This window comes from Lagopus muta, chromosome 11, assembly GCF_023343835.1.
Source record: "Lagopus muta isolate bLagMut1 chromosome 11, bLagMut1 primary, whole genome shotgun sequence".
Lineage (NCBI taxonomy): Eukaryota > Metazoa > Chordata > Aves > Galliformes > Phasianidae > Lagopus > Lagopus muta.
In genome coordinates this window covers 8,800,794-8,903,964 of record NC_064443.1, presented here as the reverse complement: position 1 = coordinate 8,903,964, position 103,171 = coordinate 8,800,794, and the positions used below count along the sequence as shown (strand labels likewise).

The window sequence follows — 103,171 nt, the reverse complement described above, 5'->3', positions numbered from 1 at the left end:
CCCCCGCGTTCCACAGTCCCCCCCCACCACCACCGCAAGGCCCCGACGGAGACCGCCCCCCTCCCCACCTCCTTCACCCCCGGCAGCGGACCCCTCGGAGCCCCGCACACCCTGGCGGACCGCCCAAGCCCTGGCCGTTACCTGAAGTCGGGTCGGCGCCGGCGGCGGCTGCGCCTCTTTTGTTTGTCAGACGTGAAAATGGCGGCGCGGAGCGGGGCCGGCCCTCCCCCACCTCGGCCCCAAGCCCCGCCCCTCCATCGCGCCCGCCTCACGCTATTGGCACGGCCTGCCCTGCCGCGCGCTGATTGGACGGCCGCCGGCGGCGCTGTTGCTAGGGGAGCCGGGGTTCGGGGCGCTGCGGGACGGAGGGGCCTCGGTCCCCCGAGCTCATCGCGGCCTCCTCCTCCGCTGGCCGGCCCGCCCCACTCCTGGGCCCTCACTAACGAGCGGTGGCTCCTCGGGGCCTGAGGCCTGATGCTTGTGGTGCTGCCGCAACAACCTGGTCTGTGCGGGGTGCGCGGTCCCGCGGCCTCGGGCCAGATAACGATTGTTGTGGTTTAAATTAGCGCGCAGCAGGCGCTGACAGTGAACTCAGTGACGCCGCTTTAATTACGTTAATGAGACAGAGCGAGTCCTCTCAGACACAAATTGCTCCGCGCCGCATTTAAAGAAAGGTCACCGCGCCAGCAGCAGCAGCCGTGCAGCACAGCTGTTCTTTGCAGTGCGTGCAGCTGAAGGACCCTTGGTGCGGGGCATTGCTGCAGGGCACTTTTGAAGTCCAGGTCTCTTTGGATTGAAGCTAGCCGTGAGCAAACACGTGTGTAGTTTACCAAGGCATTGGCAGCTGTGGCAGATTATCAGCTAGTGCTGCCGGTTTTAATCTGCGGTCGCTGTGACACCCCAGGCCGTGGCTCCTGGTGCTGTGCATGGCACTGCTGCTGCCAGTGCTGGGGTGTTCCCATGGGATTACAGCAGCGTTAAGTTTCCTTGGGCCTTGCTCTTCTTCCTGTCCCTCTTAATTAGACAGGGAGCGACTCCAGGCTACAAGTCACTCTGACACCTCCTGCCTCTCTGCGATCAGTTTTCCTGAGCCGGGTCATGCCTGTAACAAGAAGATGTTGACATGGAGCGTGGCTTGGCAGCGGCGTACTGCTGCTCAGCTCTCACTGCCCCACCTCTGTCCTGCTGCTCTTGACCACATGTGGCTAGCGGTCACCTCCCTGCCATGGGCCTGCAGGCATAGCTACAGCACTGCTCCCCTGTCTGCCAGGTGACCCATAGCACAACCTGAGAGCATCACCCCTGAGCAGTGCAGCCCGAGATGCTGAGCTCTGCAGACCCTGGGAGTTGCAATAGCAGCACTCTTGCTGAGTAGAAGGAGATTTGGCACCACAGCCCCTCAGCACCTGCTCAGGTGGGCACTCTAAAAGCAGGCACTAAACATCCTGCTTCCCCAGGCACCTTTCTCTCCCTTGTGTGCTCTGTGTGAATGTATACATGTACATACATTTTTAAACAAGCTGTTGAAAAGTGCCAGGCTGACAGTTTTAAGGAACAAGCACTTGCTTTTATGAACAGAACTCATACAACATAGGAAGCAGCAGAGAAAACTCCTCTTTGCTGAGTTGTGTCAAGTCCATGACCTGGCAGAAGCACACTTGATCATTAAGTGCGTGTACATTGTTTTTTTTGTCCCTGCCTAGGAGCTGTTCCTGTTACAGGGAGCAGAGGAATGCTGTAAAGTTCAATATTATCCTTGTCATGATGAGGGATGCAAAATTTCATTTATATGAAAACTGAGACCCTGAATCAAAAGGTGTAAGCAAAAAAAAAAAATAATGCAGTCACTTCTTACCAAATCAGCCCAGTTCCAACACAAGACAGTTTTCTTCTCACCATGTAGTCCTCATGAGCAGTCAGACACAGCCTGTGGTCTGTCTGCACGGTGCGGTCTGTGCCATTTTTGTGGTGCCTACATTAGTTCAAATGAATGCACATGGTTCTCATTACTATTTACTTGCAAAACATCTCATGAGATGTTGTGTCTGATTCAGTACACAAGGCAGGCCACTGAAGAGGCCAGCGCCTAATTTAATAAGGAAGATGGGAAATGTCATGCTTTAAAGATGCCTTGCACGGAAATAGATTCCAGGCTCTACACTCAATCCTGACGGGGCCAAAAATAATAATAATGTGAGAAGGAAGCTGGAAGGTGAAGAGCGATGGGAGGGCTTTCTGTGCGAGGCAGCAGAGAAGATGCCAGAGCTCTGGCCAGGCACCTTCTGTCAGCCACAAGCAGTTTCAAGCTGAAGGCTGAGGATGGGGATAAACACGGCATAACACAGCCAGGCTCTGTTGGCCAGGGTGGGAGCTCAGCTCTGGGATTTCTCAAGAGCTGCCAGGACAAGAGAGATCACAGGTGTTGGAGCAGTGCTTCCCTGCAGAAGGCTGTGATTAACGGGATATGTTTTCTTCTCTCTAAGTTTCTATTAACTGATTTGATCTGACCCAGGAACCGCAAACAAAAACATCTGTAGCTTATGGTTTATGGGTTTGGTTTGTTGGCTGTGTTGCAGGCAAAGAGGCAGCACCAAAGGCTGCCTCCAAGCCAGCAGTGCGGGCAAAGTATTCTCTGCCTCCTTCCCCTGTGGAGATCAGGGACTCTTGCCAGACTGCTACCACAATAGATTCAACTTGTGCTCCTGATAACAAAACTCCAGCTACTGCTCTGTCCCCTTCTTTCCCTGTCTTTATCAGTTGTGTCTGCTGTGCCGGCAGACCTCCAGCATGACTCTCCCTTCCCTTGTGAGCTGCTGGCACAGCAGAATTCCTCTGTGCTATTGCAAGATAAAAATATTCTTCACCAAAAAACACATGAATAGAACAATATGGAGATAACCCAAAGGTTAGGGCAGGCCAGAGGATTATTTTCGGTACCACTTTTCTGCATTTTCCTGCATGGCAAGGCAGTCCTGCATTTGGGCTTGCATCCCCAGCACATGGGAGCAGGAAAGCACCAGCCATTTTGGTTTCCTCCTCTCACTTCTCTGTTCATGCAGCTGTATCCCTCACTGCACACCCTCCTGCAGCTTTGCTTTCCAATTCTGCTTTTTTTCTGAGCCTCCCTCAGATGTTTCTCAGTGAATAAATCCCCGCTCTGCACAGCGCTGTGCGGATGTCTGCGCTGCTGCTCACAGCTCAGCCATGCAGGCTATTTAGGGCAGGGAGAAGCCACTTCAGATATAAATATCAATCAAAAACAAGCCAGTTCTTTCGTCAGCTGCTCTGAGCCTCCCACCACCATCACCTTCTGATTTCCATCCTCACTTTTGTGACCACTGTGCAGCTGGGTTTCACTCAGATTCTGGACCCTCTGCATCTCTGTGGAATAAGGGATGGTCCCAACAGACCCCACATGAGGCATTTTGCCAAGGTGAGAGATCAGATGTCCCTCTGAGTCACACTGGTGAAGAACTAGTTGCAGAGAACTTCTCATCCCCATACAGCTCATGTAATGCTTGCAAGATTTTGAAACAATACATCAATTGCCACTCTTACCAATGATCTCCCATGGAGGAGCCTGGATGCAGGTTTCCTCCTGCTCCTTTCCCTTGCTCCCTCATCCCACACCTCCTGCCAGGAGCCACCTATCAACCCAACACGAATGCAGCCATCAGTGAGCAGGCAGAGCTGGCAGTGCAAAGGGGACAGTGCGAGGCAGCGTCAGTTGGGAAGGAACGTCACGCTGCTGATACAGCCCTTCCCTGCAGTTCCTCCTGCTGCTCCAGGGACTCTTCCTGGGCTATTTTTAGTGCTGAGTTACATCACCAACTATTGCACAGCTTTGAAACAGGCGCTGGCTGTGAACAGCCAGGCAGCAGCTGCAGCAAACTGTTTTCCTGCAGTGACAGTGGCAGGGAGGTGGCTGGGCTGCAGACATGAGCTGGCTTGGAGGGACACACCATAAAAGCCCCACTGCCCCAGCCCTGGGGATGCTTCCCAGCAGCGCTGCCATTGCCTGGCCGTGTGATACCAAACAATTAATCCTGTGTCCTTCTCCTCTTTCCAAAGAGAGATTGGATGCTGACCCACTTCTTTAGGGGAAATTTGCAAAGGCCTCCAGCCCCTGTGACAAGCGGGTGGCACCGAAAGCACAGCTGCTGCCGCCTATTCCTATCACCCCTTCTGCTGTTGCAAACGCCTAACATTGCAGCCATGGTGCACATAACAGATCTGCTCCTGTGAAGAGCTCATGATTTCCAGCTGGCAGAAGCTCATGCTTTTGGGTGAGAGCAGTTCACGTGCCGTCCAGCCACGCGGCTGCACAGAGAGAGGAGGCTTGTTGTGCACGGGGCAGTGAGCCCTCGGTCTGCCTGGCACTGTCACCATCATTGCGCTTCCCAGGGAAGCTCACTGCCCTCCTCCCCACTGCCCAAGTGTTCAGCCTGCTGCAGAAAGCTCTTCATCAGAAAGCAGGGAAAAGGGGATCCCTGCATGGCCCCAGCAGCATCCAGTACATACCCCCAGCCTCCTGCATCCCAAAATCTCTCTTCTGGGAGATTATGTCCAGAACAAGGGCCGGAGCAGCATAAAGAGGAAATTCTGTGTTAAATTCCTTCCTCCCGAGTCATTTTCTGAGAGGGAACAGTGTGTGCTCCCAGCACAAGGATGACGTCTTGCTGGCTGCCCACAGCTCCTGGCTGCTGTCCCCACTGAGGGAAACACCCACCAGAGCCCCCACATCCCTGGGGCAGAAGGTGCAGCTATCACCACAGAGCTGCACAGATCCCCTCTCCCCTTCCCCTCTACTCTCCAGGGGTGAAATGGTGGCAGAATTACTCTGCAGACTGTATGTGAGACAAGTGATTATCTGGGCTTGCTAACCAAAACTGGGATTAAGCAGAAGAACAAAAGCTTCATCTGCTGCAAGCCAGTAGCTGCATGCAGACCACCAGCCCCACGTTTATTTGTCCTCATTTCCCCAGCAGGAGCAATGAAATGGTTAAAGCAATCTGAGGAAGCAGTTAATTTTGTATTTGCATTGAGCTGCTTAACAAGTAAACAGGGAGTGAGGCCAGGCTGCCAGCAGCTGCTGCTGACCTCAAAATAAAAGAAGTTGCAGGCTGATCTGGAGCAGGGCAGGCTTGCAAGCATAGCAAGTGAGGAATGTGACAGCTCTGCCTGGCACAGACCAAGTGCTGCTGTCCTCTCCTCAGTCCCATTAGGGCCATGGCACTGGGGAGGGCATTGGAAAAAATATTCCTGATGATTTTCTCATCTCAGAGATGAGGCAAATGCTGCCCTGATCTGGACAAGCTATGCAGGGATTAGTGAAGCCAACTATCTGGGCCAAGGTTAATGAAGAAGCCTGTGAAGCCCTCCCAGCCAGTTCCCTCCTCTCAGGCGGGTTGGCATCACACTGCAGGGAGCCACGAGGCTTAGCTCCTGCCTGGCTGTGGAGCGCATGGAGCTTCTCTGCTGATAGCTGGGAAGGATTATTATTGTTATGGTTATCGTTGTCATTATCCAGTACTGCCGTCATCGCGTGGGGATGAGCTCTGTGCTGCTCAGCAGGAGCTGGGGCTGCCATGGGGTGAGTGCAGCTGGCTCATCCCTGAGTGATGGGCTCCTCTTTGCCAGAGCAGTTTCCAGCATCTCAGAGCTGACTTTGAATCCATTATCATAGAATCATTAAGATTAGAAAAGACCACTAAGATCATCAAGTCCAATCAGCAACCCATCAGCACTATGCCCACTAAACCATGCCAAATACTGACAAATACAAATCTGAGGGTTCATGGACAAGGGCTCCACACCCAACCTCTTTTTCCTGCTGCCTCCACCCCTCAGTAAGGCACAATTACCCACTTAATTAAGAGGGAAGGTAATTAGCCACCCAAATGGCTGCCAAGGAATGCCAGAGTCACAATGGTCTGTGTGACAGAGCAGATAACACTAAATGGAGATCACTGTTCTTCCTGGCCCTGAAAACCTGCTGACCTCACACAGTGCTCAAACCCACTGAAGACTTGTGCTGAAGATATTAGGAAAAATTTCTCCTTGGAAGAGTGGTGAGGCACTGGGAGGGGCTGCCCAGGGAGGTGGTAGAGCCACTGCCCTTGTAGGTGTCAAGAAAAGGGCAGACGTCACACTGAATGACATGGTCTAGTGGTATGGTGGTGAGGAGTTTATGGTTGGACTAGATGGTTTTAGCGGACTTTCCAGCCTTTATCATTCTATAACAGGGGACTGGCATCCCTCCTAGCACCCCTTCATCTCCCCACTCCTCTTGCACAGCCATTGGGACCACATACAGGGTGTCCATCCCAGTGTGGTGTCCCTGCAAGGCCACCAAGAGTGTGCCACCGCACCAGGTGGCACTGGGGACTCTGGCTGGGGATGCTGGGGTTAGTGCCGTGAGCAAGCAGCAGGAAGGGGTGACACAGGGACATGCAGTCAGAGGCACCAGGGGGACCACTGCAACAAAGTCACACAAAATAAGGCAAAGAGGAGGTGGTGCTGGATAAACCCACACGCCCACTGCCATTGGAATCTCTGCCTGCTGGCGTCAGGCCTGGGAGGAGAATGGTGATAGTTGGGTAACGGTAATCAGTAGAAAAACCTATTTATAGAGCATATAATGAGCCACTTCTGAGAGAAGACGAAAGGGAAGGCGATGAGTCAATAGGGCAGGCAGGATTGAACTTTCCTGCTAATGAGACCGTTGTTTCACACAGAGGGGTGGCCTGCGTGTTCCCAGCAGTGTCACTTTCACTAGATGGAGGGAGAAGGGGACACCTCTACCCTTTGGGAGGCACAGCTGAGCTCAGCTCTGAGCTCAGCCCTGCAACCAGCCCCCGTGCTCCAGCACAGAGAGGCCTCAGGGGCAGTGGGGGTCCTGCAGGGCTGTGCACCACATCCCCCCGCTGAGCACAGATCCAGTAACTCCAACACCAGTGAGGGGGCTACATTTAGCCTTCTCGCCCAGTTTTTCATTTCAAAGCTGCCCGTGGGAAACATTTCCATTTTATCATGAAAACAACTTGGCTGCAAAAATAAATTATAAGGACATCGAAGAAATAAAGCAGTAGTTGGGTGCCCAGGGCCCCCAGAACCCTCTTGCTGGGGTCCTCCCCCTGGCCACCAGCCCCGCAGCACTGGCAATGCATCTGCGACCCCAAGCAGCTCCAGCAAAATGCACCTGCCCCCCACCCCAGAGCTCCAGCAGTGGGGAGAAGCCAGGCTGAGGATGAGCTGAGAGCCTGACCTGCTCTTGACATCTTGCTGAAACCCAAACTTCACCCACGGTGCCTATTACCTAATTAATAGATTATAACGTGCCAGTGGAAATTAACATAAGAGAAGTGGCCCAAAGTCCTTGCCCAGGACCAGAAACATCAGAAAAATGGCAAATAAAATAGAGGTAAAAATAATCCAGGAGCCTGCAGTCAGCAGCCCAGCCCCTGCAGTGCTTCAGGGCCACGGGCATTAATTTTGCCCCATGATTGGGTGGGGAATGCCACATCATCCTGAGTAAGGGCTGCTGCAACCACTTGGTGTGCTGGGATGTCTCTCCTCAGCCTAATTTTCCAATTAAAGACATCCCCGCAGGGAGAAGAATTGCGTTGTATCATTGGAGATGCTATCAGCCTGCATTTCCCCCAGGTGAGAAAGCCAGGCTGCCCAGCTCTGCTGCTCTATTTTCGCCCTGCAGACTGCTCGTTTCCTTGTCCCAGGTCTGCGCTTTCATTTCACTCCCTTCCAGCTTCCCGAATTAGCACGGGCAGGCTCCTGCTCTGTTTGCTTTGGAAGAAGATGTGTTGCCACAAATTATTTTTGATTAAAGTAAACAAAGACTCTCCCTCTCTTCTCCTCCCCTCCCCCCTTTGATGTTGTCACTAATTTTAGTGCCCAGAGGAGCAAACCCAAGGGCTCTGGCTGGAGCCCAGCGCAGGACACCGGGACACCCTGGGCTGCCAGCCCTGCTGGCACCTCCACTAGGGCCACACATGTCCCTGAGCTCTCAAACAGCCCTGTGCTGGGGTATTCCCATAAGAAGCAGCCTGGATAGTGGGAGCCACTGCCACCACAGCCATGCGGAGCTGTGGGCTCATCCAATCCTGGGGCAGGAGGTGTGGGCACAGCGGGGACACACAGCCTGTTTCCAGGACATACACAAGACTGTAAAATCCAGGATTTATCCCAGCTGGGCTGTTCCCGGCAGCTGAGCCAAGGGATTAGCAGGTACAGTAATTCCCACCACTTAACCTGTGGGGAAATGGCGCTGGATCACATTCCCATTTCCTGAGCCTACCGCCCACCCATGCTCACCCCCTTAAGCCAGGGCTGGGATCCGAGGAAGCAGTGAACCAGGGGACACTCGCTAAGCATGCAGCATGGCATGGCATAGCAGCATGAGGCCAGATCATGGGCAGGATGACACCAGGTCATGTCAGATCCATGCAGGGTTCTGCAGCTCAAACAGTGTGGGGATTCAGGTGATGACCTGCACGAGGCCCTGACTCAGCAAGGGCACACGGGGCATTATTTACCCAGTCTTCTTTTGGTAGCTGTTTTGCAAGGAGATGAAACAAGGGGGAGCATCCTTCCCACCCCAGAGAGCCCAGCTCAATGAGGTTTGGGGTGGCTGTCCATTGGGGGACATCCAGAAGGGCCCCTACATCCCCTCCCTGCCGGCAGCCCCTGCACACAGCCCTTCCTGGCATCAACCCTGCTCGGCACACAAAGCTATTTATAGCCTGAGCTGATGTTGATTTGGATGGAGTGGAAGATAAGAAAGTTATTTTTAGGAGCAGGCTTTGCTGGCTCAGGCACGCTCTGTCCCACCTGTGAGGCATGGCTGGGTGCTGGGACAGGTGACCCGGCAAGCACAGCCTGAGCTGGCACCGTGATGCAGGATGAGCCTGGTCCTTTCCTACAGATCCCAAATCCATGCTCTCGGGGGAGAATGATGCCAACACGTTCTGCTGCTTTGTTGGACTTCTGTAACTTTGGGAAATGTCAGCCCACCTGGCCAGGGCCAGGTAAAGAGGCAGGCAGCTAAGAATAAATCTCCCCAGAAGGAACTGCTGGGCAATATTGCCAAAAAAACATTGCCAGCCAGTTCAGCCTATGACAGCTGCATTGCTTTGGGAGCCCCCAGCTGTCCTTTGTGGCCAAGATTTGGTCTCAGCTATAGGCTGCCCACCAGCTCTATGATTCTATGATCCTCTCCTCGAGCACATTGGCAGGAACCATCAGGAAGGATGCTCCAACGGTAATTAACCTTCAGGCACATTATGCAAGCACATTGTTTTCAGAAAGGATGGGAACGGCGTGGAGCCCAGAAACACAGAGCTGGCAGCAATGGGGGACACACTGTGACCACAGTCATGGCTACAGGACAATGACCTGGTGTGACTAAATCTCAGATAAGCCCTCATTCCCCAAGAGCTGTAAAAATCCCATTGCTCCTGAGGCCTAGAAGTGGTGCCCATGAAGAACAGCAGTCCTGGCTGGTGCACAGAGTGCTCTGGCCCCAGGGCCGTGACACATCCCATCCCCACTGGTGCCACGTTCTGTCCGCACTGGCCGGGACACCCGGACACCTCCCTGCAGAGTCCTGGTGGCCGTTCAACTTTTGATTTATGGCAGCACATATCAAGAAGACTCTGTGCTTTTTATTTCAGGGAAAAAGGAGTCACACAAAAGTTTCTGCCCTGGGTGCTCGGGCTTGAGGTGCCTCATATCAAAAAGCTGCAAAACCCCAGTGGCAACAAAACTGGAGCACAGCACATGGCTAGAGTACCCTGGCACTGGTGCCATCAGCCCTTGGCGCTGGTACTCACACTGTGATCACTGCTGCATCACGGACCCCAGCTCTGCAGGCACACCCTGCTCCCAGCTTGAGCTGCACCAGGGGATGCTCCAAGAGGGGATGGAGCCAAAATGGGGCTGGGGAAGGCAGGGAAGGGGCAGGTGTGAGAACACAGAGGGTGCCACACAGAGTCTGGTGGTCTTCACGAAGCCACGGGCCCCCCACATGGGCACGGCTGGCCAAGCAGCCTTGTATCCCACGCTGAACTATGACATAAAGGCAGGATCGAGTGAAGGCTGAGCAGTGAAAATGGCAATAACATCGGTGCCAAGCCCAGCCTGGGGCCAGCAGGAGTGCAGGGCTGTGCGCGGGGCACAGTGCGTGTGGAGGGGGCTGCGGGGGCGCGGGGAGCAAGTCATGCCCTGCCTCAGCCTGTGCTATTTAAATCCATTGCTTGTGAAAGCCAGACCTGAAACAAGCAAATAAACATTATCTGGAAGCACAACAGCCCTGACGAATCTCCCAAACATCCAGTGGGCCGCTGGCAGCGGTTGCACAACAGGAAGAGGCTGCGGATCGCATTGCTGCGCGCAGCTCCCAGTGCTCCAGCTCGGGCTGTGCGTGCGGCGCTGCCGGGTGCTGCGTGCCACCCCAGCGCCCTGCCTTCAGCCTCCTGCCTCTCGGCACAGCGGCATCCTTCGTGCGCAGGTGCCCCAGGAGCACGGAGGGGCTTCTGGTCTCAGCAGAACAAGTTAATGATTGAACCCCTATCCGAGCCGAGTTGTTTTTAAACCTCCACGTCGGGACGTGTCGAGTAGAAGAGAGTTTGACCCGAGAGCTGCCAGCTCCTGGGTGACGGCGCGGGGGTTCGGCCCTCTGCTGCGGGGCTGCGGGGGGAGGACGGCGGCCACTTCTCTCCCCTCGGCGGTCGCTTGCTGCCACCTGGTGCCACTTCACAACAAGTGCTGCAGTGGCGGCGACCGAGGCCCGGAGCCCCGGCCTGCGCTGTGCCAACGCCGTGTCCTTTCTGCGGCATGGCAAGGGGAGAGCAGGAGAAGCTGCGTTTCTCCAGAGGGGTTTTTAATCGTGCAAAAAATGGCATCACCGCTGCAAAGCTGGGGGACCTCCGGTTTAATGCAGCTCACGAGCTGGACGCATATCCAGGGGATGCCCGACGTGTCCCAGCTCCATTAGAGCTCCGTGCAGAGCTGCAGGAAAAGAAGGGAGTGGGTAATTCTGGAGCAGTGAAGGCACAATTCTGCTCTCAGGTGCAGACAAGCAGCTGCACAGCAGCAGGCAGGTTTGTTCCAGCCCCGTGCATCACCCACTGAGTGCACCCAGCAGAGCCTGGAGTCCCCAGGTCCTCATTGCTGTGATACTTTTGTCACTTCTGAGGTTGACACGGAATAAGAGTACCTGGCAAAAACACATGCTGTTGACCTTATTGATCTTCAGTTTTAATTCTGCATTAGAGGAGGTGGACTGATGAGAAGCAAATGCTGTCCTGGTGGGAGCAGCACAGGGTGCACAGGGATGAACACAAAGCCCAGCAGTGCTACAGGCAACGTGGCAGCACACCCAGAGCACCCACACAGCTGTTCCTTCCCGAAATCACATAAGGAAGGAAGGAAGGAAGGAAGGAAGGAAGGAAGGAAGGAAGGAAGGAAGGAAGGAAGGAAGGAAGGAAGGAAGGAAGGAAGGAAGGAAGGAAGGAAGGAAGGAAGGAAGGAAGGAAGGAAGGAAGGAAGGAAGGAAGGAAGGAAGGAAGGAAGGAAGGAAGGAAGGAAGGAAGGAAGGAAGGAAGGAAGGAAGGGAGGGAGGGAGGGAGGGAGGGAGGGAGGGAGGGAGGGAGGGAGGAAAAAATTGATACAGCAGCACATCAAGGCTGCATGTGGGTCCTACTCTGCAGGGCAAACTGAGCGCTTCTTGGAAGCAGCTCGATGCAGTGTCCCTACCCTAGCAGTGCATTCTCACAACTGTGTGCTGTGCAAAAAAACAGCCCCCTGGAACGCTGACCCTTCCTTGCCTTCCCCACGCTGGTTGCAGCAGCACGCGCAGGGCTGGAGGGGCGCTGTGCCGCTCTGTGGGTGTCCCGTCCCACACGGGCAACAGGAACATGTCGGAGAATGTTATGTCCCTGAGTGCTCCCGACCTGGCTTCCCCAAGATAAACATGTTCTGCTGCCAGGAGGGTTGTGAAATGCCATGAGTCAGGGGAAGGTTCAGACAGTGGGAGAAGGACTGCGGGGCAGCTCCCACGTGACACCCTGCACTGCTCAGCCCCACAGCAGCACAACACCCCGCTTTCCCCATAGCTGAACCAGATCCCAGATAGGAGCCCCGCTGCCTGCTTCCCAGGGCCACGGCCTTACCTTCGGGTGATGGTTCTGGTTCCCAGGGGCAGCCATTGGCACACAGCAGCGTGGGGCTTTGCCAGCTCCCAGCAGGGAATGAGGGGTGAGGTGTCAGTGCCCACTTCCAGGTGCTCCCTATGCCCATCAGTGCTCTCAGCTGCTGCCAGCCCCCGGGCAAAGGGCTGGGGGATTCTGTCACCAGGCAGGAGCTGCCCCTGCAGCGATGTCCAGCTGCAGCCAGGAGGTGCCCATTGCCTACTTTGACCATGTTTTAGTTTTTAAGTGCAAAGACTCAGCTCAAGTTGCATGGCCCCCAAGATTTTATTGTGCTTTTTGACTGTTCAGGGCTACTTCCTCTTAAAAAGGAAAAAAGCAGCAATTTTGCCTTTTATCTTAGAGGAGGTGTGCATGGAACCTTCCTGCTCGTCACGATCTCTCTCAGTATTACCAAGTGTTCCTCATGGCAAAACCTGGAACTCATAGAAATGTGAAAGGAAAGAAGAGAGCCCCATCACTGCCATTCCACACAGCTGTCCGTCCCAAAGGAAAGAAATCACCACATGGAGTGCTCTTTAAAGTCCTAGATTTTAATTGCCATAGAAATCCTCTGCAGACAGCAATCTGTGGCATATGAGAAACTATACTATACCCAAACATTTCTTTTCTGGCTTTTACCACATAAAACTATCAGTGATTTTTTTTTTTTAAATGATGTTTTTTTAAATCAACTCCTTTAGTAGAAACCATAACAAGCGATTAACAGGAAATTGCTCATTTTTCCAAAAGAACAAATGTTTCTTCTCTCAAAAAGAGCAGAGAAACCACTGGGGATTTCCAAATATATGTACAGGTACCTGGGCACGATGGCCATCACGCACCGGCCGGTTCCCCTCTTGCACACGTTTTCAGCACCGTCACCGTTCACAGAATTCATGGAATTCATTAAGAAATGCGTTCTTTACATCGGAGCATTCTGCAGCACGAGGGGACAGAGAAGAGCCAAGATGCGCTCGCCCCGCGCTCGCCCTCTCCCGTGGGCTGCTCACAGGCTGTTAAGGCATCACACATGCACAGGAGCTGCTCATGGGTCTGAGGAAATCTGCACAGCCGACGTGTGAAGGCATTCACACTCACAGCCGTGTGACTTCCACGTGTTCTCTCTCATCATCTGAGCAAGGAAAGGAGCGCCGTGCCCAGAGCGCGGGGTTCGCACAGCACGGCAGCATGCAACGCGGCGGTCAGGGCTGGGAACACGGCGAGTCCTGCTCTGGGACGCCTCCTTTCCCCTGCGTTTGTCAGAGAGTCCAGATGATGTCATTCACAACTGAGTGCCAGTGATGTGGGCAACGTGGGCTGCATTGGGAGCTTCAGCACACTGCGTGGCTAGCGGGTTGTGGTTTCTGCTCATTTCTGCTGCAACCTAGGAGCAGAAAAGGTTCAGGTCCTGTTCCTGCATCTATGTGGGCTGCTCAGAGGTCCTGGGTCGCTGTGTCAGCAGTGCTCTAGGTCGGTGTGTCAGTGACTTCTGCCTGCCTCAGGGACTTTGGCACGTTCACCACAGTTTGTACAAATCCCTGAGAACTCATCAATGCTTCGATGTGTTACAGCACCGAGACACGGCCTCGGCACGGCTCCAGCCCCATCACGCCTGCTTCTTGCTGTTGCCTGTGCTGTGCAGCATTGCCAGGAACTCCAGGATGAGGTTTGCTGTCTTGCGTGGCCGCTCCACCACCACCGAGTGGCCACAGTTCTCCAGGATGGACACGTGGCAGTCTGGGATGGCATTTGCTAAGATGTCAGCACCAGAAACATCCAGGACCTGGATGTTGGAGAGAAAAGTCACTGCCATAGCACTGGGCTTTACTGGCCATGGCAAAAACCCCATGGGAGATGCCGCTGCAGGCTCAGTCGAGATCATAGAATCATTAAGGTTGGAAAAGGCCTCTAAGACTATCTAGTCCAACTATCAACCCGTCACCCATCACCACCATGCCCACTAAACCTTGTCCCTCAATGCCATATCTGCATGTTTCTTGAACACCTCCAGTGACAGGGACTCCACCACTTCCCTGTTCCAGTGCTTGGCCAATGTTAATCCAACAGCACAGGACACTGCCCACCACGCCTGACAAAAGGGCTCCTTTGGTGCCTCAAACAGAAACAGACTGTGCAGCAGTGCACCACATGGCACGTTGCATTTGTCAACCCAACAAATGCTGATGCTGAGCATCAAAACAGATGCTGAGCAGGGATGCAGACATGGCCTTTGCAGTGCTGGTGGGGGAGGGCTGAGGCCGTGCTGTACCATCTCCCCAGGCTCTGCACTGGGTGCCAGCCTATGCCTGCACTTTGTCCCTTCCCCACCCTCCAGATCTTCCTGTTCCTCCCCTTGCAACCACATGGAGCGATGCTTTCTCCTTGCCACCCGCACACAGAAGAGCACATCTCTCCCTGGTTGCCAGCACAACTCTACTGGCAATTTATTCCTCTTATTCCTCTTCCCAGATTATGTCAGACCTGGCAGCACCCAAAAGTCTGAAGCCAAGAGGCAGTCACATACCTGGTCCTGCTTTCCCCAGATGACCTGCGTCGGTGCTTTGATCTTGTTCATGTTCTCATGGAGAGAGTGTCGGGACTTCTCATCCACAATTTCTAAAAACACTGGGGTGAACAGGGAGAGGGTAAGCCTATGGAGAGGGATGCTTTGCATGCAGCCCCGTGACATGGAGAACCAGCTCACAGGCAGGGGTGGTGGTGGCATTCAGCACCTCCACCAAACCGCAACAGAGGCATTTTTCAACCCCACCTCCGCATAGACATCAGTATGCATTGGACCAGCTAGAAGGATGAGGACAAAGCAGCAGCCCCATTGCCTATGCACCCCTAAATCCATCCACCCCACTGCCATTTGGGCTCTCAACAGGGGGCAGCCCAGGGACACAGGACACACTTACATTTTCGGTAGAAATCGTTGTGTGGGATGCGGACGTCCACCAGGCCCTGAAGGATCTGCAGGGGAAGAACAGGGACATGCTGGGGGGCTGCACCTCCTATGGGGCCAGCGGTGTGCCTGCCCCACCACCAGCTGGCCCACTGCATGTCTGGCTGTCACATCAGCACTTGGGTAACCAGCATTTCACCAGAAACTATTTCAGCCTTTTGTAATGCTAAACCGCATTTTTCTCCCATGGCTGGCAGGCTGTCTGTTTCAGCCATGACTCTGCTTTTCTTCCTTCTTTTGTTCTTTTGCCAAAAAAATTGGTCTTGGCATGACTTCACATTTTTTTCTTATTCTCCAATCTACTCATCCCAGACTTCCTAAGGAAAACCTGGCTAAATAGTGAGCTCCTTGCCAAGTTCCTCTCACCTCACAATGTCGTGATTAACATTTCCATAGCTTCTGCTAAAAAAGCAACAAACAGTTCCCCTCCAGGCCAGACAATAGCCTTCTTTATTTATTTAGTGCTTCCTGACAGCCATATTTATTGAGAAACACTTCTGTTTCACGGCCTGCTGCTGGAACTCTTGAGCCTCACGCAGGGTTATTCCAGCCGGCACTGGCAGAGGGCAGCAGGGAGGCGCACAGGGAAGTTGTCAGCAGGCAGATCCGGGCCGCCCCAAAATCCCGCCCCTGCTTCCTCACCTGCTGTGGCACCTTGAAGCGAACGTAGGAGCAGAGCTTCAGCATGTCGGCCATCTCCTCGGGTGTGGAGGGAATCAATGGGATCCTGTCGGTGCGCTCGGACTCCTTCAGCTCCTGGAGCATCTTGACAAACTTGCTCTCGGTGAAGCTCGGCAACCCTGGGGCAAAGAAGCAGCGGTGAGCACAGCGCAACACAGCACAGCCCCCAGGAGAAGCCCCCTGTCCTGCATGGGCTCCTGCACCCATCTGCCCGAGGCTTTAGCTCCAGCTGGGCAAACTGCAGAGCTCTGGAGAACACCGATCAGGGCAGGGCTTTTAATTCCTACCGTGAGCTCTGTGCCTTGCCAGAGAATTTCAGACTATGTATATGAACTGTTTCAACAAATTTTGTACTATGTGATGTGCGAGGACACTTTAGCACCAGCACTACTGAAGGTTCTTGCAGCAGCTCCTGCTCACTCTCCTCCATGTTCTGCCTGCCCCATGTTACTCACCTGCAGGACAAATCAGAGTCAGGCTGCACACATCCTCTGGGTACTGCGCGGCATAAACCCCAGCAACATTCCCACCCATGGAGGTGCCGACGAGGTGGAAGGGCCTCTTGTTAAGCTTGATGCACTCCACAAACTGCACAGGAGCAGAAGGAGCATTGTTAGGGCAGAGGAAGCAAAGGTGTGGTGTCCTTAGAGAAATTCACCCCAAAACCATGAGGCCAGTGGACTGACCCGGCAGCCTGGGCACAACTGGGGAGGGAGTGGGGCCACGCGGGTACCAGCATCCCTTACATCCCTCATGCAGCAGGAGTGGCAGCGAAGCACCAAGAAACTTTACCTGGTGGATCCTCTTTGCTTGTCCCATAATGGAGTAATCGTCCGAGGCTGAGCGTGTTGTGCCCTCGTGCCCAGGCAAGTCAACGCACACCAAGTGCAGGTTCTTAGGGAGGAACTGCCAAAAGAAAATGGGGTGATCATACCAATAGGAAGGCAGATGTGCACTCATAGGGATGAAAAGGTTCCAATGAATAACAGCCACAGAGCAGAGGGCATTCCTAGCACGTTATAATGATTATCATAGCCCTTATGCCCCCACACCACCCTTGAGCCCCAGACTATTGACTCACTAAACAGCTACAAGAAAACTGGAGTCCCACCTTGACTATGGACAGCCACATGTCTTTGTGGCCTGAGAAGCCATGTAGCATCAGGATAGATGGCCGGTACCCAGGTCTTCCTCTATAGGAATAACAAAACTGATAGCTGTCGTCATAGTTTATGTATTTGACCTGCATGCCCAGGGCTCGACGCCAGTACCTGGAAACAAGGAGAAAATAACTCCAGGAGCAAGACCAGGGCACAGCAGGACCCTTTTCCCATATGCCACCTCAATGGCCTTTGAAAATGTGTTCAGAGACACACACCAGCACTCTGTTGGTGACTGTCCCCTGCCCAGAAGATACCAGCCTGACCCCACAGAAAACTATTCCTCAGGAAGCAGACAGCTCCCACCAGAGCAGGCCTGCAGCTGCCTAAAGATGCTGCAGTAAAACTACCAGCCAGAGGGGACCTGGGCAGAGATTATCTGTGACACTCTGGACAGATGCTGTGTGCATGCAGTCAAAGGCCATGGAGTAGGTACGGTTTGTCTGCATTTCCCCTACAGTCAAAAGTCAGAACAACTGCTGGGATCCTCCTGCAGCCAAGGTGCTTCCAAATACCTCCATACACAATGTCAGAATTTACTTGAGACACAGAATCAAGGTCACCAACACATGCTGGGCTGTCCTAGCTCTCTGCCCACACAAAGCTTATGCATAGCTCAATCCTCTTTTACCATAATCCCTTTTTTGAGGGAGTTAGTGGGACTTAAGCGATATCATGGCCGCATGTGGGTCCTACAAGGAGAGGCGAATTTCTCCCTGAATAAGTGTCTTAAGAGTGCTCGCCTCAAAGGCACTGGTGTAAACTGCTGATGGGCAAGTTGATAACATTTTTAGCAACTGATCCTGATGGATCAATTCAGCAGAAGACAAAATAATCTGTGCAAAGCTGAACTGATCTCCCGCAAGGTGTTAACAGGATCAGCAGCCACAGTTAAACCACTTAACCCGTGGGCAGCAGCAGCTGACCCTGCTGGGCTGGCCCCAAGTACCCCTCAGCCCCTGTGGACACTAACAGAGAAGCATGATTGGTCTTCCAGGTCCTTGTGCTGTGGCATCTCAGTGATGGTGAGGAGGGAAATGAGTGATGGGAGAAGGGAGGGGTGTCCGGGGATGTGCCACCACCTTTCTGCTCTCATTCAGCTCATAATTCACAGCCCTGAAGGACATTGCGGCGGGCTCTTCTCTGTCTCCCCCCCAACACCACGAGGTGATGCTTTGCCCTGTGATGCCCAGCAGGGAGCTGCTGTTGGGTTGGTTTGCATTACCTCAACCCTCCCACCAGCTCCCAGATGCTTTGAACAGAGGGTTGCTATTATATACTCCATCAGAAGGACAGATTTAATCATGCTGTGTGGCTGAGCGGCAGGGCGGGATAACATCCTTCACTTACAAGAGGTCACTTTGGTGGGGAACACCCCTGAGCCAGGCTGTGGGAGCCACCATCTGCCACCAGCACGTGATAGCAGCCATGTGGGAGGCCACTGAGATGCTGCCCAGCTCCCTGCAGGAGCTTTCCTCTGCTACAAGCCCAGAAATGAAAGCCGACAGCATGTTTATTGCTAATTTCCAGGGACAAATGGGATGAAGGACATAGCGCCGGCCTGCTGCTATCAGGAAGGACAGGATGCACGTAGCTAAGGAAAACCCCCCCTACACCCACAAGAGAGGAAGAGAATGGGGAGAGTCCTTTCTGTAACTGCCAGCACAAGGACAGCCCCTGCCCTGGAAGCTGAGCCCTACTTTCAGAGGGGGGCACTCACCAGTAGTAGATGCGGATGAGCGCAGAGGGCCACAGCAGGAAGGAGGCCACAAAGGCCAGGATGGGGATGGCCAGGGTGCCGCCAGCGATGACGAACATGTTGAGCACATCGAGGTCCATGCTGCTCCTCCGGCCTGGCCCTACCTGGGTGCATTGAGGGATCAGGGGTTAAACACCAGAAACTAGACAAGGCTAAATGAAATCTTGGCAGCCAGGAGAAGAGGAAAATGGCAGGGTGCAAGGCACAGGACAGCAATCAGGAGGGCAATAAAGTTTAAAGCTTAGTATGACTAATTATTACAATGTTCCCTACGGTGCAGATCCTTAAGGGCAATAAGCTCCAGGTGGGCACAGACCAAGGCACAGTGATGCAGGCAGCTCCCAGCCAGCCCAGCTGGTGCGATGCCCACCCATGAGGTGCTCATGGCTCTGCAGCTCACATGCAGGCCCCACGCAGGCCCTGCCTGTTCCCAAATCCCCAGCACACAGCTGCTGACCTAGAATCCACAGCCTGAGCCCAGCTCCAGGCTCATTACTGCTCTGCACAGGCACTGACTAATCAAGGGAGCAGAGCCTATTAGTGGTCTTGGGAAGGGAAGGAAGGAACCTGGCAGGGTGCTCTTTGGCCACCAGCCCTTATCTGAGACATATTCATCCCTGTTCCTGATATGGCACCAAAACATCCCCATACTCCAAATGCCCAGGAGCCATTTTGTGCTTGCTGCATTTCTCTGGATCCAGCACACCTCCCAAACAGCTTCCATCAACGTCCCCCCAGGTATCACCAGGACAAGCGCCCACAGCCCTTTCTGCTCTCCCAGCTGCCCGCAGCAAAGATCTATTTTTCTCAAGGGATTAAACCCTGCCACAGACAGCCTTTAATTCCCGCTGCTCACCATGCTCACCTATGTCATGCCCCTTTCCTCAGCACTAGCTCTTTTGTCACACTTGGTTATAAAACAAAACACTTCCAGTGCCTGGTGTCCTCTCACCCATGTCTCCTCCTGCCCCAAATTTCCCCATGTCAGCACATGCAGATGTATTTCTGCTTCCCTTAGCAGCCAGGCTGGCATGCTGTGCTGTGAAACAGGAACCAAAGCACCGCGGTGATATCCTCTCCCACACTGATGCTGCAATACTGAATCACATTACAAACACATGCTGTATGTGACCAAGATGAAGAGTTCACAAAAAGTCCACAGCAAAATCCAGCTTCCCACCTTCCCCAGGGAAAAAAAGGAGTAACTGTAATTCAAGGAATGCAGGAGATGTTTGCACCAGATTCCTCCTTAGCAGAGCCAAACATCAGCTACTTCCTCAAGCCTGAATGACACAGTTATTCATTTCATTTCATTTCATTTCATTTCATTTCATTTTGCAGGAAGATCTTTGCTCCCTGTGCTCCCTGCCTATAAACAAGTCCTTGGAGCAGCAGCAACACCTCAGCAGGGCTGCACAGCCCAACACACCTGCCAGCAGGTTCAGCTGTGCTGCTAAGACAGGGAAGAAATGAAGCACAGAGCGCAGGCACTGCAGCCCATGAGGAAGACAAGTGAGCAGCAAGGACAGCACAGGATGCAGTGGGATGGAGCCACTGCCTCAGCTCCTCTACCTTCACCACTCCTGGAAAGCAAAGCAAAAAGGGAAGAGGCATTCAAAGCCTGGCTTACTCTCTAGAGATCACCTCCTCCTCCTCCTCCTCCTCTCGGCACAGGTCCTGCTTGCTGTGGGTGCTGTGACTCGCTGTTGAAAGAGGAAAACAAGGTTAGGATCACTCTGCTGCTTTCCTTCTCCTTGCTGACCTGCAGCAAGGGAAGCAGCGAGTTGGAGATATTTAAGGCACCAGCTCCCCTTCCAAACTCATCCTTGATGACTTCTGACTAACCTCTCCCCTGCTTGTATAAATGCAGAACTTTGTTCAACGTTGTGCCAGCAGGGCACTCATTCCAAGTGGGATCAAAGTGTGCACTACAGGTGCAGATAATGGGAAAAGCAAGTGTGGCCCCAGGCACCCCAGTGTCATGGAGGGTTGCCTGGGAGCCCTTGGCTGCCTGCTGGAGGGACAGCTCAGGCTGAACAGTGAAAGTAAATGGGAACAGCCAGGAGCCTTGTGACTGCCACCTATTACTCAGCACGAGGCTGCAAGGGTTATTGCAAACAGCGCAAAGCAAGGCTCCTGCCCTCATCAATTAACTCACAAACATCCATTAGGCAAGTCCGATAAATGCCTTGTGATGATGACAGCAGTAAGGCTGTGTAGCTGGCAGGGCATGGGATGCTGAACCAGGAACACCGGTTTGGCCTCTGCGTCCCATGGCTGCTGGGAGAGGGCTGGGAGACAGCCCAGAGCTGGGGTCCAGGCAGCCCAAGCAGGCACTGACATGTGCCAGAGAGGCCAGGAGATGGGAGGGGGCTGCAGAGTGCTGCAAGGACAATATGTCAAAGAGTCCCCAGAGCCACAGGCCAAAGGGACAAGTGGCTGATAGCCACGTTGGAATCCTCATTAATATTTGTTCTCTTCCAAGCTTATTGGGGCACCCCAGGGAGGCCGGAGAAGATCCAGAGATGCAGCCCAAGTATACATGGCGTTTTTTTTTCCAAACCTCATGCAAGATGCAGCAGGAGCAGCAGCACACAGCAGTGTGTGGGATCAGAAACCTACATTTAGCTCAAAAACAAAACCCAAGCCCACGGATGTGAAAGCAGCTCACATCGTTTCCCAGGGAGACGGTGAGGCTTTGCACTGAGCAATGCCTCTCATAGAGCAGCTTCTGAGGATGCTGCAGCAGGCACGGGGCGAGCCCCTGAGATGGGATGTGCACTGGCAGGGCTGCAGGAGGTACAGGGGAACAGGGGGGTCTATGGCCACAGAGCCCTTGTGATGCACCAGCTGAGAAGCGATGCTGCCTGCAGCTGTGCGCACGGCTCCTCAAGGGAGCATTTTCACACCAAGAAATCCCCAGTGCACGCTGTTCTGCTCATCAGATGTGTCAAAACTCAAGTAGAAAGGTTATGGGTCTGTGCCGGGCAGGGCTGGGCAGGCAGGGCTGCCTCCTGCACACCGCTCCCTGCGCCCACGGCTCCCTGTTTCTCCCCAGCAGCCCAACAGATTGTACCTCTCCGAACATCCAAATGCAAAGAAACACTTTTAAGCATACTCTAATTGTTGCATGAAAGCGATTTTAAGATCCCACAGCAAAACCAGGCGGCTCCAGTGGGCTTCAGCAGCACAAACAGAGCCCCCAGGAGTCCCAGCTCATGGTGTAAGGAGAACCGGCGCCGTGCAAATAAACATCTCCCTCACAACCGCCTCCCCTGCCATCCCCAACAGCCAGAAAAACACTACTGACTGTCATCAATGACATAACTAACATTACGATTCCTCAGAGGTATGTTTCACGGGGTGACCTTTCAGACACCAGTCGCAGCGAAGTAATAATTTAAGATCTATTTGTATTTGGACGATCTCTGTCTGTCAGCCAGCTCTCTGTCTTAATCCAGTCTCCGAAAGGCTGGAAGTAGGAAATGTGCCCTTTAACCTTCATTTATTTATAGACGGCAGAAATGAGATCATTATTTCTACAGCGCCGGTTCACAAAACACCCATCTCTGACCCACTTGCAGCTGCACAGCACGGCCCGGGGCCACGAGCCAGACCCCACCGCCACGCCACCCCCACCCCAATGCAGATGTCACGAGTGCACCCGGCCTCAGCCCCCTCCAGAGGACGGGCTCGAGGTGCTGAGGCCACCCCCACCCTCTCCCCTCATCCATATATCCCTCCCCAAAACCTGCTCCTGCAAAATGACGGCATCCTTCAGATAGCACAGCAGCATCACCGCTCTCCTCCTCTTTGTGCCCCGATTTTATCTTTTAAATTGGAAGGAAAATTAACGACAGTTTTTAAGCGTATCTTTACAAATTACTCCTTGCGTTCCGCTAAGGCCTTTCAGTCTCCTCCTCCCTCCATCCATTTCAGGGCCCGCGGGGCAGCGGTTCGGTATCCGGGTAAACCCCTCCGGTGCCCCTCGGCCCCAGCACTGCCCCCCGCAGCTCCTCGCCCCCGTCGCTTACCGGGCCGGGCCGAGCGGCGATGGCAGCGCCGAGAGAAACGCGGCGGCTCCGTTGCGCCCGCCTCCCCGCGCCGGTACCGGGAAGGATCCGCGGGGGCGCAGCGGAGCGCACGGGCGGTGATGGAAGGGGCGGTGCGAAGGGAGCTGCAGTGGGGGTGAAATGGGAGGTGGGAGGAGGTTGAAAAGGGGTGCAAGGAGGGCAGGGGAGTGGGGTGGAAAGGGGGCGGGAAGGGGCTCAGAGGGGATAGAATGGGGTTGTGCGGTGGGAATAGGAGATGTAGTGGGGCTTCGGTGAGATTGTAAGAAGGGACGTGACAGGGGTGTAATGGGACTTCATCTGAGGTGTAATAGGGCTGCAGAAGGAGTACAAGGGAGGGATGCAATAGAGGTACAAAAGGAGGATACAACAGAGCTGCAGTGAGGGTGCAAGCGGGGCGTGCAATAGGGCTGCAGTGGGGATACAACAGGGGAGAAAGCTGGGGACATAGTGGGGCTTCCATGGGGGTACAAGGAGCGTACCAATGGGGGTGTGCAAGGGGGATGCAACAAGAAGGTGGTGGGGTTAAAACAGGCTGCAAAGGGGCTGCAAGGTGGGTGCATGGGATGGGGCTGCAGCAGGTAGGATACAGTGGGGTGCACTGGGGATGTAAGGGAGCATAGAGAAAAAATATAATTGGGATATTTTATATATAAAGGGGATGCAGCAGTGAAAGGAAGGTGATGCAACTAGGCTTAAGAGAGGATGTGGTATGGCTGCATTAGAAGTATACAAGGATGAGTGCAACTGTGATTACATCAGGGTGAAGAGGGGAGTGCTGCACCTGAAACAGATTGCACAGCCCTCTTGCACCAGGAGAAAATGTAGTTAAATTGGAAATAACATAATCTCCTGAATAAATATGAGTAAATTGCAATGAATCCTCACCATATCTGTGCTATGGAAAAGCACGTCCCTTTGGCCTGACCGGCTGTGAGAGCTGCAAGAGGTGCTGTGCAAAGGGCTTGACAGGTTGGGGTTTCTGGCAGTAACACCAAGTGTTTGATAACATGAGCTGCCAGAAGACATTCATGAGAGCACTCACAGGTGAGTTAAGCAGTCAACCCAGCTGTGCCAGTAAGTGTCATAAACCAAACCTGTGTTTGCTAATAGGGCTGATGATGCTTTGGGTAGGTTTTGTAGAGCTTTCATCTAAAGGGATTCCCAGCAAAGTTAGACTGAGCAAAGAGCTTTGGCTAAGGTGCCCTAAGCAGAACGTGAGGCATTCCACACTTCTCTAAGCGCTGTTTGTGGCCCTGTTTGTTTGCACAGCCCTCCTGTGCCAGGCGCAGGGCTGGGAGCAGCCCAGGACATATCCTGTGGGACATGTGCAGATGTGAGCAATGCAACAGGCGTCAGTACAGATCACCCAGAAGGAACACCCTGTGATGAACCACCACACTTAGAGCAGGGAAGCCAGAGCAGAGTGGGTTTGTGTTGAACCATGGTGTGAGATAACTGAGGAGCTCCCACATCCCGTGCTAATCCGCTCTGCAATCCTAACATCAGTGCGTGGCCACGGCTCAGGGAAAGACGTCACTGAGTGCCTGCTTCAGTCGCAATGAGAAAAGGGAGATCTTCGGCCCCCCTGAGCCACCACTTGGGGATGGGCACAGCATGGGGATGCAGCCTTAGTCCTCAGAAAGGAGGCAGAAAGACCGTCACAAACTGCCTTGTTTCCCATAGGAATGTGAAAACTCTGCTGTACCCAGGCCAGGAGAGCCAAGGCTTTGGCTTCCCCAAGCTGGAGGGCAGCGTTGCTTCACCAGACCAAAAGCTTCCATGCTATTTCCCACCACTGGGTCACGCAGAGAGCAAGGTGAGATGATTCGCACCCACAAGTGGCAGCACGCCGCTCTGCCACCATGAATCACCATGCTGGGGTGACAGCCCCATCTGTTCCCACTCCTGGTGCAACGCTATGAGCAGCCCAGGGTAGCAGATGCCCCTGGCACATTCAGGCCAGCTGCAAGGTGCACCTTGCCCTGTGGCACACGGCCAGCAGCCAGCTGCTGGGATTACGGTCCCTGCTCAGCCCCAGGGCAGCTCCCAGCACAGCCCCAGGCAGTCGCCCCTGTGCGCTTCCCATTGCACAACCTGGGAGTGCAGCCACAAACAGCTCCTGGCTTCTGAAATGTTACCCAGCGAGAATTCCCATTGCCTATTAGCAGCTTTGAATAATATTTTTTTAACTCTGCTCAAAGGCCTCGCATGCATTATGCGTGTTGTAATTATATCCTTCAGTGCTAACAATTGCTGTGCGCTAATTGTCACAAAAGCTTGGTGATTTGGTGGCTGGAATGCCTTTATGGACCTGTAGTCCTGAAGTAATCAGCGTGTGCCGTGTGTTTCCTTTCATTTCATCGAATCATAGAATGGCTTAGGTTGGAGGAGACAATGTACTTCAGGTGGGGCTTCACGAGGGCAGAGTACAGGGGGCAGTCCCCTCCATTACCCTGCTGCCACACCTCTGTTGATGCAGCCTAGAGGACCACGGTGCTTTCTGGGCTGCAAGAGCACACTGCTGGCTCATGTACAGCTTTTTGTCTCTGAGAACCCCCAGGTCATTCACATGGCTGCTCTCAAGGAGTTCTCACAGCCTGTACTCCTATCTGGGATTGCCTCAACTCAGGTACAACACTTTGGACTTCGCCTTGTTAAACCTACTTAGATTCTCATGTGCCTACTCTTCAAGTGTGTCCAGGTTCCTCTGGATGGCATCCTTCCCTTCTGTCCTCCCTTCTGTTCGGTCAGCTGCACCACTCAGCTTGGTGTCATCAGCAAACTTGCTGAGGATACACTTGATCCCACTGTCTACATCATTATTAGAGATGAGGAAGAGCTCTGGTCCCTAGGCAACCCCTGGGGGACACCACTTGTGACTGGACTCTACCTGGACATAAAGCCACTGACAACAACTCTGGCTACAATCATCCAAACAATTCTTTATCCACCAAATAGTCCAGCCTTTGAATCTGCTTTTCTTCAATTTAGAGATAAGAATGTGATGTGGAACCATGTCAGAGGCTTTGCAGAAGTCCAGGTAGATGCAATCAGTTGCCCTTCTTTTGTCCACCAGTGCTGTCTCTCCATCACAGAAGGCCAACAGACGGGTCATGCACGATCTGTCCTTGGTGAAGCCATGCTGGATGTCTCGGATAACTTCTTAATCTCACACGTGAGAGACGAGCACCCCAAGTTTTGCACCTCAGCTATGTAGCCTTGCTCAAGGCAGGGCTGCAAAGATGGGCTTTGTATTGACAAGACTCTACTGATTCCAGACATGCACCCTTTGTCCTGCACACCGCCTTTTTACCTCCAACTAACTCCAAATAACCTCAGGGTGATGTGAGGACAACTGCTGTTGGAGCCTCCCTTCCCAAATGGCCATGTTTGGTCATATTTGTAGCCTGGTTTCAAACTTCAGCAGCCTGAGCACTTTGTCATTTATTAACCTGAAACTCCAACATAGGACAAATAAACAGTGTCGGATGGCTGTCCAAGTCTGCCAGAGCCCAAAGGTCCTTGTGTGTGCCTGGTACCACCCTGACCAGCAGCAGGCATGTGGTCATGCTGCCCTGCCTCATTCTGCCCCACAGCCTGTGCAGCAGCCATCATTTTCAGTGGTGCCCCACTTGGCAGCCAGGCAGCAGTGAGAGGGATTACCAGGGATCGGGTCCAGGAAGCTTGGGTTCACAAAAGGCAGATCCTGCTTGACCAACCTCATCTCCTTCTATGACCAGGCGACCCACCTGGTGGATAAGGGAAAGGCTGTTGGCATGGTCTGCTTGGACTTCAAAAAGCCTCAGTCCCACAGTATTCTCCTGGAGAAGCTGACAGCCCATGGCTTGGACAGATGTGCTCTTTGTTGGGTAAAGAACTGGCTGGAGAGCCAGGCCTAGAGAGTGGTGGTGAATGGAGCTACATCCAGCTGGCGGTGGGTCACAAGCAGTGCTCCCCAGGGATTGATACTGGGGCCCGTCCTGTTTATTATCTCTACTGATGATCTGGGTGAGGGGATTGAGTAAGTTTGCAGATGACACCAAGATGGGGAGAACTGACAATCTGCCTGGGGGTAGGAAGGCCCTGCAGAGGACCGAAACATGTTGAATTACTGGGCTGAAGCCAACGGGATGAAGTTCAACAAGACCAAGTGCTGGGTCCTGCATTCGAGTCACAACTCCATGCAGTGCTACAGGTTTGGTCCGGAGTGGCTGGAAAGCTGCGTGGAGGAAAAGGGCCTGGGGTGTTGATGGTCAACACTCGGCTGAACATGGCCAGCAGTGTGCCCAGGTGGCATCAGCAATAGTGCAGCCAGAGGGAGCGGGAGGCAATCATCCCTGTACTCAGTTCTGGTGAAGCTGCACCTCCGGTGCTGCGCTCAGTTTTGAGCACCTTGCTATGAGAAAGACATGGAGGCCCTGGAGTATGTCTGGAGAAGGGTAATGAAGCTGTTGAGGGGTCTGGAGCACAAGTCTTATGAAGAGTAGCTGAGGGATCTGGGATTGTTCAGTCTGGAGAACAGGGCAAGGTGATCTTAGAGGTCTTTTCCAATCTTAATGATTCTATGACTCTATGACAGGAAGCGGCCCAGCCGGCGGGTGGAGGATTGCTCCAGACATCCTGTGCCCCTGCTTTGCCACAGGGCACATGCAGACACATGATAAGGGACACATCCTGCCTTGCCTATTCCTCAGAATCTTCCTAAGAGGGGAGGAGGATGGAGAGCCAAGCATTGCTCCAGAAATTGCAGAACTCCAGTATCTACATGGTGTTGCTGTGAGCCCAGAGCCTCACCACCGACACCTCTAGCCAGAGAATGGACTTTGTGGATGGGCTTTATGGGGTGACTGGAGAACAGCCTGCAGTTGTTGCTCGGAGGCAAAAACAAAGGAAAGACCAGCCTGCAGCAAAGCAGAAGGTGTGCCCATGGCCGGCATGGGGGATGCCACAGCCACGCATGGCAGGGATGGGTGGGGATGTGCCCAGCCCAGCAGCCAGCACCTCCTGTGCTCTTGTGCAACAACAGGACAGCCAGAGCTGCACCACCTCTGCATACAATGTGGTACAAAGGGTAGAAGAAGGAGATAAAGCAGTGCAGGGAGGAGCTGGATCCCCAGCAAGGCTGTCTCATGTTACTGCCTTCATGAGATGGGAACTGAGTCAGCCTGACATAGAAGCTGCCCTTGAGCAGAGAGGCAGGGCATGGAGCTCAGGGCTACAGCCCCCAGGGCCCTGCAGCAAACATTTGCTTTTAGACACTGAGATGGTAAGCGTACGGAAAGGCCCTTTTCTTCCAGATCTTGTCCTGCCCACGTTCAGGGTGTGCCACTGCCTTTTACCAGATCCTTGGTGCCCACCATCAGTGCCCATCAGCCCCCCTCCAGCACCCCCTGCTCCCAGGCTCTTTGCCTCTCTCTGTGGGTCTGGCAGAGCCATGGCCCCTCCTGGGCACAGCACTTGGCTCAGAAAAGTGAGCCGTCCTCAGAGCAGCGTCAGCGTCCCAGAACTTCTTTGGAAGATGGAAGTGAAGGAAAGGAGGAAATGGCAATTCCTGTTCTTGATTGACACAGCTGAGCATTCTGACCTCTCAGCTGGCCGCAGAGGGACGAATGCACAAACACATCTGCACATATTAATAGGCACGCTCGCAGCTGCTCATTTTGTCTGTCTCCAAGATGTTGTTCTTGGTCTTGTTTTCGCTCCTCTGTTTCAACCCATCTCTGAGCCTGAGGATCTGCTCCTTCAACGTGAGGTCTTTTGGAGCAGCCAAAATAGCCAGAGCCGAGGTGCTGGATGCTGTGGTGAAGGTACGTCTGTGGCTGGGTGGGACAGATGTGGAGCTCAGTGTGGGCTTCTCATCTGTATTATCTTGTGCTTCATCCCTGTGTTCATACTTGAATTTCAAGTAGAAGAATGAGTTAATAATTGAAACAATTCATGCTGTTAAAGTGAGAATCAAGGCTGCAGTGGAATCAAGGGCATTTACAGTGCTTTCAGCTTGTGTGAGAGTACAGCGCAGACAGCACTCGCTGTTTCCTTTGGAATTTGTATTAGGAACAGATGAAAACCTTTCTGCACAGTAAAAGCAGCTTTTGCTTGGAACCCACAGAGCTTTGCTTTGTGATATGCTATTTACCTTGCTTAAGTGCTAATTATTCTGAAACGTTCTAGCCTAATTAAATGTATTCTCAAGTTAGCAGAGTATCATCTTGGGGAGCAGCACGGAACTGCAAAGCCTGATTGCTAATTTCTTTAGACAAAGCCTCGCCATCTTGCTGGCTCTGTGGAGCTGAAGATAACTTGGTTTAAGACAGAAGGAGCCGCGCTCGGGCATCGCAGCTCAGCAGTGCCACCCACAACACAGCAGCAGGGACCCCACGCTGTGCCACGCTGCAGCTCTGGGGCTGCTGCTGCTCTTTGTGCTGCGATCCTTTCCGTGCAAGCAGCTGTTCTGCACTGCGGAGAGGCCAGACCCGCACTTCTGGACTGGCCGTACTGCAGTCAGAACTATGAGTGGGATAAATACAGGAGGGGCAGCGTATTTACAGTTGCAGGGGCAGAAAGGGTTTTGTTTTCCCCTCAAATGTCACCCACAAGATTTGAAGAGAAACAAAACCAGCCCACGCCGGCCCTTCTCTGCGGAGCTGAAACCGCTCTGCTCCCAGTTCCCTCTCCCAGCGCTGAAAGGAGAAGGGCTTTGCTCGCACTGCTGCCCACGGCTGGGGCCCTTCCACCAGCTGCACAGCAGCAGCCACTTCTTTCCCACTCCTCCCTAACGCCCCCAAACACACCCAAGCACAGGCTTGCCTCTGCTCTTTCCCATTGCAGATCGTCTCTCGCTGTGACATCATGCTGCTGATGGAGATAAAGGAGAACAAGAACAGGACGTGTCCCCTGCTTGTACAGCAGCTGGCTGGGTAAGGTGGTGTGTCGTGTAAGGGCAGGAGGCTGCTGGGGCAGGCAGGCAGCCCTGTGGCACACAATCTGCTTTTGCCATGGCCTGGGCTGGGTGTTTCTAAAGACAACAAATCTTGCAGGAGTTCAGTTACTGGGAAGGAGGCTCGGCCTGTGCTCAGCTCTGCTCCTCCGTGCTGCAGGGACAGTGGTGGGGAGAGAGCTGGGCTGGGCAGGGCAAAGCCAGCTCCAGGCTAATGCAGGGGATGCATTTTTGGAGAAGTGTGGTCAGTGTATCCCCCTTTCACGTTGGGGAATTCACTAAGCAGCCCCTCTCCTTCCAGCCAGACAAAAGGAAAAAGGGAGGAGTACAGCTGTGTGGTCAGCGGGCGGCTGGGCAGGAAGAGCTACAAGGAGCAGTACGCCTTCCTCTACAGGTAAGGTGGGTGGCATGCCCTTCCAGCACATCACCCTGTGGGGTCAGGATGCACAGCAGGGCTGGGGCAGCTGCTCTGAGTGTCACAGCACAGCCATCACCGGTGGGATCTCCACCGTTCTGTTGCAGGAGAGACCTGGTGTCAGTGAAACAAACCTACCAGTACCCCGACACCCAGCCTGGGGACGAGGACGCCTTCTCCCGAGAGCCCTTTGTTGTTTGGTTCCAGTCACCAAAAACCGGTGAGATGCTCTCAGCAACACGTCGTCCTTCCATTGCACTGCCCACACTTCAGCAGCCCGGGCCTCACGGCTGTGCCTGTGCTGGCAGCAGGGCTGGGGCAGGTGCCAGCAGCACAGCACGTCCCACGTCCTCAGCCCAGTCTCAGCTGTTTCTTCTTTAGGAAACCTGTCTTCCCAACCAGTCTGTTTTTCTTTGTGATTCATTGCATGTTTAACCTTTTGTTGTTGTTGTTGTTTTGTTTTGTTTTGTTTTTTGTCTTGTTTTTAAGCTGTCAAAGAGTTTGCTATAGTCCCTCTGCACACTGCGCCGGAGATGGCAGTACGGGAGATTGATGAGCTCTATGATGTGTATTTAGACATAAAGCAGCACTGGGACACCAAGGTTGGTCACCTTGGGGACCATGGAGGCTCCTGCTGGTCTCATTTTGAAGAGCCGTCCTCATAAGTGCCTTTGAACCCCCTTCTGCCTTGCAGAACTTTATCTTCATGGGGGACTTCAACGCGGGGTGCAGCTACGTTCCACGGAAGCACTGGAAGAACATCCGCCTGAGAACGAGCTCGGAGTTTGCCTGGCTCATCAGTGACACGAATGACACAACAGTCAGGAGGAGCACCAGCTGCCCCTATGACAGGTTCCCAGCCTAACCTTCCCCTGCTTGTAACACCTTATGGCAAAGCAGCACACAGAATGGTGCTAAAGGCACACATCCTTCAGAGCTGCTGTGGAATCCTCCCGGTGTCAGGGAGCGCTGCAGCCACGTGTGCATGGGGCTGCCTTGGCCACGGTTCTTGCCCTTGTGTTCCTAATCTGAAGGCCGAGGTATTTGGGTGTCTCACTGCCAAGGGATGTGATGAGCTGGCGGTGGCAGGATGCTGAAAGCATCCCCCAGCCACCCATGTGTAGGATGCACCATTTGTGGCTGTGACCGTGTGGAGGGCATCGACTCATTGCAGCCCTTACCAGCGCCCCATTCCCTTTCCTGCAGGATCGTGGTCAGTGGGGAGCAGCTCAGCCAGGCCGTCGTGCCACACTCTGCTAACATCTTTGATTTCCAGATGGCTTTTCAGATGAGTGAGGAGCAGGTAGGCACAGCCCATCCCGTGCGGCGGGGCTCCCCCCGGCACCAGACCCCTGGCCAAAGCAGGGCCAGCAGTGCCCAGCCTTGCAGCAGGAGATGCACATGTGCAGAGCTGCACCCACCCAGAGCAGAGCGGTGCATCCCCTCCCCACCACCCCATCCCCATCTCCCGCAGGCTCTGGGGGTGAGCGACCACTTCCCGGTGGAGTTTGAGCTGCAGGCACGCGGCGGCTTTTTCGACTGGATAAAATCCAAGTTCTCAAAGAAGGGGAGAACAAGAAAGAACCTCCGCTCGGGCTCATGAGCATGTCAGGTCCGCTCGCACAGCGAGAACACAAGGATGCCAGCGGGGCGTACAGCTGAGCAGTGCTGACGTGCTCACAGCCAGTGCAATATTTAGCAGGAAAACAAAGATTTTGTCACACTTCAAACGTTTTGGGTCCAAAGGTGAATGGAACCTTTTTGATTGTAAGCTCAGTGCAAATAAATCAGCTAGAAGCAGCGTGCTGAGCGTCCTGCACTGCTCACAAACGTGAAGCGGTAACACAGACAAAAGGCTTCACACCGTGCCTGTAGCACACAGAGGGGCTCTGCATCTCCCCATGGGCGGCTGAAAATTCGGCAGTAAACCAGACATCATTGAATATTGTTTATTTAACCTCATGGTACAGGGATCTGCTTTCTCAGATCACTGTATTTAGTGTGTGCCTTGTCACAGGGAACACACCAGCAATGTGCAAATAATCCAGAGGTTCATAAAGGTGAATATTCACCTGAATGCACACCCCTTGTTTTATCTGCTGGCAAACAGATACTCCTGTGGGGGAGGAAACAGTTCAGCCTTTGTGCAAAGGGTCTGTCTGGGGAGAGAGAAAATAAATCTGGAGCAGATCGTGCCAATGGGGGACAGCGAGCGCCCCGACTTTCAGCAGCAATTAATCTGAAAGCGATACAGCGTTTCAAAAGCTGCCTTGATTAATGCTCCAGCCGAGGCAATAGGAAAGAAAGAGCCCTGATTCAGAACAAATATTTACATTGGGATTTTTATGGAAATGCCACTGTCTGGCTGACAGCAGCAATGTTTCATGAGAAGGCTGAAATCAACCTGGGCCTCCGGCCCCGCATCTCAGCGCACACAGCAGCCTCCTGCCTCTCAGAGAGAGGCAATGCACAAAGGAGGAACGCTCCCTCCCCGGGAGCTGTAATGGAGAGATTCAATCATGAAAAATATGTGAATATGACTCAGCCATGCTGAAAAAGTTCATCCTTATTTGCGACAGCACATACAGTGCCTTACGCAGCCTTTGGAAACAGGAGGCATGCTCAGAACCTAATTAACTGCTGCAGCCTGGGGCACCATGTCAGCAGCTGCCACTCTGCGGCCGCTGTGGCACAGGGGAGGAGACTGAGCTGCAGAGAACATCCCCACACAGAGGGGCAGAGATGCCCCTCTACCGGGCAGACGGCATCCGTGCTTCATTTGCAGCATTGGAGAGGGGCTAGGAAGCGTCCAACATTTGCACCATCAGCAGGAGAGAGGCCTCAGGAGATATCCCTCTGTTTATTCCATGCCTTCATCAGACAGCATTGCAAATATATTCCCACGCGTTTGGCAGTTCCTGAGCTCTGCACCAGGGGACCATCGCCCAGCTCTCCCCTTTGCAGAGGGCTTTAAATAATCACAGCCACAGCACGGGATGGTCCACAGCAGAACAAAGCCTTCTTTAGCTGGCTGCCGAGCCTTATTTACGACCGGGCAGGAGTTTTGTGCTAGAAACCAGAAGCAGCCCTGAGAGACTTCGTCTGGTTGAGCCAGGTCTGGGCCTGGGGCACCAACAAAGGGCTTTTCTGCAGTGCCAAGCTCCACGCTTCCCCTGCAGCGGCCCCGGCCAGGCGCGCACAGAGCACTCGGCTCCCCACGGGCGCACACCGCATGCGGCACCACCGCGCTGCAGCCCCAGCGCAGCCCCGCTCGTCGCGCGGATGCAGCGCACGCAATAAATATTATTCGGGCCCCCCCTGGCGGCACGGCCGTAAATGTCCGCGCGTTGCTCGGGCCCACGCACCGCAGCCAAACCAACGTGGGGAAGGACGCTGCTCTGAACTCTGCGCCTCCATTGAGAGCTCCCCCACCTTGCTGGCCGTGCCTGCAAGGAGCCCTGCAGCACTACAGGAGTGCTGCCACCGGGAACCCGGGAGCCCCCCGGGCTTCCTTTTTCTTGTTTTAACTTACATAAATGAGCCTTTCTTCAGTGTTATGGGAAGAGAGCGCTTAAAATCTGGTCCAAATTAATGGTGATACAAGCTGCAAATCCAGGCAGATGTGGTGACTGCCCACAGGTTTTCTCTGAGCACACGATACAGATTTGCACACGTGGAAATGAACAGTATGTGCAGTTCTGTGCTGAGCAACAGCCAGGCATGCCGTGTACCTGCACAGCTAGGCTGGCTCTCAGGTTTTCTCAGTGTTGCGGTGTGTTTTTTCCCCCAGACTTTAAACAGGAACTTTGAGCTGACATAGCACAAAGCTGCAACAAGGAAACAATCTGATAAACCTGGGGCAGGAAAGTCCTTGGCAGCCACCAGCAGCCCGCTGCGGCTCAGGTCTCAGCAGTGCTTTCAGCAGCAGCAGTGTTTGGGAAAACAGCTGCTGGTTGCCATGGCCAGGCCCTGGAGCTGAGGTGCTGCTGGGATCCAGCTCCTGCACACAGTGCCACCCCATGCACCGTGCTGCTGGGCCCTGAGCCACAGCCAGGCTGCAGCCTGGTGGGAGGTGATGGACTACATAGGAAAAGAACCCAACGTTGGTTTTAACATGCACATTTTAATGAAGCAAACATTTCTATGTAATAAGTTATAAGATACAATTTTACAATCCTGCATTTTATTCCAGTTTATTTTGTTTTCACTTCCTAGTTTACAACATAGTGAGCATTTCACATTAAGGCACAAAAAAGCACGGTAAAAAAAAAAACCCAGCCTTCCTTTATTTCCCCAATCAACTGTGCTCAAGGGTAGTGCATCCAACATAACTACAGAACCGTAAGTGTGAAGTTCTCCATAGGGACAGACAGTGACGTTTCAACAGGCTCTCAACAAATCCTACCTTCTCCTAATGGCAGAGCTAAAGCTCATGTGGAGAGCTGTACTAAAGCCCCAGCAGCTGACAGCAATTGAGATACGCACTTGGAAAGCAGTACTGAGTAACCCAGGACAAACACACGAGTCACAACAGAAGTTTTCACTCCTTGACCCCAGGCAGGAATCCCCTCCACAGCACGGAAGAGAATTTCAGAGGAGATGAGCATGACTTGGGCACGTCCTTGGACTGAGACAGAATAAAAATGGCTTGCAGCAAACAAGGTTTGTTGGTTCGTTTTGCTGCTATCAGATTTACACACCCACCCTTCCCCCATCCCAATACCCGAGTACAACGTGGGTCCATCCCCAGGCTGGCTTTGCACCATCTTGCTTAACAGCCTCCAGTATGCCATATGCTGCCATGCTCCGACCCGCGCGGATTGCTCAGATGAGAACAGGACTGACATGGCAAGCTAAGGGCTCTATTTAATCCAGCCAAACTGGGGTTGTTCTTAAGAAGACAATAAATCAGTTGGGAGTTACCTGTAAAACAGAGCTTGGGGAATTTCTCTAGAATCCCGAGCTAATTAAAATGCATTGCTAGCATCGTGGCCAAAAAGCTCCCGGTACGGATTTACAAAGCATTAACATAAAGGCTGAAAGCGCCCAGGAAGCAATTTTCAGTCTGCTTTTGGTCTGCTATAAAAGATAAACCTTTCCTAAGTGTAAACCTTTAGCAAAGCATTTTCAAAAAGGTTTTAAATTTGAGTGGTACAGCCACTTTTAGTAGCCTTCTATAATGTTAAGCATTAAAATGGATCAAGTATACAAAGGCACCTATCATAGTACCAGTTTCATCTCATTTCTTTACAGAAAAGAATTTGAACTGGGGACAGCCCAAGTCATATTCCATAACTAAAATGTAAAGTCTCCAGTCAAATAAAATCAGTAGTTAAGATACCCAATCACAAAGACAAATTCCAGTTTTCAATTAACATCTAAAGTCTTTAACATCCACAAGGGAAATTAGTGTCTAGTTATCCATCTGATTCTCCAAACATCAACAGTGACCTGGACAGCACTGCAAAGGTACAATTTGAGGAGGACATTAAACAGATTCGTGTTATGTTGATAAGTAGGATAGAAGTGAAATGCTTGTAAAAACGTTACAGAAGTTACTTCTGAGTGTATTGAAATGTGAGCCGTGGGTATCTAGATACTGCAATTGGCAACAGGACTGCACCCAGTATAACTCTACGGCCGAGCTGCGAACGGACCGACGGACACGGGTGGGTTTAGGGAACCGTGACATGGAAGGGGCTCCCAGGGATGTGCTCGTCACCCCACTTCACTGCCAGGACGTAGTCACCCCTCTCCTTGACCACATACGTCACGTTGTACTGGTGGTTGCCCAGATGCTTGATGGACACCTCTTCACACGGGATTGTAGGCCCGTGGACGCCGACTAACAGCATGTTTGAACCTACAGCAAAATAAGAGTTAGCGCTCATGCACCTAAACAACCAACCATGACGTTTTTACAGCCAGATCATCACCTCAAGCTCTGAATTTTAACTCTGCAAAATGCAGATTTGCAGCTAAAGCAGATCAGGTCTCAGAGCGCTGCCAAGAGTTCTCATTAATTCTTAGCTGCCAGCTCAGAGTCACGCTCCTCCTCTTTCCTAATGCAGAGCTCGCAATTAACCAAAAGCTGTTTCAGTGCAAAAGACATCCAGCTAAACCATGCAGCTGGCTCCTGCTCCCTTACCTGCTTTGCTGCAGTCCACAGAGAAGGAGCTTTTCTGACCCACAAAAGCCTTTGAGAGTCCTGCTCCCCGGGAAACCACTTTGCTGGCATCCGAGGTGGATTTGGGAATGGCACTATAGCAAGTTTCGGTCGATGACCTCGTCACCGACTCCACCATGATGGAAGAGGTTTCGTTTGCGCTGCCCAGGGTGACCAGCCGCTGTCCTGGAAACAGAAAAAGCTTCTGACACTCAGATTCACCCCGTCTGAAAGGCAGTTAGAAGGAGGTTTTGAAATCCTCCTAGTGACTAGCATGCATTCTGCATCCAAAATGCATTATCAGAGAGGAGCAACTTCCTTCTTTGGTATTTAAACCGACACCGTCCAGTAACACTGCCAACAATCCCATCCCAGAGCCCTTAAGTGGCAGAAGGACCACAGGAACTTCAGGATTCAGTAAGCAAAGCTTGCTGCTGGAGAAGAGTTAATTGTGCTCCAATCACCAAATGCCAAAAATGGCTCAAGTTGGCAGAAAAGCAGGTGCAATTTTGCAACAATCCATTTTGAAAGCAGAGCGTGTCCCAGCCAGGGGAGTGCGGTCCCTGCTGCCCATCCCAAGACCACCACCACCACCACCACCTTCCTCTGGCTTGGGGAAGCAATAGTGCTTCAACACAGCACTGAAAAGAAAGAGCCCTCAGATGTAAAACCAGCCTTCCTCACATCACCTGCAAGCTCCCAGACACAACAGCCTTCGGTCAGGCCAGAGATGCACCAAAATGAGACCAAGAGGGCCATCGCTGGTGCTCTAAGTGCACAGCTTACAGGCTTCGGGGAGGAAAGTGGGTAATAAGCCATCCATCCCCACTGCTGATGCAACACCCTAAAGCTAGGTCGAGGTCTAGCATCCCCCCACGATGCTGTTTCACAGAGTCTAGCTGGCAAGCTCTGAGACCCACTCACAGCCTCTCCCAGATGCTCCTACCCCAGGGTTTAGCAGTAATGGAGAGAAGCGTTTTGCTTCTCGTGTCTTTGGGCACCAGGCATCTCCACTGACTGCTGACTCTGAGGGATATACTTGCTGAGTGACACAAAGTACGTTGGGCCCACTGCAAATACTGGTTAGCTTTTTACCTGTAACCTTTGCCTTGAAGGGGCTGCCCACTATGTGGTTAGGTCCACCATATTTAACTCCAATTAAATAGTTTCCTGGAGCCATGGGTGTGTACATGACTTTGTAACCTTCTGGAGTTTCCTGGCAGTCCATTTTCACCTTTGATGGCCCTTCAATTGTAACAGAGAGGGTACCTGGACCAGCCTTGGTCGTGTTAATGAAAAACTCCGACTGCAATCCTAGAAAGATGTAGCACAGTAAGACACACTCTTCCTTACACCATTGTTACAAAAGCAGCCTCAGTTATAAAACAGGAACCAGTGACTTGGTGCAAGGGTCAGGAGATCCCTTCCAGACCAAAAGGGAAGAATTTCAGCTTCAAAATGCCAGCTCAAAGGGGAAAGGCATGACTCAGAACAGAGCCCCTTCTGCTGGGGGCTCCTCCATGCCTGAGCTCAGGGCAGCTGGGAGCCCTCTCACCACACGGGCCATAAATCAGCGGTGAAGGGCCCACAAGAAACCAAGAGAGACAAGGGCTGAGAGGTCTCCTGGAGGAGACGGCTGTTTGAACTGCGCTGCAACAACACTCTGAGCAGTGTGTGGAAACAAAAGCTTGTTTAATTACAGCATCTGGTTCACAGAACCGAATTACTGGTGCTAATACTAAGCCAATGACACAACGCCAGCAGCACGAGAAGAATTTAAGTGAGGCTCTTAGTCCCCCCACATAACTTACTGTCAAACCCTGGCTTCAAATATTTACGACCTTTGGGTTGTTGTATCAGATGCTGCTGACGAGGAATAAAAGGCTCGGGCACGACCAAACCGAGACAGCTATGGGAAAGTTCACTACAGCGAGGCTGAAGCACGCTGAGTGCAATGGCAAAGCTGGGAGAAACTTCTGGCCTCCCTGCACAAGAGGTGGTTGTGTTGCAGTGCCTGGAGAGCCTGCACAGCACAGCACCGTGCTCTGCTGTTCCAGCAGGAAGCCGCACAGGCAGGCTGTGCAGATGAAGGCTGGCCTTGTTGGAGGCTGCAGGCGCACAGTTCAGGTGCTCAGCGCTCAGCCACCACTGTCTCACAGTGGGTCATTGTGCAGAACTGCTGCTTGGCAGCTCCCAGGGCAGCGCGCCACGAGCAGCAGCCAGGAGCCAACAAGGGGGCACAGAGCAACAGCACTGCAGCTGAACAGCCTATTTAGATTGAAAACAACCCCAAGCACCTTTACAGGCGGAGAAAAAATCCCCCTGTCCCTGCAGTATCAGTGGCTAGTATTAACGAGTGCTTTTGTTTCCACCTATTAGAGAAGTGAAGGCAGCAACATCTTTATTTTACACAGTATAGCCACACGCTTCCAAAATCAACTGCTTGGTTCTGCAGAGCAGCACAAGCTTTGGCTGAATAACTGCAACTTTTTTTTTTTTTCTTGGGAGAAAAAAAATATATGAAATAGAATCCAAAAAAGACAGAAGTAGATAAGATAAAGGGAACTTGTTGTCACCCTGCACATCAAAGGGGAAAAAAGAACAGTTCTGCTCTGCCGTTCACCGGTGCGTGTGGCCCACAGAAGCACACAGTTTAACAGATCAAAGCACAGATCCTGGAATGCTTTCATATTTTCTCAAAAAGACCAAAATCATATAAATGAATAAAAATAATCTACATTCTTGAGTTGAGAACTGTCAGCTGGGGCAGCCGAAGGAGATAAATAGGGTCAGTATTCATGCTGCACCTGAAGCAGTACGGAATACTACAAACAACACAACCCATCACATTGCCTACGTTTTGCACATCATGTTATCATTAACTTGAAACCTCTCAGGGGTGCAAGCGCTGAAGGAAAGCTAACTGGGTGCACCCTGCAACCAGTGGATTAACAGGGAAATGCAAGTTAAAGGAGACTCCTCAGACTAGACAGCCAGCTGAACGACTGCATTCACTACAAGCTGCTGGAAACTCTGCTTTACTACTACTGCCCATTACCAAGTTCCAGGACAAAGCAAAACAAATCTATCCATCGCATTCGTTCCCCCTCGGCCTTTCACCCACTCTGGAGCACACATGCAGTGCAGTCGCTGACTGCTTTCTGACGGCTGCAGAACTCTGCAAAAGCTTTGCAGACCTCATGTGTGCAGTTCTCACGTGGAACTGAGCCAAAGCATCCCCAGAGCTGCGGGAGACCACCTACGAGGAGCTCAGCCGCCCATCACTGCAGAGCAGCCACACAAACCAATCAGGTTCTGCTGCAGTTGCTGGTTAACAGAGGCGTTAAGTTCACTGAGGCACAGTGTAGCATGCAGACCTGTTAGTCGATGGTTATAAGACTTCAGGAGCATGCAAGAAAGCAAAATTAGTCTGCACCCAGGTCAGTAGAGCACGTGTGTCAGTTCAGCTGTCTCAGCAATGGCAGTCATATAAAAATATGCCTAAAAACAGCTTCTAGCTCTTTCCAGAAAGCCAAAGGCCAGCGAGGGAGCTGTACAAGAAGGGTTACCCGTGGTGCCGCTCTCCAGGCCTGGTCCATACGCTGTGACGAGCGTGGGGTTGCCCGCCTGGCCGGGCTCACCAACACGCACCTTGAAGGGGCTGCCCACCACGTGGCTCCCGTTGAACTTCACGTCGATGGAGTGGATGCCATTTTCGTGGGGGATAAACCGAACGGCATATTTGTCTGCAGAGAAAAGAGGCCGTTCCAACATGGTGAGATGACATCAGCAGAAGCTAAACTCAACATTAGTTAGCAGTCTGAGCAAGGCTTCCACACCATTTCAACATCTTTTGGTTCCAGCAACCCAACCACGCTAACTGCTGTGCCCCTATTTAAGTAGGAAAATGAAGTGTTTATCACAGGAGGTGTCACGGATTGCATTTTCACCTTGTCTGCAAGGAACTGATGGTTGTCACCCAGCCCGCAGCCCAGGCTTAGAGCTATTGCCTGACCTGGAGCTAGAACGACTGCTGAGCCACAGCCCAGCCTGACAGTGGGAGACAGAGCAGCTGGGGAAGGCAAGCCAAGCTGTACCAGCAGGCTGAGTGTGCTGCACCAACACCATAGAGACGGCACCTCTATTTAAGAGTCATTCAGCAGCTTGCTGATATTTAACAGTTTCAATTGCACGCTCACCCAGAGGAGCAACTGACCTTCCCCAGCCGGGCTGCAGCAAGACTGGCAGAGCACAGAACATAATTCATTCAGACTTCAACCAAAAAAGAAAAGCTCACTGCTGAAACAGGTGTTGAGCTTTCTGTAGTGTTTGCTTACGTTCAGTTTCCTTGACATTCTATATGAAGGAGTGGGTGCAAGTTAAAAATAAACTATTTGTCAAAGATGGAAGCGTAGCTTTGAAAAATAAACTTCATTGGCTAAATACAACAATCACATCATATTTCAGCCCCTTCCCTTATGAATAATGTTGCTGTACCTTCACTGCAAGCCAAGACTTCATGTGAAAACCCTTCAGAGTTTGCCCTTTAATATCAGTACTTTACAGAAGTTAGGGCTCCATCAGCTCTCTAGGAAAAACATTGATGGAACGATTCCTACCAGAGCTGCTGACAACCAAATGCCATTCTCCAAAAGCATGGAGCTCACTCCTTGGTGGGCTGTTTGCAAACCAAGGGATTCAACTCACTCGCTAAGTAGCAGGGAGCATTTGTGTAAGTCACCCAGTGTGTTCTGATAAACATAAAGCTGTTCTCACCTGGCTCCAGCTCAGACACATGGCACTCTTCTACAGCTCCGGAGGGGCTGTGGACTTTAGCATCAATCTTGCCCTTTGCCCCGTTCAGCCTTATAGCAAAGGATGCCGGCTGATTAACTTTTAATCCAGACTCCTGAGAATGCAACAGTCAGATTACCAAACTTAAAATTTTGTTTCAGACAGCACAAGATGTGAGGAAGGGAAATAACCGCTTTAGCACAGTTTTTCAGATTTCAACAAAGGACAGCGTTGTGACTCACAGTAATTCTCAGATCAGAAGGCTTTTCACTCTTACACAGTGACCGATTTAAGTCACCTACATCTGCTAGATGCTAAACAGTCCCAGACTGTTTTGGAAGCCAGACAACGCTTTGCCAGATCAGGCAAAGGCATGTTTACAAGCCCAGCCACCCATTATCACTGAGGTCAGGCCCCTGTACTCAGGCACTTGATTTAAAGGATGTTTGAGCGATAGCTCCATTATCAGCTCGTTCATTCATTCCAGATTCATTCAGAGGAAAAGCCTCTGATAATCCCGTTGTCTGTAAGAGTAATAGGCGTGTTTATTTTTGCCACAAGAGGCTACATTTAGAAAGCTGCCACAAGGCATCTTAAAATGAGAAAGCAATTTAAGACACAGAATCAGATGTGCTGCAGAACATTGGCACTGTACAGTGCTGCTTGCTGAAGGCAACTCAGTTCTGCATCCGTGTGGCACTGCTCGTCACAGCCACAGCAGAGCTCATGCAGCTATGAGAAGCAGTATTTTATGCTGAACATACTTTACCTGATTTCATTTTCAATTAAATCCTGGAGAGGTAAATAAATGCAACTGAGTAGAACTGAGGTACGACCTGTAGAAAGCAAATCCCTGATGCAGGTTTAGCTGCACACTGAGCTCCTTTACAGAACACTCAGCTTTATCTGCCTCTCCAGGACATAACTGAAGTGGGTATTCCTGTCAAAAGTCTTTAAATGAAACACAAGAGAAACATCAATACCACAGTGACTAATTAACGCCCTTGTAACTCCTTGTTAGAAGAGACACTTCTGGAACAGGCTGTCACGGTCCATTTACACAGTGAATGTTCAGGCAAAGTCCAGGCTGAGCACTTCAAAAAACCTCAACTGAAGTCTTAACTGCTAATCGCCACTCGGTGAGGACTGAGGTACAGTATATTTAGACACACGTTCTCAGTCTCACTTCCAAGTTTCTGGCTTTGGAGGTTTAAGTCAGACCTTTAATGTTACTTGTACTTTAATGCAAGTAACCACACACACACACACAAAAATAATGGTAAGGTTAACAGATGAACCCAGACCAACTACAAAGCTGGAATTCACTCATACAGATTTGCTACCATTCATGGATGTTCTGAGCTGTGACTGTGTGGTTTCATGACGTCAGCCAGAGTGAATTTGTGCTCTGACTCCAGTGTGGGGCCCTGTCCATCTGCTTCAAACAAGGCTGCAGTAATGTTCCTACATGGCCTACACCCTCTTGCCCACAGAAATGCAGCTTTCAGCCCACATGCTGGTACAGCAGCTCAGTTATCAGCGTGATCATTGCTTGTTTGTATTCATGTTTCAGGTTTGACTGGGCCTCCCCAAGCTAAATCGGGGGGAAAGCAAGTTTTACCTCCTCCTCCTCTTCTTTTTGATTATCAGACATCAGCACCTGCAGTATACGTATTCTAGCCTTCTGCCTTCAAATCCTAGCTAGCTAGAGCAGGGCCAACTCTACTGGCCAATGCTACCAAGCTCCCAAAAACCTCTCTCTGTCTGCAAGCTGAACTTGAAATGAAGCACTAACCAAGGCAAGGTTATCACTAAGAAGAAAGGACAACCACTTTGGTCTCAGAGAACAAGGACGAAATCAGTCTCTGTGGCAAGTTGGGGGATGTTTCCTTATGTCTCACCTGAAGGCTAGTGACAGTGAGCCTGCGAGCATCATCAGACGGGGCGATGATGGGAACCAGGTAGGGGCTTTCAGGAATGTGCTCATCATTGAACTTTATGGACACCTCATAGTTGCCTGTGGGGAGAAAAGATGCAGAGAGTTTCTTCAGTGTATTTGGAAGTAGCCTCCAGTTTTATTTCAGAACATTTTGGTCTTGGTGCGTACCTGGCTCTTGAACTATGTAAGACACACCACAAGATCCATCTTTATGGTCTTCAAAGGCAATTTCTGCTTTACTTGGACCTTCTACAGCAATGGACAGTCCTCCAGCTCCAGCCTCCCGTGTCCATATGCTGAACTCAGCTGTTGAAGCACATGAAAAAACAAACAAGTGTAAGCTTGCTGCAGCTGGGCTCCAGCTTTTTAACAGACCTGCGGCATTCACAGTTACGTGTATGAGAAATGGTACATCATGCCACATCCTGCAGAGTTTCCTAAACATGAGTTTCTCCACCTGCATGACACAGCAATGCTATTCCCTTGTATGTGTTTCTCTGTTGAACACCCCTGGTTACTGGGGTGACCCTGTGCTGTTACATCAAGCTCTACTCGAGCTCTCTGAACAGAGGCTCCTATAGGGACCAACAGAAATCATTTCATCTGCGCACAGTGGGCAGAAGTTGAGGGCACAGGACTCACCTGGGACACCTGTCTCTCCACGCTCCAGCCCTGGGCCTCCAGCTCTCACTTTATGGGCTCCTCCCTCGCCGAGCGGCCCCACAGTGAACTGGAAGGGGCTGCCTGGCACGGGCTGCCCTCTGTATTTGACATCCACTGTATGGACCCCCATTTCTTGTGGCACAAAGCGGACACAGTAGGTGTTCTTGTCGACTTCCACTATTTCTGCATCGGAGTTTCTTCCAGAGGGACTAGTTACCTGGGCTGTCATGTCCCCACAGTCAATTTCTAACAAGGAAAGAATACAAAATGAAGAACAGGAGTGACAGAGTGGTTGGGTACTTCTTTTTTCAACGGAGCTCAGCAGATTACGCAGCACAGATGACAGAAGGGGCAGGCAGGTGCTAGGTCGTATCCCAGCAGAGCAGCCAGCCCAACCAGTTACAGCTCACCAGGTCCTATGGAGGCGGATGAGAAGGTTGGATAAGTGCAGCCAGCTAGAACTGCCCTACGTGATTCACCTGTGCCAGACAGCAGTACAAACACTTAAGAGCCAACCCCAGAGAGAGGCTGAGCTGTGCAGCCCATTTTTCCAGGTTGCTGTACACAGAACAGATGAGGGCCTCCCTGGTTTTTATATCTCCATACAGTGATCATGGATATGTTTATCTTTAGCAATTCAAAAAGACCACACTACCAATGTTTCTTCCCTGAGCTGTCTTAACACGTGGATAACTCAACACTGAAGTTCTTATTTCCACTGCTTCAAGTACACCTGCACTATGCAAGTGTAAGCTATGATTATAGGGAAAAGGATGCTGCTTACCTGGGATTTTTAGGTTCAGATCACATATGCTTCCAACTGTTGCAACAGAGGGAGCCCGTCTCGTTCGTGTGATGCTCTCCTTAACTCTTCCCTCACCACTTATCTTCACAGTAAATGGGCTGCCTGCAAGTAGCACAGCAAGTCATTCCTTCTCTGCTCACCGTATGCTGCATATATTGCATCAAGGAGAAGAGTGAAAGTATCTTCTAACTTGTAGCTTATCGAAGTGAGGGTCTTGCAGCCAAGTTTACAGAAAAGTCCAGGTGAAATACAACCACGTAACCAAAATAGTTCTGGATTGTTGCATGGAGGGTACTGGCAAAGCCTCCTAGAATCTTTGGGACTTAAGGTCTGCACCAGATCAGCCAGCCCACCTGCAATTCCAGCACTGGACAGCTAGGCAAGACCTCTGCTGTATTAAACTAAGTTGCCAAACACTCCCACTTACCTGGAATATGTTCATCTGCAAATTTAGTGGACACAATGTACACGCCAGGTACAGTTGGAAAATAGGATACTTTGCAAGTTCCATCTTCTAGGTCTTCAGTTTGGATATCTACCTTGCTGGGTCCTTCAACTGCCAGCGAGATCCCACCATAGCCTGCAACATAGATAAGTAACCTTACATTTCCATAGTGATATTATAAAAATGACTCAAATCCAAAACAGCAGCTAGTCAGTAGCCAGCTAGTTTTAAAAGACTATGTGGGCACAGCATGATGTTTTAGAAGGCCAGAATATATTTAAGCATACATTCAGCTCCTAAGACGTTCTGACCATATCCCTTTTATTTCACTGACACTGAAATGTTAACTTCAAAGACTGGTCAAGGCTTCACATTAAATAAACACACAAAAAAATTGTATCTTCCTCATTTCCTTCTTGCTGTACACAACAATTCTAGATCCAGCTCCAACAAATGAAAGAAATCCTTTGTTAGTGATAGCCCTTGTTGTTGTAAAGTAAGACATTAGCTAAGATAACAAAAAGCTTTTTAGAAACTAATAGCATTGCCTAGAGTTAATAACTGAGAACAACAACAGTGCATTATAAGCAGAATGCTTTGCAGCCTGTGACCTGGAGATCCCTTGCAGAGGAAGACAACACTGTGCTTTACAGAGTTCCTTTGCAATCAAACTAACCTGCATCTCTTGTGTCTACAATAAAGTCACACATTTCAAAGGTTCGCCCTTCTACCAAACCACGTCCATAAACTCTTGCTCGTCTGGCATCTCCTATCTCAGACTGGACCACCATGATTGTTACAGGGCTGTTTGGTACATGGTTCCCATTCTTCTTGATGCTAACCAGATGTTCTCCTACTTCCCGTGGAATGAATGAGATACCTACAAAGCAGAGAAATGTGACAAGCTTAGTCAATTTTTATGCACGTTACACTGGATTATAAAGCCTTAATCACACCAAGAAATGAAATATTAAAGGAACACTCTACACATATCAAAGTGTTGTTCTCAAGTGGCCACAGAACCATTCATATAAGCAAATAGCACTTTGGCCACAGCCTGGAATGTTAACAGAAAAGATCAGCCTACCTCACCAGCTGCACCATTTGGTTTGACAACACTCCTTCAGGAAAGTGTGGTAAAACATTAAGTCATCTTAAGCAGGAAAGAAAACTGGAGGAGAGGCTGCTATGCTGCTCTCAGGTGATGGCTGTTAGGGCTTACCAATGTGGTTGTTGGGCAGCCTCTTCAGAAGACAAGGCTCATCACGACCTGATGGGGCTTTAATGCTAGCTGTCAGGAGACTGAGATCAGTCTCGTTGATATCCAACAAAAACTCAGCAGCAGATCCAAGCTTAACTTGGGACCTTCTTCTGTTATCATCTGTGGAAATACAGATAAATGAGTAACAGAAATTAGGACGTTAAACGCAGAACAAGTTGGAGGACTTCACTTTCCTGACACAAACCAGGCCCCCTGTGCTACCAGAGGTCAACTTACACTCTTAGTTGCTTCCCCCAAAAGTCTAAACTTTATACCTGTAATCTTGGCTGTGAATGGACTGCCTGGGATGTGCTTGTCATTGTACTTGACCAGTATGCTGTAGTTCCCAGGTAGAGTGGGCAGGTAGGTGACTGTGCACGTCCCGTCCTTGTTATCAATGCAGCTGATCTCCGCTTTGGAAGGTCCTTCAATAGCCAAGTCCAGTCCACCTAGGAAACACAAAGAACAGCATTTCTCTAAGTCTTCATGAACACCAAGACCGAGGATATTTAAAGAGGAAGATCTGAACATGGTGCTGGAAATACAGCTCAGATTTACCTTTTCAAAGGAGAGCAGCAAAGAGCTCAGGCCAGTTTATTTTTAATCAAGTGAATCATTTGCACTCTATACCACATCTGAATGTACTGCTCTCAGGAAGAAGTAATAAAACAGTTTTTACTGCACATATGACACAGCTCGATGGAGGCCATTTTTGCATTATATTTGCACAAGTCATTGTTTACATCATGCCACAGATTCATATTTGAACAAACAAATGCAAATTATGCTTCAAATTAATGCTGACCCACATCACACTTCTTAGGAGTTCAAAGCTTAGAGAAAGGTGGGCTTAAAGAACAGACTTACCCTCCTCTGCATCTTCCGTGACAATGGTAAAGGTTGCTGGTTTATTGGCAACCCCATAAATGAGGCCAGGCCCATAAGCAGACACGCTGCCGCTGTTTGGATAATTCACATAGAACTGTAGAGGGCTCTCTAAAGAAAAAGAAAACAATAATCACTTCAAGGATTAGTGGCCTGGGCTACAAGAATGAAATAGGCATCAAGTTGCTCTAACCCAGCGGGACCTTATGCTTATTCACTACCGCATTCTTCAGTGCTACTCTCACCAGTTGATATTTGAAGAACCTTTACACCACTCCAGTGCACTTTAAAATGAATATGCCTCTCCTTTCATCTTCAAAAGATACTGCTCCACAGTTTAGTCATGACAAAGCGCTACTTCAATTACCACAGATAAGCTTAAATGATGCTGTAAAGGATCTTACTCATCAGCAGTTTATATTTAGCACATTAAATCAGAGCATGACTCAGAGAAGCAGTCTTTCAATTCAGATACTAATCATGAATTTGGGCAGCTCAGAATTAGGAACAAGCACTGCACATTGCCTCACTCAATGAACCTGAACTAGCAAATTTGAAGGGTATCCAGAAACGCATTTGCCAGCCTGAGATTAGTAAAGCTGGTGTGCAAGAACAAGAAGTACAGTCACCAACAGCCAGTAAGAGTTTCAAAAAAAGGCACAGACAGCTTCCAAGTCCAAAGCTAGATTCTGCAGTGAGACAGAAGCAAGCTTGATTCACGACAGCCTTCGAGAAGGAAGCGCTGAGGCACAGCATCCCCCTGGCCAGGCACAGGACAATGGTCTCATGGAGCCAGTACGTCAGCCAGTTTGGAACTCAGAAGCGCTATACACAAACACGGTACTGAAGCAGCTCTGTGCATCGTGTTATACGAGCTCCTTGCCTCAGCCAGTTTCCATGCCCCAGAAGAACCAGCAACCCAGTCGAGGCAGTGCTGGCAGTTCTCTGCCCCATATCTGCACACCGTGCCGCAGAGCTGCCCTGTTTCCCCAGTGCCTGTAGGCAGCCCGAGCTGCCAGGGGGGCAGAGCGCCAGTGGGGAGCTGGGGAACTAAGGACAAAAGAAGAGAAGAGAGAATGAAAGGCAGTGGTTTCTTTTTGTATAGAAGCAGCCAAGAAGAAAGAAAGATTACAGCATAGCGTGCATGTGTGCTTTATTTTATTGCACTGAGATGGAAAGAGTAAATATAGTGTTTTAGCCACTTGGTCCTCTGCACAGATTGTAGCTTTTATGCCAATGCAGTTTTAAGGATATACATGTACTGTAACTATTAGTTTTGCTGAGCAACAAGGCAGTAAATTTCAAGCCCCCAAAAATGGTATTTAGAAAATTGTATGTTTCTTCTCCATAGTAAAATGCCACAAAAGCTAGCCTCCAAAACCAAAATCCATTTTAAGCCTGGCTGGTACTATGAAACCACAATGGAAGCTCACATGTGCCTGCACTTACTTCTTTGCTTTAGTTTTTCATCGGACTGCATGCAGATGAACTGCTGCTGAGTGCTAAAAAGTCCCAAGCAGCTCTTGCAGCAGTGCTATAATGAGGCTACAGAAACCTTAGCAGGGAAATTATGTGTCAATAGGATGCTGTGCTCAGCTTCATCAGCCACCTGCTTTGTCAGACTCACCTGGGATGTGATTTCCCATGTATTTTATGTGCATCTCATGCAGCCCCACTTCTGTAGGAGCGTATCTCACTGTTACAGTGCCATCCTTGTTATCCACAATGTCTGGTGTATCGGTCTTTCCAGAGGGCATGTGTACTTCACCTATGAAAAGGCACCACGTGAGCCACAGGAGGAGAAACTGCCTGCTTCCCCTCTCCCACCCACAAAGAATTGTCTAGCCATTTTAAGCAAGCAATTGTTAAACTACTTACCCACAGGCACAAACAGGAGACTAACGGGAACACTAAACAGACATGTTTTTTACTAAAGCTACATGAATACAGCACAGCAGTAGACATCTGGAAGGCAGTTCTGTGACCTTACAAACTCCACAGGCAGGGCTGTTGGCTGCAGCCTCTGACATTTGCATGGAGAGCCCAGGAAAGGCACCAATGTGCTTCACTGCAAGATGCTCTCCCTCTGCAATCAGGGACAGAGCGTGGCCTGGGGAGGGATGGCTGAGCCAGAGCAAGAGCACCCAGCCCACACATGCAGCTCAGCACAACAGGGTGCTGCCAAGTGATGCTTGTGCAGAAGAATCATAGAATCCTTATGGTTGGAAAAGACCACTAAGGTTCTTTAGTTCAACTGTTGAGAAGGCTTGACTGTTTTGGAGAAGGGACATGGTGGGGCAGGGGCCAATCAAGTATGTATAGTTGCTCTGGAGGGTAAAAATCAGCAGCTGGTCCTGCAGTGCAGTACTTCCCAGCCCAGCCCCGAGGGCTGCAGCGGCACCAAGAATTCAGAGCATCACAGGCGTATCCCACTCAAACCCCAACGGCTGCCACTTGATGTGAAATTAAGCAACTGAGTTCCTGGCGTAATACAATTCTCCTCCACATGCTATGGTCTCGACCACACAGACTGCTAGCTGCAAATGCACAAACACGCTCACAAAGGGCAAAGCCTTCCCAACAAGCTCCACATCCTTTGGTACCTGTTATTTCTCCTTTCCTTACAGCAAAGGGGATAACCATATCGAAGGGCCGGAATCCCATGCCGTTCATGTCGCCAACTGGTACGTAAGCCTCTTCTGTGACCTGTGGGAAGCAGAAGGCTCAATCACATCACAACCAAAGGCAGCACAAGGGAGCTGAGCACTGAGCCACTCCGCTGTGAGCAGAAGCAGGACAAGGCGCGGTGATTATGGCGGTCAGCAGCCACGGGCTGGGGCCCAACTAGAGCATCCCGTCAAGCTTTCCTCCATAACACCACATCGCAGAGCAGAGCAAATCAAACACGGTGCGGATGGAAGGCATGCTGGAAAAAAGTGAGCGGTCAACATGGAATGCAAGAGCGTGGGAGGCAACGCAGCGCACACAAGACCCAGAGTGGCTCCATCGGAAAGGATTTAGTTGCTTAAGGCCTGGAAGAGAAAGTGATTTGAATGTGGCAGAGTGATTGCAACACAAAATTGACGACAGAAACAAGTTTCACAATGCGACTCTGGACTCAAGACACGGTGCTATTTCACTGGGAAAACAGAGCAATGCGGTCAGGTTGCTTTTGCCAACAGGAGACATTGCAGAAGTAGAAGCTGTAGATGTAATGATCCTCTTCGTTTTTAGGATGTTACTGAGAGTTTACTTGGAGACTCCCTTCAAGCAGCATGGAAAAAACAGGTCTGGATTCCGAGAACAATTGATCAAATAGAAAGAATGAATACAATGACCAGAAAGAATCAAGCAGTCCCAAGAAGCAGGCTGTCATCTGAAATGGAACACAGATGGGGGAAAACAACCAAAAAAAAAGTAAAAATTGTGTACCCAAGGGCGGAATCCGGGGGGGGATGCACCCACTGTCTCCTGCGACCGCACAGCAGCATCATCTGCATCTACAGCCTGGTTGGTGGTAAAGGCAGGTTAGCATCGCTCCCGTGTCAGCACTCCTCATGTTTCACACAACATGACCTGCCTGCTGCTGGGCACCTTCCTCCCACCACCCACACCCACCACAGTCACCCATACAGCCAAGGGACAAATCCACCTTTGGGAGGCTTGGAGGGAAGCTGGAGAGCAGCACCTATGCTTAGTTGGAACTGAGTTTCAGAGATGCTTCTTTATGGGACTGGCATAGGGAGGGAGGTGAGAGGCTAAGGCCTGAGACTCTGTGCACAACCCAGCCCATGCTCAGCCATGGCCCCTGCTACCCTTCTGCACTTTGTTTCCAAGCTTTTGCTCAAAGGGCTTCTGTGAGCCCTCAGAGGCACCTAGTTTGCTCCCAGCAACACACAGGGGTTTTGTTTGCTTTTTGAACCTAAGCATGCTGAAGGATTGCATGTGGGAAAGGATATAATTAGGAGGGGAATTTGGCTGTAACACTTTAGCAAGCATTTGCAAATCATTTTTAAGTGTGAGCTAACAGCCCGCTTCCTTGGGATCTGTCAGCACAGTTTCTTACTTTGGGGTCCATGTTATAGAGTGAAAGACGGACAAGTCAGAGCACTGTAGCTGACAAGAGCTGAAATAATTGGTCTTAGAGGCTGATTACAACCACTCTTACATCGTTTAGAAAAAGAACTACGTAGTCAGGAAATGAAACATCTGACCAGAGCAGCTAAGCTTTCACCCTCTTCTGGCTCACCTAACTGCTCCAAATAACAAGGAACAAGGACCCATTAGCTCCTGCTGGTCTAATAAACGCCTACAAAAATTTACATGCACGCAGACTTAACCTATCACTGAATAAAACGTGGAAGCAGGAATCTGAGTGGGAGGTATCTGTGAGCAGAGCTGGCTTACCATCACAGTGAAAGGACTGTTGGGAATGTCTACCCCACCGAAGCGGACGTAAATCACGTAGGTTCCTGGTTTGGCAGCCGTATAGAAGATATCATAAGTCCCGTCCTCGTTTTCAACAACATCTGCCTCAGCTTCTGTCCCATCTGGCGTCAGGACGGTGCACGTCACTTTTCCCTTCCCTGCTGATTTGGCGTCCACCACAAAACCAACCTCCTCACCAGTCCTCACTGTGGGTGCAATTCCAGGACCTGCAAGGCAAGTTTTGGGCAGAAATCATTCAGAGGGCTGCCTCGAGGCAGGCAGCCTGGCACCAAGCACCCCACAGATGCTCTGGGGAGCAGATGTACGGCAGGGACACTGGCAGTGGGCACAGTAGCAGCCAGGGCCACGTCTCCTTTTACGTTACCAGCAAACCATTTTCCGCTGTTTTGCCACACATCCAAAAAAATCATGAAACAATGCCCAGATCGAGCAGATCCAGCCTGAGGAACGCTGTGTTTAAATGAGAGCTATTAACTCGTGCTTGCAGTGTGTATTTGATACTTGTGTTTTCGACCGCCGCTTGTTACCGGGTAAATGGCTCGCTTTCAAATGGCAACAAACCTGTCATTTTAATACCTGAGCAGTATTCCAGCATCCACTCCTACAGTGATTGCATTTCAGCTTTGCAGCAGAGAGTCAAAGGCACTTCTTGGAAATGGGAAATTTAAACTGGCATCTAAGAAGAACTGCCATTAGCGCTATTATGAATAGTTAGCAACTTGAGTTACTTGGAACAGCATCAGATTGAGCCATTAAGGCCTCTTTTAAACAAATTTTGAAGCAAAGGGGATACCTGCCACTCTGTTTTTTCCATTGTGCCAGGGACATATTTCTGGTTTAAACAGGCCTGAGAGCAGCCAGCTGCTGGCCTGACACTGGGTATGCTCTCATGCACAATTCAGGTCAGCACAATGCTCAGACACTCTCACAGGTCTACAACCATAGATTAAGTTTCCCTGTTCAATCTGGCCTTGCTCAATTTATTTATAAATCCTGGACCTCACATTCAGTGATGATACCCTAACTAGTTCCTACCCATCCTGCTCCTCCCCATAGTCTCTGGCTGGCTGGGAGGTGGCTCAAAGCTGCATGGTGACCATCTGACCTGAGAATGGGTAAGGGCTGTAGCTATAAATGAGCTCCAATGGCAACAAATTTGGAATCCCTCCCCTATGTCGAGGCACTGATTTTTGAGCATAGTAACTTCTTAACCTTGAAGATACTTTTTTTTTTTTTTAAACCCCTTTTCCAAAATTCCACCTTCACTCTTGATCAGACAGAAAGGCAGCAAAGAACACTATCAGTAATACCCAGCCTGAACAGGATTGCTAGCCTTGAAGCACACAGCCAACTACTTACACCCCCCAGCATTAATTCTGCTTTTGTTCAGAATGAAAAGCTTCTTGCAATGCTAGCAGTGCAAGGAGCAGTGCAAAGGGAACATGTGCAGATGTGTTATTTTTAAATCAACCTCACTGCAATTCTCAACAGAATTCACCTAGGCCAAAACAAGCATCAAACTTCAGTTGCATCTGGCTCTTTATAACAACACCCCAGGCAGTCTGAAAGATTTTGCTGGAGACTACAAGAGATTCCTGTTCACCCATGGGGTGGAGGGCTCTTTATCTTTATGAAAACCCCTCTTGTAAGAGCAGCCAGATTACACGACTCTCATGTGTTCTACCACAGCAAACCCCTTGTGCTTTTTCTCCCTTCAAATTAGCACTGTTTAAGAATTCCCTCTCATTAGACGGTGCACAGGGAGCACGTGCAGCCTGTCACACCAACTGCACAACCCTCTGATGGGTAACAACAGCAGTAGACCCTAGCACACACCTGTGGCCAAACACTTGCTGGCATCCCCCGCTGGAGACGCCCGGATTCGGTAGGGAGAGGATGGGATGTCATCCCCTCCGTACTTCACACCGATCGTATAGCGGCCCGTCTTGTCAGGGACGTAGGTCACTGTGTATGTGCCATCCTTGTTGTCGTGAATGTCCACTCTCTTGGGCTTGCCCTCCTGGTCCTGAGGAAAGCAAAGCAGAAGATTTAGGCGTTCTGAAGTCAGTTAGGATTCTCTTCAGCAGGACAGCAAACCTGTTCACAGTGATACTTAGGAAGTCTCAAAGGGGATCAGAAGTGAATCGCTAGGAATGGACTTCCAGAAGCAAGGACATGTCAGATTACTGTAAAACAGTCAGGGCGATCAGCAACAGTCCTCTACGTGATACAAAGCAATGCTTCTCAGTGAGACACTCAGCTCCTGAGAGCTTGCAAGGCTTGCACTTAAGAACAAGCCCTCGTAGTCCCTTCAACTACCACTTCTACACTATATAAGGATATATAAGGATCTGTGCTTTAGCACTGAGCTTTCTTATCTAAAACCACAGTCAGCACCCTGCAAAACGCTTCTGAAGAACCCCCAGCTTTCAGAGCAATTTAGCTGCAAAGCATGAAGCACTTTGGAAAGCCCTCCAGAGTTGCTGACACAGAGGGCTACATGTTGACACCTTCCTGTAATGACTTTAACTGACAAGAGTAGAGTATAAGCTGCAAAGGACTTGAGATTTCATGTACAGTGTGAAAGAGCTCCCTCTTTCCAGAGAAACATTTGACATTCAACAGTTCAGAACAAGAAATTGTAGCAAAAAAATGCATTCCCACCACATAGGGCTTGTAGAACTTGATCTTCAAAGCTGTAGCCATGCTGGGAGCTCTGATAAGTAATACAGATCCTTCAAAGGCACACTTGCATTCCAGAATAAAGCCAATCACTTGGCAGCACCCTGAGCAGATGGGATAGCATGGGAGCAAGAATGCAGAACAGCAAGTATAGCCGCCGTGCCATGACCTAGGCATGCCAGGGCTGAGAAACATGCTTTATGGCCCACTAAACAGAGACCTTTCTGCAGAGGCCACAGAGACCGAGCACCAGAAACTTCAGGGAAAGCAATAACTACGTCAAGCAAAAACATTCCTGTAGTATCTCTTTAAGTGGCTTATGACTTTGGGTAACCTTGAGGGAAACTTGTTTTTTAATTTCTCAGCACACAGTGCTCAGTGTGGAAGTTACAGTGTGGCCTTGCTGAACCACACTGATAGAAGGCTGTCTCCATCCCAAATTCCATCATTTCTGTAATCTTGTAAGAAGCTGTACTTATCTCATTTGGGTAATTTGCAGAGTGTAAGGTTAATTGTAAGCCACATATAGTACAGAGGATGACTAAGGCAGAGGTGTCCTGCATGGCTTTGCAGTTACTCACAGTTATCTGCACAGTGAGAAGTCCCTGCCCGGCATCTTTAGCATCCACAGCAAACTCCACAGGCAGGCTGGCTGGTATGCCATAGGAACTGAGACCTGGTCCACTCGCTGTCACTTTACTGGCATCATATGTAGGAAGCACCTTCACCTTGAAGGGACTGAAAGAGAAACCCATTACTGCTTCCTACTCCTAAAATCAAGGCTGATTACTGCAGTACACAGTGGACTGCACGACAGGCACTGGCAGCTACCAGCTTTACCAGCCTTTAGTATCCGCCCAGCCAATCCCTGGAACACAATCAGTCAGGAACTCCTCAGATTAACGACGTTTATCCTTAGCACCTTACCTGCGAGGAATCTCTTCGTCTGCATATTTGACAGAGATCATGTATGGTCCCTCCTGTGTAGGGGTGTACACCACCGTGTGGGTGCCATCTCCATTGTCTACTACATTAACAGGCTCCACAATTCCTAAAAAAGCAACAGATAACTTTCTCAGCTGCACTACTAAAATTCAGTTCCTCATCAGCCATTTGCTGTACGAAGCTCCAAGATGTTCTGCTGATTTACAGTGTGCAAAAAGCTAGGTTTTTTTTTTCTTTTTTTTTATTAAATGAATGCAGTCAGCATGGATCAGTTTCCCTTATTTTGTATTCGAGAGCCATTGGTTTAACACAGATCTGTCATTCACTGCTCTTTGGATTTCGATCTTATTGTGAACAATAGCTAGAATGAACATACTGGAGAAAAATCTGCTTTTCTGTAGCCAGGTCAAGAGCAATTGCTCAAAATACATTAAAGGTCCTTCCAGAAAGAAAATGAGTAGGTAATGGTTATAACTGCCTGAACAGTCATTTACAAGATTACACACTGAGATTCACTGCACAGAGTTGAGCCTTAAAGCCAGTTAGTGCATAGCATTCACCAATTTGAGTCTTTCACAATCAGGTATTAAGAAAGGTAGGCTCACTGCCTAGACAGGAGAACCCTGCAAGCTGCCAAAGTTCTAAGAAAGCAGGATCAATTATTTCAATTTCCATCAAGCCAAATCTACTGCGAATTATGTGACATATCAGCACGGATCACACAAAGCAGCCTGCAATTACAAGTTGGCTTGAAAACACAGGAAGGATTAGCAGTGTAGCAAATGCAAAAGAAATATATAGCTGTCATGGAAAGCCTTGAAAGAAGCACAGTTTGCTCCCACTCCTTCCCTCAGGTGATTCTTGCTGTTGCCAGTTAGATTTCTGAGCGCCAAAGCTGCCATTAGTTAGTGAGAGTTCAAACCTGTCGCAGTGTCACCCTTTGGATCACCCTTAAAATCCGAAATGCTTTTCAGTGGAGAGCGCCATCCCTGGGAATCCGTCTCATCCACTAAAATCAAAGAACTGTTACCTGGAGGGCACTCACACAGGGTGACCTGACCCTAGGACATTGAACTGGCTCCTGCCTGCTAGCAAGGGGCAGAGGGAAAGTCATCAAGTGGCATGACCACCCCTGCGAGCAGGGCCACGACCCCAGTGCATCCCCACCCCAATGCAGATGGGCACAGCCAGATGGAGCGCTCTGGTTCTCACCTCTGGGTCCTGCCACCACCACCTCCAGGGGTGCTGCTCCTGCCTTGCTGGTGTCCACAGTAAAGGACTGTGGGATTTTGGCTCGAACAGCTGTTCCCAGGCCTGGTCCTGCAATCTTCACCTTGCTGGGATCCACAACATCCTTCACAGGAACCTTGAAAGGACTGCCTGGAAGTTAACACAGCTGGTGTTGAACAACACAGATTGAACAGTTTCAGGAAAATGCCCACACAAATGCAAACGGTTGGCTATCGCTTTGGGACTGGGCCTCTTTCATAGCACAGGCACTTCCATAGTTCTCAAAGACAAGTTACAGATAAAAGACAGCACCAGCTCAGCCTACACTACGCACTAAATCAACAAAGAATAAAGTTTCCAGGGCACAAGCAACTGATCAAAACACTGGCTCTCATTTCCTTCACATCTTATCCATTTCAATATGTTGATGAACAAAAGAGGGCCAACAGGACAGAACCAGCTCCCTCTGAACATCTGGGAAAGGACACCTAGATGAATGCTATATGACAGTGTGTAAGCACACACTGCAGCAAAACGTGCCTGGCATTTAGGAGCATTAATTATTGGTCTTGAGAAAAACATCCTTCTTCTAATTGTAAGCTGCTGGCTGCCAGATGTATCTGGAACACTGCTTAAACCACTTCAGCTTTACATCCACAGCAAACACACAGACAAATGCTTGTTTTCAGAACAGTCACTGCCTTCTGCAGTGATCAAAACTTGCAGCATTTAATATAATCCCTATGGCAGTATATGCTTAATATACTGTCAGTTCCCATGACGATATTTAATGTAATCTCCATTAGACTATTTCACTGCAGAACAGCCTTGAAGACACACAAATGAAAGGGATTATTTTCTTAACCCAACAAGTTGCACATTACTAAAATCATGTACCCCCTGCCCCAACACAACAGAATGGGCTGCATCAGTTGTCTGTCAAAGCTAGTATCCCTTTTTCTTACTCCACCCATCTGGATGCACTTCTTTGCTCCTCTCACCCAGATGCTACAATTTCTGCCTTTATTTTCAGGAAAAGCAGAACATCAAAACCTCAACATCCCCCAAGCAAAAATAAGACACAGCAAAGGCACCAACTCAACACTTTCTTTCCTTTGGAAACCACTGCACAAGTGCTCTTACCAGGAATATGCTCTCCCCCATATGTAATATTGACATCGTAGTCTCCTGGAACATAAGGAACGTACTCAGCACTGCAGCTCCCATCCTTGTTGTCTTTACAGCTGATTTTAGACTCTGAAGGTCCCTCAACAGTTATTCCAAGGCCACCAATTCCTGCCCCTCTGCAGATGAGAAAGGCACATTGTTAGAATTACCCCTTTGCAGCAGCAGCTTCACAGCACTCACGCTACATTTCTGCCCTTACTGGAAAAGCAGCAACCTGACTTCTGATGCCCTGCCTTTAGTATGCTCTGGAATGCAAAGCAGTTCAGCATAACCTCACTGACATTTCCCAGAATTGTATCCCCAACCATTATCAGCTCATAACCTCTGCAGAGCAGAGAGCTCAGTAACCTATCAGATAGCAAACCCATTAATCAAGAGGACATAGTTTGGTTATTTTATAAATATTTGTACTGGTTTTAGGATCTTATGTTGCACAGCCCTCTATGCTCCTCCCTCCCTCAGATATTCTCGAAAGATCAAGTTGGCCTGCTTACCTGGTGACAACCGAAAAGGCATTAGGCTGATTTGTGAAAGCTTCTTTGAGTCCAGGTCCTTGTGCCTTAACACGTGATGGATGGCAGCCCTCCGTCACATTCACTCTGAAGGGACTGTTTGGCACAGGCACGCCATCATATGTTACACTGACTGTGTGTGGACCTGTTAGAGGAGGAAAACATGTTCTGAACTCCCTAAATATTCTGTTCGCATCACTCCTACAAGATTCTACAGATTTGGATGTCAGGAGGTAGATAAGACCTTCCTCCTGCATTTCACAAGACCTTAGCAGCGTTTCGTAACTGAGAAGCCATCTATGTGCTGTTTTGAAGATAAGCTACTGTAAGTCATTTCAAGTTAAAATAGTAGGTATTTCCTGCAGAATTAGCTCCCCCACTTGCAAAAATCCCGCTGAGAACGCCAAGGAGTTACTGGCAGACCTCAGCAGTTTGCCAAATGAAAGTATCAGAAGTGTTGCTTGCTGCTGGTTTTCCCCTCTCAAGTTTTCTTTTTTTTTTTTTTTTTTTTTTAAAAAAAAAAAGGACAAAAAACAACCACAGAGGTTACCCTTTTCAAATGGTGTGTACTCCACAGCATACGTCCCATCAGCGTTGTCTTGGATCTGACAGTCTGTGGGGGAGCCGGATGGGCTGGTGATCTGTGTCCTGATGTGGTCACCACCAGCTTTCGTTAGAGGTCGGGCATCCACAGTGAACTCTGTTGTAGCTTCTCGGAAGACATCTGCAGGATAATGTTTTGAAGAGTCATTTCAAGAAGCACATGCATTTCAGACAGCAGAACATTCTGTGAACCAGCAAGATAAACAACATTTGGGAACATAATGAAACATCCCCTTCAAGGGTCGCCATGGGAACATGCAAAGCTATTACAACTTGCATTGCTCAGAATTCTTGGTGCTGGGTAAAGGATCTTAAGTCCTACGAACTCCAGTAACAGGAACAGGGTTGCTCTTACCTTTCCCTTCCACTCCCGGCCCAAAGACTTTAACTCTGCTTGTGTCCACAGCTGGCTCCACTTTGACCCGGGCAGGGAATTTAGGCACTTGCTCTCCTCCATATTTCATCTTGATGGTGTACATGCCAGCTGAGAGCGGCACATATGTCACAACGTAGGTCCCATCCTTGTTATCATCGATCTGGATCTCAGCTTTGGAACCAGTATCTGACACTATGTCCACCCGCAGGTTACCAGGACCTGCTTCTGTACAGTCAACATTCAGCAGCCCTGCCTCACCTACTTTGCCACGTTCAAGACCTGGTCCTGTGGCAATGACTTTAGAGACATCAAATGGCATTTCTATGTCTGCTTTGAATGGCGAACCAGGAATGTGAACTTCTTCAAAGAGAATGTTTACAAAGTACTCTCCAGGCTTGGTAGGCAGATAGGAGACAGAGCAGGTTCCATCACCATTGTCTGAGCATTCAATCTTAGCTTCACATGGACCTTCCACCGTTAAACCCAAACCTCCAGTTCCTGCCCCTTTGGTATCTATTGTGAATTGAGCTGGTTTTCCAACGAGGCCTCCTCGAAGACCTGGCCCATGAGCTCTTACCTAGGAGAGAATATGCAGCTCAGATACTAATTCTTTCATACCGCTGTACCACAGATGACCTTAGACAGACTAGTTAATACGTAAGACTTGACTAATAATCTCTTAAAAATACATATAAAGCAAAGTTTCCTTTACCACTCCTCCCAGTCTTAACATAAAGCTGGTATCTCTTTCCTCCAAAGAAGTTTCTAGGCAGATATTCATACCCTTGTCACAGCTGTTTTTATGTGTCACTGAACGTAAGGAGTAGGCATGCTGAATAATGGATAGCTGTATGGAACTACACTTGAAATTTATTTCTGTGCAAAGAAGCATCTCAATTAATACATTTGATATGTATTACGTTGGTCATGAAACCAACTTCTATTAAGTTAGAACACATGCATATGCCACACCGTGCAGAATGCTTGCAGTATTAGTTCAAAGTTATTCCAAGTATTCCAATTCTTAACAATTGACTTCCATGAGTCATGGAGTCTGCGAATGGAACTGAAATGAAACAAGCTCTGAGAAAGGATGTTCCAGGGTCTAGTTTGGCTAAATGTAAGTTGGGCATCATGTGACAGCCCAATTCACTTTTCAGTTACTAGTTGTTGTTACAGCCATTACCATTTACTTACCTTGGAGGGATCTGGAGGCAGAGTGGCCTCCACAGTATAGGGGCTGCCTGGGATTGGATTGCCATCGTAGCTCACATCCACCACATACAATCCTTCCTCTCTTGGGATGTATTTTGCTGTACTGCACTCCTTACCAAGAACTGGCTCCACCAGACATGGTACAGCTTTCCTCATAGGACTGGAAATATTAACATCCAGTTTACCTTGTCCACCAGCTCCTCTGGTGTCAATTACAAATTCTTGATCCTTCCCTACTTCCACTCCTGAAAAAGAGACAAAAAAAAAATATCTATATTACTACATGAAGTATCGAGTAGTTGACAACACTCCAAGAAATCTCTTATGCAATATTAGCAAGGGAGCAAGCACTGCCAGAGCGCTACTCAGTCTACATCCTTCCACATGAAAAAGAAACAAAATGCCTTGGTTAATCAGCAGCAACAAAGAGACAGTGCTAAACAAGGCTGTAAGGCATGGCCAGACAGTAACACAGAGGCTCCTCTAAGGAACACAACATTTTACAGCCCTTGTTCTGCTTTCAGAAAATGAGACTGTATGAATGAAATTCCACACTTAAGATGTTACATCTCTTTGAACAGTGATCTAGCTCCAGAGAAACCAAATTACATCAGCAAGTTGCTGGTCTGGTGAGGAGTCCAGCCTCATTCACCACCAGAGACTTTACCCCAACACTAACCTTGCCCACACTGTACACACAGCTGGTTTTTCCCCTTAATACAACAAGTTAAAGAAAATGTGTTTTGCCCCCATATGTTTCAGTGGTACACGTCAGCTGACATACTGAACAAGAAAACACTTCAGAAGTAGGCCATGGGGCTCCCAAGCCCATGTTGTACTTACTGTTTTCAAGTCCATTAACTTTAACTTTGCTCAAGTCTAGCGGAGCAGCAACTCCCACAGTGAAAGGGCTTTTAGGGATAGGATCTCCACCGTACGTTACCAGAACCTTCATTGGTCCCTAGTTGGAGAATTGATGAGTTAGCTCAGTGTCTCACTTCACACAGATGCATAATACATAACCATTTCATCACCTAATCCATTTTGGCTGGGTGCTGCAGACAGGTATTCTGCCCCACTGCACCACAGCCACACCACAGCCCAGCCTGCGCTGAAGCTGCTTTATTACGGCATTTCAAATACCAGGGCTTTAAGCTGTACAAGTCAGAAAGATTAATGCTCTTGTGTATTTTGGCTGAAATACTGCACAGCTATGGCAAGTTTCAGCCCAAGATGTGTGTTCCTTTTATTCTCTTCTACCACAGTCCATATTTTAGCTATACTCACTGTTTGCTTACTTTTCTTTCTTGGCCAGCTCAGCTCCCAAGTGAAATAATCACGGATATTTCACACAAGTTTGTGAATAGCTTCCATGATTATTCTTAGCTGTTTTTGGAAAACACACACAAGGGTAGCTGTAGCAACATCACACGTGAGAGAGATAAGCCTGAGCAAACAGCATTAAACCAAGGTTCCTTTACTGCTGACACGGCCCCTCAGGAACTTAACTACCTAGCCAGGCCTCCAAGCACTCCATAGAGTCCAGAGTCTCACCGATCTGCTCTTAGATAAGTTCCTGCTGACAAACCCTAGGAAGGCAGGGTTCAGGACTGATCTACGTGTTTGCAGCCTGGAGGGAAAGCAAGGATACTATTTACCACGCAGCTTAATTTCACTTTTTACTAACCACTGTTCTCCTGCCACCACTACCTGTGAGCATCTCCTGTAGGGCCAAGGCTCCTCTGTGACCCAAGGTGCTCCCTCAGATGTGAGATTCCAGCACGCACACACAGCTACATGCTCACAGTCCAAAGCCAGGGAACTTGTTCTGACTCACTATACAAACACTACCAGCTGAGATGCCCCCTATAGCACTGCAGAACTATCCCTACAGCATCCAAACTGCCACAGTCCAAAGCTCTGTTCTTACAGACACGAAAGGCAGCCAGGTCTGCCCATGGCTTAGTGAAATCCAAACTCATTCACTAATGAAACTATCTCTCCTGAAGAGGTAATGAGCCAGAGGGTTTCTAAATCTGGCAAAGGGGTGCAGTAATCCTGAGCACAACCCCTGCAGGGGATACCAGGTTGTGGTACGTGCCCTGTCTCACCTTTGCTTTCTGCATGAAGCATTTATTGCTCTTGCACAGCCGCAGAGTTGCTCCCTTCTGCACACCAACCCTGACTGAAAAAGCCAAAGCCTCTCCAAACAGACACACCAACCACATCCTCAGACCATGCAACTGCTTTATCCAAAAACAAATGCTAGCTCTGTGATGTGTCCAAGAATGCTAATCCAGCACTATCAGACAAACAGTGCTGCAGGCTTCTGTATCAGTTCATTTTTACAAAGCTACATTCAAGGAAGTCAGCGTGGTTGACCAAGTAGCTCACTTGTTTGCTCAGCGGAGTATAGTCATCAAAACACTTTCATCTCACCACTACAGTGCCTAAGTCTTTAAAAATACACATGAATTGAGCATAGCATAAGGAAAACTATTTCTAGTTATTAGCAGCTTCCACTTTAATGGTGTTGCTAGGAAGTATCTGTCTGAACCAAAACAAGTTCAACTGAAGTTTTTTCAACCCATGGGCAAACCTCAAATACAGGCAAAATACTCCGGCCTGTTTAATCTGCAGCCCAACTTCCCTGCCCAATTCTTTCACTTCTCTGTTTGGAAGTTACTCAAACACTGTACTTTTTTTTTTAACCACACTCCAGTCTGCAGCTGAGCAGCAGCAGGCTGACAGCCACACCCCACAGCCCAGCAAAGCAAGGGGGGGCAGCGCAGGCTGGCCATGCAGCAGCTGGCCTCAATTCAGATCCCAGAATTGCCACCTTTCCCTTTCAACTGATAAGGCAGCAAAAAGATACCACCATTGTGCAATGGCAATATGAGCCACGTGCTGCTACTTCAATACCTCACTTGGTCCCAGAAAAGAAAACAGTGACAAGCCGCCAATAACTAAACCAGAAATCCGTGCCTCTGCTTTCCAATCCCCACTGTCCCACAGGCTTTGTGTTAGGGGAACAGGACACCAGGTTTTAACTAGAAGTCCCCCTGTGCACAGCACCAGATCACAGTGCTACAGCAACATGAGCTGCTCCCTTTTGTGTTTTGGAGTACCCAGACCTACCTGCTGTATTGGAGTGTACCGGACAGTGTGGGAATAGTCGTAGTTGTCAATGATGTCCACATCTGCCACCACCTCTCCTGGCACAGGGCTGCTGAACTGCACATCCAGGGGCGCCTTCCCAGCTCCCTTCGTGAACACAGTGAAGTGGGTTGGCTTGCCATTTTCCACACCTGAAGAAAAATGTTAATTTTAATTTATGCAGAGCTCGCACACAGAAACTCTTCCCAAGAAGCATTCAGTACCTATAAATCCCACTCAAGTAGAAAGCCAAGAGAACAGAGTTCTTTCCAGTCGCCTCCCACCCCTACCAGCTGCAGCCAGCACCACACTGCTGAACCCCAGCAGTGCCCAATCACGCAGTGGCTGCCCACAGCATTGGCTGACAACACCTCCACCTAGGTCTCACCAGTTTTGCTCAGCCCAGGTCCTTCGGCTTTCACTTTGCTGGCATCGTGAGAGGGGTCCACTTTAACTCTGAAAGGACTGGCAGGAATTTCCTGCAACAGAAATACAGCTCTAAATAAAACCAGGTCACTTCTCATTACTCAAACTAGACAGATAAAATTGAAGCAGAAGCACCTTAAAACAGTTGGCTCCAGCAGCCTCTCACTTAAATGCTCCACCTTACTGGTGGCAGCACTCAAAGTCTAGGCCAAAGTTAACAGCTGGTCTGCTTGCATGGGCTTTTCCCACTTATTTCTTTAACAACTTATTTTCATGCCTATTCCTTGGATAGTAATTTAAGTTTTCTACCATGTAGAAAATAGCATTGCCTTGCCTCTAGAGCCAGTAGGTAAGCTAGCACTGATACACACTGATTATACCAGCCAAATGCATCACATGGCTTGACTCTGATAGTCAACGTTTGCCTTGTTTGTTTACATTCAAGTACTAGAGAAGAGTTCTAAAAACAGCAACCAGACAAGGTGCATGTGGGCTGGAGTGAAGGGAGTCACCTGTACACTGCCACACTCAACCATTAAGTGGCAGGTGGTGTGTGGGGCGGAACAGATAAACAGACTCTGAAAATATCAGCCTGTAAAATGAAGATTACATACCTCTCCTGCAAAAAGCACCTTAATAGTGTAGCGTCCCGCAGCAGGTGGTGCATACTTCACTGTGAATGTATCATTAGCATTGTGGATAATGTCAAAATCAATGTCCTCCTCTTCATCGCTGACCACACGAGCATCACACTTAATTCCAACACTGACATCACCTAGGAAAAGCCAACAGAAGTTTCACTGGATGGTACAGACGCTGCTAGCCAAATAGCCAGCACATTCCTACCAATTGATAAAATTGATCATATCACAACTCATTTCCACATTCTACTTCCCAAAGTTTTTTTATTAAGAAAAAAAAAAAGCATAAAAAAACCAACCAGAACATAAAACCCAACCATGCATAACCTGCAGGATACCACAGCAATAACCCAATCTGCCTTTACCTTCTCCAGCATCTGTGCAGTCAACAGTGAAGTGAGTTGGCTCACTTGCTTTCAGGCCAGTTCTCTCCACGCCAGGCCCAAACACTTTCACCTTCTGAGGATGGCTCCCCTGACCTATCAGGACCTGAATGGATTCACAAGTGTCAGAATTACACTCCTGATTCATGCCCGAAATCACAGTCAAACTGAAGCATTGCTTGGGCAGAAGCTACATGAAAACAGCACCAAGTTAAGAACAAACTGCCCTGATTGCTCCAGGCTGCAGCTGGACTGATACAAGACATCCAGCATGCGAGACTGTAAAATCAGAAAGCTCTTTTCAACAGGAAACATGCCCATAAAAGACAGCAGAAGGGCACACTGCTTTCAAGTTCCCAAAAAGGTTTTATCACCCTTGTAACAACAAGCAGTTGTTACAATAATGTTCTACTTACCCTAAATGGGCTATTGGGCACGTTGGCTCCTCCCCAGACAATAGAAATAGTATGTTTGATTGGTTTAACTGGCACATAGGAACAGGCAAACACACCATCAGGCTTGCTCTTCATCTGGATATCAATAGGGTTTCCTTCTCCATCCTAAAGAGTGATCAGTACAAGCAGCAGTGAGCACAAGTGGCAGAGAGTACAAGCAGAAGGTTCAGGCACCTTACAAGTATTTGTATAATTCGAACATCCCAAGAGACTGCTCCAAAATCTTGTTCTTTCCTCAGAAGTACAGCTCAGAAACATTGAAGGAACATGCAGATTGCACTCCTGTAAGCCTTTTTCATCTAAATGGCTTATTTCTCACATCATCTCACAACACTTTAACAAGTTCACCTGAGATTCACAAGCCCAAATACACTTCAGGTCCTTTTGAATGACATCTTAAGAAAATTATAGTCTGCCTTTTTGAGGAGGCTCTGAGTGCGAAAGCAAAGCCACACACTTCAGACTCAAGGGGAGAAGTCACCCTGTCTCAAGTTAGATTTGCTGTCTGACTACATTATATGGATCAAAGCACAGAGCTGCAACAGAATTGCAAATGTTCAGAAATAAGCAGTGCGTAATCCAGCAGAAATACTCAGGGCATTTTTCCCAATGACATTAAAGCCCTTTTGCTGGAGCTGCCTTTGGCTTTTTACCTGTGCATATATCTTCAGAGGTGCTTTCCCAGCATCCTTGGTTTCAACTGTGAACTCAGCAGGATTGTTCACTATGCAGCCACTTCTCTCCAAGCCTGGACCATAAGCCCTCACCTGAAAACAAAACCAGGAGTCTTAGCTGGCAATTCAGAAAGAGGTAAAACAAAGTGATTTATTTCTACAAACCTCCTCTTCCTACAGACCTCAAAAAGCATGGGATACAAGTAGAGGCTAGTGTGAAAGCTGAGAATTTTGACTACTTCAGCAAGTTTGCATTACATTAAATCGAAACCACAGCAGTGTTATTAGAAAAAGCTGAGTAATATCTGGCTGGAGCATACAAACACAGAGCTTTAAATAGAGGCAGCTTAAGAGTCAAGCGTGTTACCAGAAGCCTTTAGAAGCACCTCTGTAAGAGTTCTACCAAACCACATTATGCTCCAGTGAGCAGTTTACACCACCTTATCCGGGTTGAAGTCTCCCGACGCCGGTCGGATGAAGGCCATGTAGGGGCTGTCCTTTATGTCTTCATCATCACACATGATGTGCACAGCGTATTCACCAGGCTCTTTGGGCCAATACTTCACATCACATGAGCCATCGTTCTTGTCATCACACTCTATTTTAGCCTGAGAAGGACCTTCTATTGCAAAGCCTGAAAAAGAAATGCTTACTTACCAATTGTGCTACAGCTGTGACGGCTGCTAATCTAACACTGTTCCCTCAAACTGCTTTTTTAAGCCGTATCCATAACTGATGCTTGCTATCTCTCCTCTTCAGCACCATGTGCAATAATCTATCACTTCCTTCTGTATCTCATCCCACAAAACCACATCCCACAAAACCACAGTCCCCATCCCATGCTGTGATAGCTGTTGTTTCTCAGGAGTTTGTTACCAGCACTGCAATATCTAAGTATTTCAGGCGAGCTAAGCAAAGTAACATACCAAGAGAACCAACTTCTGTGCCAATGGACTCCACCACAAAGTCAGCCGACCTGCCCACAATCCCTTCATGCAGTCCTGGCCCCCAGGCTCGTACTTTCTGAGGGCCTGCTTCATGACCTATGTGAACTTCAAAGGGGCTACAAGAAAAAGAAGCACAATTAGAAACATACAGACTACGTGCTTTTCTCCCCAGGCATTTTAATGAGGCTTTACACTGGACTTCCCAAATTAACAGATGCTATCTTGTGGTGGCACAGCGCCCAGCAGTCCCTCTAGCAAAGAGGTCATCTAACCTATCACATACTTACACTTTGCACAACAGATCCTAAGTGTCAAATATTTGGTTTGCTCTGCTTGCTGTAGTCCCTGACAATAAAACAACAGATCTCTTCAAAAACTCAGAGTCAAGTCCAAGCTGCATGAGCTACCGAAGTTTATTATTTTTTTTGTACTCATCATTTTGGGTTTAGTAAGACTAATGCAAATCAATCTCCCAAGTTTTCCCAAAGCCTCTGCAGCCCTAAAAACACGCTGTTAGATAAAAAGCCAGCCAGCCATGCAAACCCCCAAAGGACACAAAAAGCTCAAACAAAACTACTCCTCACTCACCTTTTTGGGATGTTGTGCCCACCCCATGTAATCGTGACAACGTACTTCCCTGGGGTAGCTGGATAATATTCAAACGCATATACACCATCCATAAAGCCTTTCTGTTTCACAAGCTCCTCCAAGCCCTCTGTTGAAAGATCAGTTCAGCATTAAACTTAACAGCTTCCATCCTGCCGTCAATTACGCAGGCACATTCATGTTTTCTAGTATTTATTTTAGCTTGGAAGAAAAAAAAAAAAAATCCTCCAACAGAAAGGAAAAAAAAAAAGGTCAGGTTATAAGGGAAGTTAGTTCTAGTTGCCCTCTAGGACAAAGACAGCAAACACTTCCAGAAGAAATACAGCAGAAAGTATTTTAAGTTACCAGACTTAATAGGTTCCCTTGTGTTTTATTTTCTTAGTCTGCAGTATGATGCATGTCATATGTTAAAACAAAAAAGCTTAACATTTGTCAGACTTTGCAACCACAAGTATGCAGGGAATGCCTACTTTTCATTTTCTTCAAGATGAAGGATCTAGGGAGAAAAGCCTAATACACTAAAATTTACATCCCTACGTCTGCTGCTTTCTCCCCCTGTAACCGCATTAAAGCCACACAGTCAGAACACTGTGTGTGTGGAGGAGGTGAAGGCAATACAATGCACCTTTTAATACAGACCCAGCCTGGGGGGAGGTGAGTGCTTCAGAGCACAACACAAACAAAGCCAGTTCCTTTGTGGAACTCAGACTTGGCGCAGGGCATGGAGAGCAGAGCACAGCCACCACGGCTGGGCAGACCCCAGCCCACGGCCAGCGTGCCCACTGCCCTGCTGTGCCACAGTCCTGGGGTCGTGGCAGAGTGAGGGGCCAGGGACTAGATCTGGCAGAAAGGTCTCTCCTGCCTCAACACTTTGCCCTCCTGCTCATGAGCTGAGCATTCAGTGCATTCAGGATGCCGCTCTAAGGCATTCCTAGCATTTTGAGAGGATTTCCACCTTGCCAGAGTCACTTTAGTGTGATTTGCTTCCAGAGATCAAAGATGCCATGCAAACCCACAAGGCCAAGACAAACAGTAGTGCCAATTTCCTCAGTTATGGTATGGTGATGCAAATCCGACCAGTTCCAGCAGCTACCACCTCTTCACTACTCTTCCCTCTCACAACCCCTTCTTTGCCCCCTTCTCCAAAACACAGTCAGAGCACAAATTCATCCCAACACACGTACTTGGTCCTTTTATAGTCACCCCCAGGTCTCCGCTGCCTGCTGCTCTCGTATCAACCTTGAAGTCGGCTGTTTCTCTGATGCGGACGCCTTTGGGCTGCAGGCCTCTACCGGTGGCACGACAAGCATTCGGATTGCAGGCTGCAAGGGAATTTCAGACATCAATGCAGTCTTTGATTCTCAAAACACATGCAGCCTAGCCAGCTTGGAACAGCCTTTAGTTAAATGTTGACTCAGGGCAACCACAGCTGAGCTTTCAGCACAAGTCTTAATGTTATAGTAGGAAGGAAAACAGATGTGGAGTCTGCCTAGCCATTGTCCATGTCCTGCTGCTTTTGGACAGCAGCATTCAGTACAACCAGGCAACACTGAACCCCTACAAGAGCCACTGTTTAAAGTAAAGCAAACTCTGAAGCCATGTTGCTTTCCAACTTGATGCCAATTTTCAGATCAAAGCTTTTACTTGGCTATCAAACCCAGATATCTGCTGCACTAGGCATAATCTTCTTGATGTTTTTCAGGTTTATAGGCATGCTGCAGCACTGGTGAAGTCTTCCTTTGTAGATAAGCCCTAGTGAACAATATTATCGTGCTGTTCTTTCAGAAGCGTGACTGGAATAGCAGCTATTACCAGAGCAAAGTTCTGCATGTGCTTCTTTAAGACATGTCACTTCAACCCCCTGTGTGTCACAGTTCACACCCACAGCAGCAGAGCCATAAAGTCCTCCACTGATGGAAGCAGCCATAGGTAGGGGCATAAGGTTACATATGGCTAAGCTTAAGCTTGACACCTTTCACTCAAGTGCTTCTCCAGGCCTGCTGAGTTGCTACATAAACAAGTTAATGTGCACTTATGAACAATTCTTGTTACACGCTCCCAGCTATCAGGTGGTCTTCAATTCCAGAGACCTAAAGGGTTTGAAAAGACTCAGAAATCACAGCTTCCCAGTAGTTTAATCCCAACATGCACTTCCCCCAGATACACCGTGCTTACAGCAAGAACACAAGTCTGCCAAGCTGCTCATTAGGTTTTCATGTGTTTCAAGAGCTTACAATCCTTTTGCAGCCACATCACTACACGTCCTATGCTGGACAGTACAAGCAAACATTGCATGCCATCTGCTAACTCTGAGAACTCGGTGGGTGCATACATGAGCAAGTCTACCTTGGAGTGAGAAAGGCTCTCAGAGCCCTTACACAATTAAGCCAGGCAGTCTGTGGTTAAGCAAGTTTCACTGACTGGGTCACACAGTGTTTCAATTTGCTTGCAACTTTCTTCCCCATTCCCAACAAAAACCCTTTTGGCTGGGGCAAGCGGCAGGCTAGAAGCTTACAAACAGCAAACATGACAGAGCATCCTGCACACCTCTTACCAACTATGAAGCCATTAGCAGTGAAGTCCAAAATTCCACAAATGGAGGGTAGCTCAGGAGAGATGAGCAGAGATCTAAAAGCATAGGAGCACGTAAGGATGGAACAGAAAGCAAGTTAAGTGTCAGTTCAGGAGGAAAACAGTAAATATAGTCATTTGAGGAGCAAAGGCGGAAAATAGCAAGATATTGCACAGCTGCATAAAACACTCCAAAAAAAAAAAATATATATATATATCTAAGGGTCAGCTAAATGTTCAGAGGTCTAGGCAGAAAGGAAACTCTCGCACCAAAAGCCATGTGTTTTGTCCAGGTGAACACTCAGTGAATCAGGTCTAAAGTGTTGAAAGGTAAAGAAAATGCCCAAGTCAAGATTCAAGCAAATTCTGTGATCCCATTCAAGGTGAAAAGTGTCCGTCTACATTCAGGCACATTTTGAAAAAGCATACCCTCTCCAATGAGAACACTGCAAGGAGTTTTGGGAATTGCCTCCCCCGCAAAAGTCACTTTGACAACGTGAGGACCAGCTTGGACAGGTTTGTAGACACAACGATAGACTTGGTTGCCTTTGTCTTCTACTGCAACTTCAGCAAGGCATCTTCCCTGAGGATCCTCCACTTCCACAATCACGTCACCCACACCAGCACCTGCAAAGGAAACCAGCTGAGCTGAGCCTAGCCTTCCCCACAGCTGTGTGTTGTGTTCAGGAAAAGGTCCAGCACTGGGCTCAGCCAACTGTGCTCCACTATTATCCCCTGTACAGTGTAAGCGTTCAGCCTCTGCTGACAGCAACTGGAGGCTGAAGTGAGCTGGGGACAAGGCAGCATGATGGCACTCTATGAAGCCATCAAACCGACAGGGCTCTGCCAGCCCCTGCACAAGGCTTCACAACTACATTCCATCAGTGGATACACATACAGCCTGGTTATCTCACTGCTACAGCCAATCACAGACTAGCCCACAACTTTCTCAGTTAATTCAATTCTCTCATGTTTTGAAGCAGTTTAGATTAAGATATTGGACAGCACATATCCCTTGGTCTGAACTAGGATTCCTTCTCTGCTGGAGTATACATACTCACTTTTGCTTGGACACCTGCTCCTTACTGGTTTTTATTTAATTCATTACACAACAAAAACAGTTTTTCAGACACTTTCAGAGGCCAGATGTGCCCGTACATGATTCAGACCACACCCTCACCAATTAGAGACTGAATATAGCACTTCCCCTCATCATAATCACATTTAATTTTACTTCTAAGCACCCTTGGGTAGAATGCAATTTAAGATATGATACTCAGCATATTTCAGCGTTTCAGTACTTCAAGTAGCAGCCCCAAGTAGTTTCGCATTGTTCTAAATGAATTAGCATTTGCAACATCTTATTGAGTCACTCCTCTAGGCTACAGCATTGCCCTAACAGCAGGCAACAAACACGATGGAGATGTTCTAATGAAGATAGTAACCCACTAATAATTAGGAGAGAGTTTCAACCAGTTTGTCAGTGAAACATCAACTCAATGTAGCACCGGATCAGATTCTTTCTGCAATGCTAAATACAGAACACATTAAGCTTTTACAGTCAATTTACAGTTCATCATTCAGAGGTAGGTACTTCACTTCCCTGTTCAAAAGGAGTAGTGGGAAGAAACCACCCAAGAATTTGCCTGCTGCCATGTGGCAAGCTCATGACAAATTTCAGGGTAACATTTCACATCTTCCCACCCCAACTTAGCTCAACATGCCAAATGCTTCACATACAGCTGAAGCCTCCAGAGTAGCCTGACTATTATTTCACTTCTGAACTCCATGAGTTGAAAATCCTCATTCCTCCAAAACTCAGGTTCTCCTCACATCTGAGAAAGCTGCAGGATTTCAGCATTCATTCATTCTGCTTACCTGCTGTGTAGAGGTCAAAGTAGGTAGGCTTGTTGGCAATGTTTCCTGTTGCCTCCAGTCCTGGTCCCTTCGCTGTTACTTTGCTTGCATCTCCCTGGGCTTTGTCAACATTCACTTCAAAAGGGCTCTTTGAGATGTGTTGTCCAGCAAATAGGACTGAAACCTAGGGACAGACAGCATCAGCTTGATACTCAACAGGGCAAAGCGTGGCTCAGCTGCCCCGAGGCCAAGGCTCTGAATATCTCAGAGGCAAGAGAGACCACACAGCAGATAACCTAGAGAGCTGTACCTATCTTTTCAGGCTGGCTGTATGGACCAGCCACTCGTGCAAATGCTAAGCAATGGCATCACCCACCAAAAACCTGCTTCTGCAGACCCCTGGTGACAGAGCTGGGTGGAGACCCTTCCTGCAAAAGCCCTACAGCAGACAGCGTGATCAGCAAAGGAACACCTCACAAAAACAACTGGTTACTCTCCTCCACACCTCAGTGACAACCCACAAAACTGGTTTCATGAGCTGCAAGAAGTGGCTCCAGGTGAGAGAAAGCCAGCTGTGGTACTGCCTACAAGCCCCCACCTCACTGAACACCCACACACTTTCTCCCAACACATGCACACCCTTCCCCTTGAGAGGGGAACAGCTCAGAGAGAAATAAGGCTACATCAGATTACTAATCCTTCAAGATGCCCAAAGGCTATTACACCAGTAGGAAACATGCAGTCCCCGTGGGCTCACCTTAAGCAAGAGAATTCTGGTTATTTGACACACAACCTACCTTGTGAGGTCCAGTAACCTTTGGCATGTACTGAACTGAATAGGTCTTGTTTTTGTCACTGGATGGCATTATCTTTGCCTAGGAAAGAAAACACAGCTGTCTTTGAGCTGTGCCTATGCACAACAGCCTAAGACTTTCCTGTTTGGCATGTAATACTGTGAACAGTCAGCAGTATCAGTGTCATGTTTCTGTGGGAGCAAGTATTCTTTCTACATCCTCAATACATACCAAAAAATGATTTGTCTTCAGATGTGAAGCAAGCTATCTTTTCCCCTGCCCTCTCTTTGCTGCTAATTGCTCTACTAAGGCAGGCCAAAACTGAGGAGACATTAAGTCCAATGTACAGCTGTATTTCTCTGGAATGTCGTAATATGATCAAGTGGAGTACTTGGATGAGAAATTTCTATAAACATTAAAACCAGTATTTTAACTCAAAATGATTCATGGCTTCTAAATAGCTGCTTTAGCCATTCTTGCAGAATGAGTAAGGGCAGATAGTGATTTAGTGCTGTGTGTTATCTAAACGCCCATCAGAACGTACTTGGCCAGTCAAGCTAAAGCACTACAACTACTGGACATTTGACTTGTGTTGCTTAGTTGCAGACAGCAAAAAAAAATTTCAGGCTCATCCAATAAGGCAATTATGGAAGAAAAGCTTGAAGTTTGCATTTCTGATAGACAGTATTTTGTAACTTTTCTAGATTACTTATCTCGTGGAAGACAACAGTTACTGCAAAATCACTGGTGTTTTGACTAGCTTTATGTTCTCCCCACAAAATATTTAACATACATACCTCTTCCCTGTTTCCTTCTGGATCCTCTACAAAGACCATCAGGTCTCCCTGCCCAGCACTGATGGTGTCTACTGTGAAGATGGCAGGCTGCTTCACCATGTTCCCATGAGGTTCAATTCCTGCAAGGCAGATGAAGAGCAGCGTGTTTGCTACAACACCCAAGAGACAGCTTGCAGACTACCCACCAGCTGCTCAGACTTCTTCTTCGAAAGCTGCTCAAACAATTTTGCCAGTGAAGTCTATAGAAATGGCACGCAGCAACCTCTTCACACCATTAAAATCCTGCAATTCAGCACCACTTCCATCTAACTTAATCAGTTTCTTTATTTCTTAGCACAGGGCCTGCTAGAGCATGCATTTACCATCAGGATTTCATCATATCTCTGCACTTAGCCCCAGGTTGTTACACCTGTCATGGTAGTGTCAGACTGGGTGGGAAGAACTTCCCAAAGTTGCTGGTTCCAGACTAGCCCAAACATATATACCTTCCTTCCCAGATTATTACTCCCCAGCTTATTCATAAAACCGTGGGCACTCCAGAGTACAATTAGTGGAAAGTGCACTGTCTGATAGATTATAAAGGAAGTGGTTGTGAACAACAGAATTCCTGAGCTTGTTTATCTTCAGAAAACAATAACTTGAGAGCAATGCAAGGAAGATTATGTTTTTACTAGGAAATCTGAGCATTCTGATAAGGTGTTAACAATTGACATATTCATTCTTTCAAACTAACCCTTAGATTATCATCTAGTTTAAACAGCTATAAATTCACTGTGCATATCTTCAGTTGATTGTACGGGCATTAGGACTTGGTATTTGAGTACCCCTCCTACTGCAGGCACAAAGACAGGGACAGCTTATCCCCAGAAGATGGTTTCAGACATGATGGCATTAATCATAGCGCTTTCTTAGCCAACATTTAATCTAAATATCACCCTCTTCTCAGAGATCTGCTTTGGCTGGTTAAATGAGAACTCTTCATGTATCACTCAATCTGCAAAACACCTCTGCAGGCTCACTTCACGTTATGCTTGCAGACAGCTGCCCCAGAAGGAAATTAGCAGTATCCAGGGTGCTTCACCTACGATTCACTTTGGAAAGTGATGAATAACTTACTGCAGTACTTGAAAAAATGTAATAAAAATTAAGACTGAGCAACTTCACACTTGATGATTACCTTATTCTGGAAGCACAAAGAACTGTTACCTATTTGCCCCAAAGACGCTGCCCCGTTTGGCAGCAATCTCTTGCTGCTGGATTCACCTTCCACTCCTGAAGCGCGTCAGCAGTCAGAACTGTCATTTATACTTAGTGACTCAATTTTGGCATTTAAGAGGGAAAACATTCATCTTTCAATAGCTGCTCATTCACTGTAATTTCCATTTCAATGGCTACAGAGCTCTTGGGCACTGAAGTAGACTTTGAAAGAGTGTGAACGTGACTGGAGCCAGAGCTGGCAGACTGATGCAGGTTGATCAGTCGTTCACAGTCTGACAAATGTCTCCATGCACTCTAGTTTGCAGAGGAAGTCACCAACAAAGAACATAAAGCCCCAAGAAGGGAAACTCACTTGTGACTACACTAATCACTCATCAGTGTTCAGACAGCATCCATGCCCATTCAACTACCTACGTTTCAAGTTCAAAAAACCACCAAGAAAGAGAAACAAAACTAAGGAAAGTCTTTTTTCTTTCCATTAAATTCTTATACACCCAATTCTGAAATCCACTAATGCTAAGAACCTTGACAGACCAGCAACAGGCTTGAACAATACGGAAGGGAGAATAAAGAGCACCATATAAATGACATCTTGCTATATCCCAACAACTCTAAAGATAGAAGTATGTTACTCATTTAGCTGTTATTGTATTCCAATCTAGAGTGGAACCACATCAAAAGTAACAGGAATTGTACATGTAAAATGTAATATTAATGTGTATGTAAATCTACAAATGCACAAATGTTCATGGATGAGTCATTCCAATTAGCAAATGTGGTCTTTAGAGTAAAAGCTCAGCACTATTTAGTGTTTGAAGGGTTACCAAAGCACCTTTCTGCATGTGCAAACAAGGTACTCTTACGAAGCAACCAATTCAAATAACCCAGTTAGGATAAACGTATCCCAGTACGTATCTGCCACCGGTCTGAGAAACTGATTTCTGCTCCTCTACACAGCACCTGCTTAGAGATGCACATAGATGGAAGGATGTTTTTCCTCTTTAAAGAAGTACTTTACCGTCAGAAGCACTCAGCACTGTATAAGTGACGGTCAGCAGCAATACTGCTAGCGTATTTTTCATACCAAGGCTGTTTCAGCCCCATTTAGTTTCTTCTTCCATCTGCAGACTGTAAGACCAACAGCTTGCAAAACAGGTTCAGAGCTTGGGGAATTTACATGTTAGAACTAGGAGTGTCTTTTGGACTACATCCATGTATTTCTGAAACTAGGCACCACACCAAGAGTACACAAGTGAAACTTTGAAGTCTGTTACAGTAGGCCTGGAGTTCAACACAAGCAGAAAACTCCACCCAGCTTTCTGAAGAGTTAAACACTCTGCACAGCTTAAGCTTACTGAGTCCTTACCTCGGCCATAAGCTCTTGCTTTCTTTGGATTCAGTTTGGGTTTTAAAGGAGCTCCTGGCTTCAGCTTGGCTTTAGGGAACTGTGACAGGTAAGTCATTACAGAGTGCTCATCCACATCAGGGTGGATAATTTCCTCAGGAGTAATAACCTGAAAGACAGCACAATTAAATATATTGTTATCAGTGCTTGGATACGGCATGCCAACAGAGAAACAGAGCTACGGCACAAATTCCTGTGTTTCAGAACTCCCACACTCTAACGTGATTTCTTACATTCATTTCTCCGTGATAAAAACTAGTTCATTTATCATCTCATGGCAAGAAAATCAAGCAGCTCATTATGGTCCCACTGCAGTTTGGGAGGCAAGGGGTTCCTGCACTTGGATTATCAGGGGGTTCCCACGAGGCTGCAAAAAGCTAAATGGTGGCAAGCCAAGACAGTGCAGCCACACTCACAAAAGCAGCATGGGGATAACCAAAACCAAAGAACGAGGGATTCGTAATGCTGTGTCCTAGGGCCTTGAAGTGCAAAGCCTACAGAGTAAGACTTGGGACGTTCTTTTCCTGCTCCCAGGATACAAGGTGCTCCAAAAGCCCCAGAGACTCCAGCACTTCCGTTCAGTTTTATCAGCATGAAAATAACCTGATCTGTAAATACACTGTCCTCTGTTTAAAAGTCACCTTTGGAAGTGATTTCTTAGTCCAGTGTGTTTTTATCTCAGATAATTAATTCACAGAATCATTAAAGTTGGAAAAGACCACTAAGACCATCCAGGCCAACCCCACCATGTCCACCAATCATGTCCCACAGTGCCACGGTTCTGGAATACCTCCAGACATGGTGACTCCACCACATCCCTGGGCAGCCTGTGCCAGTGCCTCACTGCTGTTTTGGAGAACAAATTTTTCCTAACATCCAGTGCAGCAAAACAAACCCACTCAGCCATCACTAGAAGCGTACTGTCTCCCTACTCCACATACTTGCAACACTGGCAACCTTTAGCACAAACCCCTATACTAAACCTCATAACCAGAGCTCTGAAACATAATGTTACATTTCTCAGGGAATTTTGCTTAAGTAAACTGTGACCTTAAAAAGTGCCTAAGCAATTTCACCTGCTTTCCCCAGTCTTAGCACACTGTAAGAACCAACTCACGCAGTGCTTCCCACACCGCCTTACCTGCGGCACGCCCAGCCAGTCATCCGCCTGCTGCATGGCCTCACGAGCGTTGTCAACAGGCTTGCTCGGGTCCCAGGTCTCCCAGTCAGGGCACAGGCCTGCAAGGAAGTTTCATCATTAGGCACTGCCTGTAGAGAAGCTTCCCTAGCTGATGAAACCAGGTACAAACTCCACAGCTACTTGTAATGATGTTGCCATAAAGACATTTGGACCCTGGCAAGAGCAACCCAAATGGGAGAAGCGCATGCTGCTCGCCGAAATGCTTCTCAGACAACAACCAGCATCTCCGGGGGCTCTTCCAACTCAGTCTTAGACAGCCCATTCCAAAAGCCTCCCACCCACCTTGCCTGTCAGCACAAAAGACATACAGCTTCTGGGTCAGCCACACAGAGCACAGCTTTCATTTAAACTGTGGAAGACGCTGCTCTAAATTCACCACAAATGCACCAAGGGATCCTTTACATTCTGGTGGTTCTCCTACAGCACACTTCAAGAAGGGATTTCAGCTGCCTGCAACAATACCCCAGATTGCATTAGCAAGGCTGTATTATGAGAAAGTGAGGAAACTGCCTTTTTCACACTTCATCACGTTGCTTGCCTTAAGCTGCACAGTTGTAACTTGCTAAACACTGAAGTTGCAGGCAGCGTGCGGCTTCTGACTGCGCTGCACTCCTGTGCAATCCTCTCTCAGGAGGACACACAAAGTCTCCTGCTGCACCCTGAAGCTGAGAGGTTGTTGGCACTCGCTGTGGGAAGAAGTCTGTCTTGCACTTGGGAGCCAGCACTTGTGCCTTTGTCCCTTGCATCCAACGCAAGATTTAGATGCAGCACCTCCAACAATGCAAACGCATATTCTGCTTTAGGCCAGTACTTGTCTTTGCCAGATCATTTACAACGTGCTGCTTTCCACAGCTGGCCTCTTTGGACTCCAGTTTTCCTGACAGCCTTGCTTCCGCCTTCAGTACAGCTCTGAAAACCTCCCCCTCTATGAACAGCAGAGCAGCCCCAAGAAGAGGGGGCAAGGAAACATTGATCAAAGGCTTACCTGGAGCACAGCTGTCAACGAGAGCCCCAAGTGCTTTGCCATCCTGCCAGTTCTGATTGAAGTTTGTGATGGGCAGGTAAGGGATTTTGTTCTGAATCCAGCCCAGCAGCCTTTGCTTGGGGGTCTGCTTCTTTGCATCATCGTCACCCTCATCCTCCCACACAGGCATGGAAATCGAGTAGTGGAGGATAAGGGTCCATATCAGACCAAGGATCAACTTCAAGTTTCCATCAACTATGGCTTTACTATCTGGAAGACAAAAGACAGACATCTGATTATTTCCTATTCTACAAGAGGCACATTTTTAAGTTCCTCACTTGTGCCCAGGTAATCCAGGTGAGAAGCACTTAGGTCACCCACAGGCACTTGCACAGGCAACAACCCTGGTTTGTTTGATCTCAACCAAAACAGGGCTATCCTGCAACCTTTCAGGATGCCCTTGCACCTGATCTTATCATTCAGAGCAGCAACTGCCACCAGAATAATTGCACAGGGATCTTAGTGAGCACTAGCTAGCAAACAGAAAGCGTTCAGTGCTTTGATGGCCTACAGTTCAAATTCAGGATGCTTATAGGTAAAGTCAGCAAGTGCGGAGCACACTTTGCTCGCTCCTATTCACCTCACATATCACAGCAGTACTTCAATAGCATATTATCAACATACAGAGGTCTTGACTTTCAAAAAAAAAAAGTGATTACACAGAACAGCTACCAAAAAAAGCAAGCAACAGTGCATCTCCTTTATCCCAGTGTTCACATGAAGCTGTTACTATTCACATGGTTTCACAATAGGACAGTATGTCCTGAGCAGATAATACTCTAACATCAGACCTTGAGTGGCATGCTATCTTTCTCAATAGCTAACATTTCATTTTGCTTGGCTTTTATTTACATTTTTTAAAGCATCAGTTTTGACTAATCTTACAGAACAATGCTAAGTGTCTGGGACTTGAATGCTCATAGCTGATCTCACATTCAGTCTGAGATGTACAACAGACAGCCAGAAAGTGAGTAAACCCTGCTGGATTTTTAATGAGCGGCTGTGAAGAAAAAGACAGCATCACACAAACACTGCTGAGCAGCTTTTGCACCACAGCAGAAGGCACAGCTACATTTCATATATTATAGAACAGCTTAGGTTAGAAGGGACTTTAAAAATCACTGAGCTCCAAATCTCTCGCCTCCCACCAGATCAGGCTGCCCAGGATCCCTTCTAACCTGGCCTTGAGCATCTCCAGAGATATGGCATTCACAACTTCTCTGAGCACAGGAGCATCCCAAAGCCTTGCTGGCTGGCTCAGCACAGTGCAAAGATGCACAAGCAGTTACTAAGGCTGAAGCATACCAAGTGCCCCAACACCCATCCCACAGCAGGACCAGTCCTCACAACACAGTGCAGGCTGCTGCAGCCTCACGCCAGAAACATGTCCAAGCTTTTGCTCCGGATTTATACTGACATCAGCATTTTTACTACAATGGATGCAGCAATGATTTAGTGTGCTACAAATAAATTTGTCTCAGAACGCCATCCAGCATTCCCAGGGATAAAAGCCAGCGGGACAGAGTCACCTCAAGCACACTGTTACACGCATGTTACTTAGGATAAAAAATAGCCTGTTCCATATTTATACCACATAAATATGTCTCAGGCAGATGTACTGTGGTCACTGCAGCAGCCAAGCAGCTTCCTCCAGCCCCACCACCTCTGAGGGCACAACACAAGAGCAGGGTTAAGAGCCCACGCTCAAAAGCTTCCCCTGCAGCACAGGAACCCCCAGCCCCAGCAGCAGGAAGAGGTCACAGCAGGAGCAGGACAGCTCTTCCTCCCTGAGGCTGATGCTGTCCCTGCAGCGGTACTTTTTTAGCAAAGTCGGTTTGCTCTTACAGTCCCCACACTTCCTGACATGCATAGGGATCTCATGATGTAATTTTTTCCAAGCCTGCTTGCAGGAGGGCTGTCTACTCTCCCTTAGGTTGGGGAGAAGGGAGGGAGAACTTCTAGGCAGGACAGACTTTATCAGCACCCTATGGAATACCCACAGGGATCCCTTCCAGCTTCCACCAGAGCTCAGCCCTGGCTCGCCTGGGCTCTGAAATCCCTCAGAATTCAAAAGAACCCTTTGAGGTTCACAAAGAAATCAGAGTCTAGCCCAAAGCAGCTTCATTTCCAACCAGCAGTGTAGAGCTCAGCTCTGCTGGAGTGCTTTGAGTTTTCCACAAAGCAGAAAAGGCTCTGCTTTGATGGAACTCTTTTAAATAGCGAACTGAGACCATACAGTGTCTTTCTTCTTGGAGGTCTCTTGATGTTAACATGCAGACACCAGACACAGACCAGCAGACCAGCTGGGCCTGTACTAACCCACTCAGTACAACCAAGCCTGCAACCACCTCCACCAAGCGCACACTGCCAGTGTAAAACATCCAAGATTGGAACATAGAAAAAAAATGTTTCCAGTTACACTTAAGCACCAACAATTATTACTGCAGGCACTGTCATGTACCACAGCTTGGCCAGTTTTCCAGTGGAATTCACCCATCCCGTGGTTTGCCTAAAGACACTTTTCCTGGCTGTACCAGACTGGAAAATGGATGATATGAACAGCAGATCTTGCAGCACTGCTTTCCTACCATGAACGCTACTTTAGTCATACTTATTTCTCATACAGTCTACACTTTGAAGCCTTACAGAGCCTTTCAAACCATGTTCTTCTGATTATTCCTCTGAAGCTTGTGGTAAGTCTACAGCATGGAGATGCACATTTACTGCAGTCACTGCTTCAGGGGCACAATGCAACCACACAGCCCCTGCAGCACACACTTCCACCATGAGCAAAGTCTGATGAACAAAAATGGGAAGATTTACACCACGTTCATGAGGTCATCGGTCAGTCTCTGCTCTCAGGTAGCAGAGATAAGACAACAATTAATGGTCTTAAGTTGCACCAGGGGAGGTTCAGGTTGGATATTATAAAAAAAAAATTATTCTCAGAAAGAGTGGCAGGGCTCTGGAATTGGAAGGAAAGTGGGAGAGTCTCTGTCTCTGAAAGTGTTCAAGAAACACAGAGGTGTGTGAGGGTCATGGTTTAGTGGACATGGTGGAGATGGATTGTGGCTGGACTTGATGATCTTGGGAGGTACTTCTCAGTCTTAATGATTCTATAAATGCACATAGTAGGGACAGGTCCACTGTTGGACTTGGTGATTTTGGAGGCCTTTCCCCATCTTAATGATGAAAGCTTAGTAGTTTAGGTTATACTCTCACATCAGGCTCTGGTTGCAACAAATGAGTCTAAGTGTGCATTGAGAGCATGGAGAGGTGCGTTCCCACAGCCTGAAGTAAGGAGCCCTGTCTGCACTTAATTCACATTAAGAATCCTCAGCAAACATCTGCAAGGGCCATTCTCATGCACAGCATCAAGAGCTTGCTCACTGGAGCTGGTGGGAGATGTCTGCTTTTGCACTTGTGAGGACTTGAGCCCAGCAGCAAACAGACAAGCAAATTCAAAAGTGTCATCAGAGTACCCAAAGGAGCAGCTTATAGCACGGTTTTTGTTTGTTTTTCCTGTGGCCTCCAAGCAGCATACAGCTTAGGCCCAAGCTGCAACTGGCACACTGAAGCCAGCCTGCAGCAGCCAGCAAACAGCCCAGCCCTGCACTCAGTGCGGCGGCAAGGCCGAGTGCTGTGGGATGGCTGCCAGCACAACTTGCTTGTTCAGTGCCGGTGTTGGTTCTGCAGAACAGCTCAAGCACTCACTCTTCTGTTAAAGAAAAGAAAAAAGCCTATATATAGACTACAACATTAAGTTTTATGTAGGAGTATCCTGCTTCTTAGTCAGCTATTAGGTTTTAAGTGGCTGCCTGGTAGGGTAAAGAGGAAAACAGACCGAACCAGAGCTAGTTTGCTTCCCCCATCACACCTCAGAGTCTAGATTGTAATTCTGACCCTTTTATTATCCTATTAACTAAGTGGCAACCAGCCCAAAAAATGGATTATGGAGATTCCATAGGACTGCAGTACACGCCAATTTCAGTCTTGAAACAGAACCAAGTTTTAACTGCTTGAGCTGATTTATAATTGTTGCTCTATACTAAATATTAATATGATATGTTACACTTGGACACGTTAACACTGCACTCTTTAGAGTGCAGAGGAAGACATTACATTGCCTAGGTTAGAGCCACTAACATAACTTGTTTGAGCCTCAAATGCAACCATTTCAAGACAAACGTGCCATTTGTAAACCTTAGGCAACAACACACTTCACAACCCAAGCTCCCATGTGGAAAACAGCCAAGGTTGCAAAGCTTGGTGCTCTGTGTTTGTACTTTCAGTTGTCCCAACAGAAAGAATCAAAGTTGAAACCTAACCTTGATCTGAAGCTTTCAAATTCACCTACTCCAGTGGAGACCTCTGAACTTCACCTGAAGCTGTGCACCACAGCAAGCAGGACACCAAGATTCCCCACTTTATCTTGGCTCTTTAACTAAAAGCTGTCTTCAGTCTTTTAAGTCATGATATCCATGACTAAGAACATTCTACATCTTTTGCCTTTAAATTAAGTGCCTTGGACAAATTACAATTGTATTCTAAGCTATAAAAATAATTATTGCTTCATTTCAGGAGTTAGCCCTTCAAGTGAAATTCTTGTGTTCTTATGCATCTTTCACAACAGCCTCCCTTGCCCATCTCAGGGTTTTTCCTAGCCCAGCACACATTTATTATTTCAGTCAGGTTTATACCAGAAGAAAGATGGTTTTCAGAGTTAAAAATAATAATAATTGTGTTAATAAATCAAAACAATAAATCATCCCACATGCAGCACAAGGGGCCCCTCACTCCTCTATTTAAAAATTTCCAAGTCACAACAACACGGAAAATTCCAAGCAGATTTCCAGGAAAAAGGGAAAAAGTCTTCTCCATGAGGGCTGTCGCACACTGGAGTGGAAGCCCAGAGAGTCTGTAACATCTCCATCATCAGTATGTCCAAACTCAAGAGGACACTGCCTTGAGCAATCTGAACGAGCTGAACCTAATAAGTACTTGTCTTGGAGAATATCACCTTCAACAGCCTCTCTGAAAAGAAACCATTCCACAAATCAAAAAAGTTCTAGTGTTACAAGTGAGCCTTGAAATAGCATATTTTGCTTATGTGCAAGTCTGCCTTAGGTTGAGATTAAGCACAAGTACTACACTAGCTGTGGCAAGGTTCCTTGAACTCTGCCCCACAGCAGGACTGCAAGTCATTTTCTGTTGGACAATTAGTGGAAACAAGATAAGCTGCCGCAGCAGACAGCTTCCTTACTAAACTGAGCTGTAATACAGACTGTGCTAAGTCTTGTGAAACAAACGAAGGACTGAAAAAGCATTTCTGAGTGCTGAATTTTTTTTAAAGCTGTTTCTTAGCTACAGCCGCTTGATCGGTGTGAGCAAAGCCATCCCATACATTCTGCCTCCAGCCTTCACATGTGAAAGCTCCCACAGCTTGGACTAATCTTCACATCCAGCTCTTCTAAGAAGCACTCACTCTCTCCAATCTTCATGTTGGTCTCATTTACTACTTAATGTGATGCCTATGTGGAAGAAGATGACAAACTTGAAATACATGGTCCTTAAAAAATGAAGGTGTGGTCCAGTAACAGCACTTTCTTCACAGAAGGAACTCATACAGTGCAAAGTTCATCTCAGTTACACATCACTTATTCTAAGTGCTGTTATCTTGCAGCTTATGAATTCTTTCTAATTATTTTCATCTAGCATTGAATAGTTACAGTAATTGTAGGGGAATCAAAACTAGAGCACTCATTAAGGCTTTGTATTCTGCAACTAAACCTCACATTGAACTGAGCTCTTCCAAAGCCCTTTCCCACATTGCTTGTGCATGCCAAACAGAAGTAGTATACATACGAGATGGAGCTAAGATGAGCAAGCTGTCTAAGGAAATTCTTCACCAAAGCATACAGTATGTGTTCACAGGCTCGCCGTGCCTGCTAAAGACATTAGCAACATCCTCTGTAGGGATAGGATGTCTTTAAATCAATTACATGGGTTCCTCTGTGCTTTCAGAACATACTCCAATTGTTTCTTTCAATGAGCCCTTAAGCTTAGGACTACCTTGCATCTTCTCAGAGCTCAGCACACAGCTTGCCATCTGGACGCATGCAGTCAGCTTACCCAGGGAAAGCACAAGTTGTGCTCCCTGCACGTAGTTGGCACCAGGATAGCTGAATTCCAGCCAGGTTCCTGGATTCGTAGCCATAACCTGGTAGCCTCTAATGGCAACACTCTCCAGACTGCATCTCAGCCATATTTGCAGCTTGTGCTGTGACCCACAGAAGTGTTTCTCTACACCCAGCTCACCTAAATATCAGCCAAGGCTCTGTATTGTGCTAAGTCACAGCACAGATGCTGCTAGAGGTCAACTTTGCCAATGAGCCCCATGGCATCATCTGCACCTTGAGGAAGTTTAGCTGAACACATCAGCTCCACCAAGCTTTGTAAGAAGTTCCATAACTGCTTTCTAACAAGAATTTTTCTGAGAGGGGTGGCATTACACTGGAAAACTATGAACAGTCTGATCTGGACACAAGCAGGAGGATGGGAAAGTAGTGGTGGGTCTTTTTTGCAAGAGGATGGAAACCATTTTCCTCTCTGCCCACCCGTGTGATCAGTTATTAAGAAATTTGAGCCGCTCAGAGGAATCTGACATTCTAGAAATCAGGAGATTAAACCCTATAATTCAGGGGGTTCAATAGTTTTTGTTTGTTTGTTTGTTTTAAACTTTAACTGAATTTGAAACCATCCAACATAGTCAAAGACCTTAGGCAGCTAACACATCCACGCCCCTGTACTGCATGCCTGCTGGGCCTCTGAGAAGGAACTCTCAGGAGGTGCAACAGGCAACTGTAAAAATAAAGTCAAATTCAGCCCCTTCAGTGAAAGCTTGGGGAAAAAAAAAAAAAGCCTTTAATGCAAAAAGAATCAAACCAACGGAGCTCTGAGGAGCAAAACACACACTGAAATAGTATTGCCCAACTTCTTAATGGGCACCTACTTAGCAATGCACATGCAGAAGAGTAAGGTGCAATAGGAAGGGAGCTTAAGCTGGCAGCCACTAGCCCAGTTTCTCCAAAAGCAAGTGGGAACCCAATGTGGCTGGAAGGAGAAGTCAGAAACTTCAGAGTTGGGAACTCCTAGGGCAGGAGCGGAGGAAAAAAGTTAGATCGCATTCCTTCCTACTCTCACTCTGATACAGGGCTCCTGTGGCCTTAAGAACCATACACTAAGCTGCAGACAAGGAAAACATGCTGATCTGACATGCGGCTGTTGCCTGTGGCTCTTCCTCAAACTCATGCACACCCTTTTGACTCTTGCAGCGAGTGCTCCCTGGGGACAACTCTGCCATGGGAGCTCCTGCAGGAGAGGGCATCAGAGACACCTGAGCTCAGTAGCATTGCCACAGGAGTGTCCCAGAGTGGGAAGGACAAGCAGGCACAAGGAGAGCCTGCATGCCTCAGGGAAGAGCAAGGATACAATGCAAAGGGTAAGGGCTACCATTCACACCAGCTGCTTAAGACTCAGCTGCCTCTGCCAAGCAAGTCCTGGTTTGCAGCTGCAGAACCACAGGTGCAGATACCCAGCCACCAGACAATGCACAAGAATGCCACGCTAATTATTTTCCTTTTCAGGAAAAAGTCAGTGCGAGTGTCCAGCCTCTGCGCTTCAGTGAGCTTCCACAAGCACTATTTTGTTTGCTGCCAGCCCCATGAGGCAGCACACCAGCCCCAGCCCTCTGCACCACCATGCTCCGTGCCCCAAGCCCCAGTGAGGCTGGCGAGCCCCCTGCCTGATGACACCGGCTCCTGCAAGCCCCCCGCAGCTCCCAGGATTGCCAATGGGAAGCGGGCCTGCTGCAGGCCATGACATCACCACCAAAACCGCCAGACAACCAGCCCCACACGCAAACAAAGCGCATTCCCCTCTGCTGAGCTCATCCGGTGTCAGCCAGGCCACCGCAGCTCCCACTCGCCTTCAACAGGGACATGGACGCACTGCTGTGTGCCCTCAACAGAAGAGCTCTGCTTTCGGGGTAAAGTAACGAGCAAAGTGCAGCTGCAAATGCAGCAGCCATTTATGCTGCCAAGGGCTTTTTCCACTGAGGATGTTCCTGCACGTGGTGAGGCTGCATATGGCGGGTCCCAGCCACAGGGCAGCTTCACGCAGTGACTGGCCACACCAAGCCCACTGGAGACCTGTGCCTGAACAGCCAGTGGAGTGCTATAGTGGGCAAGAAGGCTGGCGGCATCCTGGGGTGCATTAAGAGCAGCATGGCCAACAGCATGAGGAAGGTGATCCTCCTCTCTGCTCTACCCTTGCAAGGCCACATCAGGAACAGCGTGCAGTTCTGGGCTCCTCAGGTCAAGAAAGACAGGGAACTGCTGGGACAGTCCAGTGGAGGGCCACAGAAATGAGGGGACTGGGCCATCTCCCATATGATGAAAGGCTGAAGGATCTGGGACTCATATGAGACCCCCTACAATTCTGAGAAAGGCCCGGGAAAGGCGTGGGAAGCACAGGATCACATCCCCACACCAGCAGGGAAGCACTAGGAGGCCGGAAGGATGATGAGAGCAAGCCACAAAAGATAATTACTCATTTGGGAATTACATGTAGAGGAAAGTCCCTGAGCTTTGGGAACAAGCATGCTGGAAAGTAGACTTCTGCTAAATGCTGAAAGGAGGGGGGCAAGAAGAAAGGCATTCTCTTGCCTCTGCCACATCCTGCTGAGACAGCCATGAGAAATGCTTGTCTCTGCTTTTGAAACTAAGCAACCCTCTGGCACAGGATGGCGAAGAGGAATGACCCTCATCAGGTCAACAGTGCTGCTGCAGCACAGTGAGCCTTTGCATTCCCAGCACAGCAGGTCAGCAACACTGCTACCCAATTCGGAACAATGTGGTTCTATCCTAAGTGAGGCATAAAAACTTCAGTCAAATGCAAAAAAATACTTATCTAGGAGTCTGATAACTGGAGGATGTTGCTGCATGCAAACAAAAAAGTGCCTTCTCGCAACACATCCTGTGCCTACACAACTAGAAAACCAAGCCTTGATCAGCAAGAATGCACTGATAAAAGCAGCTGTGGAGTCAGATTTCTGCAAATGTAACACAACAAAAGCACTGAAGGGTGAGAGCACTGTAACCATCTCTGGATTAAGGTAGTCCTAAACCTCAACCATTCACTGCAGGTTGAAGCACGGCTACAAACTTTACCAGTTCTTGAAAATACCTTCCAGGGATCAACACAGAGGCACATGACAAGTCTTTAGCACTGTCTTATGTCTTAAATTACTGGGGTTAAAAAAGAAAAAAGCTCAACGTAAGGGGGAATCAGCCAGCAGCTCCACCATTAGGCATCAGTGCACTGGAGACAAAAATGGAATTGACCCCACCTGCATCATTTCGCCTTGCTTCTCCCACTCTACACCTTGGGTACCACACTGCCAGCACTTCTGGCACTATCCCCAAGAGCAGTAAGGCCAAGCAGTCACATATGCTGCGGAGACTTCGAGATGCTAGGGTGACCCCTGCTTTATTGAGGAGTAAATTCACTCACACTCAGTAGGTCAAGACGGCTGTACGAAACAGAGTGTAAAGCTCTCTAGAGATATATGAGCCCGTTTAGATAGAGCCATCTAATGCCTTCTGTGCAGCAGACGTCAGGCATGAAGGCTGCCTGGATGGAGTTCTTGAAGCCAAAACCAACACGTCGGAAACTATCAAAAACGATTACTGTCTGGGGAACTCCTTGGCCACAATACACATTGAGATTCAATTTTTCCATCTGAAACCAGAATCACTGTAAGGACACAGTGCTTGAAGGAAATCCTCATTCATGGTTGGTCCATGCAGAACTGCAATCTCTGCACCATGCTGCAGCACTAAACAGCTTAAGATTGGAGCACGCTTTACGGTCCTGAGTGGGTAACACATCAGAAGATATTCCACTAGTTATTTCAGCTTTTGGAAGGATTTGTGGTTTGTCCAAGTCTTTTTCACTGATATTGAGCACCTAACAGCATAGCTCTGAGATTATTTTTTTTTTTGGAAAGTATTTAAGCCCAAAAACCCTGTAACTGATACTCTATAGCTGTCTGCAGCTTTGTGATAAGCTTACTGCAGAACTTATCAGGAAGTCAGCTGTCTATGCCTTAACATTTCCTCAAAAAGCGATAGGAAAGATGAATTCATCTCTAACACAATCACATCCTCACTATAGAGAGTGCTCATCGTCCCACACAGGAGAGTATCGTGTTTATGACATTCTGGTGACAAGCTGCTCACTCAAGGCGCAGGCCCATATAATTCACCCAGCGGTGGCAGCTTATTGGACAACACCCCTGTGAGAGGAGCACTCAGAAACAGGAGGACTGTGGCAGCTCTAGACAGAGACACAGTCACACGGGTGGTCTCTAAGCACCTTAAGAAGGGCCAGATGGGATTAATGGCACAGCTTCAGCACACATTAACCACAGCTGCATGACACGTGCCTGTGCAGAGCGCATACCCTCTCACCCACGCTTCCCAGCACTCCGTCACTGTCTGTGCTCACTGCACAGCCAAGTTTTAGGACACACAGATGCACAAGCATCACCCTGAGCAGCCAGTCATCACAGTGCTGCTTCCCACCTTGTACCCAGGATCATCTTGCTGCCCCCTCTGCAGGCAGCACACCCGCAGCCTGCAGGCAGCAGGATCTCTGCCTTGACACAGCCAGCATCACCCAGCTTTACTGGGAGCTTCTCAGGCACGACGGGCTCTGACTGCTAACAGCACATCCTAGCCAGCATGCAGGGATACCACCTTTCCTCTCTGGAAGTTGGACTTGGAGCCTTTTGACGAAATACTTCACACAAACCCTTCCAAACTTCACAAGCTCTCTGCGTGGCCTCCAGGGACAGCACTCTGCCACATACTGAACAGGGTGCAGCCAGTTACCCAGCCACAGGATCTAGTTCTTCCACTTGCAGCCTCACATCGTTCACATTTGCAAGCCAACTGCATCTTGCATTCCTAACACAATATAGAAAAATGAAGCACTGGCTTTAGGGGCAATGTCACTAGAGCCAAAACAGTCACAGCCACACTGTTCTGCCTCCTGTACCACCTCCTCATTTCACACCTATCAGGAGCACTAAAGACAAGCTCAATCAGGAGTAAGATTTATGCCCAGAGACAGTCACTGCATGTCCCACAGCACATCTCCACCCCAGAGTACGTATCATTTGCATTTCTGCACATGCACACCATAGCTTTGCTATTCAAGCAGTCGTCAGTTCCCAGGAACCAATTCCATGTTATCCAAGAACAGATTAATGGCACACTAATTCAAACAGGCAAGTCCAGTCCAGCCTGCATGAGACCAGTCTGTGCTTTTGACATTCAGACATAGGTACCCATGACCATATCCCTACCAGGTTTAGTGCCATGTTAGGCCACCTTGCTTCTTACCAGTTCCTCAGTTTCACCATAAAAACATTTAGCAGCATGCCTCACTGTTACCTCCCTTTAGATGGAGCAAAAATCCCATGGGTATTTCTCCCATAGACTGTGACTGGGCTGCTCCTCTTCATTTTGATGCTTGAGCTTGAATACATCTGCTGCCCAGGTTTCTGCTTCAGGAGTCCTCTTTCTTTACAGATAGAACACAAAATATTCTGTAGCCTATGTTTAAGTAATAAAGTTGGTTAATTAAAATATTTAAGCTTCCCCTGCCTTAGGCAGCGTTTTCAACCAATAGCTGCAGCAGTTTATGTCAAGCAGTTCACTTTTCCCTCCTAATAAAAAAAAAATCACCTGTTAGTTGTACATAGCCTAGCTTCAGTTACTTAGTTCTATCAGAAACGGTATTACCTTCATTTTTAAATATTGAGTTCAGCACTGTGCTATGCTGTGATACTATAGCAACGTATAAGGCAGATGTACTGAGGCAGATTTTTCTGTTGCTGGTTCCAGGGGGTTCCCTGGCTCAGCCACAGGTGCTGGGCAGAGCTTTACTCGGAAATCCACACACCTCAGCTGCTCCCTGGGACAGAGCCAGCAGCATCTCACTCATGTTTGCTGCCCCTGGTGCTGTAGCCTCAGCTGCCAAGCTGGTGTTTTACCTGTTCAGCAGCACCAAAGAATAAGGCAAGCCTCAGTGCCACAGCTTATCACTGCTTTACACAAGCACCTTGCAGGGAAGGTCTGCCCCGCAGAAGCTTACCCCATGCTGTGCCCTGATCCTGGGTCATGCATTCTTGCAGACTCGGCAGCCAGGAGCTCAAGGTGGCACATCTCTGGTTCCAGAGCAAGAAAATAACTGTGGGATGGCACAAGGACCAAGTCTGGGGCTCTGGTGCCTGTCTGCATTGCAGAGCGAGCCACCCATGGGACCTCACTGGATGCTCCAAACCACCTCCTCACACAAAGCTCTTTCTAGGCTAATCCTCATTTCTGGAGGACTGTCATTTTTAAGTTCCCATCAACTCCTGCAGTGCATTGGGGAATCCAGAAGCCCCTCAACTGGGAGTGGCAATGTCACAGCTGCATCCAGGGGATGCTTAGCCATGGCAGCCAAACACCCTTCACCCTAACAGAGTAGGGCATCACCATCCTGCCTCCTGGCATTGCATCCCACAGGTACTGAGGGATAGGGAACTATTATTTTTATAAAATACAAGTGACATGCATTTTGTTAACATGCCACACAGTGGGAAAAGTCCAGGAATACAGCCTTTGTTTATATGGACACACACATCTCTTTGCGACAGACTCCTGGCACACCAAAGCTCACAGAAAGTGAGGATGCTGGTGGCAACAGGGTTAATTCTTTGGGACAAGGTCTCTGCAATAGCCTTCCTCAGGAGTCCCACATGCTCCTGTCTCTGTAAATGTCTGCAAGTCGTTAGCTTGTTCACTAATGCTCACTGAGCAGCCACTAATCATCTGGCTGTGACAGCACCAAGGTCAGGGCTGTGCCATCCAGCCTTTAAAGCGGCCATGAGCTGAGTGAAAAACTTAAAAGGTGCCTTTTTTTTTTTTTTTTAACCCCTACGTACCAGAGGAGAATCTAGGCCACTGGATGAAAGTCTCAGACCTTTCCTGCTTCTTTTTGGGTGGAAAAAACTCTTACCTGCAAGCTGTTAGCTGTGCTGCTTCTGTACAGCTTTGGGAAGCACTAGGGCACACAGCAGCCAAGACCACAGCAATCCTCAACAGCCTGGTTTTGTAGTCCACCACAGAGATCTCACTCAGCTTTCAGCAGCTGGATTGAACTGGAATCCTCACCCTTACTTAATGCTAGGTAAGGTCAGGAACACAACCTGTGCCAGCTGGGGTAGCAGCTGTACTGATGAGCAGTAGGACTTCTCTTCCACCACTCCTAACTGATACAGCCATTCAGTTGTCCAGCATGCACACTGTGTACTCAGCTAAGAGTGTCTAATTATTAATTTCTAACAGCACTAGACACCACAGGGCTACACAATGACACAAAGCTCACACCCACACAAGTGGCTAGGAGTTCCCATACCCAGCATAACGTTAGCTCTCACCAATTTCCTTTTCACACACAGGCTTTGTTTTCTGTCTGTAGGAAGGGAAAAGTTCTCTGCATTCTTGAGAGATGACACAGGCACACTTTCTCAGATGTACAGTTATCCTTGGACACTCCTGTTGGTGTTTTGGGATAGTGAATCAATATGAGCACAGCACAGACCAGTCACAGGCTCTCCAGTTATCCTTACCCAGGTTTTGACCAAGAGCAAGATGCAGCATAGATAGTTCCCATTAGCTAGCCTGATTCTCATAAGGAACAGAATGTCACTTCTCCATCCACTCATCAAGGATGTAAGTACTACAGCAAGATTCATCATGACCCATTTTAGCCATTCAGCAGAGACCTCCAAACTAATCCAGGCAGTTTGAGCTACTTCTGCATAGCAGAATCCCTGCAAGGCAGGTTTTAGAAGTTCTCAGATTACAGAAGCCAACAAGTCCATGGCCAGCAACCTTCATATAATTCTGGTGGTAGCCTGCACACCCACACTGAGATCAACCGCTCATGAGTTGGGAGCATTGACTGCACTACTACAGAAAGCCCCTGAGATCCAGACCAACAGCTTTCACGCATTTTTTTCTGGCATTCAGAAGCCACAGCATGCGGCACTGAGCTCAGGCTATGGCACTGGATGTTCACACTCCTGTAAGAGTCACCACACTTTCCCTAGCAGTCAACAGCCTAGTTTTTCTTTATAGCTGCATTTTCACCACAAGCCTAAAAGAAGTAATCTTCAGATACAACCAAACTTGCTTTTATTTGACTTTTAATTAGATCATTGATTTTGTTCAAGCAGTTACATAAGCTATCAGACATTTTGCATGCAGCCACAGTTATTCAACAGCCAGATTAGAGCCAAAACAATGCAATTAGCATCCCGGTCTTCCCACAGTCGGTATGTTAGGTCTGCTCAGACACCAACACTTCCCCCCACAGGGAAATGTGAAAACAAATGATGTCTGTGAGAGTGACAGAGAACCACTGTGACTAACAGGTACTGCAACAAGCAGCACCTTTGCAGAAGTACCCAGGTGTTGAAACAGGCCCACTCAAGTCACAGTTTACCTGCGTTGAACATCCAACAGCAGTCCAGAAGCTTGCTTTTCAGTATTTCTGGAACAACTCAGATCAATGCAAAGATCATTCAATTCAGTGTTTTAGAGCAGACTCAGCCTCAAGTGCCACAGATTACGTGGGAAATCTATAAACTCAGTTACAGAGCCTTACAAAGAAGGAAACCCTGCGAAGATCTGCAGACTGAGTGTTACTTCACTTCACAGCTTCTTGCACCGTCAAGATGACAGTTTGGCACCAACGCCGTTCAACAAGCCAATGTTCCCCATTTCACAGAAAGGGTCATAAGTCTGGTTAACACAAGATTTTTACCTTCTATCTGCAAGGCACGTTTGTCATCAGGCCCCTTCCCAGCCAGGGTGAAGCACCACAGCCATATGCAGGACAGGACAGGGCAGCTGCAGCTTGGATACTTTGCTCACGCTGCCTGAGCCCAGGGACCTGCCGCACACATACCTTGTGACAAAGGGAAGGCTGCACCAAAGATATGTTCCAAGGTGCACAGCAGGGTTTTGGCTCTCAGACGCACAAGGACTGGTCTCAGAAGTCCACCAGAGTTATGCTGCAGTGACTGCTAGAAGATTTTTGTTTGAAAAGGCAATGTAAAGCAATTAATTACACCAAATAAAAGAAGGATAGCAGGGCGTGTTAGCATCTAGCCACAGGGAACAGTATTTCCTCTTCTGTGTTTGAATAACCTTCAGATTCACATATCATGGATGTTTGCTCAGCGTGCAAGTCTGCTCCCACAGCTTCTTGCACTGTGCCCAGGAGGAGACATTTCAAAGCTTATTTACACAGCACTTCATGGGCTGCCACCTACAGCGTGCTTCAAGCCCACCAACCACACCAGCGCCTTTCCATACAGCCTCAGGAACGCACACACACTGCTTTTGTCACCTTGCAAGGGCAGCTGTAGACTAATCAAGAACAGCAAGCAGCCACGAGCAGCTGGGTTGGCCAACAGGGCCGCAGGCAAGAACAGGTCACAGCTGCCCCAGGCACAGGCCATGCAGCCGCCCTGCAGGCCTCAGTGCAGGAGGCGGGTGGAAACGGCCCGGCCATGAGCCAGCAGGAAGGGCGGCCTCACAGCTTTTGGTTACCGCTCTGCAGCCACAGAAACGCTTCCACCACACCCAGGATTGCTGCAGAAGGCGGCGTGTGCCTGCACTGACCCAGCTTGCCTGAGCTGAAGGCCTGAGTGGAAGAGATCTGGTTCCAGAAGCGCTTCAATAAAACCAGTGCTAAGCATCAGAGCTGCTGTGTTTCCTACTGTCTCATGTCAGGCACTGTGGGCTGCTCTCCTCCCAGCAGAGCATAAGGCTGGGGTCAAGAGGAGATCAGATCTGGGGGCCATCCATGTCCACTCTGCCCTCAGAGGTGCCAGCCCTTGGGAGCCATGCTGCACAACCATGGAGCACAACCCAGCTCACCAGTGCTCCGACAAAGAAATAAGTCATGGTTTGCCCAGTGCCATGCAGCAAGGCAGAAGGAGCAGGTGACTCATGATGCCACCACAGCTTGCAGCCATTTTCATGCTGTTATTCAGTTGTATTGTCAGGGGAGCTTGCACAGCCTCTCACTGCTGTTAGGAGAAACTGTTCGTCCCTTTGCAGGAGTGCTCCTTGCCTGGGCATTCAAAGCCACATCACAACCAACCTGCAGGCCGACTGCCACAGTCTGCTGTACTTCAGAGTTATTTTCTGTAGGCCAGTGATATATCGGAACAACTTATGCTTTAAAGTAAGAGTCTGACTTCAGCATGGACTAGCTCACCTAGTGGGGTGGCACTATCTGCTTCCTTAAGCTGTAGGGAACGCTACTCAACAAATTTAGAGGAAGCACACCATCAACAAGAACTGTACAGTTACGAAAGACCATTCTCCTCAGAGGGCTTGGTTTGCTAAAGAGCTATGGCTGCTTTGTTCCTATGGCAGCATTAGCAGGAAGCCCAAGCTACTCTACTCCACCACACCAGCAGGGACTGGATTCTGCTGCTCCAGCCCCTGCCCACCCCAGGCAGCTCCAGGGCAGAACATCTGCTGCTGCGTCAGTCAGCACAAGGCTTCCCCAGGAACTTAGGCAAGACCACATCTGGCTGCTGTTTGAAGTGGCCTCACTTGTTTTTTTCCTAACAAAGAAATAGCCATTGCAAGGGCCATGAGCACTACCACTGAAACACACATGCAGTGTCTTGCTTCTACTTTGCTAGCATCATACTACACATGTTAAACTTCCAACTTACAGCACAACAGTGTTTTGCATTAGGAACTGTAAGCCATTAAGCCCTCTACAGCAGATTCATTCCTTACTATGATGTACCAGATGTTATGTGGACACTCAAGGTTAGTTGTAGAGAGTGACAAAGCTGAAGAAAGCTCAAAGACAGTGTTATAGTCCAGAGAACCATCTGGTCATGATAAAACAAACTCACTGTAAGGCCTTCAGCTACAGGATCTTGGATTTAGCTCCTAACAATGCAGAAGGAAGTATCTTCCCTATTAAGTTACAGGATTCTCAGGAGGAACGTGAACAGGCAGGAGTGTGAACTACAGGCTTTTTTTTTTTTTTTCTCCCTTGTGGGTAGAGAATAATAAAATCTGAACCAAGCAAAAGCAAGACGTGGGGAAGAAATTCCTCTGGAGCTTCATTGCATTAATCCCCATGAACAGGCAGAATTTGCTCAGCCCACTGAAGCTATAACCTCAGTTGACTCAACTCTGAACCCACCATCAACATCCTGGGAGGAGCGAGAGCAGCTCACCCCAACACACCCCACCCAGGCAACCGTTACAGGGTTGGGTCCTTACCACTGCTACCACAACTGCAGCAGGCAAGAAAAAAAAATAGCATCTACTGCAGGCTTCACATGTACTTTTCTCATGAAAACTGCTACTCATTTCCCAAAACACCATAAGAGAGGACATGTATTTGTTCCTCTCTACTGTTAGCACAAATTCAGCCATGTGGATAGTACAATACTGTGAAGCTTGTAACAAGGACTACACAGATCTCCTCACAGGGATGAGCAGTGCCTTCCCTTAGCATTTTTTACAGGTTGTTTAGGATTCTTTCCCCAGCAGTTAACACCCAGCCACACAATGTTTCCTTCCTCTAGCACAGGTGCTTTTGGGAAGTCTTAAGCTTTTCTTGCCAAGTCCAAGCAGACAGCAGCGACAAATCCTCACCTACCTCTACCTGCCATGTGCCTCCATCACTGCCTTTGTGAGAGAACAGCCCATCTCACAGGCAGTTGCCCTGGAACAGAGCCACAGCACTACTGCAGGCACACACACATGCAAGAAAATTTCTCAGGAGCCTAAAGGTTTCTCTACAGAAAGCTTGGCTGCCTCTTCAAGAGCCAAAGACAGGTTTGATGCTTCGCAAGCAGCAACTGGTGGGCCAGGCTCTTCACACACACTGGCACCAAGCTCAAAAAGAGCCAAACCCATGTCTCTGAGCTCTGCATTCTCCCTTCATTACTGCAAGGAGTTACAGGCCAGATACCATGCTTGTGAGCTGTGTATCACAGCAGGCAGTGAAGGATGACAAGTCCACACACAAGTACACCTGATGCTGGTGGCAGAGAACATTATATTGAAGTAGAGATCCATTTACACCAGCATCACCTGCAACATACCATTTCTCTCTGATGCCCTTGTCAGCATCTGCTTCTGACCTAAACCCTACAGGCTCTTGTTCAGGTCCCACAGAGTCTATTTCCAAGGGGCAAAGAGAAAACAAAATTCCTCCAAAGCTTGAGGGATTCATTGTTTTACTCTGCACTATAAGGAGCAGGCAGAACAATACTGGGAATTCAGAAGCATGGCCACACACAAGGTTAACCACATTCTTAGATTACACTGTAGGCTAGGAAAATAGTTATCCTGCCCCACTTAGATTTAAACATCTCCATGTAAGCCAATACAGAGCATAGCATTAGAATATGGAACAGTCAAGACTTCAGTCCTTCTTGAGTGGAGGGTATAGTTTTCCAGTGCCTTAAACAAAAAAGATGTTTAGCACATTACCCTTACCGGTCCCAAATTCCTTTACAGAAGAGCCTGATCACTTTGTAAGCTTACTTTCAGATGTAGAAGAATACCAGAACAGTCCACCTAAGGTACCTTACACTAACTTGGAGTAAACAATTCATGTAAAGCCACTTATTCCTGCATGGGGCCGGGCGCTGGACTCAATGACTCTTATGGAACCCTTCCGACTGAGGATGTGCTATGATTTTATACACTTTAGACCAACAGTTCAAATTGCTGGAACACAGAGTCCGGAGGAGCCCAACCAGGTGGTTATTAGAAAGCAGGGCCTTTCCAGCAGCAAGGTCCACCATCAGTCTATCAAAAATAATTTTAGAGTGGAAGGATTAAGTGTCACATTTCCAAGAAACAGAAACCTGCTTCCAAGAAACACTGGATGTTTTCCAGAAAACAGCCTCCAGGGAAGTCACAGGTAAGTGGCAGACAAAATGCAAGCATGTTTTGACTACCTTCTTATGATGTGTTAATAGCAACCAGAGAGAGACAGAGAGAGACCCAAAGTGTATACAGGCTGAAAATACATTTTCCTTTTTTCAGCTGTCAAGCACCTAGCTCTGAGTATTACAGGATAATACATTCAACAAGTTTTAGAAGAAATCTAGGAATTCACAACTGGTTTTGTCATCCTGTAGTTCACCAACAACCAAAGGCAAACATTAAAGCCAAATGCTCAATTGCAGCCAACATTAGATCCCAGCGACACGGGAGCAGGCAGCAGCACTGTCACACAACCCCCGCAACCTCTCCCCCCTATTTTCTCGTGTTACTGCCCAGCATCCTGCAGCTGGAAGGCAAGTCAGATCAGCTCGCTTATCTGATGAAAGTGCAACCCAGCGAAGAGAAACCACATGTTTTTCGGTTTGATCAATCAGAGTGCTGCAGTCTAGGATTACCACCTCTACGTTGTACCAAAAACAAGCAGCTGCTCAGCACCCACCCTGCTGCTGCAGGAGACACCACGCTGCAGGCGAGCACTGGGTGCGAGCAGAGCAGGTGACAGAAACTGCCTGCCAGGCTCCAGACCTTGAAAACCTCTGCTCCTAAGCTAAAATCAGTTGACTCCTACCACCTGATAACAGGGTTTCTGGGAGCAAGCTTGGGGCCAAACTAAACCTTAACCTCCTCCCAGCAATTTTCTGTGTGGCTTCTACCAAGGCACAGTGTGGTTCCCATACAAAGTAATCTCCAGAGCTGATCAGCTCCTTAGGCCAAGAGCAAAGCCCTTGTGCGCTGCATTCCTGGCGTCCTACTCCACAATGCGCCTGCACACCACTCAGCACCCAGGAATCTGCAATTATCCTCAGCCTGGCAGAGAAAAAAAGCCAGACTTAGCGCTTGTTAACACTTCAGTGCTACCCTGCACCAAGCCGAAGACTCCTCATGTTCAGATCACCTGCCCTAACAAGTTTAAGGCCTTCCATCCCACTGTCACTGGATAGCACAGCACAGAGCATTGCTTTACAGCTTTTTTTTCTTTTCTTTTTTGAACTGCAGATCACACAGACAAGTCACAGATCTGCACTGTAGCGAGGGCACCTCGTGCCTTAAGGAGAAGCATCTCGGAACTGCCTGTGGAATTGGCTAAACAAGGGGTAGGAGAAGCTGAACCTAACTCCTGCTCCAAACTGAATTAAAAGCTGTGGTCAAACATAAGTTTGATTGGCTCCTCCAAATATAATCAGATCAATAAGACAAAGTTGGAATACCAAACTTCTTCAGTAGCAAGGTTTCAGAGGTGTGGGTTGTAGTACAGCAGCAGTAGCTAAGTCATACCGCATGGCTTCCAAAGCATTCCTGGAAGTTAAATAATAACTGGAACATGCACTGCATCCATTTAGCAGAGATTTGATGGCATTATTAATGCTAGAAATCCAGCAGCTGCAGCCGTCTGGATTCCCCAGCTGATTTGGCTCAGAGCTGGCCCTAAACACCCCAAGCCCCAAAGGCCAACCTGGTCATAAAAGTCCTCCACCTAAAAGCCCTTATTTGTACATAGCTCCAGACCCCGGCATGACCTCATGTTTGCTCAGCAGCACAAAAGAGACTGAAAACCAAAGATGAAGTCCCAAGTTCTGTAGAATGCACAGCCACAGGGAGACAAGCACTACAGGCAAGCAGCACTTTGCAGCTTGCAGAAGAGGCAGCGTGGGCTTCAGCTCATCGAGAAGAATGCCACAGGGTTTGTTTGGAATGTCATTTCTGGAAAGCCAGGATGTTTTTTCAGGAGCAGCACAGTTTATCCAGGGCCATATGTACAGTCAGAGCCTGCCCCACCACCTGGCTCCTGCTCCACCCACACAGAATGGATGGGCTGCAAACCCCTTCATGCAGAGCCACAGTCACCTCATTCTCCAAAGCTCCAGCTATGAGCTGCTTTTTAAGAAGCAATATAGCATAAATAATCTACAAAACAGCTAAATGCCTTCAGTGGTTACAGACACCTCACAGCTAAACCTTATCTTGCGGCAGTGCAGTGCTGCTACAGCAGTGCCTTGCGGAAGGAAGCCATGCAGAGCCAGACCCAACAGAGCAACCTTGATCTCTGGAGTCTGTCAGGAAGCCTTGCAGAGGAATAGGAAGGCAGCTGGAGCAGCTACACTTTCCTAGGGCAAACAATGCAGCAGGAGGGAAGAGCTCAGCCAAGGAGCTGGGCAGCTGCAGGTCAAGGGCACACGTGTAGCAAGTCACTAGCACCAGCCCTGCTCCCAGTGCATCAACTGCTGTCCCTCTGAGGGCTGCTGCAGGGCACCCAAATGGCCCCAGCGTGAGGAGCTGCCAAGCATCCACCTCCTGCACCAGGCATGGGCTTCCAGAAGGGTTCCCATCCCAGACAAGTCCACGTTTTCTTACCAATGTTACTAAAGCCTCTGAAGTGAAACAGCTTTCACCTTGGCCAAGAGTTTCAGGGACACGAGTAGAGCTGAACTCACCCAAACTCAGCTGTGTAACTCATTGAGGCCAGACTCATCAGCAGCCAGCAGTTAGAGTTATCTGGCAGAGAGAACTACAAGGCACTCACATTCCTTCCCACAGGCCTCTCAGGCATTCAGATTATGGCTGTACAGAGCATGCTGTGGCCACACCTGAGCCACCCCGATCAGCCACCGCACATTCCTGAGGGACACTGCATTCAGGCAGCCTCCATGCCCCCAAAAAAGACTGCAGTTCCGCAGGGATTCGCGCTTTGGCATGGCACAGACAGAGGGACCCAGCGCCACAAGCACCAACCACCCACCCCGGGAGCCAGCAGAGCTCCGGTAATGTCTGTTACCCACAACCTACGTAGCACGGGGATTAAGCACAGCCCCGCCGGAAAGCGGCACATGGACAATCTGCACCAGTCTGAGCACTGGCATCATCTGCTGGGCTCCAGCGAGCAACAGAAGCCACTCCGTTCCTCCAACTTCTACAGCAGCACAGTGCTGCGCTGGAACCTGACCGCAGATGGGCTGGGGGGCGTGGTGTCCCTGCGAGGCACCTGGGGGTCATTAGGGAAAGCCGCACAGAAGGAACACGCCGCGGCTCCTCGGGAGTGCAAGCTACAGAAAGCACGGACTCGTCTCATAAGTAACAGTACAGTTTGGAATACAGCAGGAGGGCGATGCTGCGGCCCTGGCAGCGGGACAGCACCGCACGGCTCTGCAGCAGCTCCGCACAGCGCCCGTGTGCACGGCTCGAGGGGCAAAGGTCCGGCGCAAGGAGAACAAATTAAAGGAAAAGCAACGAGCGGAGCGAGCTGGGAGGCACTCACCGATGGAGACCAGCTTGATGCTCTCCCGCTCCAGGAACTCGAGGGCGACGGAGACGTTCTCCAGCTGCATCTGGCGGAAGGTGGGCCGCTGGTGGTACTTGCGGTACATGCGCTTCTGGCTGAGCACCTCGAGCAGCGCGATCAGCCGCAGCCCGTCGCTGAGGTCGTGCTGCAGGTTGCCGATGCGCTTGTTGACGCAGCGCAGGTGCTCATTGCACCAACGGGTGAAGGTGTTCTGCTGGATTCGCTTCCAGGGCGCATCCTCCGCCAGGTCCTTCTCGGTGGCCGGCATCTCACCGTCGGGATCGGCCGCTCTGCGCCCGCTCTGGCCCCGCGCCTGCGTGCTCATGGCGCTGCCCCGCTCCGCCCCCGCCGCCGCCGCTCCGCCCCGGTCCCGCCTGGCTGCGCGCCGCCCGCCGCCTGCGGGCAGAAAGAGGGAGAGCGGGGAGAGCGCGGCGCTCAGCGGCCGCCTCGCGCCTTTCGGTGCCGCCGCCCCGCTGCTCTGCCCTGCCCCAAATGTGTCGCGCTGCGCTGCGCTGCGCTGCTCCGCTCTCTGCCGCCGCCCGCCCGGCACTGCACGGGCCCCGCGCCGCCGCCCGGCCTTTATCCGGCGGGAGCGGCACGCCCTCGGCTGCATCACCCCCCGCGCCCCGCCGGGCCGGGCGGAGGGGCTGTGCGCGGCTGGGATGGGCCGGGCCGGGCTGCGGCGTGGCGGGGCTTCGGGGGGGCCGTACCTGGTGTGCGCGGGGAGTCCGGAATAACCCCGGGGCGGTAACGCGGGGCCGGGATGCAGCCCCCCAGGCACTGCTGCGTGGCCGGGCGGTGCAGCCCCCACGATAGTGAGGCAGAGCCAGGGGTGCGGCCCCGTGTCACTGAACGGATGGCCGGGGGCGCAGTCCTTGTGGCGCTAATGGAGACCCGGGGGTGCGGGCCCTACGGTGCTAACGCGCAGCCAGAGGCGCAGCCCCCATAGCGGTAACGCATGGCCATGTGCGCAGCCCCCGTGGCGGTGATGCACAGCCGGGGTACGACCCGAAGGTACCGTGGCACCGCTGCGTTCCTGGGGGTGCAGCCCCTACGGCTCGGGGCACGCACACGGCACCCCGCGGCACGGCCACCAGTGCCCCGTGGTGTCCAGGCGTTTCCCGCAGCGCGGTGCCCCTCACACGGCGGACCCTTCGTGGGGATGCCGGCGGGATCAGCGCTCAGCGCTGCGGGGTTTCGGGGGGCCGGTCGCAGAGGTGCGGAGCCGTGCTGGCACAGGGCGGGCACGCCGAGGAGCAGCACGCCCCGCGCTGACTAACGCGCTCTTATCAACCGCTCAAACAAAATGTAAACTTCAAAAAGCAACCAAGTAAGGCTCGAATTCTCGGGGGTTTCTCTTTTTTTTTTTCTTTTTTTTTTTTTCCATTTTTGTGACTGATTTCCTGGCTTGCCCCTCCCTGCCGACATACAGACTGGGACTTGCCGCTGACTCATTGATGACAGCAAAAAGTCAACAGAACCATCCCATCTGCGTGCTTCGCGCTGACTCCGCAGGAGCTGCCGAGACGTCCCGTGACCCCGAGCCGCTCGGTGCTGCCATCAGGGAGGTGTCCCCGCGTGTCCCACGGCCCCGTGCCCACCCCTCACACTTACGGCTGCTCCTGGCACAGCTCTGCCGGCTCCGAGCGCGGTGTCTGCGTGTCCCCGCTCACACTCCGAGGGATGGGAGCCTGCCAGAGGAGCAAACCCATTAACATGCAATCAATAAATCTAATTAAATTAAATGACCGTAGCCACCCTCCACTAAAATTAGAAGACACGTTTCCAATTATTCCACCCGAGAGTTCTGTTCTAATGTCTTTGTTACCCTGCAGCACTGTGGTTTTGCTGTGCAGACTCTAAGCTCTACTCGATAGATCTGATCATGACACGTAGGGAAGGAATGAAGATGAAGGCTGGGTGAAGTGGGAGGCACACCTGAGCTCCCGTCTCTCCCAGCCAACGGGCTGCACCGCCTCCTGCTCTAGGAACGTCTCAGAACCAGAGATCCGATGTACTGCACCGAGGCACATCCCATGGCAGCACAGTGCTGGTCCAACCCAGCTGGTGCAGGCTGGGAGCGGTGGGTGAGCCTCCTGCAAGGGCTGTTCTCCACTTCGTTTCTTGATAGATGCTAATTGCATATTGACTTTGGCCTGGGCTGGGACTATTAGCAACCACCTCACATCCGGACTAGCAGA

General features: G+C 49.2%; 4 protein-coding genes across 8 annotated transcripts in view; 1 reads left to right on the top strand and 3 right to left on the bottom strand.

Moving 5' to 3' along the window:
• Positions 1-262, bottom strand: part of IP6K2 (inositol hexakisphosphate kinase 2) — an 18,853-nt gene extending 18,591 nt beyond the window's left edge. Inside the window, exon 1 of the mRNA XM_048957466.1 lies at positions 142-262. The gene's annotated coding sequence lies outside the window, so the exon portion shown is untranslated. The remainder of the gene's footprint in view (positions 1-141) is intronic.
• Positions 263-12,736: 12,474 nt separating this feature from the next.
• Positions 12,737-22,934, bottom strand: ABHD6 (abhydrolase domain containing 6, acylglycerol lipase). Of its 2 annotated transcripts, none has more exons than XM_048957626.1 (10): positions 22,806-22,934; positions 20,402-20,474; positions 18,733-18,875; positions 16,964-17,123; positions 16,645-16,758; positions 16,308-16,440; positions 15,814-15,971; positions 15,125-15,179; positions 14,731-14,831; positions 12,737-13,989 (listed from the first exon to the last, which is right to left on the bottom strand). In XM_048957626.1, exons 3-10 carry the CDS (start codon positions 18,849-18,851, stop codon positions 13,813-13,815), a joined length of 1,017 nt encoding a protein of 338 aa, XP_048813583.1. In that variant the 5' UTR covers positions 18,852-18,875; positions 20,402-20,474; positions 22,806-22,934; the 3' UTR covers positions 12,737-13,812. The 2 variants fall into 2 exon arrangements, with proteins under 2 accessions (XP_048813583.1, XP_048813584.1); XM_048957627.1 differs by lacking the exon at positions 22,806-22,934 and adding an exon at positions 22,651-22,752.
• A 5,461-nt stretch (positions 22,935-28,395) lies between these two features.
• On the top strand, positions 28,396-32,011 carry DNASE1L3 (deoxyribonuclease 1 like 3). The gene is made up of 8 exons (XM_048957628.1): positions 28,396-28,651; positions 29,673-29,761; positions 30,083-30,175; positions 30,304-30,416; positions 30,686-30,798; positions 30,891-31,048; positions 31,403-31,499; positions 31,671-32,011. The coding sequence occupies exons 1-8, from the start codon at positions 28,520-28,522 to the stop codon at positions 31,797-31,799; spliced, it is 924 nt and encodes a 307-aa protein (XP_048813585.1). The 5' UTR covers positions 28,396-28,519; the 3' UTR covers positions 31,800-32,011.
• Positions 32,012-34,357: 2,346 nt separating this feature from the next.
• Positions 34,358-101,306, bottom strand: FLNB (filamin B). 4 transcript variants are annotated; one of them, XM_048957053.1, is made up of 47 exons: positions 100,947-101,305; positions 78,471-78,719; positions 77,426-77,523; positions 76,246-76,393; positions 73,662-73,780; positions 72,868-72,945; positions 72,092-72,254; positions 70,643-70,840; positions 68,827-68,964; positions 67,625-67,751; positions 67,016-67,152; positions 66,530-66,723; positions 66,069-66,182; positions 65,377-65,520; positions 64,943-65,066; positions 64,551-64,711; positions 63,899-63,989; positions 63,493-63,662; positions 61,198-61,315; positions 60,337-60,599; positions 59,119-59,716; positions 58,711-58,884; positions 58,143-58,305; positions 57,604-57,764; positions 56,443-56,610; positions 56,153-56,239; positions 55,213-55,336; positions 54,867-55,023; positions 53,440-53,629; positions 51,562-51,809; positions 50,587-50,661; positions 49,758-49,860; positions 48,782-48,922; positions 47,137-47,265; positions 46,545-46,718; positions 46,231-46,389; positions 45,685-45,888; positions 44,991-45,143; positions 44,543-44,665; positions 43,738-44,004; positions 43,264-43,401; positions 43,058-43,173; positions 41,139-41,271; positions 39,932-40,108; positions 37,458-37,676; positions 36,345-36,548; positions 34,358-36,059 (listed from the first exon to the last, which is right to left on the bottom strand). In XM_048957053.1, exons 1-47 carry the CDS (start codon positions 101,293-101,295, stop codon positions 35,872-35,874), a joined length of 7,956 nt encoding a protein of 2,651 aa, XP_048813010.1. In that variant the 5' UTR covers positions 101,296-101,305; the 3' UTR covers positions 34,358-35,871. The 4 variants fall into 4 exon arrangements, with proteins under 4 accessions (XP_048813010.1, XP_048813006.1, XP_048813008.1 ...); XM_048957049.1 differs by lacking the exon at positions 56,153-56,239 and having other exon boundaries at positions 100,947-101,306; XM_048957051.1 differs by lacking the exons at positions 37,458-37,676; positions 56,153-56,239 and having other exon boundaries at positions 100,947-101,306.
• Positions 101,307-103,171: the final 1,865 nt, after the last annotated feature.

What these genes read in the sequence shown, in the direction of transcription:
- ABHD6 (XM_048957626.1), bottom strand. Translation starts at nt 18,851, where the DNA reads ATGGACCTCGATGTGCTCAACATGTTCGTCATCGCTGGCGGCACCCTG. An exon ending in GACTCTGATTTGTCCTGCAG is followed by an intron (nt 15,972 to 16,307) that starts GTGAGTAACATG and finishes TCTTTGCCCCAG; the next exon opens with GGTTGCCGAGCTTCACCGAG. An exon ending in GCTTCAAGGTGCCACAGCAG is followed by an intron (nt 15,180 to 15,813) that starts GTGAGGAAGCAG and finishes CTTCCCCTGCAG; the next exon opens with ATCCTTCAGGGCCTGGTGGA.
- FLNB (XM_048957053.1), bottom strand. Translation starts at nt 101,295, where the DNA reads ATGAGCACGCAGGCGCGGGGCCAGAGCGGGCGCAGAGCGGCCGATCCC. An exon ending in TGCAGATGAACATATTCCAG is followed by an intron (nt 44,666 to 44,990) that starts GTAAGTGGGAGT and finishes TGCTACTTGCAG; the next exon opens with GCAGCCCATTTACTGTGAAG. An exon ending in TGTGGACTGCAGCAAAGCAG is followed by an intron (nt 36,060 to 36,344) that starts GTAAGGGAGCAG and finishes ATTTTGCTGTAG; the next exon opens with GTTCAAACATGCTGTTAGTC.
- DNASE1L3 (XM_048957628.1), top strand. Translation starts at nt 28,520, where the DNA reads ATGTTGTTCTTGGTCTTGTTTTCGCTCCTCTGTTTCAACCCATCTCTG. An exon ending in AGCAGCACTGGGACACCAAG is followed by an intron (nt 30,799 to 30,890) that starts GTTGGTCACCTT and finishes TCTGCCTTGCAG; the next exon opens with AACTTTATCTTCATGGGGGA. An exon ending in TTCAGATGAGTGAGGAGCAG is followed by an intron (nt 31,500 to 31,670) that starts GTAGGCACAGCC and finishes CATCTCCCGCAG; the next exon opens with GCTCTGGGGGTGAGCGACCA.